This window comes from Mobula hypostoma, chromosome 10, assembly GCF_963921235.1.
Source record: "Mobula hypostoma chromosome 10, sMobHyp1.1, whole genome shotgun sequence".
NCBI classification, from domain to species: Eukaryota; Metazoa; Chordata; class Chondrichthyes; order Myliobatiformes; family Myliobatidae; genus Mobula; species Mobula hypostoma.
This window is the reverse complement of record NC_086106.1, coordinates 78598555-78742733: the sequence shown is the minus strand read 5'-3', so window position 1 is coordinate 78742733 and position 144179 is coordinate 78598555. Positions and strand designations below refer to the sequence as shown.

The 144179-nt window shown below is 43.1% G+C and overlaps 2 protein-coding genes and 4 non-coding genes across 6 annotated transcripts; 5 read left to right on the top strand and 1 right to left on the bottom strand.

Annotated features, from left to right (window-relative positions):
* The first annotated feature begins 37895 nt into the window (after positions 1-37895).
* dkc1 (dyskeratosis congenita 1, dyskerin) lies at positions 37896-65357 on the top strand. Its single transcript, XM_063060677.1, has 16 exons — positions 37896-37961; positions 40093-40145; positions 41191-41277; positions 41708-41799; positions 48592-48776; positions 49097-49161; positions 49959-50085; positions 54192-54322; positions 54609-54752; positions 55155-55275; positions 55493-55611; positions 56383-56486; positions 58176-58239; positions 59996-60136; positions 61104-61220; positions 62679-65357. The coding sequence occupies exons 1-16, from the start codon at positions 37946-37948 to the stop codon at positions 62745-62747; spliced, it is 1635 nt and encodes a 544-aa protein (XP_062916747.1). The 5' UTR covers positions 37896-37945; the 3' UTR covers positions 62748-65357.
* On the top strand, positions 49399-49634 carry LOC134353439 (small nucleolar RNA SNORD17). The gene has a single exon (XR_010019629.1). It is a non-coding gene; the product is annotated as a small nucleolar RNA SNORD17 (small nucleolar RNA).
* Positions 52936-53011, top strand: LOC134353443 (small nucleolar RNA SNORD83). The gene has a single exon (XR_010019632.1). It is a non-coding gene; the product is annotated as a small nucleolar RNA SNORD83 (small nucleolar RNA).
* On the top strand, positions 54416-54552 carry LOC134353437 (small nucleolar RNA SNORA36 family). Its single transcript, XR_010019627.1, has one exon. It is a non-coding gene; the product is annotated as a small nucleolar RNA SNORA36 family (small nucleolar RNA).
* LOC134353435 (small nucleolar RNA SNORD83) lies at positions 55653-55727 on the top strand. The gene has a single exon (XR_010019625.1). It is a non-coding gene; the product is annotated as a small nucleolar RNA SNORD83 (small nucleolar RNA).
* Positions 65358-65542: 185 nt separating the features above from the next.
* Positions 65543-122282, bottom strand: mpp1 (MAGUK p55 scaffold protein 1). Its single transcript, XM_063060678.1, has 12 exons — positions 122011-122282; positions 99319-99477; positions 95678-95756; positions 94074-94159; positions 93280-93348; positions 86332-86525; positions 79566-79675; positions 72462-72542; positions 72050-72130; positions 69884-70089; positions 68940-69023; positions 65543-66452 (listed from the first exon to the last, which is right to left on the bottom strand). Exons 1-12 carry the CDS (start codon positions 122137-122139, stop codon positions 66276-66278), a joined length of 1455 nt encoding a protein of 484 aa, XP_062916748.1. The 5' UTR covers positions 122140-122282; the 3' UTR covers positions 65543-66275.
* Positions 122283-144179: the final 21897 nt, after the last annotated feature.

The window sequence follows — 144179 nt, the reverse complement described above, 5'->3', positions numbered from 1 at the left end:
AGGAGGAAGTGCTAAGGAAGAAAGGGAAATCAAGGACAGTATCCGCAGATGAGGAGTGGGGGGTGGTGCAAAAGAGTTATGGGGATGAGGTTTTTAACATGGCCCACAAGGTACCCCCCGGTGGACATTTTGCGGTGCTGGAGGAAACAGTTGGTGGAATCATGAAAGAGATTTACCGGCTGCCCAGGGGGGAAAATTTTATTGATCATGACCGACGCGAACTGGGACGGTCACCGGCTTTTGATATGCTAACAAACCTAGTCGGTGTTAGCGTGGAAATCAATGAAGCTAGGGGCCCCCTGATAAGAGAAAAGAACCATTTTGAAAAGACTAGGATGGGAACGGTCAGATGGGAGAAGGCTATTGTTTTGGCCAGGTCTACTGATAAGGTCTCTCCCTTAATCCCCGAACAAAGCGAATCTTTAGAAGGAGTAATAAAACGACTCGCACCCATGTGTTTGATTGTCCCGAGGAAATGCAAAGAACTGGGACGTTGGGTTATGTCTGTTACAATAGGGCAGCCAAGTAAACAACACCCATATTTTTCGAGTAATTCAGTGACTAAAGGGCTGATGAACACAGAGGTGTGTATTGGCAATTTAACACGGCTGTCTGAAGCCAGTTTGATAGTGAACCTTGAAAAAAATGAATTCGGCCACACGAGAGTCACTTACCTGGGAATTGTGGTGACACAGGGGCAGCTGGCAGTGATGCAAGCTACAGTGCAGGCTATCGCTGACCTCCCAACCCCGACAGACAAGAGGGCCCTCAGAAGGCTCTTGGAGATGGTGGGGTACTGCAGGAAGTTTTGCAATAACTCTGCGGTCAATACCCGTCCCCCTCCTACTAAGCCCTTGCGAGAGAAAACTGAGTCGGAATGGGACGACCCTTGTTGTTGTGGTCCGGGACAAAACCAAATGAGAGGTTACATTGGTCGCAATTCATCAGTGTTTTTGGCCACTATGAAGTTTGCTGAGTTGGAGCCTGGTCTAAGGGATTATTAATAACACGTGTAAAAGGAACAGAAAATGTGATGACTGTCTGTCAAGGTGTTGACAGCTTCAAATTCTCTGTATTAGCTAAATAACTGTTAAAGATGTATATTGTGTATGTATCAGATAATGTAGTCATGTTTGTAATTTTTACCTCCCGGTAAAAATCCTTAAAGGGGGGAAGTGTTACGAGAATACACATAAAATTAAGATGTTTGCTGGCCTGGGCTAGCATCAGTGGCATCAGCAGTTGGTCTGCCACCTGCCCTCAGGGGAAGGAGAGATAAGGAACAATGGAGCAGCGTCTGGAGATGTGTAATGAAGGGATGTGGGAGGAAGAGCTGTCTGGAGCGGCTCCCCCCTTTGAACCCTGAACTGTTTGAAGTGATGGACAGGCGATACCCCAGCAGGGGGATAAAAAGGGACAGGTTCGCTAAGACAGACACACACGCCACCCGAGGTAACGAGACCCTGGAAGCGGTGCGCCTCTCACGAGTGGTGAGAAGTACCGGACAACACACAGGGTGGAAAGGTGCGATCAGCGGGAACCCGGTGTGTGTCCGCCCTTGCCTGGGTGCCGGGTTCACTGCAGAGGATCAACCGCATCTGGAGGAGGGGTCACAGTCGGTGACCTCAGGTGACATCACCAAGGACCCGCCCAAAAGCTGTTTGTGAACCATCTCGCTGGTCTGTGAGCCATCTTGCTGGTCTGTGAGTGAAGCCGTTCTGAATGATGAGTTGTTCCTATTCTATCTCTCTCTTCCCCCACGTTGTCCACCGCCATGGCAACGATTACTGCGAACTGAACTACTAAACTGGACTGAACTTTGAGTCATTTTGAAATTGGTCATTTACCCCTAGACAACGATAGAGCTTGATTGATGCTGTTATCTTAATTCTGTGCACATGTGTGTTTATCATCACTGAACTGTTGCATTTATTATCCTTTCGATTACTGTGTTGCTTGTTTCTGTAATAAAACTTTCTTAGTTCTAGTACTCCAGACTCCAACTGAGTGATCCATTTCTGCTGGTTTGGCAACCCAGTTACGGGGTACGTAACAATTGAAATTACTGCAACACAGAAAAAAGACTTCGGAGGAGATGATGTGTACGACCATTGAACTGAGTGAGGCAGAAGGAGGGTGAATTTTCTGGGCTTGTCTGGCCACTGACAGACATGGACGAGGAAATGCATTTCAAATATTTTTGGATGTCGGCAGGTAGATTTGACGAAAAGAAGCAACCGGAAATGCGTAGAAGAAAATGCAATGCTACCAAGCGGACCAATCACAGTTGTTGTGGTCTGTGTCGCCGCGACGCGTAGTTACATTTTTGGGGAGGTGCGCATCAGGTTACGGTGTAGGGTACAGCATAGGGTACGCGGCTACGCTGTACCTACGGCGTAGATTCGACACAGAAGTATAAATTGGCCTTAAGGGTGCTACATCGCCCATTGTCATCTCCAACAGTGGCCTCCATGCCACGTAGGAGGTCAAAAGCAACGGGCACATGGGAATCACTTCTCCTCCAAGTCATGTTTCCTGACATAAGACCATAAGGCTGAGGGCCAGCTGGTGGCGCAATGACATCAGCGCCGGACTCTGGAACGGAGGTTCCTGGGTTCAAGCCCAGCTGGGTCCGCTCCCGAGTACTTTCCATCTGTGACAGGTTGAGTGTTGAGATTGCAACTCAACCTCGTAAAATAAAGGGAAAAATACTGTGAAATGTCTGTGAGAGGAGTGGCGTGCCACACAGTCTCTCTCTCTCTCGCTCCGCACCTTATAAAGGCATGAAAAAGATATTGCCCCGCCAACATCACACATGCACGGACGCAGACGCACACGCCAAAAAAAAAGACCATAAGGCTATGGTTGTCAACCTGACCCTCATCCTACCCAATCTGCATTAGTTGCTAAAGTTTTTTTTTTGTCAATCGTACCAAATATTGTAATCTACAATCAATAATGTTTTAACAGGTTACAGGTATTATTTTATGTTAAATATGTTACAGCTGTATGTGAAAAAAGCTATTTCAAAGCTCTGACTAGTATACAGTACGTTATTTATAATACTGTTTATGTAATATTTTTCCAAGCAACAAAAAAAGCACTTAATATTGTTACTTTGTGTATTTAGTGAGCTCCTTGTGCTGATGCAAACTAGTGAGTTTTTGAATATCTGGTTGCAACTTGGTTAAAGGTAAACGAAGATCTCTTTTCACAACATCAAGACGGTTACAAGGTTTTGATACCAGGTGAAGAACTTGACTAAAACGACGTTCAACTAGACAAAAGGTGAGAATTCAATCACAAACAAGAGAAAATCTGCAGATGCTTGAAATCCGAGCAACACCATCTAGATAAAGAGTATAGTCGATGTTACTGGCCGAAACCCTTTGGCAGGACTGGGAAATTCAATTAAAATTGCAAAGGTGGGAAATTCAATTAAAACAATTTTGTTTCCTCCTAGAGCTGAGGAAACTTATTGTGCATATCATTGGTTATCCAGAAATTTTGCTTGCTGCATTTGAATTTTGTTTGAGCTGTTAAATCACTCTGCAGCTCAATAAGACATTCTTACAGTTTGGTGTAATTATTTCACATTCACTCTAAATGGTTCCACCACCCAATTTGGTATATGCATCTCCAGCAGGTCTCTGGACCAAGGCATGAAGTGATAATTTGCTATCCCAAGTTCATCACATAAAAATGTTTGAATACTATCCCAACGTGCAACAACACAACAAATACAATTATCTTTGGACAACTATCACATCTCTGTATCATTATTTGCTGTTCAAAAATTTCTTATTTTTTCCTCAAAGTTGTCAAAAAAGACTTGATTTGATGAAGTTGACAGCTATTATTACAACTGCAAGGGTGTCGTGTAAATCTCAATATTTTTGCAACCTAATGCTGATAGTGGAAGACACAGGGCAAGCAAAAAGCATCAGGCAAAGAATTTTTTTTTAAAGAGCAATGAATCCTGTATCTTCATACCATCCAAGCAGCTCCACCAGTTACCCAAGCCATTATATTCCCCAGCAGAATATTTTTTCCAAGAAATAGCCCTCAATTTTTTCCAGATATAGCTTCACCTTGGGCTTTTGGGTAAAAAAAATCCTCACTGGTAAAATCTCACATGAAAAAAATATTAGTATGGAATATGCATGTAAAAATAAAACTAGCTTTTTAGGCAGTTCTTACATACATGTCACATTTTTTAAAAATGCTATTATACATGTGGATTGTGTGTGGCAATAAAGAGCATGTAGTTGCCAAGAAAAGTGAATTGAACTTCCTTTTAAAATACAAGTATCAGAGACTTAATGGAAGTTGCAGTAGATAGCGATAGTATAAGTAGATAGTAAATTTCACACATTCTCACCTCTCTGCAGTTTAGCTATTTCTGAGCGATGACCCCACTGCAGAAAACTGCAGCCTTTATGTTGTTTTATAAGTACGGGTCAGTGAAACCCAACAGAATCACCCTTCTGCTATGGCTAAACTGCAAAAAAGCGAGAATGCACAAGGGGATTAGAAAGAATGTGGAGGGTAGGAGGAAGTCTTTGATTCTGCTGGCTACTTCACTGAGGCAGTGACAATTGTAGACAGAGTCCATGGAAGGGAGGTTGACTTCTGTGACATGCCCAGCCGTATCCATAACACTGCATTTTCTTGTAGTCATGTGCAAGATCATAATAAGGCAGGTTGTGAAGTCATGAGACCATCTGATTGTACGACAGAACTGTTCAATGCTCTGATAACTGCAAAGCAGCTATCCTTGAAACAACCCCTTCCTCAGATCTGCGCTCCTCTTTGCCAGACAGGGCAATATCTTACTACTTTGTCTCTGGAGTATCATTTACAGCTCTACCATATTCACATGGAACAGGCAGACAGGCAGCCTTGCACTTGACCGATAGATCTGTCTACTCATTGGTAATCCTTGGACAATCAACGAAGAGGGCTGCCATTATCTTTGGTTATTGGGCCCACCAGATGTTCATCAGGAAGGGCGCCCATACTGGGGCAACCAGGCCCAAAACTGGCATGGCCCAGCTGGAAGATTGGGGAACAGAGCCCAAAGCTGAGGGAGCAAAGCTGGGAGATTGGAGAGCATGCACTGGATTACTGGACACGAGTATGAAGGCAGTGGAACTGGAGGCTGCAAGCCTGGATCCAGGGGAGGGAACCAGATCAGGAAGTACAGAACCTGCATCTGGTGAAGGTAGACTGGATCTGAGGGCAAGGAATCTGGAAGCCAGGTTTTAGAGGGTATAATTATGAGACCAGGTGACAGAGGGAAAAAACAGGGAGTCAAACCTCCTGAACTGGAAGTTGGAAGGCCTAAGCCAGTTGTTGGGCATTTCCTTTGAGGCTGAACCAAACATGAACCTAGTGGAAAAAAAAATGGGATCCTGGCAATGACAATGTGAAAAGCAGGAAGATCATAGACTGCTCAGAGACCAGCAGGGGCTGAAAGATGAAGAGGCTGGGAGGTGGGTCAGGTGATACCACTAATGTGCAAGTGGGTGAAGGAAAGGTGCAACTGAATGTGAGAATGGAATCGGTGGTGGTGAGGTCAGCTGGGGATAGGAAACAACCGAGGGGGAGGTCAAGTCACAAAAGGGTATAGCCACGAGGAACTCGAAAAGCCAAGAGGCAGGCAGAGAAGTGGATGGAAGTGACACAGAGGCAACAAAGCTTTCCAGAGTTAGGAAACCGATGCCCAAGTATAGGGCAGTGAAATCAAGAAATTAGAAAAAGGAGTCCCTTGATCTTGCAAAACACAGGTTGGAATCCCAATGCTCGTGGAGTAGATGAAGGCAAAAAAATGGTAGTATAAATTAGCTGTGTGTGACAGACACAAATTGAGAGATTGCTATATCAAATATTTTATATAAAATACACCCAGTGGCCTCCTATACCCGAAAGTGGGCAGAGCATGTTCGTGGTCTTCTGCCGATATCCCAACCACTTCAAGATTTAATGTATTGTACGTTCAGAGATGCTGCTCTGCACACCACTTTTGTAATGCGTGATAATTTGAGTTACTAGCTCCTTCCTGTCAGGTTGAATCAGTCTAGCCTTTCTACACTAATCTCTATCAATAACAAGGTGTTTTTGCCCATCTAACAGCCACTCACTGGATTTTGGGTCTAAACTGAATTGGAGGTCAGGATATCAAAATTCTTAATAATTATACTGTATTAGCTTCAAATTCTATACAATGATCATATCTTAAACCGGAAATGGACTCTCAGACGGTGGTGTCTGAAAAGAGGATGCTGTCTAAGTTGCATGCCATCTTGGTCAATGTCTCCCATCCACTACATAATGTACTGGGTGGGCACAGGAGTACATTCAGCCAGAGACTCATTCCTCCAAGATGCAGCACAGAGCGTCATAGGAAGTCATTCCTGCCTGTGGCCATCAAACTTTACAACTCCTCCCTTGGAGGGTCAGACACCCTGAGCTGATAGGCTGGTCCTGGACTCATTTCATAATTTACTGGCATAATTTACATATTACTATTTAACTATTTATGGTTCTATTACTATGTATTATTTATGGTGCAACTGCAACGAGAACCAATTTCCCCCGGGATCAATAAAGTATGACTATGACTATTTCTAGTTTAAGATTGCACTACGAAGATGTGTGACAGTTTACTGGTAAATCTTAATGCAAGAGAACTGACTAAAATCATTACTTATAACATCTTTTCTGAAGCATATCGCCACGGAGCGAGGAAGCAGGTGGAGACGAGGCTGGTTCACGGGATGAGCCATGCTGGGGCATTGCAAGGTGCAATGTGTTCGAGCAGCAGGCGAAGCAGACAGTGTTCGTATCGCCACCAGAGATGGAGTAAGTGATATGGAGGGGAATCAATGCAGAAAAGTTTCAATGCTGGTTCACCTAATCCGGGTGCGAGGTTGAATCACTTCAAGCACCGAGCCAATTTGGTGAGATCAGGAATTGCTTCAGGCTGGATAACTCAAGTATATTGGGGCCCTGAGATCCAGGTCCTAGTATGTCACATTACTCAGTGCTTGGACAATTTAAACTTTGGCCCAAGTATTGGGTACAGGGGCGAGGGTCAGGCTGATTTCATTCACCCTCCCACAAATGTTTATTCCTTCAGCACCAAAGCTGTGAACTGATCTGGCTGCTGCAAGTTTCTGCCACGCTAGTGTCATGTACTGGGGACCGAGGCCTGGGTCCACTCCGGCTGCTCCTGGAGCGGATGTGGGATTAGTTCAGGATGCTGTTGGCTTGCTTCTGTTTGCATGATTTTTTTTCCCACTTTCCCTGCGCAGTAGTTTTTGGTCTTTTTTCAAAATAGAGTTGTTCCAGTTTCTTGTGTTGTAGCTGCCTGTAAGCAGACAAATTTCAAGGTGTATAATTTATACATTTGTTGATAATAAACATGCTTTGAATCTTTGAATATATTTGAAGCAGTAAACCTGTGATCCTTTCTGCACTATATTGTGAAATTTGAATTGTATTTTATTACATGACAACTTAAAAATCAGCCATACTCTGTCAATTTGATCTTAGACACCTCACCAGTTCATGCTCAACCATTTCTTCTTGACAATACCCACACCTCCTATTATGTTTCTTCATTAAAAATAATGTACTATTTAACCCTGTCTGCCCAATAGTCAATCTCAATATCATCAGCTTCCACCTGCTCTTTAATGCATTCCTTGACCATCCCACTTCTTTCTCGAAATTACAAAGACACCTTCCAGTTCCCATCATTTTAAGTCTAAAAACAGGTTTGTATTATCAAACACATTATGTCTGGTCTTGCCTCTGAAGGTAAATCTTTTATTCTCCTGATTGTTGTGCTTGAATCAGACAGGTTTAGAATTCTGATTGGTCTCACTTCCTCCACCCACTGCAAAACTAATTATACAGATGTCATTTCACCTATACACATATGATTTATCCTCACCTGGTTTTTAATGTTAAAAATCAGGTGCTACAAATCCTACTTATACTCTACTACCATTTTTGAAGCATCTGTGTGTATTTTTAAATATCCATGGCGTCTGTTCATCATGTCCGATGATGACAGGAAACCTCTAGGGGAGAATTTTTAAAGTGGGAAAGCTGTTCCACTCTTGCCCTCAGAGGTCTGGGTCCAGGTCCAGCGGTATGAACAGGCATAGACAGAGGTTCCCCTTGGCTGCAGTGGACGACCATGGCGTTTTCCATGCCTTGTCAGGCCCTTAGCTCTCCGTGGAGCATTGCAGTATCGCTTTCCCAGCTGTTGGATCACACTGTAGATCTCATCCATCCAGTTCGCTGGGGAGAACTTCGCATGCTAGGACAGAGGGATGTCCCTGTCTCACCGGGGTATGAGGACGCCGGTTACCCTCACCTGGTTTAGTCCGCCTGTCGAAGCGGTGTACCGGGGTGTGGCCACTGTCACATGCAAACAGCTACTTGGAGCCACAGGTGAGAGCTGAGTGTCCGGTGGGGACCAAAGGTGAGTGAGCTGCCCCAAAATGGACACGACAAGCCCCTTCACCAGAGGTGTTACCCCTCCCTCGACACCCCATACACCCCAAAAAAAGGTTATTATTTACATAAGATTAAATTATATCTCGATTTAAAATCACTTCTCCATTTTGTCTTCTTTTGAATAACTTAAGAGCTACCTGTATTGTTTCACGCAGCCACGGAGTCACCGCAGGAAAAGGCACTCACTGCCTTATTACTAATTCCTGTCCTTTCTGCTTTCCTTCAATACTCCATGCAAAACACCCGATTTCCTTTCTTTCTTTCTCCCCACCATGGTTTTACAAACAACCAACGGGGCTCCCTCACGCAGAACCTTTGCCATACTTCTCATATTACCTCCCTGAGATGTTTAGTCAGTGCCGTTTACCTCACTCCCTTCCTCAAACAAATATTATTTTTAACTCCTTTATCGCCTACCTTCGAGCCGGACGTTGTTCTCTATCATTATTAACATTTTCTCATCCCTTACATCCCCTTTTCCATTCCGCTGCAGCCTCGACCCGTCATCGCTGAGATTTGACCGAAGCGCGAGGGAAAACTCCCCAACCGCCTTCCAACCGACCAGGCGCGCGCGTGTCACGTGCTGGCGTCATGACGTCACAATCCACTCAACTTCACATATCACCTGCAGTGGATTATCTAATTTCAACTGTCGGAGGCAGAGCGCTCTGTTCTCAATAAGGGCCTCGCCTTTGTACCCCTTCGCCCACACCTCAGCGAGTTCCGTGTTCGCCATGATGCGGAACTCTTCTTCCGCCGTCTCCGAGCCTATTTCTTCGGCAAGAACTCTTCCACCCCCACCGATGACCCCTTCTCCCGTCTTCAACCCTCCTCCTCTTCATGAACACCCCGCTCTGGTCTTCTGCCTGCTCTGGATCTCTCTATTGCAAACTGCTGACGGGACATCAACCGTCTCGACTTCACCGCACCTTGTTCCAATTCCAACCTCACTCCTTCGGAACGCTCTGCTCTCCACTCCCTCCGCACTAATCCTAACCTTATTATTAAACCCGCCGATAGGCTGGTGTACTGACCTCTACCTTGCCGAGGCACAGCGACAACTCGCGGATACCTCCTCTTATTTACCCCTCGATCGTGACCCCACTAGGGAGCACCAGGCCATTGTCTCCCACACCATCACCAACTTTATCCACTCAGGGGATCTCCCATCCACTGCTACCAACCTTATAGTTCCCACACCTCGCACTTCCCGTTTCTGCCTCCTACCCAAGATCCACAAACCCGCCTGTCCTGGCAGACCTATAGTCTCAGCTTGCTCCTGCCCCACCGAACTCGTTTCTGCATACCTCGACACGATTTTATCCCCCCGTGTTCAATCCCTTCCTACCTATGTTCGTGACACTTCTCACGCTCTTAAACTTTTCAATGATTTTAAGTTCCCTGGCCCCCACCGCTTTATTTTCACCATGGATGTCCAGTCCCTGTATACTTCCATCCCCCATCAGGAAGGTCTCAAAGCTCTCCGCTTCTTTTTGGATTCCAGACCTAATCAGTACCCCTCTAACACCACTCTGCTCCGTCTAGCGGAATTAATCCTTACTCTTAATAATTTCTCCTTTGGCTACTCCCACTTCCTCCAAACTAAAGGTGTAGCTATGGGCACCCGTATGGGTCCTAGCTATGCCTGCCTTTTTGTTGGGTTTGTGGAACAATCTATGTTCCGTGCCTATTCTGGTATCCGTCCCCCACTTTTCCTTCACTACATCGACGACTGCATTGGCGCTGCTTCCTGCAGGCATGCTGAGCTCGTTGACTCTATTAACTTTGCCTCCAACTTTCACCCTGCCCTCAAGTTTACCTGCTCCATTTCCGACATCTCCCTCCCCTTTCTAGATCTTTCTGTCTCTACCTCTGGAGACAGCTTATCCACTAATGTCTACTATAAGCCTACTGACTCTCACAGCTATCTGGACTATTCCTCTTTTCACCCTGTCTCTTGCAAAAATACCATTCCCTTCTCGCAATTCCTCTGTCTCCGCTGCATCTGCTCTCAGGATGAGGCTTTCATTCCAGGATGAGGGAGATGTCCTCCTTTTTTAAAGAAAGGGGCTTCCCTTCCTCCACTATCAACTCTGCCCTCAAACGCATCTCCCCCATTTCACGCACATCTGCTCTCACTCCATCCTCCCGCCACCCCACTAGGAATAGGGTTCCCCTGGTCCTCACCTACCATCCCACCAGCCTCCGGGTCCAACATATTATTCTCCGTAACTTCTGCCACCTCCAACGGGATCCCACCACTAAGCACATCTTTCCCTCCCCCCCCCCCGCTTTCCACAGGGATCACTCCCTATGTGACTCCCTTGTTCATTCATCCCCCCCATCCCTCTCCACTGATCTCCCTCCTGGCACTTATCCGTGTAAGCGGAACAAGTGCTACACATGCCCTTACACTTCCTCCCTTACCACCATTCAAGGCCCCAGACAGTCCTTCCAGGTGAAGCAACACTTCACCTGTGAGTCGGCTGGGATGATATACTGCGTCCGGGGCTCCCAATGTGGCCTTCTATATATTGGCGAAACCCGACGCAGACTGGGAGACCGCTTTGCTGAACACCTATGCTCTATCTGCCAGAGAAAGCAGGATCTCCCAGTGGCCACACATTTTAATTCCACATCCCATTCCCATTCTGACATGTCTATCCACGGCCTCCTCTACTGTAAAGATGAAGCCACACTCAGGTTGGAGGAACAACACCTTATATTCCGTCTGGGTAGCCTCCAACCTGATGGCATGAACATTGACTTCTCTAACTTCCGCTAGGCCCCACCTCCCCCTCGTACCCCATCTGTTATTTATTTTTATACACACATTCTTTCTCTCACTCTCCTTTTTCTCCCTCTGTCCCTCTGACTATACCCTTTGCCCATCCTCTGGGTTCCCCCCCCTTGTCTTTCTCCCTGGGCCTCCTGTCCCATGATCCTCTCATATCCTCTGGGTTCCCCCCCCTTGTCTTTCTCCCTGGGCCTCCTGTCCCATGATCCTCTCATATCCAGCTCTTGGCTCCATCCCTCCCCCTCCTGTCTTCTCCTATCATTTTGGATCTCCCCCTCCCCCTCCCACTTTCAAATGTCTTACTAACTCTTCCTTCAGTTAGTCCTGACGAAGGGTCTCGTCCTCTTTCTCTCTTTTTAACTCTCTCAGAGGTAATTGGAGCCATTTAAAGATTAGTTTTATTTATCACATATACATTGAAACATTAAGTGAAATGCATCATGTTGAGTCAAAGACCAACATAATCCGAGGAGATGCTGGGGGGCAGCCTGCAAGTGTCAACGATTATGGCGCCAACAAAGATGCCCACAATTCACTAGCCTGAACCCATACAGTTTTGGCCTGTGGAAGGAAGCTGGAGCACCCAGAGGAAACCCATGTGGTCATATAAAATTCTTAAAGACATGAAACGGGAACCAAGCGCCTGGTTGCGATTATTGGCACTGCAAAACGATTGCACTAACTGCTACACAGTCATGATGCCATGCCCTAGCCAGTAACAAAGGACGGGAGTTCTGAACTCCTGCTTGTACGAAACATTTCTTAGTAATCCTGTTCAACTGAGCTTAAGGACAGACTCAATGAGGATGTACCATTTTCTGCCAAGGACTAGAATATAAAAGGAAGGATGTAATGCTGAAGCCATACAAGGCATTGGTCAGACTGCACTTGGAGTACTCTGAGCATTTTGAGGACCCTCATCTTAGAAAATATGTGTTAGCATTGGAAAAGAACCAGAGGAGGTTCACTTGAATGATCCTGATTAAGAGAATTTGATGGCTCTGGGCTTATGCTTGTTGGAGTTTAGAATAATGAGGGGTCATCTCATTGAATATTGAAAAGCTAGATGCAGTGGACATGGAGATGATGTCTCCTATAGTGGGAGAGTCTAGGATCAGACGGCATAGCCTCAAAGTAGATGGATGTCCATTTAGTACTGAAATGAGGGGTAATTTCTTTAGCCAGAGGATGGTAAATCTGTGGAATTGATTGCCTCCCTGGCAGTGGGGCCAAGTCATTGAGAACATTTGAAGCTGAGGTTGATAGGTTCTTAAATAGTAAGGGTATCTAAGGTTATGGGGAGAAGGCAAGAAAATGGAGTTGAGAAGGATAATCAGCTATGATGGAATGGCAGAGCAGACTCGATGGACTGAATGGCCTCATTGTGCCACTATGTGTTATGTTGAATTGATTGTTCACTTACTTGCTTGCTTAGACCCTGTGTATAAACCAGCTGTTGTTTGTTTATAATGCACTCATCAGTATGCTTCAAAGCATAGCACCCAAAATGCTGGAGAAACTCAGCAGGTCAGGCAGCATCTATGTTGGGGAATAAAGAGTCAATTTTTTGGGCTGAGACCCTTCATCAGTACTTGAAAGGAAGCCAAAATGAAAGGATCTTTGTTTAAAAGCCTTCGGAGCACTTGAATATCCAAGTTGTGGAAGGTTACCCAGATCAAATGCTGATAACTGGGGCTAGTATAGATATTCAACATTTAGATAATGGGCTGAATGGTCTGTACCTATGCTGCATGCCTCTATGACACTTGATGGCTTGGCAGATCACTTGACTACATGCAGCCTCCCACGAGCATGGATTATTTAACCGCCCCTTGACATCGGTACAGCACAAGAGAGAGGCAGTTAGTGCAACACTCTTCAGCACTAGAGATCACCGATTGAATTTCAGTTCCACCGCTCTCTATAAGGAGTTTCTTCGTTCTTCGGTGGATTTCCTTTAGGTGTGGAGTCCCCCCCACCCCCACCACATTCTGAAGATGTACAGTTTAAGATTAGTAAGTCATGGGTATGCTATGATGGTGCTGGAAGAGTTGTAACACTTGCAGTCTGCCCTCAGTACATCCTCGCACTATGTTGGTTGTTGATGCAAAAACAGTACATCTCACTGTATGTTTCAATATACATGTGAGAAATAAATCCTTTTTTCTTTAATACAGCTAAGCTGGCACTACCTCATCTGGTATCCCACTGGTATCACTGAAGTGACAATGCTGGTTGAATATGTACAGATGTTTTGTCAAATACACCAGGATGAATGAAGCTGTTTGCTCATGTGAAGCTGACAGAGTAAACAGTACACATGGCAATAATTTCAAAAATAAATACAGTGATTAGCACAAAACAGCAGAGTGCAATCAAGAGAAGTGAGTCACTGTGAAACCCTGGATGAAGACTGGTATACTGTAAATATGCATCTGTATCTCTGCATCATGGTCGGGCTAGAGCTTCATTCCTTGGAGTTAGGAGACCGAGGGGTGACTTTATAGACCTGCATACAATCATGATGGGCATAGATGGGGTGAATGCACTCAGTCTTTTCCCCTGGGTTGGTGAATCAAGAACTAGAGGGTATAGGCTTAAGGTGAGAGAGGAGAGATTTAAGATTAGCTTTATTTGTCACTTGAAAGGTGTAATGCATTGTTTGTGTCAATGATAAACACAGTCCGAGCATTGGGCTGGGGACGGCCAACAAGAGTTGCCTGCTTCCATCGCCAAGAAAGCAGGAGAGGTACCTGTTGAAGAGGGAATGTCTGGTGTGCCAAAGGTTGTTGTTGATGTTAACCCCAGAATGGAGTTATATGCTCAAAATGAACAATGGATTAGAGAGCGTGCATTTAATTTGAGAAGGGGTAAATACAAAGAAGATGTGTGGAGCAAGATTCTTTACACAGAGTGGTAGCTGGTAGTAGAGGCAATTATAATAGAACTGTTTTAAAAGCCTCTTAGAAAGGTACATGAATGTGCAGAAAATGGAGGGTAGGCAGAAGGGATTAGGTTAGTTAGGAATTAATTAATATTTTGTTTAGTCTTGCACAGCATCGTGGGCCAAAAGGCCTATTCCTGTGCTGTACTGTTCAATTTTCTAGATAGTCAGCTGACCCTGGATGCAGTCTCGTGTTTTTTCAACCATGGTTTCTGTAGACTATTAAGTGACTCTTTTAGGAGCATCTCTTGTTTTGCATCTTGGGACAACATTGTTTTTTATTTTCCAATTTTCGACAATTTTACCTCATACTTAGGTGAAAACCACCTTCCATTGACTGTCCTTTAATTTAAGCTGAACCATAGTAGCAGGGAGTCTAGTCAACTGATCTTTATCCACTTCCCCATGCACGATCCAACCCTTCCTCTCCCCACCACGCAGGAGAATGCAGCCTTTATCAACTAAAATTCCCTGGACTGGGAGCTCAAAGTCCCGACTTTCTGACTAGTTCTACATGAGCACAATAGCTCTGCAGATCCGAGGACTGCACAAGTTGCCTCACCATGTCTCTGCACAATGATGACAACTAGAGACAGTTCAATAACTGTAATTGGTTTATTATTGTCACATGTACCGAGATGAACTGATAAAACTTTGTTTTACATTACATCCATGTAGATAATTTCATCACATTCAGTGTGCTGAGGTAGCACAGAGCAAAAGCAATAACAGAATGCAGAATAATGTGTTAACAGTAAGAGAGGAAGTGCAGTGCAATCAGACAATAAGTCGCAAGGCCATGACAAGGTAGACTGTGAGATCAGGAGTCCATCCTATTGTTTGAGGGAATTGCTGAATTGTCTTATAACAGTGGAGGAGAACTGTCCTTGAGATTGGTGGCACTTGCTTTCAGAATCAGAATCAGGTTTAATATCACCAGCACTCGTCATGAAATTTGTTAAATTTGCGGCAGCAGCACAATGCAATACATGATAATATAGAGAAAATAACTGAATTACAGTAAGTATATATATTAAATAGTTAAACTAAATAAGTACAGTAGTGCAAAAACAGAAATAAAAAAGTAGTGAGGTAGTGTTCAAGGGTTCAATGTCCATTCTGAAATTGGATGGCAGAGGGGAAAAAGCTGTTCCTGAATCACTGAGTGTGTACCTTCAGGCTTCTGTACCTCTTTCCTGAAGGTTGTCCTGGGTGTTGGGGACCTTAATGATAGATACTGCCTTTTTGAGGCACCAGTCTTTGAAGAGGTCCTGAGTACTACAGAGGCTAGTGCCCAGAATGGAGCTGACTAATTTTACAACGGAAACATTGGAAATTCTGCAGACGCTGGAAATTCAAGCAACACACTTCAAAGTTGCTGGTGAACGCAGCAGGCCAGGCAGCAACTTTGATGTGTGTTGACTAATATTACAACTCTCTGCAGCTTACTTGGATTCTGTGCAGTAGCATCCCCATACCAGATGGTGGTGCAGCCTTTTAGAATTCTCTCCACAGTACATCTGTAAAAATTTTTGAATTTTATGTGACAAAGCAAATCTCCTGAAACTCCTAATGAAAGATAACCACATGTTGCCTTCTTTATAGCTGCATTGATATATTGGGACCAGGTTAGCTCCTCAGAGATATTTCCACCCAGGAACTTGAAATTGCTCACTCTCTCCACTAGTGATCCCCCTATGAGGATTGGTGTGTGTGTTCCCTCATTTTACCCCTCCTGAAGTCCACAATCACTGTTTATCTTATTGTACCAGGGAATTGTTCATTTGTCTTATAAGAGTGTGAGAGAAGCTGTCTGGTACGTGCTTTCAGGAAGATTGTCTGGGATTGTTGGGGTCTTTCATTATGCCAGCTGCTCTAGTGATGCAATGAGAAGTGTAGACTGAATCCATGGACTGTTTTCCATGATGTCCTGAGCTCACTCCAATTTCCTGCTGTCACAGGAAGTGCAGTTGCCATAGCGAGCAGTGATGCATCTGGACAGGATGCTTTTGATGTGATGCATTGAGAAAAACTAGTGAGGGTCAAAGGGGACATGCTAAATTTCTTTAGTATCCTGAGGGAGGACAGGAGCTGGTGTGCTTTGTTAGCCACAGTGTCTATGTGCTTGGACCAGGAGCTTCAGGGTCTCAGAAGAGCCTAAACGGCCTAGAGTTCCTCTGCATTGAGACAGGGTCACATCAGTGATGCTGGATATCTTGATTGTTGCTCACTCTTGATTGTCAGAGTTGGGCTTTGGGTAGCTGATTCCTACCATATAGTCGATGGCATTCAATGGTTATCCACTAAACAGAGACACAAGGGATGGCAGGTGCTGGGATTGGAGTGAGAAAACAAGTAGAACCATGGAGGGAAATAGATGGCTGAAATTTCAGGTTGAGACCATTCAGCTGAATAGATTCCACGTGACCTGCAGATTCCCTCCAGTAGCTCGTGAAGAAACTATCACACCTCTGCTTTTAATATACCCAATGACTTAGGTAGCATGTCTGCAGGGTTAGTGCTTTGTTCAGGGTGTCAGATGTGGGAATCCTGGGAGACCTCCAGCCTCCCTGATGGCCACATCTGCGCCAGGTGCACCGAGATGCAGCTCCTCAGAGACCATGTTAGGGATCTGGAGCTACAGCTTGATGACCTACTGCTTATTAGGGAAAGTGAAGAGGTGATAGACAGGAGCCACAGGGAGGTAGTCACCCCTAGGCTACGGGGGTCAGAAAACTGGGTGACTGTTAGGAGAGGGAAGGAAAATGCCCGGGTAGAGGAGAACACCCCTGTGGCTGTCCCCCTCAGCAACAAGTATCTCGTTTTGGATGCTGTTGAGGGGGATGACCTGACAGGGGACGGCGACGGTGACCGGGTCTCTGGCACTGAGCCTGGCGCTGTTGTGCAGGAGGGAAGGAGGGAGAAGAGGAATGTGGTAGTCATAGGGGATTCCATAGTCAGGGGAACATTCAGGAGATTCTGTGAGCCTGATAGAGACACCCGCATGGTGAGTTGCCTCCCAGGTGCCAGGGTACAGGATGTCTCGGATCGGGTCCAGAATATTCTGAAGGGAGAGGGCAAGCAGCCAGCTGTCTTGGTACATGTTGGTACCAATGACATAGATAAGAAAAGGGAGGAGGTCCTGAAGAGAGATTTCCGGGAGTTAGGAAGGCAGCTGAGAAGCAGGACATCCAGGGTAGTAATCCCAGGATTGCTACCTGTGCCATGTGCTAGCGAGGGCAGGAATAGTAGGATCAGGCAGATGAATGCGTGGCTGAGAGACTAGTGCAGGGGGCAGGGCTTCAGATTCTTGGATCATTGGGATCTCTTCTGGGGGAAGTATGGCCTGTTCAAAAAGGACGGGTTACACCTGAACCCGAAGGGGACCAATATCCTGGCGGGAAAGTTTAATAGAGCTGTTAGGGAGGGTTTAATCTAATTTGGCAGGGTGATGGGAACCGGAATGATATAGCAGAAGAGGGGGAAAACAGAAATAAATCGAAGATAGTGAGCAGTAAAGATGTCAGGAAGGACAGGCAGGTGATGGGGCAAATTTGCAGCCGTTGGGATGAGTTGCAGTGCAATCAAAGCAAAAAGTACCAAATACTGGTTATACTTAAAAGCACGCAGCATAAGGAATAAGGTGGATGATCTTGTCGTAGAGCTACAGATTGGCAGGTATGATACTGTGGCCATCACTGAGACGTGGCTAAAGGATACATGTCTCTGGGAGCTGAACATCCAAGGATGCACGGTGTATCGGAAGGATAGGAAGGTAGGCAGAGGGGGTGGCGTGGCTTTATTGGTAAGAAATTATATTAAATCATTAGAAAGAGGTAACATAGGATTGGAAGGTACAGAATCTTTATGGGTTGAGCTAAGAAATCACAGGGGTAAAAGAACCGTGACGGCAGTTATATACAGGCCTCCTAACAGCTGCAGTGATGTGGACTACAAATTACAACAGGAAATGGAAAAGGCTTGTCAGAAGGGCAGTGTTATGATAATTGTGGGGGATTTTAAAATGTGAGTGGATTGGGAAAATCAGGTCAGCCCTGGATCTCGAGAGAGAGAATTTGCGGAATGTCTACGAGATGGCTTTTTAGAACAGCTTGTTGTTGAGCCCACTAGGGGATCGGCTGTACTGGATTGGGCATTGTGTAATGAACCAGGGGCGATTAGAGAGATTGAGATGAAGGAACCCTTGGGAGGCAGTGATCATAACATGATTGAGTTCACTGTGAAATTTGAAAAAGAGAAGCCGAAATCTGATGTGTCAGTATTTCAGTGGAGTAAAGGAAATTACAGTGGCATGAGAGAGGAACTGGCCAAGGTTGACTGGAAAGGGACACTAGCGGGAAGTGCGGCAGAGCAGCAGTGGCTGGAGTCTATGCGAGAAGTGAGGAAGGTGCAAGACAGATATGTTCCAAAAAAGAAGAAATTTTCAAATGGAAAAAGGATGCAACCGTAGCTGACGAGAGAACTCAAAGCCAAAGTTAAAGCAAAGGAGAGGGCATACAAGGAAGCAAAAATTAGTGGGAAGACAGAGGATTGGGAAGTTTTTAAAAGCTTACAAAAGGAAACTAAGAAGGTCATTAAGAGGGAAAAGATGAACTATGAAAGGAAGCTAGCAAATAATATCAAAGTGGATACTAAAAGCTTTTTCAAGGATATAAGGAGTAAAAGACAGGTGACAGTAGATATAAGACTGATAGAAAATGATGCTGGAGAAATTGTAATGGGAGATAAGGAGATGGCGGAGGAACTGAACGAGTATTTTGCACCAGTCTTCACTGAGGAAGATATCAGCCGTATACCGGACACTTGAGGGTGTCAGGGAAGAGAAGTGTGCGCAGTCACAATTATGACAGAGAAAGTACTCAGGAAGCTGAATAGTCTAAGGGTAGATAAATCTCTCGGACCAGATGGAATGCACCCTCGTGTTCTGAAAGAAGTAGCTGTGGAGATTGCGGAGGCATTAGCGATGATCTTTCAGAAGTCATTAGATTCTGGCATGGTTCCAGAGGACTGGAAGATTGCAAATGTCACTCCGCTATTTAAGAAGGGGGCAAGAAAGCAAAAAGGAAATTATAGACCTGTTAGCTTGACATCGGTGGTTGGGAAGTTGTTGGAGTCGATTGTCAAGGATGAGGTTACAGAGTACCTGGAGGCATATGACAAGATAGGCAGAATTCAGCATGGTTTCCTTAAAGGAAAATCCTGCCTGACAAACCTATTACAATTTTCTGAGAAAATTACAAGTAGGCTAGACAAAGGAGAAGCAGTGGATGTTGTATATTTGGATTTTCAGAAGGCCTTTGACAAGGTGCCGCACATGAAGCTGCTTAACAAGATAAGAGCCTATGGAATTATGGGAGAGTTACATACGTGGATAGAGCATTGGTTGATTGGCAGGAAACAGACAGTGGGAATAAAGGGATCCTATTCTGGTTGGCTGCCGGTTACCAATGGTGTTCCACAGGGATCCGTGTTGGGGCCGCTTCTTTTTAAGTTGTACATCAATGATTTGGATTATGGAATAGATGGCTTTGTGGCTAAGATTGCTGATGATACAAAGATAGGTGGAGGGGCCGGTAGTGCTGAGGAAACAGAGAGTCTGCAGAGAAGCTTGGATAGATTGGAGAATGGGCAAAGAAGCGGCAAATGAAATACAATGTTGGAAAGTGTATGGTTATGCACTTGAGTAGAAGAAATAAACGGGCAGACTATTATTTAAATGGGGAGAGGATTCAAAGTTCTGAGATGCAACGATGAGAGTCCTCGCGCAGGATACCCTTAAGGTTAACCTCCAGGTTGAGTCGGTGGTGAAGAAGACGAATGCAATGTTGGCATTCATTTCTAGAGGAATATAGTATAGAAGTAGGGATGTGATGCTGAGGATCTATAAGGCACTGGTAAGACCTCACTTGGAGTACTGTGGGCAGTTTTGGGCTCCTTATTTAAGAAAGGATGTGCTGATGTTAGAGAGGGTTCAGAGAAGATTCAGTTGAATGATTCTGGGAATGAGAGGGTTAACATATGAGGAATGTTTGTCCACTCTTGGACTGTACTCCTTGGAGTTTAGAAGAATGAGGAGGGACCTCATGGAAACATTTCGAATGTTGAAAGGCATGGACAGAATGGTTGTGGCAAAATTGTTTCCCATGGTGGGGGAGACTAGTGCATGACTTAAGGATTGAAGGGCACCCATTCAGAACAGAGATGCGAAGAAATTTTTTGAGCCAGAAGGTGGTGAATCTGTGGAATTTGGTGCCATGGGCTGCAGTGGAGGCCAAGTCATTGGGTGTATTTAAGGCAGAGATTGATGGGTATCTAAGGTTATGGTGAGAAGGCGGGAGAGTGGGAATAAATGGGAGAATGGATCAGCTCATGATAAAATGGCAGAGCAGACTCAAATGGCCAAATGGCCAACTTCTACTCCTTTGTCTTATGGTCTTATGGTCTTATGAACTTGGCAGCACAGCTGTTTGTGGCAAGGAACTTCACAAATTCACCACCCTCTGGCTAAAGAATTTCTCTAATCACTCTGTGCCTCCTCTGGACTCTTACACAGAACATAAAATAATACAGCATGGTACACTTCCTTTGGCCTATGATGTCGTGCCAACCTTTTAACCTACTCCAAGATCAACTGAAATCTTCTAACTTTCACTCAACCATTATTGGTTCTCTTCTCTTCTATCTATTGTGCAGAGCAGATTCACCAGGATACTGGCTGGACTTGTTCAGCCTACCTTCATATAGTCTTATGAGGATAGGATGAGTGAGCTAGGGCTTTTTCATTCAAGTGAAGGAGGATGAGAGGTGACTTGATAGAGGTGTACAAGATCATAACAGGCATAGATCGAGCGGATATCCAGCTACTTTTTCCCAGGCCAGAAATAGTGAATACCAGGTGGAGTAATTTTAAGGTTAGTTGAGGAAACTATGAGGTAAGAATTATTGTTACACAGAGGATGGTGGGTGCATGGAACCATCCAAAGAGTAGTGGTAGAGGCAGATGGATGATAGAAAAATGGAGTGCCATGTCAGAAGGAAGGGTTAGAATTACCTTAGAGCGGGTTGAAAGGCTGGCAGAATATCGTGGGCTAAAGGGCCTGTATGATGCTCTGGTGTTCTAACTCACTCATTGCAATTCCTTGCACTCCCCTGCCCATTAGCACCCTTAACCTGCCCTCCGCCACTGTCCCCTGCTTTCCTAACTCACAACCACTTACCATTACCTTACCAGTTACTCGTTCTCCACTCGCCCATCCCATCACTCACTCACTCCCTTCCTTTCTTTAATAAATTCAGTTTTTCAGATATTTCAGATATAAATGCTGGAATACTATGCCCAAACTCAACAAAGTGATGAAGATAATTACCTTTTGATAACCATTGGACCTCTCTCTGTATAAGTAGCCATTCAAAAATCTTCTCCATTTTCTTCACAAAGTTATCAAAAAGACAGATTGATGTGCCTTTGATTTGGTGAAGCTTACAGCAGCACGGCTGTTGTGCAAATTCCCCCCAATATTTTTGCAACCAAGTGCTGATGGTGAATGCCACAGTATATGCAAAAAACATCAGGGGCATCGTTTTTTTTTAATGCGAAATGAATCCTCTATATTTTCCCACCATCAAAATAGCACCACCAGCTGCACAAGCCATTCACCTTTGGAATCTGTCTTAAGCTTTAGGGCAAAAACCATTTCCCCAATGGTATAATCTCACGTGAAAAAGTATCAGTATTGAATATACATGTAAAAACAAATCTAGCTTTTTAGGCAATTTTTAGATACATGACATAAATATTTTTTAAAATGTTAATCATATATACAAATTCTATGCGGCAATATAAAGTGTGTACTCACCAAGAAAAGTGAATTGAATTTCAATTCGCAGCAGATTATCGGCACCCAATTGCCCACCATTGAGAACATCTACCATAAACGCTGTCTGGGTGGGATGAAAAGCATTATCAAGGATGCATCTCACCCTAACCATGGACTTTTCACTCTCCTCCCATCCGGTAGGCGCTACAGGAGCCTCCACTCCCGCACCAGCAGGCACAGGAAGAGCTTCTTCCCTGAGGCTGTGACCCTGCTGAACCTCACATCACAGCACTAAGCAGTATTGCACCCATATTGTACTGTCTCAGTACTTATATATGTGTGTGCTATAGCACTTACTTTTTATTCACAGTTATTTTGTAAATAACACTATTCTTTGCATTTCATTGGCTTTGTATCTGTACTCAGCACAATGACAATAAAGTTGAATCTAATCTAATCTAAATCTAATTCAGAGTATGATAAGTATCAGCGATTTAATGGAAGTTTTACGGGTGGTAGACAGTGATGCAGTGATAGACTTCAGTGTTCTCATCTCTCTGCAGTTTAACTGTTTCTGGCAGATGACCCCACTGCAGTAACCGCAGCCATTATACCACTTTTTATAAGCTTTATAACATGCATGGATCAGTGGAAGCCAAACAGAACCAACCTCCTGCTGCATACTGGCTGACCGGTGATGCTGCAGACAGCCATGGTAGGCTTCCATATTAATCCCCTTCTGATCAGGGTTTTGATATGAATAACCAGGCAACTTCAGACAGACTTTCATTTGGAATTAGATGTGGATGGTTCCCTAACATGTAATTATCTATGACAAAGTAACCATAATCAATAACTCATAGGGCACTTTGCAGGGTACCCAGCTGGGTCATAGCCACTTGCTAATCAGTGATTTGGGGCTGGGTGTGGAGTGGGACTCTGTGAGTTGCCCTGCAGGGTGGGAACGGTGCGTGGTCGAGCAGGAGCAGAGATTACAACTGATGTGCTACACCCACTCCCCAAAACACACACACACACACACACACACACACACACTGCCCAAAACACACACACACACACCCACTCCCCAAAACACACACACACACACAGACACACACACACACACACACACACACACACACTCACACACACACACTCACCAAAACACACACACACACACACACACACTCCCCAAAACACACACACACACACAGACACACACACACACACACTCACACACACACACACACACACACACACACTCCCCAAAACACACACACACACACACACACACTCACACACTCACACACACACACCCACTCCCCAAAACACACACACACACACACTCACACACTCACACACACACACACACACACACCCACTCCCCAAAACACACACACACACACACACTCACACACACACACACACACACACACACTCACACACACACACACACACACACACACACACACACACACACCCACTCCCCAAAACACACACACACACACACACACACACACACTCCCCAAAACACACACACACACACACACACACACTCACACACTCACACACACACACACACACCCACTCCCCAAAACACACACACACACACAGACACACACACACACACACACACACTCACCAAAACACACACACACACAGACACACACACACACTCACACACACACACACACACTCCCCAAAACACACACACAGACACACACACACACACACTCACACACACACACACACACACACACACACACCCACTGCCCAAAACACACACACACACACACACACACACTCCCCAAAACACACACACACACACACACACACACACACACACACACACACACACACACCCACTCCCCAAAACACACACACACACTCACCAAAACACACACACACACACAGACACACACACACACACACTCACACACACACACACACACTCGCCAAAACACACACACACACACAGACACACACACACACACTCACACACACACACACACACACACACACACACCCACTCCCCAAAACACACACACACACACACACACACACACACACACACTCACACACTCACACACACACACACACACACACACACACACACACACCCACTCACCAAAACACACACACACACAGACACACACACACACACACTCACACACACACACACACACACACACACACACACACACACCCACTCCCCAAAACACACACACACACACAGCTGTGCCACTGAGAAGTCGAGGGATTTAATTCCAGCCCACAAATAAATGATATTCTGTTATTTTAAACAGATCATTTTCAAATGGAAATGAATCTGTTTGATTATTGTAAGCATATCGATAAATTAGAATGTAAGAAGTTTGAGTATTTTAATGCTTCACTTTAAATTCCCCTGGTACCTATTTTTATTTGAAACGTATAATATATTTTAGGATAAATTGTATTATACTGAAAAATAGGAATCTAGGGTAGACTTAAAGTGTTCGGATCCTCCTGTAGAATTTTTCACGATAATATTTATGGAATTTTGTTTCTTCTGGTGGTAAATTGTTTCATGTTGCAGCTCTGAATTTACTTGTGACTATTTGGATGATTATTAGTCCAAAGACTATAAAAAAGATTCTTAGCTAAACAGAATTGAACATTATGATTAAAATTCTGGATTTTTTAATGAAACATTTATTGATACACTAGATTTGCATGTGGTGATCAAAATAATGTTTTATTCTGTTTAGTTCAATGTGATTATCAGAGTAGTATGTTATATTAAAGCCAAAAAAGTTCTTCAGTCAATGTTACCAAACAGGTTGGCCATTAAAAAATTGTTGTTTCTGGCTGTGTGCAAATTGATGGCCATATTTCATAGATTACAACAGTGACTGAGCAGCAAATTACTTCATTTTGGGACGTCCTCAGATTAGGAAAATTGTAAAGTAAATGCAAATGATTCCCTGGTCTATGATGTTTAACTCTCTCAGAAAGATCTTCAGTGTTATTTTCTTTTTTCTGCATGAAAAATTATCTATTAAAATCCATTTAACGTTTCAGTAATACTTGAGTGATCTTGTATGTATATATATTGATTGGTTAAGCATTCTTGTTCATTTAAATAATTAATTATGAATTATATGTGTAAGTATGTGAATCGCATATATCACCACTACCATGTGATAAGTGCATGCCTCACTTAAAGTATAAACTCAAAGTTAGACCTGCATTTCGGACTCCTGTGATTTTCTTTGAGTTAGTTGAATGTTTTGAAGTGACAAAATCTAACACCATCTGCCATACTTCAGCACATTTTTGTCATAGTTTCATGCCAAGCCATGATGCATCCAGATAGGATGTTCTCTATGTTTCATCAATAAAGTTCTTTAGCCTGCTGGGGAAGTAGAGGTGTTGGTGGCGGCATCTATGTGGTTGGACCAAGACAGGCTATTAATTCAACCAACACACATCAAAGTTGCTGGTGAACGCAGCAGGCCAGGCAGCATCTCTAGGAAGAGGTACAGTCGACATTTCAGGCCGAGACCCTTCGTCAGGACTAACTGAAGGAAGAGTGAGTAAGAGATTTGAAAGTGGGAGGGGGAGGGGGAGATCCAAAATGATAGGAGAAGACAGGAGGGGGAGGGATGGAGCCAAGAGCTGGATAGGTGATTGGCAAAGGGGATATGAGAGGATCATGGGACAGGAGGTCTGGGGAGAACCCAGAGGATGGGCAAGGGGTATAGTCAGAGGGACAGAGGGAGAAAAGGGAAAGTGAGAGAAAGAATGTGTGTATAAAAATAAATAACGGATGGGGTACGAGGGGGAGGTGGGGCATTAGCGGAAGTTGGAGAAGTCGATGTTCATGCCATCAGGTTGGAGGCTACCCAGACGGAATATAAGGTGTTGTTCCTCCAACCTGAGTGTGGCTTCATCTTTACAGTAGAGGAGGCCGTGGATAGACATGTCAGAATGGGAATGGGATGTGGAATTAAAATGTGTGGCCACTGGGAGATCCTGCTTTCTCTGGCGGACAGAGCGTAGGTGTTCAGCAAAGCGGTCTTCCAGTCTGCGTCGGGTCTCACCAATATATAAAAGGCCACATCGGGAGCACCGGACGCAGTATATCACCCCAGTTGACTCACAGGTGAAGTGATGCCTCACCTGGAAGGACTGTTTGGGGCCCTGAATGGTGGTAAGGGAGGAAGTGTAAGGGCATCTGTAGCACTTGTTCCGCTTACACGGATAAGTGCCAGGAGGGAGATCAGTGGGGAGGGATGGGGGGGACGAATGGACAAGGGAGTCGTGTAGGGAGCGATCCCTGCGGAAAGCAGAGAGAGAGACAGGCTATTAATTGCTAGGCAATGACCATCTCCAAGAAATATCACTTTTGATATTTAAATGCATGATTAGCTGAATCGCCCAAGATGAGCATCTTGGTGCTCACTATTGTTTAGAAAATAAGCTAGAGGAATCAGATTAGTAATGTTGTGGTACGAGCATGTCAAATCCTGAATATCTTATGTTGTGTGTTTCATCATTTGATACCCCAGTGCTTTTCTGACATCCAGAGTGCTTGAGACAGGAGCATGGTGGAAAATTCACATCTGAATGACTGCATCCCACGTTATTAGGCACGCTATCTACTTAAATATTCTCTCTGTTCACTGCCATGACAGCAGTGTGTGCCATTGCATTTAGTGCTTAGGCTACTCTGACAGCACTGCTCAAACCCATGACCTGTACTACCAAGAAAGGAAAGGGCAATGGATATGCGGGACAACACCAACTACAGTTCCCCTCCAAGAACCAGATGATCCTGACTTAAAATTACATTGCTTTTCTTCTGTGTTGTTGCTGGGTTTAAATCTTGGAACTCTCAAATCAATAACATTGTAGTTCACAGTGAATCATACCAGTCATCTCAGGAATAGTTATGCTTGGGCGATAAATTCTGGCCTTTCCATCAAGGCTGGGACTTAGAACAAGTGAATAAATTTAGAAGCAATGGCTGGCTTTCACTCTCATATTGACATGGCCACCCTTCAATATTAATGTAACTTCATGACTTCGATATTAACAATATGGGGAAATCTGGCTGTGCTGTCTTGCATTAAGAAGGTGTTTGATTACTTTAGCAGCTTCTAGCAGAACAAAATATGCAGTTCAGGGTTGTACTTCTGATGGAAAAATTTACTAAAGGCCTTGTTTGTGATATCTTGTGTTTATGACTGCCCCCCCCCCCGCCCACCCCGGCATCACCCTCGTGGAAACACATGCTCTACAGAAACTCTATCAAAACTTTTTATAATCTTTAAGTTTTTGGTCAGGTCACTCTTCAGCTGGGTAAAGTCAAGGTAGCTCAAATACATATCATCTCATGCTCTCTTTTTTCCTAATCTGGTGCTCTTACGAGGTGTCTGCAGCATGTGAGTCAGAGTCTGCTCATTATCTACTAAGGTCAGGAAAAGACTAGTGAAGCTCTGGCCTAAAAAGTCTTAGTTACAGGCAACTGTTTTTCTGGGATTCTCTGGCATCCACTCAGATGGGGAGCAGGCATGTGGTCAATGAGATAAAGGACAAAGACTACTTCTCCCAATTAACTGAGGCTACCCCCATGGGGGACACCTCCTCACATCCTCTGCTCTGCATTGAAACTGTGCCATTTGTTATTTGTGCTTTGAAAGCCACCTGTGCTGGCCCACAGAAATGTCAAGAGTCTGAATTTATCCTGAAACTGTCACCAGATGCTCGCTACTTGGACCACAACTCAAACTCTCCATAGCAATCTCATACTCAGCAAAAATACTCTTCACACCAGCTGGACCTCAGTTCTGTACTCTCCACCACTTTGCACAGTCCTCTGTTGTTCTGCCATCTGTAGTGGAATCCCACTCATTTCGTTCCTTCGCCCCATCCCCATCCTTCTGCTTTACAAAGAGCTCAATGAACATGTCTCTTCAGCTCCTGCACTGCCACCATCCAGAGGCCTAATAGGTGAGACAGAGAGAGGACTGTCCTCCTCATATTCTTTGGGTGTACTACTTCTGAAGGATCTGGGAAAGGAGGAGAGAGACAAGGGTTAAATGCTAATAGTGTGGACCGCCGTGGACAAGTAAGTGGCAGTTTAAAGCAGAATCATGTTATCATTGCAACATGTGCAAAATGCTGGAGGAACTCAGCAGGCCAGGCAGCATCTATGGAAAAGAGTGAACAGTCAAATCTTCAGGCGGAGACCCTTTATCAGGACTAGAAAAGTCAGAGTGAGAAGGTGGGGGGAGGGGAGGAAGAAGCACAAAGTAGCAGGTGAAACCAGGAGCGGGCAAGGGGTGAGGTAAAGAGCTGGGAAGTCGATTGATGAACGAGATAAAGGGCTGGAGAAGGGGAAATCTTATAGACAGGGGAGAAAGCCATGGAAGAAAGGGAAGGAGGAGGATCACCAAAGGAAGACAATGAGTGGGTAAGAAGAAAAGATGAGGGAGAGAAATGGGAGTGGGGAATGGTGAAGGAGAGGTGGGGGGCATTACCGGAAGTTCAAGAAATAGATGTTCATGCCATCAGTTTGGAGGCTACCCAAACAGAACATAAGGTGTTGCTCCTCCAACCTGAGTGTGGCCTCATTGCAGCAGAAGAGGAGGCCATGGACCCGACAATTAGAATGGGAGTGGGAAGTAGAATTAAAATGGATGACCACCAAGAAATCCCACCTTTTCCGGTGGACGGAGCATAGGTGTTTGGCAAAGCAGTTTCCCAATTTATGTCGTGTCTCACCGATATACAGGAGGCCATATCAGGAGTACTGGATACAGAGAATGACCCCAACAGACTCTCAGACGAAGTGTCGCTTCACCTGGAAAGATTGTTTGGGGCCCTGAATGGTTGTGAGGGAGGAGGTGTAGGGGAAGGTGTGGCACTTGTTCCACTTGCAAGGAGAATTGTCAGGAGGGAGGTCGGTGGGGAGGGACGAATGGACAAGGGAGTTGCTTAGGGAGCGATCCCTGCGGAAAGCAGAAAATTGTGGGGATGGTAAGATGTGCTGAATGGAGGGATCCCTTTGGAGAATTATGTGCTGAACTCAGAGGCTAGTGAGGTGGTAGGAGAGGACAAGAGGTGGGGCGATGGGTGGATGGGATTAGTTCTGGAATGAAAAGCCTCACCTTGAGTGCAGATGTGGCCGGGAGGGAGGAATTAAATGAAGGGGGTGACAGGGTGGGAAGAGGTAAGGTCCAGATAGCTGTGAGAATCAATGGGTTTATAAAAGATACCAGTAGATAAGCTGACTCCAGAGATAGAGGCAGAGAGATCGGGAAAAGGTAGGGAGGTGTAGGAAATAGACCAGGTAAGTTTGACGGCAGGGGGGATGTTGGAGACAAAGTTGATGAAGTCGATGACTGCATTCATGCTGCTTCCTGCACCCATCCTGAGCCTGTTGACTTCATCAACTTTACCTCCCTTTCTCGATCTCTCTGTCTCTATCTTGGAGGCAGCTTATTTACTGATATCTTTTATCTCTCAGTTCCTCTGTTTCCGCTACATCTGCTCTCAGGATGAGGCTTTTCATTCCAGAACTAATGAGACGTCCTCCTTCTTCAAAGAAAGAGGCTTTCCTTCCTCCACCATCAACGCAGCCCTCAACCCATCTACCCACCACCCCACCAAGGACAGGGTTCTTCCTGTCCCCACCTTCGACCCCACCAGCCTCCACATCCAACACATAATTCCCCTTAACTTCCATAATGTCCAATGTGATCCCACCAGCAAGCACATCTTTCCTACCCCCCACCAACCACTTTCCGCTTTCCACAGGGATCGTCTCTTCCGTGACTCCCTTGCTCCCTTGTCCATTCATCCCTCCCCACTGATCTCCCTCCTGGTACTTATCCTTGCCAAACCTGCCCCTCACTACCATTCAGAGATGCAAACAGTCCTTCCAGAGGACGCGACACTTCACCTGTGAATCTGTTGGGGTCATTTACTGTATCCGGTGCACCCAGTGTGGCCTCCTGTATATTGGTCAGGCCTGACATATATAGGGAGACCACTTCGCTGACCAACCTATACTCCATCCGCCAGATAAAGTGGAATCTCCTGGTGGCGACCCATTTTAATTCTACTTCCCATTTTGACATGTCAGTCTGTGGCCTCCTCCACTGCTGCGATGAGGCTATACACAGGCTGGAGGAACAACACCTTATATTAAATGTTTGTGACAACATTTTTAAAGTTCAAAATCCACATGGCTGTTTCCATGATTTTGATACAGTTGAAATTTTTTTGTTGTTAATGTCAGGTCACTCGTCTAAGTGCTACTGGTACCAAGTAACCCAGTACTACCTGTCGCATGGTCGGGTGGTCGGCGACTAAACCGGATCCCCCACCAGGCTTGCCTGGTGAGGAAGGTGGCTAGACACCCTGCAGGACAAAAAACAAGACCTGTCAAAGGGCGGATGAACCCTCTCGTAGGGTCAACGGCCATCTAGCAAACACGTGCCGTGAAGCGCAGAAAGGGCATCCCTTGCATCGAAGCTTGGTCTGGCCATTCACTGCAACAGAACTTCCCCCAGCCGTCTTGGACCCCACCATGCCACTGGATCCGGGAGGGGATGTCAAGAGGCTGGGTCTGGACCTGTGCAACCCCCTACTCACCTAAAATCCATTCACGCACATGCTGTTCCTTTCTGCACTGAAAGGAACCATCATCATCCTATAGGATGGATAGCCAGAGAGTTGACAAGACTACATTATCGAGAAATCACCAAGAACATTTTTGGTTTAACTTGTTCTTTTCTTTGTACATTGCAAGGCCTCTTTCACCTCGGTGTAATGTTTCCAAAGTTCCCCAAGGTGTAAAAGTAAATGCTGTTTATAGTGGGCAGTTTCTCCACAAAAGCACCAATAATTTTCTTTATTGTACAAAAACTTTGATAATCTAGTATGCTGACTTGGGTTAATGCTTCCCTTGTCTTATTCTTTTATCCCATGCCACAAAAAATGGACACTTTTAATGCAGCACCATTCTCGTTACTTAGCGTTGGCCACATTCATATATAGTTAAATACTTTTTCAAAAAACTGCTGAGTTCTTTTTTCCAGCTCCATGCCAATGGTGCCTTTATTTGCAAATATGTTCTGTCCACTTTTCACCTGTATGTCTTGCTACGTTAACTGTAAAACTCAGGCAGCCTGACCCACGCAATCATTAATCCTTGTTAAACAGTAGAATACAAGTGCTAATGAACAGACTTTGGAAACAAAGGATGGATTTCCAAGAAAATACAAACCAGAAGATTACACCTTAAGAGGCCATTCATAGTAAATAAAGATAAAAAATATAAAATATTTCAGCATTTAAAATATAATGCTAGTGTTAAAATGTTAAGTAAATAAGGAAAATACATGATACAGAAACGTACTAACATAGAAATTCACAGTTAAATGCCGAACATATTTATTAGAATCACATAAAAAAACAAAAACAATAACTATACCACCTGAAAATAGAAAAAAATCATCTTGTGGGAGCTATTTTTTAATTTCACTTAGGAAAGAACTGAATGTTCGGTTTTTGAACGTTATCGCATATCTTTATGTAAAATAGGCATACTCTGAAACCAAAGGGTTATACTTTCTATATTATTATTACAAAAATCATTTTTGCACTGTGCATTAGCCTGATTATGAATATGTACTACAACACATTGACTACTTCAAATAAAATAAAACGAGAAAAGATATTAGACCAAAATATCAGTCCCTGCAATAAACTCCAAGTTTGGAATGAGCTCTGCAATTTTTGTTGGCTTTTGACTAGTAAAAGCATCAACTAAACTGAACCATGGTAAAGTGTATTTCACAGTTTAAAAATGTTCCATTTGCAACAAAAAGGTGAAGAAATATCAAAAGGCAGGATTGTTGGTTTCCAGTAAAGCTTAGCAAAAAGCAGGAAATAACCAAACATCTATTGTGGAACTACAACATGCGCAGTAAAAAAGATTTCTTTTTAAAAAGAGTTCAGATCTTTTGTGCCAGCAATTTTTTATGATATTAATGTGACTACATTTAAAAGATCTCTACCTGATATCCTTGGTAGGAGCAGTGTCTCCTAACCACCATTGCACTTATTCCACTATCATGAAAGAGTTCCTGAAGACGCACACTCAGTGATTCAGGAACAGCTTCCTCCCCTCTGTCATTTGATTTCTAAATGGACATTGAACCAATGAACACTACCTCACTACTTTTTAAAAAATACATATATTTCTGTTTTTGCACTACTTATTTTAACTGAAACTGTTTGATATATGTATATATGTAATTCAGTTTTTTTATATATGTATCATGTATTGCATTATACTTTTGTTGCAAAATTAACAAATTTCATGACATATGGTTCAAAAATTCAAGTACATTTATTATCAAAGAATGTATGAATTATACAAGCTTGAAATTTGCTTGCTCACAGGTAGTCACAAAGCAAGAAGCCTGAAAGAATCCAATTAAAGAAAAAAAGAATTAAAATAAAAATAATAGACCATCACTCGATGCACAAGAGAAAGAAAAAATACAAACCATGCAAACAAGCGAAGTGAACAACAACATTCCAAACCAAAATTGAGTTCTCAGATTCAAGCCCCAGAGCAGCCCGGAGTAGGCCCAAAGCCTGGCTTATCAGTTCATCATGTTAGTGGGTACGGAGCTCAGCAGCGGGGGCAATCCTCATAGCCTCAGGCCATGGAGAGAGGAGATGACATCATGGAAATGAGCAAATTCGGCTCTCGCCCCAAATCCTGACACCCTGTCTTTACAGTTGTTGTAAACCAAATATATATGTTGTAACTGGGTTACCTGTCTGGACAGGCCCCTCTGCTGACTGCTCCTGTGGCTCCTCCCACAGACCGCTGTATAAAGGCAATTGTGCCACTGCTCCTCCCCTCAGTCCGGGGCAGATACTCAGCATGGTCGAGGTCACATTTTACTGCTAATAAAAGCCTTTCAGTATTTACTCCACTTCCAGACTTTTGGAGTAATTGATAGTGCATCAACAGTCTATCTGGGCTGGCATTTAAATTACAGACATCCCACCTCTCCTGGGAGTTCTGAGAGTCTCTGGCAAATCGATAGTGGCTCCCTGATGCCCGCAAACTATATACAGGTGTCCCCCGCTTTTCAGACGTTCACTTTACGAAACCTCACTGTTACGAAAGACCTACATTAGTACCCTGTTTTTGCTTTCAGAAGGTGTTTTCACTGTTACGAAAAAAAAAGCAGCACGCGATAAAAGGCAGCGCGCGCCCCGAGCAGCCGCTCTCCCCGGGAACGGTGTTCTAGCCGGAATTGCTTAAACACGTGCCTGTGAGCAGCCGTTTGCAAGACGAGTTCTATGGTGTCGGAAAAGCCTAAAAGAGCTGGTAAGGGTGTTACACTTAGCGTAAAACTAGACATAATTAAGCGTTTCAATCGTGGTGAACGAAGTAAGGACAAAGTGAGTTTGGCTTGTGGAAGCTGATGAACATGATGTTGAAGAGGTTTTGGCATCCCATGGCCAAGAACTGATAGATGAAAAGCTGATGCAATTGGAAGAAGAAAGGATAACAATCGAAACCGAATGCAGTAGCCAACTGAACGTGAAGCAACTGTGTAAGATTTTCGCTGCAATGATAAAGTACGACTTTAATTTTGAAAGGGTATATAGGTTTAGGGGTTATTTGCAAGATGGTTTGAGTCCTCACAAAGAACTGTATGATACAAAAATGCGCGAGGCTCAGCAGTCAAGCATGCCTTCCACATCAGCCACAGCAGACGACGAACCTCGACCTTCGACATCGAGGCGGGCAGTCATAGGAGAAGATGAGTTGCCTGCTCTAATGGAAACAGATGATGAGATGACACCCCAGTGTCCCACCACCCCAACCCCGGGACACGGACAGATACCAATTCACGGAGAACGCAGCGGTAGCCGGGAGGCACACAGCACATCTTTAAGGAAAAAGCCGAAATAACCATGCTAATTAATGAGGTGCCGCCCGACACGTCATTGTCGACCCAGATCAGAGACGACGCAATCAGAAATCGGCACTGATCTGGGCCAACAATTACGTGCCGGGCGGCACCTCATTAATTAGTATGTTTATTTCGGCTTTTTTCCTAAAGATGTGTTGGGTGCCTCCCGGCTACCGCTGTATTCCTGCATGCTTTGTGGCAATGTATCAGTCGGCGGCCTGGAGGGTGGGAGCCACTGCACCACCCAACTTGCGACAACTCAGTCTAACTCGGCGGTGTGGTGACAACCTGACTACGCGAGGCTGTCCTGGACGGGTGGGGCGCATTGGCGTCTTAAAGGGGATTAGAGCAGGGTTTAAATTGGAGCGAAATTCCAAAATTGTCCGCTAAGACGTCTTTAAAAACGTGCTCACAACAAGCAAATTCTTCAGGGTTTTTTTCCTGAAACACTTCCACTTACAGGTACATCGAAGCCCGCCAGGGGCTGGGTTTAAGTGCAGCTGTTTTCAGAAGAAAAACATATTTTTAATAAATACCCGGCCCCCACCAAGGTCTCGTCATTAGGGCAGTGAACTGTTTACCTATGCTGCACACTTTATATGCATTTTGAATTACACTTTATTAAATAATATGGTAATATATTGTTTTATGTGGTGTGCGTGATATATGTATTGTGGCTATACCATGTTCCGGACAGAGGTTGTTTCATTTGTGGACAATCAGCCAGATGACAATAAACTTGAACTTGAAGGTACAGAACTTCTAAATCACTCATTTAAAATCCCCCATTTTGATGTAGAAAAGTAAGTTCTGATCCCGACTACGGACATTTATGTGATCGGATGTTGTCTGAATGGACGTTAAGCGGCGCACACCTGTAATAAGGATACACCTCATGCTTTTATTTCTTTTAGGGATGACAACATAATAGGTAGGCTAAGGGCAGGGAAGGCTGCTCAAGTATTTCACAGTTCTTTTCAGCAGAAAACCGAAGTCTGACAGAGAAGGTCACCAGAGCTGAGCTGTATTTTACATCTTGAGCATAACCTGCCATTCCAGGTGTGGAAGCACACAGGCAAGCTATTCAGAAATAGCAAAAAACTATGCCTGCTCATCAACCAAGACAGCAACATGGCACATTAAGACAGAATTCAGAAGTCAGCTGTCTCACAAAACACTTGTGAATCTGATGTCTTGCAAAATTAACAAATTCATTGACACAGACTGCTATGAGGTTGAGACTTCCGGTTGAGACCTCCCTGAAATGAGTTTTTGCAGGGTGGGATGTCTGAAATTAACCGAACAACGGAGCAGCAATAGACTTCGATGCCTTGGAGAGAGGAGTGAAGGTCATGGAGAATGAGCAAAATTGGCTCTTGACTCCGATCTGGGTTATGTTTAAATTGTCAAAACAGCAAATAGTACTTCACACTAGGAACGGGCCCAGATTTTGTCACCAAGCCTGAAGCTGCTCTCAAGCCCTGCAAATCAGCTCGGTGCCCACAGTGATCCAACCACACATCCAGGCCAGTTATACAGGCACGTAATCTCTTTTGCCTGGGCCCCAACTTCTCCTTTTGGCACCGATAGTGGTCCAACCTTGTTCCTGGGCTAGCTGTACGGACATTGGAACTCCACCTGCAACGATTCTGCAACCCCATCTCAGCTTGTCCCCCAAACTGGTCTCACAATTGCTCACCCTTCATTGTTTGCGCCAGTAATTTTACACAATTTACTTCAGAAAAGGTAACTTTAGTGATGTTTTTAGTCGGATTTCTTGCCAGAAAGCAGTTGCACACGTTCAATTGCGCCACCTTAATTAAACCTGATTCTGATTTTGAAAAAGCCTTTATTTTGGTATTTTTATTTGTTTCGTTTTGTCAGTCATTTGCTTTCAGAAGAAGCAATGGCAGTGATTTGAATATTACCATTCCTTTTTTGTTACATTTTTATTTAATCAGAAGAACAAATTCTCAATGAACAATGAGGTAAAAGTAAAACTAACTTTCTTTTTGCCTTGCTGCCACACTGCACAAAAAAAAACAAATGTCTGCTTCATAGGAAATATTTCCTTAGCATCTACAAAAGCAGTAATGTAACTATACAAAGATTGCAGACACAGATAAATAATTATTATGTTCCTTAAAGCTTCACAAAAAAATTGAAAAGGATCCTATTCACAAAAAAACTTTAAATTTACTTCATTTTCTTTCTTCTGTAAGACTAAAGCAAACCTCCTTCAGAGAGGAAGGGAAGCATCAAGGAAGGTGTCAAGGTTCCAAGGGGAAGGTGGGAAAGGAAATAACATGACAGAAAAGCATAGACCAGTATCTTGATTCAGTCCACCCCACAGAAATGATCAAAACAACATCAAAATTAAGGGCTTTCTGTTGGACAATGCAAAAGCTAATGCACTCAAAGGTTTTCAATCTTCCATACTGTTTAGGTGATGCCCAGTGAAACAAGATACTCAACACCAAAATGTTCACAATTATCATAAATACAGAAAGTTAGTTCTTCTTTTAACCTCATTGTTATCTCAGTTACAAGTCCTCAATACTCCTGTATTTTGGTGTCAATGTGAGTGCTCAATTATCCCTCATATGATACAGCAGAAGAACTATACTTTGTAAATCCTTAGTTAAGATTTTAACTCTTTGAATACTTTTTGCCAGTTTAGAAAAAAATCTTCTGTTTTGGTAGATTCTTTGGTGGATTTGTGTGGGGAAGCAGTTAGTTGTGGGGTGGAGACTTGGCTTGATTTGGGCTGCTGCTTTGGCTGTTGTTCCTGCAGCTGCTATTGCTTGGGAACATCTTGCAGACTTTACTGATATCGTTGCAGCAAAGAATTGGGTGACAGCCCAATCAGAGTTTGGGACAAAGCTGAGTTGTAAGGAAAGGGAGCCTCCATCCCATACATTGGTTGTAGGTATATTTCTTGAAGGGCTTCAGGAATTTGTGGGCATAATATGGAGAATCAGATGGCATGATGGAGATACATTTCTACTAAAGGAGTTGTAAGGTGCTCCTTCCCTCCGCTAGAATGCAGGTCACCCTTGGACAAGGTGCCCTAACTGCTTATCCCCTACCCCTCTCCGATCAGGGTCACAGAAGTGATGGTCGTATGAGCAGTTTGTGAATTTCACAAGTCCTGGTTATGATCCCAGGCAGACAATCTTTGAAGAGTATGGATAATGGCTGGGGTCACCAGTCTTGTGAAGACACTGCACAGAAGAAGGCAATGGCAAACCACTTATAGAAAAAAAATTGTCAAGAAAAATCATAGTCATGGAATATCTGGCTGGTGAGCAAGGCAGTTTGGAGAGTCTGAAAATGAGCTGGGTCTACCACATACTCCATTTAGTGACATAACAGACAGCTGGCAAACGTTGAAAGCTGAAGCAAGAAACAAATTGCTGGAGGAACATAGCGTCACCTAGACATTGGTTGACAGGCGCAGGGGATGTGCCCGCCTCGGGATTGATTGACAGGCGCAGGGATGTGCCCGCCTGGGATTGGTTGACAGGCGCAGGGGATGTGCCCGCCTCGGGATTGATTGACAGGCGCAGGGGATGAGCCCGCCTCGGGATTGATTGACAGGCGCAGGGGACGAGCCCGCCTCGGGATTGGTTGACAGGCGCAGGGGATGTGCCCGCCTCGGGATTGATTGACAGGCGCAGGGGATGAGCCCTCCTCGGGACTGATTGACAGGCGCAGGGGATGTGCTTGCCTCGGTTTGGAGTGATTGGCAAGCAGGTGCAGGAGCATTGTGGGACAGGAAGAGACATGCGCAGACTGAGCCATTTCTCGTTCATTTGCCGAGAGGAGCAGGAAGATGGCGGATGGAGATGGTGAGTGGGCTCAAGAGTCGGGAGAGTAAAAAATGTCGTACTTAATAGTTGCAGCAAAGCAAGAATACTGCACGTAGAATTCATGCAGCCGCTATTAATGGTGGTGGTGTGAGAGTTGCAGCCTGATAATCTCAAAGGGGGACTATTGGCGGATACGAGCTGGCGGCTGCCGGTCACTGTGTTGGGCATCATCGAGGGCTCCGCAGCGTTTATGTAGTGCTCATTTCGGTTGTATACGGGGTCCTGGCCGTCTCCTGTAGTTGGAAGGAGTTTCGGTGCATCTTTCGGCTTCCTGTGAACCGGGAGCCAGGCGGAGATGCCGAGCACGTGGCGGGCACCTCGTGGTCGCTGCTCGAACCACCAGGCCTGACTTTATGTCCGCCCCCTCTCCCACACATCCAGTTTCAAATGTGCAACTTACTCTGAGTTTAGCAAGTTATTCTGTCCCCCCAATTGTACGGAGTACTCTTTGTTAATTGATGTTGAGGCTGTATAGTATGGTAAGTATTAGGTAGATCATAAGACCATTGATACAGGAGCAGGATTAAGCCATTTCGCCCATCGAGCCTGCTTTGCTATTTCATCGTGGCTAATGCATTTCTCTGTTAGTCGCAATCTGCTGCCTTCTCCCCGTAACTCTTCGTGCCCTGACTAATCAATAACCTATCAGCCTCCGCCTTAAAATGTTGCAATGAATTTCACAGATTATCCACTCTGGCTAAAGAAATTCCTCCCAACCTCCGTTCTGAATGGTCATCTATTCTGAGGCTGTGCCCTCTGGTCCTTGACTCCACCACCACAGGAGACATCCTCTCCCCATGCCTTTCAATGTTCGATGGGTTTCAATGATATTCCCCCCTTCTGAATACGAGTGTATGCAGGCCCAGAGCCATCGATCGATCCTCGCGTGGTAAGCCTTCCATTCCCGGAATACTCGAACTTCCATTGAACCCTTTCCAATGTCAGCACACCCTTACTTTGATAAGAGACCCAAAACTGCTCACAATACTCCAAGTAGGGCCTTACCAGTGGCTTATAAAGCCTCAACATTACATACAAGAGAAAATCTGCAGATGCTGGAAATTTACATTACATCTTGCTTTTGTATATTCTCTCAAAATGAAAGCTAACATTGCATTTGCCTTTCTCACCACCAACTCAACCTGTAGGGAATCCTGCATGAGGACTCCCTTTGTACCTTGGGTTTTTGAATTTTCTCTTGAAAAGAAAATAATTCTTTCAAAGTGCATGACTATACATTTTCTGACACTTCCATCTGTCACTACTTTGCCCAATCTTCTAATCTGTTTAACCCCTGCAGCCTACCTGTATCCTCAACACTACTTCGAACTATGCCATCCAGCAACCCCCGATTTAACTAGCCCAATCGTGACAATTTGCATTGGACAATTAATCTACTAAATGATGTGCCTTTGACTGTAGGAGGAAATAGCATCTGGAGAAAACCCACTGATTCTACAGAGAGGGTGTACAGTGGGTACCTGGACTGAACTCAGGCAGTCTGATCTGGAATAGCGTCGTGCTAACCGCTGTGCTACTGTGCACCCATAACTTTATTCAGATGAGTTGTGAGATGGGACTGTTGTCTTCTTACTCAACCCTGATTATAGGCTTCTGAGTTCAATCTTGAAATAGAGTGCTTCATGTAGTCAGCCATTCCAGCCTATTTCTGACACTTTATTAGCCAAACTTAGATTTCATTCATTTCCAATATGCCCTCAATTATTTACCAGTGTTGCCATGGCTTAGAGAAATAGAGGCTAGGTTACAATATTGTGGGCCGAAGGGCCTGTAATGTGCTGTGGGTTTCTGTTCTATGTCACTAGTTGTCAGTTTCCTTTGGTCTCTTCCGCTACCCTTCCTCCCAACACTTCTGCTCCAACCCCTCACTTTTCTCTAGTGAAGGTGAAGGTTGGCCTGCAATTCACTCCTTTTGTCTCAGCAGGTGCATCTGCTCTGTTGTGTATTTGCAGTATTTAATGTTTTTGTTGCAACCACATTGTCTTTAGTTGGCTTTGTAACTCCATTAGATTTTACTGAAATATTCTGAAAGACATTCACGGTAAAGAACGTATAACATATTCCCTAAATAATTTCTTTCTTCTTGCAGCATCTGCTAAGAAACAAAAGAAACACAAGAAGAAATCTGAAGAAAGTATTGGGGTATGTTTCCACGTTAAATTTTTTTGGTCTATCCGCGCAAGTTGAAAGTCAATACTTCACTGCAGTTTACAACAATGCTGTAAACCTGGCTTGGCATAAATTTCTTGTGCTATATTGCTAAGAGTAGCTGAAGCTGTCTAATCTCGAAATCATGTGAAGGCAGGTTGATTCATAATTGGGGTATTGCCGGAAATGAAGTGATTTACTTTCAATGGCAAATAGTCTTTACTGCTTGCTGTCAGCTGCTGTAGTGGTAACTGCTTTGACCTTGTACTTCGTTCAGTTTGACACCTTCATCTTTAGGCATTCTTTTTTCTCGTGGCTGAAAGCTTGTTGGTACACTGATTTCATTGTCAAAATCCAAGATATTAGAAGTGATCTGTGCATTTAAACCGTATCTTGCTATGGAACTTGGTGGAGGGTGGTGGTGTAGATTAGAAGTGTAAATCTGTTTTGTCTGTTTAAGTATAATTGCATCTATATTCTCTGTTGAATGATGGTAATTTTGAGCTCAGCCTTCAAATGTATACTTTCTCAAGTGCCATTGCATATTGTAATCACCTGTCTGAAGTTGAAGTATCCTTGGTTTGAGATGGAGTGAATCTAGCTTGAATGGGTTCTATTGGACATGAGATATAGCAATGAAGAGAAATACGTTGAGGTGACGATGCAGCCTGCACTGCGATTGTCTTGTGGAATTGTTGTTCACAATTTACGTGCTATAGTGAAGCAGATTTAAGATAGACATTTCTGCGGGCAGTCAAACACAGTAAGAATGTGCCACAGTTTCTCTCAGTTGACATAAGTGTAATATTTTTGTGAGTTGAAGGCTACAGCTGGTTCATGCTGCTTCCTTCATTTCTTAATGTTGGCCTGTGGTGAAATTTTCTTTATGGATGGAATCCACACTGTAGATAGAAGAGGAGCTGCGACTGAGAGGAGGGCTGCTGTGGCTGTGGATGTAGTCTTTGTAATGTCCCAGTGCATAGTATGACAGTGTCTTATGACCTGCTACAAAATTAATTCAAAGTTCTTCTATTTGCAGGACATCCAGCAGGTGACTGACTTTCTGATCGCACCAGAATCAAAGGCAGTAAAGTTAGATACGTCTCATTGGCCTTTGTTGTTGAAGGTAATCTCACCTGCATATGAGGCTAATATGTAACAGAAGAATTGTTAATTTAATACTTTTAAATCAGCTTGTTTAATGTTGATTCGCAGTAAAGTTTCCATCTGGTCTTGTGCAACCGGAGTTCCTGATTCCACTCCGATATCGGTCCTGGGATGTAAGCTAACGTCAGTATCACTGACGCAGATTGGCACGTGGGACTGTAGACAGTTAAAACACATTCTATACAATGCACTGTTTTCTGATGGCCTGGTTAACTCTCAAAGGACATCATTGGAGCATTACCTCGTGAAATACCAAACTCCAGTTAGTGGATTTTTCTGTGTGTAAACTGGGTACTCTGTTCACCTGTGTTTTATTGTGTTTATTGCTTCTGAAGGGATTTGGTAAATCCTGGGGGCAGTTCTCTTCAATATACTCGTTGTTTTTGCAGAATTTTGACAAGCTTAATGTAAGGACAGCTCATTACACGCCTATTCCAAGTGGCTGTTCGCCCCTCAAGCGGGAAATCACTGACTATGTAAGGTAAGTTTGTACATTGGAGTCAGTCATCCAATATGAGGTGCTTGACATTAGTGTGTGAGGGCCAGGAAACCTCTCATTTTTTTCCTGCCAGGAATGTTGCGCCATCCTCTCATCCTTGCACATCTCCATGAGACCTCATATTTCAGTTTCATTCAGTCCATCTTCAGAGCTACATTTCACCACTTGAATCAAGTTTCTGCTGTTGTATTTCAACTCTGATCTAAGTAACTAACATTCTGTTCCATTTTTTCAACGATACTTTATTTTATCATTCATTTGACATGTCTGCAGAATTTGAAACCATTAAATCCATAATTCTTCAATAGGATCTCTCCACTTTCATCCGTGTGTGCACTTGCTTCTGACTGGGCAAGTCATTGCTATACAACTATTCTCTACCATAACCCAACTTCCTCATTAGATTCTATAGGTCTACTGCTATTCCTCATCCACAACATTGTTTCGAAGTCCCGCGTTTCTTGCCCTCCCAGTTTTCATTTTCTAACACTGATTCTCATTTACTTCTCATCTTAATTGCTTGAAAGCCAATTTTCCTTTCAAAACAAGTTGTCCCCTAAAACTGAACCATCTTATTTATATCTAGAGCATTGTATTTAGCCTTCCTGACTTTCAGACCTTATTGTTATAGAAACATAGAAAATAGGTGCAGGAGTAGGCCATTTGGCCCTTCGAGCCTGCACCGCCATTTATTATGATCATGGCTGATCATCCAACTCAGAACCCCGCCCCAGCCTTCCCTCCATACCCCCTGACCCCTGTAGCCACAAGGGCCATATCTAACTCCCTCTTAAACATAGCCAATGAACTGGCCTCAACAGTTTCCTGTGGCAGAGAATTCCACAGATTCACCACTCTGTGTGAAGAAGTTTTTCCTAATCTCGGTCCTAAATGGCTTCCCCTCTATCCTCAAACTGTGACCCCGCGTTCTGGACTTCCCCAACATCGGGAACAATCTTCCTGCATCTAGCCTGTCCAATCCCTTTAGGATCTTGTACGTTTCAATCAGATCCCCCCTCAATCTTCTAAATTCCAACGAGTACAAGCCCAGTTCATCCAGTCTTTTTTCATATGAAAGTCCTGCCATCCCAGGAATAAATCTGGTGAACCTTCTTTGTACTCCCTCTATGGCAAAGATGTCTTTCCTCAGATTAGGGGACCAAAACTGCACACAATACTCCAGGTGTGGTCTCACCAAGGCCTTGTACAACTGCAGTAGTACCTCCCTGCTCCTGTACTCGAATCCTCTTGCTATAAATGCCAGCATACCATTCGCCTTTTTCACCGCCTGCTGTACCTGCATGCCCACTTTCAATGACTGGTGTATAATGACACCCAGATCTCGTTGCACCTCCCCTTTTCCTAATCGGCCACCATTCAGATAATAATCTGTTTTCCTATTTTTGCCACCAAAGTGGATAACTTCACATTTATCCACATTAAATTGCATCTGCCATGAGTTTGCCCACTCACCCAACCTATCCAAGTCACTCTGCATCCTCTTAGCATCCTCCTCACTGCTAACACTGCCACCCAGCTTCGTGTCATCCGCAAACTTGGAGATGCTGCATTTAATTCCCTCATCCAAGTCATTAATATGTATTGTAAACAACTGGGGTCCCAGCACTGAGCCTTGCGGTACCCCACTAGTCACCGCCTGCCATTCTGAAAAGGTCCCGTTTATTCCCACTCTTTGCTTCCTGTCTGCTAACCAATTCTCCACCCACACCAATACCTTACCCCCAATACCGTGTGCTTTAAGTTTGCACACTAATCTCCTGTGTGGGACCTTGTCAAAAGCCTTTTGAAAATCCAAATATACCACATCCACTGGTTCTCCCCTATCCACTCTACTAGTTACATCCTCAAAAAATTCTATGAGATTCGTCAGACATGATTTTCCTTTCACAAATCCATGCTGACTTTGTCCGATCATTTCACCGCTTTCCAAATGTGCTGTTATCACATCCTTGATAACTGACTCCAGCAGTTTCCCCACCACCGACGTTAGGCTAACCGGTCTATAATTCCCCAGTTTCTCTCTCCCTCCTTTTTCAAAAAGTGGAGTTACATTAGCCACCCTCCAATCCTCAGGAACTAGTCCAGAATCTAACGAGTTTTGAAAAATTATCACTAATGCATCCACTATTTCTTGGGCTACTTCCTTAAGCACTCTAGGATGCAGACCATCTGGCCCTGGGGATTTATCTGCCTTCAATCCCTTCAATTTACCTAACACCACTTCCCTACTAGCATGTATTTCACTCAGTTCCTCCATCTCACTGGACCCTCTGTCCCTTACTATTTCTGGAAGATTATTTATAGAAACATAGAAAATAGGTGCAGGAGTAGGCCATTCGGCCCTTCGAGCCTGCACCGCCATTTATTATGATCATGGCTGATCATCCAACTCAGAACCCAGCCTTCCCTCCATACCCCGTGACCCCTGTAGCCACAAGGGCCATATCTAACTTCCTTTTAAACATAGCTAATGAACTGGCCTCAACAGTTTGCTGTGGCAGAGAATTCCACAGATTCACCACTCTCTGTGTGAAGAAGTTTTTCCTAACCTCGGTCCTAAAAGGCTTCCCCTCTATCCTCAAACTGTGACCCCTCGTTCTAGACCTCCCCAACATCGGGAACAATCTTCCCGCATCTAGCCTGTCCAATCCCTTTAGGATCTTATACGTTTCAATCAGATCCCCCCTCAATCTTCTAAATTCCAACGAGTACAAGCCCAGTTCATCCAGTCTTTCTTCATATGAAAGACCTGCCATCCCAGGAATCAATCTGGTGAACCTTCTTTGTACTCCCTCTATGGCAAGGATGTCTTTCCTCAGATTAGGGGACCAAAACTGCACACAATACTCCAGGTGTGGTCTCACTAAGGCCTTGTACAACTGCAGTAGTACCTCCCTGCTCCTGTACTCGAATCCTCTCGCTATAAATGCCAGCATACCGTTCGCCTTTTTCACCGCCTGCTGTACCTGCATGCCCACTTTCAATGACTGGTGTATAATGACACCCAGGTCTCGTTGCACCTCCCCTTTTCCTAATCGGCCACCATTCAGATAATAATCTGTTTTCCTATTTTTGCCACCAAAGTGGATAACTTCACATTTATCCACATTAAATTGCATCTGCCATGAGTTTGCCCACTCACCCAACCTATCCAAGTCACCCTGCATCCTCTTAGCATCCTCCTCACTGCTAACACTGCCACCCAGCTTCGTGTCATCCGCAAACTTGGAGATGCTGCATTTAATTCCCTCATCCAAGTCATTAATATATATTGTAAACAACTGGGGTCCCAGCACTGAGCCTTGCGGTACCCCACTAGTCACCGCCTGCCATTCTGAAAAGGTCCCGTTTATTCCCACTCTTTGCTTCCTGTCTGCTAACCAATTCTCCACCCACACCAATACCTTACCCCCAATACCATGTGCTTTAAGTTTGCACACTAATCTCCTGTGTGGGACCTTGTCAAAAGCCTTTTGAAAATCCAAATATACCACATCCACTGGTTCTCCCCTATCCACTCTACTAGTTACATCCTCAAAAAATTCTATGAGATTCGTCAGACATGATTTTCCTTTCACAAATCCATGCTGACTTTGTCCGATCATTTCACCGCTTTCCAAATGTGCTGTTATCACATCCTTGATAACTGACTCCAGCAGTTTCCCCACCACCGACGTTAGGCTAACCGGCCTATAATTCCCCGGTTTCTCTCTCCCTCCTTTTTTAAAAAGTGGGGTTACATTAGCCACCCTCCAATCCTCAGGAACTAGTCCAGAATCTAACGAGTTTTGAAAAATTATCACTAATGCATCCACTATTTCTTGGGCCACTTCCTTAAGCACTCTGGGATGCAGACCATCTGGCCCTGGGGATTTATCTGCCTTCAATCCCTTCAATTTACCTAACACCACTTCCCTACTAACATGTATTTCGCTCAGTTCCTCCATCTCACTGGACCCTCTGTCCCTTACTATTTCTGGAAGATTATTTATGTCCTCCTTAGTGAAGACAGAACCAAAGTAATTATTCAATTGGTCTGCCATGTCCTTGCTCCCCATAATCAATTCACCTGTTTCTGTTTGCAGGGGACCTACATTTGTCTTTATCAGTCTTTTCCTTTTTACATATCTATAAAAGCTTTTATAGTCCGTTTTTATGTTCTCTGCCAGTTTTCTCTCATAATCTTTTTTCCCCTTCCTAATTAAGCCCTTTGTCCTCCTCTGCTGAACTCTGAATTTCTCCCAGTCCTCAGGTGAGCCACTTTCTCTGGCTAATTTGTATGCTACTTCTTTGGAATTGATACTATCCCTAATTTCTCTTGTCAGCCACGGGTGCACTACCTTCCTTGATTTATTCTTTTGCCAAACTGGGATGAACAATTGTTGTAGTTCATCCATGCAACCTTTAAATGCCTGCCATTGCATATCCACCGTCAATCCTTGAAGTGTCATTTGCCAGTCTATCTTAGCTAATTCATGTCTCATACCTTCAAAGTTACCCCTCTTTAAGTTCAGAACCTTTGTTTCTGAATTAACTACGTCACTCTCCATGTTAATGAAGAATTCCACCATATTATGGTCACTCTTACCCAAGGGGCCTCTCACGACAAGATCGCTAATTAACCCTTCCTCATTGCTCAAAACCCAGTCCAGAATAGCCTGCTCTCTAGTCGGTTCCTCGACATGTTGGTTCAAAAAACCATCCTGCATACATTCCAAGAAATCCTCTTCCTCAGCACCTTTACCAATTTGGTTCACCCAGTCTACATGTAGATTGAAGTCACCCATTATAACTGCTGTTCCTTTATTGCACACATTTCTAATTTCCTGTTTAATACCATCTCCGACCTCACTACTGCTGTTAGGTGGCCTGTACGCAACTCCCACCAGCGTCTTCTGCCCCTTAGTGTTACGCAGCTCTACCCATATTGATTCCACATCTTCCCGGCTTATGTCCTTCCTTTCTATTGCGTTAATCTCTTCTTTAACCAGCAACACCACCCCACCTCCCCTTCCTTCATGTCTATCCCTCCTGAATATTGAATATCCCTGAACGTTGAGCTCCCATCCCTGGTCACCCTGGAGCCATGTCTCTGTGATCCCAACTATATCATAATCATTAATAACAATCTGCACTTTCAATTCATCCACCTTATTACGAATGCTCCTTGAATTGACACATAAAGCCTTCAGGCGCTCTTTTACAACTCTCTTAGCCCTTATACAATTATGTTAAAAAGTGGCCCTTTTTAATGCTTGCCCTGGATTTGTCGGCCTGCCACTTTTACTTTTCTCCTTTGTACTTTTTGCTTCTACTCTCACTTTACACCCCTCTGTCTCTCTGCACTGGTTCCCATCCCTCTGTTGTGAACTAACCTCCTCACGCCTAGCCTCTTTAATTTGATTCCCACCCCCCAACCACTCTAGTTTAAAGTCACCTCAGTAGCCCCTGCTAATCTCCCTGCCAGGATATTGGTCCCCCTAGGATTCAAGTGTAACCCGTCCTTTTTGTACAGGTCACGCCTGCGCCAAAAGAGGTCCCAATGATCCAAAAACTTGAATCCCTGCCCCCTGCTCCAATCCCTCAGCCACGCATTTATCCTCCACCTCATCGCATTCCTACTCTCACTGTCGCGTGGCACAGGCAGTAATCCCGAGATTACTACCTTTGCGGTCCTTTTTCTCAACTCCCTTCCTAGCTCCCTATATTCTCCTTTCAGGACCTCATCCCTTTTCCTACCTATGTCATTGGTACCTATATGTACCACGACCTCTGGCTCCTCACCCTCCCACTTCAGGATATCTTGGACACGATCAGAAATATCCCGGACCCTGGCACCAGGGAGGCAAACTACCATCCGGGTCTCTGGACTGCGTCCACAGAATCGCCTATCTGACCCCCTTACTATCGAGTCCCCTATCACAACTGCCCTCCTCTTCCTTGCCCTACCCTTCTGAGCTACAGGGCCAGACTCTGTGCCAGAGGCACGGCCACTGTCGCTTCCCCCGGGTAAGCTGTCCCCCCCAACAGTACTCAAACAGGAGTACCTGTTGTTAAGGGGCACAGCCACCGGGGTACTCCCCATCACCTGACTTTTCCCCTTCCCCCTCCTAACCGTGACCCACTTGTCTGCCTCCCGTGGCCCCGGCGTGACCACCTGCCTTCCACTCCTCGCTCTCCCTGACCAGATGAAGGTCATCGAGCTCCAGTTCCGTAACGCGGTCCCTTAGGAGCTGCATCTCGATGCACTTGGCGCAGATATAGACGTCCGGGAGGCTTGGAGACTCCAGGGCCTCCCACATCCGACACCGAGAACAGCAAACTGCCCTCACAGTCATAATGCCCCTCTCCTCAAATAGCAACAGAAAATGAATGTCAAACCTTCCTCGCCTCGCCCGCTTCCGCCTAAGCCCGGTGAGCCGAGTCTTCACTCTGCTCCCGGCTCACTCCGCCGCCCGCAAACTACGCTGCCCGCTCTATGAGGCTTTGTTCCTTTTAAATCTGCCGCGCTGCACTGCCCGACGTCACACGCCTGCGCAGTCCCGCCTCTCAGAAAGCCGTTGGAGAAAAAAAATAACGAAAATTTCAAAAATCTCTTTCTCGGCACTCCCACTCAGACTCTCAGACTCCTTCTTCGAATCAAACCCGAAGCAGGATGTCTGCCCTTTTAAATCTGCCGTTATATGGAGGTATTGTATAAATGGGAGTTAATCGTTCTGTGAAAGCATGTCAATATCAGAGATGTCTCTGTAGGTCTGGATTCATTAACCTTGATAAGCCGGCAAACCCATCCTCGCACGAAGTGGTGGCATGGATACGCAGGATTCTACGGGTGGAAAAGACCGGTCACAGTGGAACGCTGGATCCTAAAGTTACGGGCTGTCTAATTGTGTGCATAGAACGAGCAACTCGACTAGTTAAATCCCAACAGAGTGCTGGTGAGTGGATTCCTTTGCTGGTCTGTATAATGTTGCATTAGCATTTGAGATGGGTGATTATAATTTTTTATTTACTTTTGTAATGTGAAAACCTAATACACACAAGCTGAAGTTTCAACCTTTTGGTAGTTTTGTAAGTTTGTTTCAGTGGGTTTTAATGTCTCTGGGTGCTGCTCTGGGTTATTTTTGTCTTTAGTCATCCCTCTTGGTTTGGATTATGTAAGGGATCTTATAAGTGATCTTGAGCTTCTCAAACTCTTAATTTGAGATACAGTACCTGACGTGGCCTTTCCTGACAACTCTTTTGCTGTCAATTGTAGGCAAAGAGTATGTGGGAATAGTTCGGCTGCACAATGCTATTGAAAGTGAACTTCAGCTTAGTCGGGTGAGTAGGAATATATTGTTCGGAAATGTTAAGATGTGTACTGTAAGTGTCCAGGTATGTAACGTGTGCTATAGGTGCTGATTCCATAAATTACCCAAATCTCAGCTGATTTTGGAAGTAAATGCAAAATATGCCACAATGTCAAGATAAAAATCCCCCAAGTTAGTTTCTGTGCTCAAGTTTTAAACTGGCACACATATCCTAATACATAATTGTTCAATAGTCTATACTATGTACGTGAAATGATGAACAAGTTTATCCATTCTCTGAGAAATGCAAGCCACTTGCTTCACTGCATGCTGATTCCTGTTCTAGGTTCAGTGTGTATTTCATCTACCTTGTGCCACATCTTCTCAGTGTTTTACTGACAAGTTATTGGTACCTGATTAGGTGTATGTGATGCGAGATGGTTTGTCAGGGTTTGGGACTATTTTGTACTCCCGCCTATAAAGATGAGTGATGCATCTGATCACGTGCGTGAATGATTCTAATTGTAATTTGACTAACCAGAGAGGTTTCTGATTGAAATTCCAGTGTCCTGGAGCACTGCTATGATTCTATGAAGTTAATTAGTTTGTAACTGACCACAGGCATTTGTTACCTTGCTCCCAGCCTGTCATAGAAATTTCTGCCATGCCTGTCAAATGCTCAAGCTTTATTCTTGGATCTATGAAATTGAAGCTTTCAAGTCTTAGCTATACTGCGAAACTTGGGATATTTTGTAATCCTATACTTTAACCAAGAGCAATTAGTAATGTTCTGCTTAATACTAAATGAGTTTTTATTTTTGCACTAAGGGCTTGGACATGCTGACAGGCGCTTTATTCCAACGTCCTCCCTTGATTGCTGCTGTTAAAAGACAATTAAGAGTCCGGACCATCTATGACAGCAAATTAATTGAGTATGATCCAGAGAGGCGACTGGGTGAGTACTAACTGTTCCAATACCAATTTGCTGATCAGTATTCTGCAAACATTCATATGCATTTCCAAGATACATTTTAAGATCTTAATCCTGATTTTTAGGAATTGTTATTAGCTATATAGGAGCTTGTTTGTAGCAGTGCATAAAATTAGTAATGTATAGTTTTGTAATACATGGTGCTGCAACTGCGGTGTTAATTTTCATGGCATTTACACTCTGTATGTGTGCCCATGATAACAGGAACTTGAGGATTGCACTCAAGGATGTGCTTGGCTTTAGTTCTAGGTTGCACTTGGCCTTTTTACTGCTGTCTAGTTTCCAGAGTCCTGGAACACTGGTATGAATCTATGAAGTTAATTCGTTTGCAAATGACCACAGGCATTTGTTGCCTTGCTCCCAAGCCTGTCCTAGCAATTTGCTTTTGCTAACAGTTTGTGCCATGATTTATGAATGTCTAATGATCACCGATGTGAACGCGTTTGCAGATACAGTAGTGAAGGTGGGATGTGTGAATGCTTTTTCATCCAGGACAGTCTGATTGAGCTCAGATTGTTGGAGTTGTGAGGCAGTCATTCTGATTGACCCACTGAGTCACTTCGAGAAAAGACGGGGAGAGGTGAGAGCATGGTTAAAAAGAATGTCAGTCTATGGAGCCAAAGGGGAACCATGACTCAGGTGATCATTTGCCTAAGGTGTGCATCCTTCCATTGGGCAAAGTGGCATTGATTCACTTGGTGAGTAGTTAAAATACATGCACTGTAGTTTGGGATGAGTTTTCAGAATCAGGTTTAGAAGCACTGACCTGTCATGAAGTATGTTTTACGACATTATACAAAATTACTTTTTAAGTTGGAATGAGAAATAAGTGTTGCAAAAAGAGCAGAAGAGGTAGTGTTTGTTTATGGACAATTCAGGAATCTGCTGCTGAAATGTGTCCCCCTCAAGCTCTTGATAGTAGTGAGATGAGGGCATATCCTGGGTGGTTGGGGTCCTTAACGGTGGATGGGGCCTTTTTGGGGCATCGCCCTCTGAAGACAGCTTTGACGATGTGAAGGCTAATGCCAGTGATGGAGATGCAGAAATTTACAATCATCTGCAACCTTTTCTGATCCTGTCCAGTGCCTTATACCAGATGGTTTTACAGCTAGCTAGAGTGCTCTCTACAGTAAATCAGTAGAAATTTGCTAGTGACGTACTAATTCTCAAGCCCCTAATGCTGTATAGTTGCTGCCATGCGTTCATAGTTGCATTATTATGTTGTGCCCAGGTAAAACCTCAGACATGTTGACAACGGGAACTTGAAACAGCTCACTTTTTCCACTGCTGACCTCCTTTAGTGGACCAGTGCACGTTCCCTTGACTTTTTCTCTTTCTGAAATCTATGATCAATTCCTTGTTTTACTGACATTAACTGGTGGTTGTTGCAATACCGTTGTATCAGCTGTGATCTTTCTGACTCCTTTATAACTTCTTGTTACCATCTGAGATCCTGTCTTTGGTGAATTTGTAGGTGGCACTTGCTCTGCGCCTAGCTGCAGATTCATAGGTGTGGAGTGTAAAGCAGCATCCTCGTGGTGCACCTCTTGATTGTCAGCGAGAGAAGTTTCTGATTCGCACCGACAGGTCTTCCAATGAGGAAGTCAGGGATCCAGTTGCAGAGGGAAGCATAGAAGCCCAGGTTTTCAGGCTTATGGTGTTGAATGCTGATTTGTAATAAAATACTGCTGTGTTGTCCATGTGTTCCAAGGCCAAGTGGGGAGCCAGTGAGATTGCATCTGCTGTAGTCCTATTGTGGCAGGTAAATTGTAGTGGGTCCAGGCCCTTGTTTGGACAGGAGTTAAATTTAGCCATGATTGTGAATGGCAGCTGGTGCACTGGTGAAGAATAATGTGTAACTGCATCTAGAAGTAACAGATGGTCACGTACCCCATGACGGGTTAAAGAACCAGCAGAAATGGAAAACACTTTGGAGTCTGGTATTGCTATTAACTAATGGTATTTATTAGTAACTACGCAATACAGTAATATAAAATAAGATAAATCAAACAGGTTAGCAAAGATAATATGTAAGTATGGAAATATAAAAACCAAGCTTCTTCAAGCCTAGGGGCAAATGTATACAGTCTTATGATGATAAGTAAGTACAGTTCGGTTCGTGGTATTGAGTTGAGTAGTGGTGGGGAGAGAGAGTGGGGTTTGGTTCTTCAGGTGAGCTGATGCTGTCGATCTTCCCATTGTCCTCCAAAATCCTTTAGAAGTCACCGAATGTGACCACGAAAAGGGAACCGCTCTTCTGTGGTGGAATTATCAACCCAGGTGAGGGTTGGACACACGAATAACTTTCCACCGGTCACACCTTTTTCACACTGCGAGAGCCACTGATCGATCCTCTAAAAATCTGCCTTTCTGTGGGCACAACAAAGCTCATCCAGTGTCCAAAATCATGGGTGTCTGTGTGTCTACCAGCTGACCTTCTATTTATCTCACCATGCTGAACACCAGCTGTCCATCAAGTAGCTCCTCCCTTCTCCCTCTGTAGGAACACAGAAGCTTTAACAAGGTGCTTGTGTTGAACAAATCTCTCTCTCTCTCTCCCTCTCTCCTCTCCCTCCCTCCCTCTCTCTCTCTCTCTCTCTCTCTCTCTCTCCCCTCTCCCTCTCTCCCCTCTCCCCCTCTCTCTAAACCACGGTTCATAGGGATAATTCAAGATCCCATCACACAGATGAATGTTTTAGGCGGTGTGGCTGATGGTAGAGGGGTTTTAGCGACTGAAATTTTTCAGTTGACCCGGTGGAAGTCTGTCATAAAGGTGAATTGTTAGAATTGACATAAGATATGAGTTTCTTTCTGGCCACATGATGTTAAATGGATGGATTGAGCACATTGTGCCAAGATGACTCTTATCCATCACCCTTAACTGATGGCTGTAACCTTGTTTACTTCATTGTGAATGTTTAAACAGGGGCATTTTAAGCAGCTGAGAAATAACAGGTTTGGATTATTAGCACTCTCGTCTCATTTCATTTGGGAGGTGCTACAGGAGCAAATTGTAACTACTGTATTGTGAAATTTTGGTCTGCAGATCAATGTTCTATGAAGTGCCAGTTTGCCTTCGTGATGCTTTTATTCAAAGTAGTGTTGTCTAATGTTCTATATCACTGTGGGATAAGTATATCCATCCCTAACGTAAGGACTCAAATTGCATTCCATACTTAGGGTCTTGTGCTGTTGCATCAAAGCTTATTCTTTATCCATCTTACTAATGTATGCCTTGCCGTATCTACTTATTTATCTTGTGTCGAAATATTCAAGTAATCCACTGTATACAACCATCTTGCAGTTTCTCCTAGCTGATTAACTTTTTATTGTACTTTTCCCCCATTGTAATTCTTTGCATTCCCACTCAGCTTTTCTCAGCAAATTAGAATTCAGTTATAGTGAATTTAAACACGTATATGGTACCATATGCCACCTTGCGATTCATTTTCTTGCAAGCATTTACAGCCAAAAATACAGTAGTTTTACAAAACTGCGCACGGGCAGACTGACAACCAGTTGCTGTGCAAAAGCAGACAAAATGTGCAATTAAAATAATACTGAGAACATCAGTTGTGAAGAGTCCTTAAAAGTGAGTTTGTAGGTCATCAAGAGTACAGAATGATGAATGAAGTTATCCATGCTGATTCACGAGTCTGATGGTGTAGTTTTAAAGGTGTATGACATTGTATGACCTAAGGCCTGCTCTTCACTGAGCTGCTGACTCTCTGCATCTCCATTCCCCTCATGAGTTTTTGGCTCATGGTCTTCGGGCATCTTCCTCTTGCAGTCAATAATCAGCTTTTTAGTTTTTGTTGACATTCAGTGAGAGGTTATTTTTGAGGCCCCACTCGACTGGATTTTCAAATGAAAGGACAGGGTCATAAATAGCTCAAACTCTTAAACATTTGCCAATTGAAAATGACAGTTTTTCTTTTCTGCCCTTTGATTAATAATTTTCAAGATAATATACAAACTTTGTATGGCACCTAACCAAATGCTTTTTATCTTCATAATGCATTTGAGAAAATATTTCTGTGCTGTCTAACCAGTAACATTTCTGTATTTAGGAGTCTTCTGGGTGAGCTGTGAAGCAGGAACGTATATCCGAACATTGTGTGTCCATATTGGACTGTTACTTGGTGTTGGCGGTCAGATGCAGGAGCTGCGAAGGGTACGATCTGGAGTAAATGGAGAGAAGGTAGGAATAATTCTTTAAATCTTGTTAATTTAAGTGATTTAAATGAGTTTTGAGAGCCAGCTGATACCCGGTTTACTTTTATTTTCTGATTTGGCCCAAAGTGTTGAGTTCAGTGCAGGTTGCTTTCTCCTGTTCTGGTAATTAAACTTTGGGAAAGTGAAAGGCAGGGGGTCTATGACATGGTGGCCATTGTGTGTGTGTGTCCATCAGGAGACTCCAGGCTGACAATTGTATTTGGAAAATTTCATAGTTTTTGTGTTGGTGATTATTGTTTTATTAATGACAGGATAACATGGTAACAATGCATGACGTGTTGGATGCCCAGTGGCAATATGACCACAACAAGGATGAGACCTATTTACGTCGAGTCATCATGCCCCTTGAAAAGTTGATGGTGACCCACAAACGGATAGTTATGAAGGATAGTGCGGTAAGTAGAGAAGAAAAGTGCACTACTAGCCCCAAGTCAAAATTTGAGTTACAGGTGCATATTGGGCCCATTGGTAAAGTCAAGACTCTTAACAATGTGAGATGTGGTTTAAAATGTCAATTAGTATGCCATTTTCTTTCTCGGAGCTCCCTGTGTTTGAGCTAGTCATGATTATTTGAGAATGACGTCAGCACAATGAGCAAGTCTGTGTTTTGAAGAGTTGAAGAAAGTTAATGACATTGAAATAGTTTTACTTGGTGTGAAGTTGTTTTTAGTGTTTTTGTGTATATATTTCAGATCCAAGTAAATGAGATGAGGTTTTGAGAATGGCTTGAAGTTTGAATCTTGCTGAATACTTTTCTAGTCTTGGGTGGTCTTATGTTACTTTTCTTGCCCTCTCAGGTAAATGCTATCTGTTATGGTGCGAAGATCATGCTCCCTGGTCTGCTAAGGTATGAAGATGGGATTGAGGTGAACCAGGAAATCGTTATTATTACAACAAAGGGAGAAGCAATTTGCATCGGTAATAAGTTAGGGTTGTTTTTTTTAGGCATAATTGGGTGTAATTTATGCATTTAGGAAATTAATTCAATTGCTTTAGACTTTGACCTTACTGTTACTCAAATACTTGGAGCATTAGTCTGCATGTGTGATTATGAACAGAAAGCATTTTTAGTTTGTTAATGCTTAAACTTTTCTCTGAAGTTGCATCTTGATGTCTGTTTGTGTTTGGGTGGCAGCTATTGCTTTAATGACAACGGCAGTGATATCTACATGTGACCATGGTGTGGTGGCAAAGATCAAGCGCGTTATCATGGAGCGGGACACGTACCCACGTAAGTGGGGCCTGGGGCCGAAGGTAAGCCAAGTTTGGACAGCGGGTAGGAACCAGTTGGTCTAGCCACATGATGATATTGATGAGCATTAGCACATTGTGCAAAGATGACTTCCATCTATCACCCATAACTGATGGCTAGTACTTGGATAATATATTTTATGCAAAACTTTGTTTTACATTTTTTGGTGTTGCTGGCTAGTGAATATTCTTAGTGCCTTTTAGAATATGGTGGGAAGTGTCCTCTGCAAAGTAGTAGGCCAAGGGTGGAAAAGAGAAGCTTACCAATTTTAGCAATTGTTTAAATGTACTAAATTTGCTTCCCAAATAGTAGCTGAAGCTGCAGGATTGTGTTGAATTACATACAATAGAAGTTCAAATTCTTCGTATTTACTTTGACAGTGGGAGTCCTTACTGCAGATATTTCCAAACCTGGATGTTGTATCCTGATGTATAGACAAGTTTATAAATTAATGTTTTAATTTTACAGTGAAATTGTTAAAAGCCGGGGCCTTGGTCAGTTTAAAGACTGGGAAATTGAGCCTCAGGAAATGGGAACTAGGCATCCATTGAATGGAATGTAAAAGGGGGAAAAATGAGATCTGTGGTCCCAACTATTAGAGAATAGCAATTATTACTTAGTGAATCACATGCTGAACTGTTGGAACTAAATGATCGGATGGCAGATTGTTGGGAGGTTTACTTGGATGTTTTAGAATGTGAGAAGATTTTCAGATTTTGGAGATTCAGATCAGTATCTAAAACTTCTAATGTAATTTTATTTTTATTTAAAAGGCATGTGAAAAGAAAATGATGATCAAACAGGGTTTGCTAGATAAGCACGGCAAGCCAAATGGAAGTACTCCTGAGTTGTGGAAGAAGAGCTATGTAGATTACGTGTAAGAATTTTACCTTACATATCTGTAGTTGAATTGTAAGTTCTGCCACTTGGTGGCGCTCTGATATCATTGCTGCATAATGAACGCTATTGCAATTGGGCCGCTGTGTGTTGCAGGTTAGTCACATTCAGTGATGTACAATAGATTGGGGCATTCTCCCTGTGTATTGGGAATTGGGGCAGCTACTTATTTGGGACATCTCTTACAGAACAAAACTAATTAAGAAAATAGCCTGGGTTCTCTTTGTTTAATTGGGACAAGAAACTGTCCCCAAACAGTTTCTAACTAGGTATCAGTCAGATGCACTTGTGGCCATTAGCGAACAGTTTTTAAATGGCATCAGTTGCATGTGTCTGTTCAAAATTTGTTTTTTGTTGCTGATATTTGGCGAGGAATAAGCAATAAGACAATTCAGAACTGGTTTGCTCGCTGCGTTTCGAAGCATTCGGGTCATTATTTCAGCAAGTTGGGAACTACAAAGCATTTGAAGGTATTGGCAATCATCTTGAATGTTGCAATGAAAATTGATGTTTCAAGGATGCAGCCAACAAAAGTATTGTTTGAAGGCAGAACATTATCTGCACTAGGTGTCTGCACTAATTTTGTGAATTTATTCAATCAAAAGAACAGCAGCTTACACTTGAATTCCTCCGTAGATAACTATTAGGAACTAATACTGATTTTAGTGTTGTAGTAGTAGTAGTATTGGTAGTGTTGTAATCTGTTCTGTACTTCATTTAAGTACATAATTAGTTACTCAGTTAAATGGTAGCTCATGGTTTGAAAAAATTTATCTAATGAAATACAGTACCGTATGGAACAGGCCCTTGGAGCTGTGCTGTCCAGCTACCCCTGATTTAACCCTAGCCTAATCATGGATCGATTTACAATGATCCATTTAAACAGTATGTCTTTGGACTGTAGGAGGATACTCCCAGAGCATTCACAGAAAACTGAGTCACAGGAAGAATGTACAAATTCCTTACAGACAGCGGCAGGTTCTTCCCAGTAAATTCTTCCCATGATTTTAACTATTTTTATGAAAGTTCAGTTAATTGGGACAGCAGGTCAATTGGGGTAAAATGTACTGGTCCTGCTGACAGGTCTCATTCTGAAATGACAGTACTTTTTCCCATAGATGCTGTTTGGCCTGCTGAGGTCCTCTAGCATTTTGTGTGTGTTAACCAGAATCCACTGTATTTTGTGCTTTTGCTTGTTCAGTGATACAGCGTTGGGTGTACTGTTTATATTGAGGTTGAATTTTCTCTAGTGCAGGGGTTCCCAAACTTTTTTAAGCCATGTACTAATAGCATTAATCAAGGGATCTGTGCATCCCAAGTAGGGAACCCCTGCTGGAGGGTAAAGTGAACTGATAAATCGCTTCAATTTCTATGGGGGGGGGGAATCATAAATCTGATTCCTAGCAGATTGTTATCCCTTTCCAGCCTGGTGTGGCTTCAGAGGGAGTTAGTCTGCAAGAGAAAAAGGAATTGCGAGACAGCTGCAGTTCATTGTGAGATTGTTGGATTCCGCATTTCCTAACATGTTAACATTAATACTTTATCTTCATTTTATAGTCATACGAAAATGGAGATAAAGCATGCAAAAGCAGTCCATTAGTATCTATTTGAAGGTGACACCTTGCATGCACCTCCTTTAATGTGCATTTTTATGAAATTATATTTCTAGTTCTGGAAATCAAGCACCTAGCAGTGTAGAAGCTAGCAATGTGGCACAAAGCCAGGCAGTGAAGGTAAGTATTATATTTGGGGCTTGGGTTAATATTAGCTTAATGGAATATTTTGATTACTGAAGCAAGTTCAATTTCACTTTATATCTTACATCCTTCACGTACTCGAGGAGTAAAAATATTTGTTATGTCTCCGTCTAAATATGCAATCATAGTAATATATAATAAATAGAACAATCAGTGTAACATAGAAATACACTCAAATCAGTGTGAGTTAATCAGTCTGATGGCCTGGTGGAAGAAGCTGTCCCAGAGCCTGTTGGTCCTGGCTTTTATGCTGTGGTACTATTTCCCACATGGTAGCAGCTGGAATAGACCGTGGTTGGGGCAACTCAGGTCCCCAGTGATCCTTCGGGCCCTTTTCTCACACCTGTCTTTGTAAATATCCTGAATCATGGGAGTTCACAATTACAGATGCACTGAGCTGTCCGCACCACTCTCTGCAGAGCCCTGCGATTGAGGGAAGTACAGTTTCCATACCAGGCAGTGATACAGCCGGTCAGGATGCTCTCAATTGTGCCCCTATAGAAAGTTCTTGGGATTTGGGGGCCACACAATTGGTATGTACAGTCCAAGTGAGGTCCTCGGTGATGTTTATGCCAAGGAACTTAACCCCAGATGCATTGATGTCAGTAGAGGTTAACCTGTCTCCATTCCTCCTGTAATCCACAACCAGCTCCTTTGTTTTTGCGACATTGAGGGAGAGGTTGTTTTCTTGACACCACTGTGTCAGAGAGATGACTTCTTCCCTGTAGGCCACCTCATTATTGTTTGTTATTAGGCCAATCAAAGTAGTGTGGTTGGCAAATTTAATTAGCAGATTAGAGCTGTGTGGCGTGGGGCTCCTGTGTTGAGAGAGGGGTGGAGGTGAGTGAGCTGACTCTTACCACCTGCTGGTGATCTGACAGGAAGTCCGGGATCTGGCTGCACAAGGCAGGATGTAGGCCGAGGTCTCTGAGCTTTTTGTCAAGCCTGTATAGAATTATGGTGTTGAATGCTGAATTGTAGCCCAAGAACAGTATTCTCACATAAGCATCTTTATTATGCAGGTGTTTTATTTGTGTGTCCTTATGATTGTCAATTTGCTCATTCAAGAACTTGAGCAGGAGAAAGATGGAGATTGACTGTATAATTGAATGCAGGACTAAGGAACTTTAGTCCCTAAAGCACATTAGGCAATGCACGGAACAGAAAATAACTTCATTATCTAATCCGAACAGTTCCTGCCTCAGCAATGTTTGGTTACTTCTGCAGTCTATCTCAGTCTCATATAAACAAATACCCGAACATTCAAATTGGATGATTCATTTGAGGTGGTGGAAGGCCACTTAGATGCTCTGCAATGATAAAGCATTTGTAACTAGTAAACATTTTGCATGCATATGAGGCCACTTGTTACAGTGGTGCAGTGTGAAAACAGGCCACATCAAGCCCTTATTTGCATTAGATTCTGACAATTTCCTATTAACCAGACCAATTAACTTACTAGCCCACATCTGTGGGATGCGGGAAGAAAGCAGAGTATCTGGGGAAACCAATTCATTCACAGAGCAAACGGGCAAATACCACACCCAGCACCAAGGGATGAAATTGAAATTGACACTAGAATTGAGGCAGCAGATCTATTTGCTGTGCTGTTGTGTTGCACAAGTGTGTAAGATTTTTCTCTCCTGATTCTGAAATTCAAGTCGGGTATTTGTTGTGAGGAACTCTGCTTTAGTGTTGATTCTTCGTTGTTCGCTTTGCATGTATTCTGCAGCGAAAGAGGGGAAGTGAAAGTGAGAGTGATGAATCAATGCCATCCACCCCTGCGAAGCCAAAATCCCCAACAGAGCTGAGTAAGAAAGAAAAAAAGAAAAAGAAGAAAGAGAAGAAGCAAAAGTTACTTGAGGAAGCAGAGGTGAGTGTGTCATGTGTACTGTTGCAAAATGGACGTGTTCCCTTTGAAGCTTGGTGTGATTGCTGTTCGTGGAACAACGTGTAAGCTGGGGAAATTTTAGTTGTCTCCAGATGAAAAAAAGACTTGGTTGAGTTTGTAGTTCACAATTTGTGCACCACTGCCTCTGCTTGAGTTAATAAATATATATTTTAAAAAATTGGATTTAAGCTGCACTGAAGTGGAGAGGTGGGTGTTCAAATGGAATTAGAAAAGTGAGTATTGCCGTCAAGTTGGAGTGATGGGCATGCAGTCTGGTGAGCTAGATATTTCACAAACTATAGTTGTAAAACCTAGTGTATTTCGACCTTTAACCAATATATCTACATTTATTGATCGAATTTTGGGGGGAGGTGAAGAGTGAAGTGGTTGCAAAATGTGGACAGATGTGGTCAGAGAAGAAGCTGCCATACGAGTATAACATGGGAGAAGTGAGAGGTCATTCACACAAGTGTTGATGCACAGATGTCTGCTCTGTATTCCTCATGGTGGAAAAGTAAACACATTGTAGCATGAAATTCAGTACAGGGGTGTGTATCAAAACAAGTTAGTATTACTGAAAATGTATTGGATTTTCAATGAAACTGCATTGGAAGCATTGTAATTTTACCTTCCATGTCCAAGGGTGGGTCCTTTGAAGCATTAAAGTACAAGGTGTCGGTGTTTAAAGTGCATTTTCTTCGAAGAAATAAAGGATGAAGCACTTTAATTAAGGAACTCCTGCAAACCAAAGAGGAGTTAATTTTCCATGAGATCAGTGGGTTTTCGCCAGTGCAGTGGTGGGGGAATGTGTGGTGGCTGTTAGAAAGGCAAGCAAGTTATGGAATAGCCCTACTATCAATGAATTATGAGGGTGTACTCTTAATAAGAATATTGCTGAGAGTAGATTTTATATTCTTCACTATTCTCAGTGAATCTTTCCTTTGTATAGATAAAAACTGAAAAAATTGATCCAGTACCTACATCAGAAACACAAGAGTTCATTCCAGAGGTCAAGAAAGAAAAGAAAAAGAAAAAAGAAATGGAAATTGGAGAGCCTGTGACTGGAGTAAGTGCCATTTAAAGCCACTAATAATTAGTTTATTGATGCAGAATAACAATAGCATTTTCCTGTCAGGTAACAAGATACTTGATCTTTATACAGAATCAACTGTAGTAATTAAAATGCCAAGTTGTGATTGTATTACAAATATGGTTACTTTTTGAGAAAATTACAGGGCTAGGATATTATTGGGGTGAGTTAATATCCAAAATACTTTTGATGACAAATAAAAACTCATCCTGTAGAGTACCAGAGGGAAAACGCCCGGGATGTTTGACAGGAGAGAGCATTGGTTTGAAAGGGAGAATGGATAACAGTAAATTTATTTTAAACTGCTGGGGTTCTGTGGCTATATGTGGAGAAATGGACTGTGATAGGTCTTCTGTGAAGTAATACTGTGGTGCAATAGCAGAATTGGGCTGTTCTATCTCTACCGCCATTCCATCATGGCTGATTTTTTAGCCCTTCCAACCCCATTCTATCTATTAAGAGCCTATCAACCTTCGCCTTAAATGTATTCAATGACTTGGCCTCCACAGCTGTCTGGCAATGAATTCAACAGATTCACCACCCTCTGGTTAAAGAAATTCCTCCATCTGCAACCTAAATGGACATCCCATCTATTTTGAAGGCTGTGCCCTCTGGTCCTAGTCTCGCCCACTATCGGGAAGCATCCTCTTCACGCCCACTCTATCTAGGCCTTTCAGTGTTCAGTAGGTTTCATTGAGATCTCCCCACCCCTCATTCTTCTAAATTCCCAACAAGTACAGATTCCACCCATCTTCATATCATCTGCAGATTTCGCCACAAAGTCTTCAATTCCAGCGTCCAGATCATTGATGCGTAACATAAAAAGCAGCCCCAGTACCGACCCTGCTGAACACCCACTAGAGTCTGACAGCCAACCAGAATAGGTTGCCTTTATTCCCACTCTCCCTTATGCCAGTCAGCCAATCTTTGTGCATTCTGGTATCTTTCCTGTAGTACCATGGGCTCTCATCCTGTTTAATGGCCTGGTGTGTGGCAACTTGTAAAAGACATTCTGAAAATCCAAGTAAACAACATCCACTAGCTGTTATTTCCTCAAAGAATTCCAACACGTTTGTAAGACAAGATTTCTCCATAAAGAAACTATGCTAATTTCAGCATATTCTTCTATGTGCTTCCAAGTACCCTGAAACCTCATCCAAAGTATTTAAGTGGATTATTTGCTGTTTTCATGGAATTGTCAGCTGGTATGGTTTGATTTACTGAACAGAGTAAAATGTAAAGGTATATTGTTTTAAATTGGTTGCTGTTATTACAGTTATGTCTATATCTGGCTGCAAAAATATTGTTGCTGACTTCTGAGGTTCTTGTGACTAATTTAGGATACAAGGTAAATAACTAGTCGTGATGCAGCAGTTAATTTGTTAAATAGTGTGGCCATTTTGTTCATTTACCAATTTAATTAATTGTCTACAGGAGACTGAAAGCTCCAAAAAGAAGAAAAAGAAAAAGGAAAAAGAAAAGGCTGCAACATGCGATTACTGACAAGACTTGAATTTTGGACTGACTTAGCAGAGAGGAGGTGGCTCTTGCAGGGCCAGTGTGACGAGTATTGCGTTACTTTCCTTCCCAGCCATTAGAGGTCTTCAGTTCACGCTGTTTAAATGACCTTCATGCTTAAACTTTGCAGTTTTGTAGCTAGGATTTGTTGGCTCATTCAATACACTATCCTGTTTTAAGGATAATAGTCAAAATTTATTGATGCACTTTTGTGCAGTATGTTAATGCTGTAAGAATGGTGTACTTTGTGGAAAGAGTATCCGGGTAATCTTAACTTCCAGTGACTGCGTAGCAGTGAACGTTTCCTCTTGGGAATATTTTGTATGTGCCATCCCCTTTGCAAAGGGGAGGGGGGCTACTTTTCTGCAGTGAGAGTACCTGGGCAATCTTGATTCTCAGTGACTGCAGAGCAGTGAAATTTCCTACTGGGAATATTTTGTATGTACCATTCCCTTTGCAAAGGGGAACTGTTTTTTTAAATGTCTAAAGCAGCAGTGGACACAACATGGAACCTGACGTCTGCAGAATGCTGTTACAAACCAGCTTAAGATTTTGGTGAAGTTTGGGAAAAGATATGGGTTAGTGTTATTTGGCTCAGATGCTTTCCTATTTGTGTTCCTTTGGTTTTTGTGAAGTTTAAATCCTTCGGAGATTGTAACAGGCTACTATCTCTGCATATGCTCAGGGCACGTTCACCAAATAATAGAAACTGCAACATGATGACTTCAGGAATGTGTTGCCTAGAGTGGAATGAATTTGCAAAGTACTACCAATGTGAATATTTCAGTTATTTTTATATTGGGAATCTAGGTTCCTGTATTAGTTATTGTGTATATTGTAATAAATCTAAACACGTCTTTGGGGGCATCCAGTAAACTTGTCTTGATGTCCATGTTTATGGGTTTTGCCCTCGTTTAACTGTACAGACTTGACTGATTATTGTAACAGGCCTGGTCATTTTTAAAATAAATGGCTCCTTTCTACTTACTGGGCTCATTTCTGTCCATGATATCGCTGTGTAAGGACCTTATTTATGCATTTGGCATTTAGGATGCATGCATATTTTAAATAGAGTATTTTTAAAGTGTTCCCAATTTTTCTACGAAAAGGCATGTAAGAATGGCCTCCTACATGCTAGAACAAATTTGGAAATTGGGTTGAAATGAATATGAAAAATAGCTGAATGAATTTCTGGAATTCTGAAGTAAAAGTTCTGGAAAAAAATGCTGAAATTGCAATGGTTACTGTTGAGATAAGTATCCACAATATGTAAAAGAGCCTGTCGACCTACTTAACTCAGGAAAAGGGTGTTTAATAGGATGCAGAAGGAATACACCAGGTTTTTGTCTATATGGAGTATTTGTTATGGGATTTAGTATTTTCCTCTCCAGTGAACATTAATGGAGATAGATTTCTGGGGTACAGATGGGGTAGACTGCAGGAAATGTAAACTACAATACAGATACAATTGGGTTTCTGGGGGTTAAGATATATGCCTTTGGAAAGAAAAGTTGATAATAGCATGACTGGGAGATCATGCCCCAAATTTTTTTGGAGTAATGAAGAATGGTGATGTGTTTTATTATGAACCAGTAAGGCATACGATTTCACACGTTAGAATGCTACGGAAAGTTACTTTGTGAGATTCAGGAAGAGTTGGCCTTAGTAGGGTGATGGAAGTTTGTTTATTGGACTGGAAGCCTGTGTTGAGTGGTGTGCCTGAGCAGTCAGTGCTCGGCCCATTGCTGTTTGCCATCTATCTCAATGACCTGGATGACAATGTACAATGCTTGGGAAGTTAGCAGATGACTCTTAAGTGGTGTTGATATTGGGAATTGGAGGGATCTTAGTCACAGTGTTGCAGGTAAACTCAATGATGAATAAGGCTTTTAGCGTGCTGACCTTCAGACAGGGCACTGAGTATAGAAGTTATAATTTTTTTGTTGCAGTTGTACAAGATCTAAGGCTGCAATAATCAGTCAAGGATTGATGTTTTCAGTTTTGTCACCTTGCTAAAGGAATGATGTAATTAAGTTGGAAAATTGTGGAGATTTGTGAGGATGTTGCTAGGACCTGAGTTAGGGAGAGAGATTGAACAAGTGGAGACTTTATTCATTGGAGAGTAGGTGGATGAAGGGTGACCTTGGGTGTAAAAAAAAATCATCAAGGACATGGGTAAAATGAATGCAGTTTTTTTTTTGCTCAGGGTGGGGGGGAGGAGAATTGAGATTTAATAGGAAAATGAGGGACAACCTCACTCGGTGTTCTGTATATGGAATGAGCTGCCAGGACAAGTGGTTGAGGCAAATATGTTAACATTTAAAAGATACTTTGACGACTACAAGGATAATAAAAGGTTAGAAGAATTTGGACCAAATGCAGGCAGATGGGACTAGGTTGATGTCTTGATTAACATGGACTGTTTTGGCCCAGGGGCCTGTTTCCATGTTTTAGACTCCAGAGGGTAAAGATTTAGAGGAATTTTGAGGAAATGTTTCACCCAGAGAGGCAGGTACTTGGAATACACTGTTTGAGAATGGGGAAACAGTATTCAAATGTCTAGACAACTGCTAGATGATCAGCTTAATCAGGATGGTTGCTTACTCACAAATTGATGTAGAAATGATGGGGCTGAATAGCCTGTTTTCATATGGTTTGACTGAACTTGTAGGCAAAAATTATGTATTAATTCCAAACTGATCCTGAAAGTGTTTAAATATGGCAGTGATATGAACTACTGTCTCCAGTTGTCAGTCAAAAAAACCTAACTATTCCAGCAATTCACCGAGGTAAATGCCTTTATTTAAATAAGCATTTCCACTTAGATGAGAAAATTACATAACTCAGCATTATATGGTGTACTTTTGCAATTAATGTTTAGCACCTAATATCTTGCATAATTTCAAGTTGACTAGAAGATTTTAGAACACTTATACTTAGATGCGTACCTTGGCTGTAGTTAGGTGAAACGGTAGACATGATATGCCTGAATATTTCTTGCACCATTCCCCACTGCATTTCAAGTGTGGACTGATACCATAATTCTAAATTTTATAGTTTTCAATAGCCTAATGACCTGCATGATCCATTCTTGGACCTGCTGGTGAAATAGTGATGCATTATTGTTCTCTGTCTTGTGCAAATGCTGCAATATGAAACAGAATGAGCTGTAATAAGGTCATTCACTACAGTGGTGTTGTGGAGGAGTTTAAATGCTGGACCAGGTACATTAAAGGGTTACATACAACAGGCTCTAGGAAAGTTATTTAAAGCAAATGTAAGTCAGCCAACATTGTGAGTAATACAATCTCCCGTTACTTAACAGTCATTGCTTTTAAAGTATATAAAACTTGATGACCTTAGAGATGGTGTATCAATTGAATGGCATCTTCTAAAATGCTAATAGGGATGTTTCAGTTATAAATGACAAGGCTCCAAACTGCATTCTGATTTTGGATTAAATGAATTCTAAAAAGTACATTTTATTTGTTGTACCCCTCCTGCAACAGTCCACTAATAGACCCATGACACAGGTACCCATTGTGCGGTAGTGCATGCATTTTCAATTGCCTCCACCAGATTTTGCACTGTATCTTGTAGTTCATTGTTAACCAGTGTCAGATCAAACCAATGTCCGTAAGTTTGCTGGAGGATTTCTGACTCCTTTTGGATCTTCTTGAGAGATTCAACCTGGAAAAGAAAACATTGATTTGCCTTGAAGTTACGTTCACTCACTTGACCAGAAAGATTCCATGTCTGCTATCTAATTGGACATTGCAGTTGTTACCAGTTTTTTTCCCAAACTTCAGAACTTTTTATGTCAAAAGCCATATCCTGTGATTGTGAGCTATAGATAGGTGTGAAGGATGGTTCCATATTAAATATTTGTGTTAAGGGCTTTTTATCGGCCTTGATGATATGCATTTTGTTCCCCATTTTAATTTTACCTATAACTGATTGGTGTTTGAAAGCAACTTTTGCACATTTGACCTGGGGATCCATTTCTTGTGTCTGCTTTATTATTGACTGTCCTTAAGTATCTATCCCTTCCTCTCATTCACTTTGACTTTCTTGTCTGTGCCCTGTCTCCCTATTGTTATCCTTGTACTTAATGACATGCCATTTAAAATGAAGTAACACACATTTAAATGGAATTAGTTGCCTGATCTTGACGCTGCTTTGGCTTTTCTGGGCTTGATCATACCTCTGTCTCTCACTGTTCAATTAACCTGCCTTCTACACCATTGACAATGGGCATTATTACTTAAATTTTGCCATGAATTAGTGGTGGTAAATCCCTCAGCAATGGGTTTCATCTTCATGTCCAGGGTAGGAGAAGATGGCGGCGCAACGCAGTGCGTGCAGCCGCTCTGGAATGATATCTATATTTGTTAAGCAGGTACCGTGCACAATCCTGATTTGATGGAGACAGACGTGAGAAGCACGGAGGAACATCTGGAGAAACTTCTGAAATGCTCTCTTCGCTGCCGCTGCTATTGTGCGATTGAGAATCTCCGGAGGGGAAGGCCCCAAATCCTCGGCTTTGCCTATTGTTTGGTGGCCGGGGTTGGGGTCGAAGCGCTTGGCAGAGATGGTGCACGGTGTCGGAGGCTGGAAGTTTTCGGACGGCCTCAAGAGTCGGCTGTGATCGGGTGCTGCATCGGCAAGTTTGCGGTGCTGGAGGTTAATGGCAGGGAGAGTTTTTCTTCCTTCTACTGTCTGCGTGAGATGATGGGACTTTGAGAGACTTTGAGACTTTTTTTTTACCATGCCCATGGTCTGTTCTTTATCAAATTACGGTGTTGCTTTGCACTGTTGTAACTATATGTTATGTTGTTTTTGTCAGTTTTTCAGTCTTGGTCTGTCTTGTGTTTCTGTGATATCATACTGGAGGAACATTGTATCATTTCTTAATGCATGCATTACTAAATGATAAAAGAGAACTGCATGTCCTCATAATCTAATAATCTAATCTAATCTAATCTAATCATTTACTCTTTGTAAAAATATATTTTCCTCACAAAAACTGAAAAAGAATGGAAGGCGGCAAAGTGTGGGATCCTGGCACTGGCTATGAGCAAAAATAAAATTGTAGTATACTGTGTACATACATCTATTGATGCTTCTGGACACATCTTCAGTGATGTTCCTGGAATCATCGGGTGTTTTGGGTCTTTCAACATCATACAACCTTCTCCAGGTGACCCAGCCGGGGCTGATCAGACCCCAGCTTGTGTCCAGATGGCTAGCTACTTATGACACCATGGCTCCCCTCTTTTGAGCCACAGCCATCTTGAGGCCCTCATCGGTGGTACTGCGGATGGCTCTCCTCTTCCTCTCTCCCTCGATGCCCAAAATGCTGAAGGCTCTAACTAAGGATCGGGCTGCAAATCCCCTACAACCAACCTCCACTGGGAAAAAGGTTTTGGGGAAAACATTACTGAACTACACACCTCTTGAATATTAATACCAAATGAAGATTGACATGGATACAAATCCAGCTCTGAAAATGTCAAAAATAAATCTTAGAAGAATGAAGCATGTGGGTTATCCCCTAATTTGCCGCATTTATTTCAACCTAATATTGTTCCGTAACATAATGAGACAGCAATTGCAATGACTGTAGGATGAAAGAGGACTACAGCAGTACTATTGAAACCCTCCTTTAGTTTGTGTTATAAATGTCTATGTTTTAAATTTCCAGAATGTATGACTTTAAAACAGTCTCCTTGGATAAAGTTTATTCAGCATTCTATCTCCTAGTCCTGTTTCACCTGAGAGATGCACATACAATAGTAAGGAGAAAAGAGAATTTTAAAATATTTTATAGTGTTGCTCTTTAACAGGTTCTCATGGGAGATTTGATACCTGTGTACTTCATAGACTGGATATATTTATCTCATTTTCTCAGGTGAAGATGTCTATGCCCACATTATCACTGAGCAGTGTGCCAGTGAATTGACTGCAAAATCTTTACTATGTGGGATTATAACATTTGTATTTTCATTTGGAGAAAACACCTCAGGATGAAATGACCACCACAGTTTTTTTCCTTCACTTAGGTTTTGTAAATCCCAATTATTTTTCTACTACATTCCTTGATGTTTACACTCATCTTTTCTAAACTGCAACAATCTGTTTCAGAATTACCTTAGTTCAGTAAAAAAAATGCCATACCTGAGTGCCTAGCTGAATACCAGAGGGAGCAGCAATGAAGACCACCAGTGGTGCAAACTCTGCTGTTCTGAGAACCTTCAGCGCCTGGTAATAGAGGGAATACATGAAGTGTTAGGATACTATATTGCCGTCTGGGGGAATATGCCTGATTTTAAAAGAGGAAGTAACATTCTCTTAATCTCCAGTGAGCTTGTAGAAAAATAAAGCTCAGTTAGACAGCTTTTGGCCTACTGAATTACTATAATGACTTTATAGAAAGGCCAGGTTGGGTTGTATGTTCTATTTGGAATCCGGAATCAAGTTGTGGGCAAATTCTGCTTTCATGCGTGTTTATATCAAGAACAAATTTCTACTGCAGAGTTAATGGGTCTTAAACCTGCCTTGGAATCAGAAAGTTACAGTTTCAAACTCCAATCCAAAGATTTAGGAATCAAATCTAGGTTTGTGCTTCAGAGACCATTGAAGTGTTGTTTTTCAAAAGAGATATTGAACCGAAGCATTAACTGGAGTCTGATGAATGTACAAGATCCAGAATGATCATTCATAAAATACACAAATTCTCTGCCCTAGTTTATCCTTCAAAGCCATTACAAAAACTCGTGCTATAGTCTATTTTATGTTGAATGGCAAGAGTATGGTGAGACAGGAAAGTGCATGTTCTGTCATATTTCACATAAGTTGCTGCCTATCCCATGATGTCTGAATGATTCATGTCCCAGTCCTGTAGCACATATTTAAGATGCATTGAAAGGAGATTCAAATACCCGGCTCTTTTGGTTCTAAGTGCACCCCGTTGCACTCTGCAGTAATCTTTTTCCAATATCCCAAGTGTGTTATCACCTCTATGGTGTCCAAGCAATCCATGTCCACCATTGTATTCAATACAATGGCTGGTGTCAGTGAGTAAGTTAGTTCTGCAACGACCGTTGGTTACTATGCCATACCTGGGGCTCTATATCCACCACTGCAATTTTGCCCTGTCCTTCATTGATCTTGCGGATTGTCTCCAGCTTTGTTCCAAACATGGCCCCTTGGAAGCTTCCATATTCCAGAAATTCATTACAGGTGATGTTCTTCACCATGTCCTCATTGGAAATAAAGTAGTAGTTCTTTCCATCTTCTTCATTTTCCTTTGGTAACCTCGAGGTGTCTGTAAAGGAAATCACAATAGGTTCATTTTTTGGGGGGAGGGATGGGTGCAGATGGAGAAACGGCAACACAGGGTTTCTGATGCATCTGGTAATCAGAATGTAATTATATCTACTAACGCAAAGTACTTTATTGCTACACGGGGAACTAGCCAACAATCTTGCATCTTACATCAGTATAAAAGCTCTGGACTCTTTCACTTATCTTTACACTTATCCATGTAAGCGGAACAAGTGCTACACATGCCCTTACACTTCCTCTCTTACCACCATTCAGGGCCCCAAACAGTCCTTCCAGGTGAGGCAACACTTCACCTGTGAGTCGGCTGGGGTGATATACTGTGTCCGGTGCTCCCGATGTGGCCTTTTATATATTGGCGAGATCCGACGCAGACTGGGAGTCCGCTTTGCTGAACACCTACGCTCTGTCTGCCAGAGAAAGCAGGATCTCCCAGTGGCCACACATTTTAATTCCACATCCCATTCCCATTCTGACATGTCTATCCACGGCCTCCTCTACTGTAAAGATGAAGCCACACTCAGGTTGGAGGAACAACACCTTATATTCCGTCTGGGTAGCCTCCAACCTGATGGCATGAACATTGACTTCTCTAACTTCCGCTAATGCCCCACCTCCCCCTCGTACCCCATCTGTTACTTATTTTTATACACACATTCTTTCTCTCACTCTCCTTTTTCTCCCTCTGTCCCTCTGAATATACCCCTTGCCCATTCTCTGGGTCCACCCCCCTTGTCTTTCTTCCCGGACCTCCTGTCCCATGATTCCCTCGTATCCCTTTTGCCTATCACCTGTCCAGCTCTTGGCTCCATCCCTCCTCCTCCTGTCTTCTTCTATCATTTTGGATCTCCCCTTCCCCCTCCAACTTTCGAATCCCTTACTCACTCTTCCTTCGGTTAGTCCTGACGAAGGGTCTCAGCCTGAAACGTCGACTGCACCTCTTCCTAGAGGTGCTGCCTGGCCTGCTGCGTTCACCAGCGAGTTTTATGTGTGTTGCTTGGACTCTTTATATTGTGTTCCTATTGCTGGTTTCAATGGGGTTGTTTGTGCAAACACAGGAGAAAGCCATTGCTCCAAAATGAAATCTCAGGTCACAGAGTGTGAATTAGAGGTTATTCTGGTCAACTAATGGATTTGAAGTAATTTGGGATTATGTCAATTTGAAAACAGGCATTGCATAGGCATGTTTCCAAAGCAGCATAAATTGACTCCCTCACAGGCTTGATAGATAGATATCATGGCTGGACTTGCTTATCCCTCCTTGGAAGTTGCATTTATCCCTAGGAATGTATTGTTTCTGAGTTATTTAAATTTGCAAAGGAATTTAAATTGAAAGTTTCACAAATTGAATATAGATTGTTCCTTAGTAAAAGTATGCTGATGGACATTAAGAAGTTTCACAATAAGTGAAAAAAAAACACATGTTTTTAAATTCTTCGGGAAAAGATATAGTCACGAATGTTTAAGCAATGGTTAATTTTCTACAAGGTGCCCTTGGTGAAATAGATTTAACAACTATCACATTCTCTGGTGGGGTTCCCTACAGATCTTACAGTATCTTTGACAGTGCATGATTGATGTTCTCAGGAAAGGATATGGTTCATTTCTAATTGTGAACAGTCGAAGTACAAGCAACATAATCTTTGGGGCAAAGACAAGGCATTACCTCCCAGAAGGCATTTGAGAAAAAAATAAATGCTTCAAATTGAAGGAATTTTAAGTGCAAATATTTATAGGTCGAGTAGTTGTCATAAATGAGTCTCAGAAAATCCCTCCAAAAGAACATCAAAGAAGTCAGTGTGATGGTAATACAATATGTTTGAATGAAACTGATTATTCAGGAAGAGGAGTTTTGTCAAAAACAGTACTCTCTATCAATAAACAATGGAAGTGAGCTTTATTTACTCCAACAGCAATGATTGTTTTTCCTGCACAGCACTTACGTGGAATTGGATATGCAAATTTGTCTGAGTGTTTGGTAATCAGAGCATTTTTAATGTGACTTCTCCCAACTCCATTGGCTCCTGCAAATAAAAAGCAAGGTATTTTGGTACATGAGTAGGCATTAGGAAACATGACACTTAATAGCTGGGTTTTGATTTATGTTGAGATTGCGATTCTGTTTCCTTGCACCTATTCTAAGGATCGGATACATCATCAGGTAGGCTGCACACATTAGAAAGATCGCACATCTCTTCCACCCACTGAATGAGGGGAACCTGGTACGTTTTTGAGATTTCTCTATGAAGTGTTCCCATCCAATGAAGCTCTATTTTTTTTTCAAAGGAGTTTTCTAATCAGGCATCAATAAGATATGGTATAAGAGGTCAGATATTGTTAATCAGCCATGCTCACCAAGAAGCACCAAGGTCTTTCTGTTGAACGCAGGGAGCTGTACGACTTCTTCATATGAGACTAGATCCAGGCGATCAAAGACTGGAAAAACAATAGCAATTAGTTGTAAGCTTGAATGAAATAAATGACTGCTGCCACTCTGATGTGTACAGTAACAGCAGCTAAAGTACTGGAGTGTTATGAGAGCAGTTCAGAGTACACAATAGTACATCTTTGTGCACACAGTAGGACAATTTCTCAGTTACTATGGCAATAATATAGCTCAGAAAACATTGCCTTTGTTGATGACTATATTGTGCCTTTGATTTACTAAGGTAAAACATGAAATGTAACTTGTAACAATATAGTCAACCTTTCTTTCACAATTTACGATTTTTTTTTGCACACCACAGTTCCCAAGGAGACATTGAATTACACATAATTAGGCACTTGGCAAGATCCAATAAAAAGTAGTTAGGTTTAAGCAGAGCAACTACTGTGTGAGTGGGTCAGTGTTAGAGTGGGGAGTTGAGGCTTTGGCTTATCAAGGCTTCAGCCAGGAGGGTTATTTATTTATTCTTTCTTTCTTATTGCACATTTAGAGTAGTGGGCATGGCAGGATGTGGGAAGGCAGGGAGACCTCCAGTGTTCCTGATGACTTCACCTGCAAGAAGTCCACCCACCTGCAGCTTCAAACACACCACGTTAAGGAGCTGGGCCTGGAGCTGGACAAATTATGCATCATTCAGGAGGCTGAGGGTTTGATAGACAGGGAATACAGGGAGGAGATTGCACTCAAGGTGCAGGACACAGGTAACTGGGTGACTGTCAGGAGGGGGAAAGGGAATAACCAGCCAGCACAAAGTACCCCTGTGGCCATTCCCCTCAACAACAGGTATACCTCTTTGGATACTGCTGTGGGGGGTGGGGGTGTGGAAGATGACCTAGCAGAGGAAAGCCACAGCAGTCAGGTCCCTGGCTCTGAGTCTGGCTGTGGGAGAAGAGGAGAGGTGTAGTGACAGGGGATTCATTGGTTAGGGGAATAGAAGGGAGGTTCTGTGGATGAGAATGAGATATCTGGATGGTATGTGGACTCCCAGGTGCTAGGGTCAGGGACATTGTGGATCGAGTCCACAGTAGTCAAGTGGGAGGGTGACGTTATTGTCCACGTTGGTACCAATGACATGGGTAGGAGAGGTGACGAGGTCCTGCAATGCAAGTTCAAGGAGTTAGGTGCTAGGTTAGAGGACAGGGCTTCCAGGATTGTGATCTAAGGATTGCTGTCTGTTCCATGTGCTAGTGAGGCCAGAAAGATCATACAGTTTAACACGCGGTTAAGGAGTTGGTGCAGGAGGAAGGGGGGGGGGGTCAGATTTTTGGATCACTGGGCTCTCTTCCAGGAAAGATGAGACCTGTACAGAAGAGTTGGTTTGCACCTGAACCGGAGGGGGACTAATACCTGAGCAGGAAGGTTTGTTAATGCTACATGGGGGTTGGGCGGGGGGGTGCGGGGTTGCAGGGGAAAGGGAACCAGAATGCCAGAATAGATAATGGAGTCAGTTATGGAGAAAGATGTACTTACATACAAAGTCAGTAATCAAAAACTTGAGCATGGTGGGACTAATATTCTGAGCTGCATATATTTCAATGCCAGGAGTATCCTAGGAAAGGCAGATGAGTTTAGGGTATGGATCAGCACATGGAATTATGACATTGTGACCATTAATGAGACTTGTTTGCAGGAAGGGCAGGACTGATACTCAATGTTCTGGGGTTCCGTTGTTTTAGATGTGTTAGAGCGGGAGGGTGTCAGGGAAAACGTCATGGCAGTGCAGTTGACCATGTTAATGGGATCATATTACAGAGCACACAACAGTCTGCGGGATTTAGAGGAACAAATTTGAGAGAAATTGCAAACTCTTCCAAGAAACACAAGGTTGTGATAGTAGGCGATTTTAACTTTCCACATATTGACTGAAGACTGCATTTGCAATGACTCACACTGAACGAGTTTAGTCACTCGCAAACTGCAAGTCTTGGTGAGAGAGAGTCATTGTTTGAAGTATTGTGAGAGATTGACACCTTATAGGGCAGGAACCATTTGAAATCTGCAAGTCTTCTCAGAAGTGAGTCTTATTTGAGTCAATAAAAAGAAAGGAGTTGTAAGCAGATCAGCCATAGTTGGAGTGGGGCATTATTAGAGTGATCTGGCTTTGACTCAACAGGCTTGGGCGAGCACAGGCGGAGGTTCTAAGTAAGTTTCTAGTAAGTTTTTTTTTCTGTTAATACATAGCTGGAGGGCTGAGAATGAGCCCATAGTTAGTGGCATGTTCCTTGTGCGAGATACGGGAACTGTGGGAGATCTCCAGTCTCCCTGATGACTACTTCTGCACACAGTGCACAGTACCCGTGTGACCATTCCCCTCAATAACAGTATACCATTTGGATACTGTTGAGGGGAGGGAGTGTGGAAATGACCTACCAGAGAGAAACCACAGTGAGCACATCTCTGGTTCTGTGGCTCAGTAGGGAAGAAGGGAGAAGAGGAGTGCAGTAGTGACAGGGGATCCCATAGTTAGGAAAGCAGTCAGGAGAATCTGTGGCCATGAAAAAGAAACCCAGGAGCCAGGATCAGGGATGTCTTGGATTGGTTGTAAATGGGGAGGGTGAACAGCCTGAAGTTGTGTTACATTGTTGTATAACTATATACTGCAGGTAAGAAAGGTGAGGTGGTCCTGAAGAGAGATCTCTGGATTGCTGTCTGTGCCATGCGCCAGTGAGTGTAGGAATACGATGTCTTGGCATTTCATGACTGAGCAGTTGGGTGACAGGGGCAGGGTTTCAGATTTCTGGGTCATTTGGACCTTTCTGGGAATGTATGACCTGTACAAAAAGGATTGGCTACATCTGAACCCAAGGGGGACCAATATTTTTGCAGGCAGATTTGTAGAGCTGTAGGGGAGGGTTTCAACAAATTTGTCAGGGGGATAGGAACTAACATCACAGGGCTGAGGATGGGGCACTTAGTATACAAGTAGATGCAGTGTGTAGTGAGACTGTCAGGAAGGACAGATAAAATCACAGTTGGTGGGATAAGTTGAAGTGCAACATGGAGGCAAAATAGGAAAAGGTAATGAATACAGGACTGAAGGTGATATATTTGAATGAACGCAGTATTTGGAATAAGCTAGATGATCTTGTAGCTCAATTAGCAGATATGATGTTCTGGGCATCACTGAGTTATGGCTGAAAGAGTTGGGAGTTTAACACTGTGTGTCGAAAGGACAAGCAGGTAGGCAGAGGGGGTTGGTAAAAAATGAAATCAAGTCTTTAGAAAGAAGTCTTCAGAAGATGTAGAATCCTTGTGAGAGTTAAGAAACTGCAAGGGTAAAAAGACCCTGATGCGAGTTGTATACAGGCCAGGATGTGGGATACAAATTAATGGGAGATAGAAAAGGCATGTAATAAGAGCAATGCTGTGATAGTCATGGGGGATTTCAATATGGAGATAGATTAGGAAAATCAAGTTGATGCTGGATCCTGAGAGGGGGAGTGTTAGAATACCTATGTGATGACTTTTTAGAGCAGCTTAAGTTTGAGGCTACTAGGGGAAAGGCAATTCTGGATCCGGTGTTGTGTAACCCAAGGGAGCTTAAGGTAAAAGAACCCTTAGGAAGAAGTGATCATAATATGATAGAACTCACCCTGCAGTTTGAGAGGGAGAAGATAAAGTCCAAGTATATCACCAGGTTTGCGGACACTATGATGATAAGTAGAGGGCAAGTAGCATTGACAAAGCATGGAGTCTGCAGAAAGCCATAGACAGACCAGGAAAATGGGTAAAGAAGTGGCAGATGGAATACAGTGTCGGAAAGTGTATGATCATGCACTTTGGTAGAAGGCATAGACTATTTTCTAAATGGAAAGGAAATTCAAAAATCCAATGTGCAAAGGTTCTTGGGAGTCCTTGTGTAGGATTCCCTAAAGGTTAACCTGCAGTTGAGTTGGTGGTAATGAAGGCAATTTCAATGTCAGCATTCATGTCAGGAGGACCAGCATATAAGAGCAAGGATGTAATGCGGAAGCTTTATGAGGCATTGGCCAGACTGCATTTGGAGTATTGTGAATAGTTCTGCATCCTTTGTCTACGAAAAGATGTGCTGACATTGGAGAAGGTCCAGAGGAGGTTCATGAGAATGGTTCTGGGAATTAAAGGCTTAATGTATGAAGAACTTTTGATGGCTTTGAGCCTGTACTTGCTGGAATTTGGAAGAATGAGGTGGGGTTCTCATTGAAACCTATCAAATATTGAAAGAATGGATGTCAAGTGGCTGTTTCATATAGTGGGTGTTTCTAGCTTCAGAGGGCACAGCCTCAGACTTGAGAGAATGAGGAGGAATTCAGAACTGAGATGAGGAGGTTTTTAGCTAAGGGCTAGTGAATCTGTGGAATTCATTGCCACAGGCCAAGTCATTGAGTACCTTTAAAGCTGGGGTTGATATGTTCATGATTAGTCAGTGCATCAAAGGTTATGGGGATAAGGCAGAAGGGGGTTGAGAGGGATAATAAATCAGCCATGATGGGCTGAAGAAGCAGACTCAATGGGCAAATTGTCTAATTCTGCTTCTATGTCTTATGACTGGGATTCCCATACTATAAAAAGGCTAAGGGGAAAGAGTTTGTCAAATGTCTTTAGGAAAATTTCCTTAATCAGTACCTAGATGTCCCAACTAGAGAGTGTGTGATACTTGATCTCCTATTAGGGAATGAGACAGGACAGGCGACAAAAGTTTTTGTAGGGGAACACTTTGCACCTAGTGATTGTAATGCCAATAGTTTTGAGGTAATTATGGAAAAGGTTAGCTTTGGTCCTCAGGTTGAAATTCTAAATTGAAGAAAGGCCTATTTTGATGGTATCAGAAGGGATCAGGCAAGTGAGCATTGGGACAGGTTGTTTTCTGACGAAGGTGTACTTGATAAGTGAGAGGGCTTCAAAAGTGAAATTTTGAGAGTACAATGTTTGTATGTCTTTGTCAGGCAAGGATAGCAGGTTTAGGGAACCTTGGATTTTGAGAGATATCGAGGAAGGAGGTGCACAGCAGGTAAAGGCAGGAAGGAGAAAATTAGGTGTTTGAGGGGTATAAGAAATGAACAAGAACACTTACGAAGGAAATCAGGAGGGCTAAAAGAAAGCATGAGTTTGCTCTAGCAGACAAGGTGAAGGAGAATCCCAAGGGCTACTACAGATATATTAAGAGCAAAAGGATAGTAAGGGACAAAATTAGTGCTCTAGAAGATCAAAGTAGTAATCTATGCATGGAGCCAAAAGAGATGGGGGAGGTCTTAAGTGCATATTTTATATCTGTATTTACTCGGGAGATGGACACGGAGTCTATAAAAGTGAGGCAAAGCATGGTTCTGAGGTCATGCACCACATACAGATTACAGCGGAGGAGGTGTTTGCTGACCTGTGCTGCAGTGTGGATGTTATGTTGGAATTGTACAAGATGCTAGTAAGGCCTAATTGAGAGCATTGTGTGCAGTTTTGGTCACTTACTTACAGGAAAGATGTAACTAAGTTTGAAAAGAGTGCACAGAAAATGTACAAGTGTTGTGCCAGGACTTGAGGAACTGAGTTATAGGAAAAGGTTGAATAGGTTAGGATTTTATTACCAGAGCAGAGAAGATTGAGAGGAGATTTCATGAGGTATACAAAATTATGAGGGGCACAAATAGGGTAAATGTAAGCAAGCCTTTCTTTTTCCACTGAGGTTGGGTGAGAGTACAACTAGGAGTCATGGGTTAAGAGTGAAAGGTGGACTGTTTAATGGGAACATAAGGTGGCACATCTTCACTTATAGGGTGGCGAAACTGTGATAAGACTGCTGAACGGATTCTGACCCGGATCTGGGCCATACCCTTCAAATATCCGGACCTGCCTCTCAGTTTTTTTTGCACTACCTTACTTTCCCTTTTCTATTTTCTATTTATGATTTATAATTTAAATTTTTATACTATCGATTTGTACTCCAGGGAGCGCAAAGCACAGAATCAAATATTGCTGTGATGATTGTATGCTCTAGTATCAATTGTTTGGCGACAATAAAGTAATAATAAAGTGAAAAAATAATAAAGTGTCGAATGAGCGGCCAGCGCAAGTGGTGGATGCAAGTTCGATTTCAACTTTTAAGAGAAATTTGGCTAAGTACTTGGATGGGAGGGATATGGAGGGCTATGTCCGGGTGCAGGTCGATGGGATTAGGCAGATTAATGGTTTGGCATTGACTAGATGGGCTGAAGGTCCTGTTTCTGTGCTGTGCTTTTCTGTGATTTTATGTAACAAAATATGATATCAAGTACTGAGAAATATTAGGGCAAGTAACCAAAATCTTGGTGCAGGAAGTAAATATTCAGCTGAAGAGCAAGGTAGAAAAACAAAGAGATTTATGGAAATAAATTCTTAGTTTAGGCAGCTGAAGTCTCAGTCAGTAATAGTGGAGTAAAGGAAATCAGGGGTGCAAATAGGCCAGGATTAGAGAGATGCAGATATCCTGGAGGCTTCCAGGGCCGGGGTAAGTTACAAAGATAGATGAAGGCATGAAAGGATTTGAAAATGATTTTAAAATTGAGAAATCACAGAACAAAGTCTTAAGTGAATGGACAAGGGAAGGCTATCCAATGTGTTGTTAGAATGACTAGAAATGAAGAAATCAAGAAGGAGGTTCTTAAATCAGCAGCTGTAATGAGCCTGGGGTGGAAATGTGCATTCTTCCAGAGAGTGTAGCAAGCAACCTCTGAACAGGGACTATTAAGAAAAGCCGAAACAGAACATCACAATTGCAATGATCTGTTTCAGCAGACAATAGCCTAGCTTTGGCAATAATGTTAAATGTGCGCAATTGATCTATCGGTTCAGTATTCAATTATTTTAGGATACGGAGGCAACCATGTGGCTGCAGCCATCACAGTAAAATGAGACTGTCTGGAGACATTTATATCCTTTGCATCCATTATCTTTAGATTCTGCAAGTCCGTCCTTTGACCAAAAGGGTAATAAAGCAAATGGCTATTGTTTCCTAAATATCCCAGCCATAAGCCAGCAATGCCACATGAAGAGTGACGTACTTGCACTGTGCTTGGCCAGATACTTGTCTTTACACTGTTTTTTCTTCTTCCCAAATACGCCACATCCTGACGTCACATCCTGATTAGCTGTATTCCTGTTGGCCACTCGCCTATAACAATACAGATCAGCAAAGAACATGAAAAATAGGTACTTTAATATGAAGAAACAAGCTGCTGGAAGAAATGGGCAGGTCACGCAGCATCTGCGGAGAGAAATAGAGAGTTGGCATTTTAGATCATAACCCTTCTACTGGATTTCTACTGAAGTATATTATTTTGGAATCTGTTATGGTGTGTACTGTATGTGCACGTCTGTGAGATTTGCCCTGTGATCTTCTGCTATGACAATTCTAATGTGTTATTATTCCAGCTGTGTATACAAAGTAATTGATCAATTCTATCCCACCATTCGCAGCTAGTTGTGGTAGACCATGGAGCTTTGATCTGATCTGTTCATTGGAAATTGCCTTACCTGCCCCAAGCATTTTTTTTTACTGATAGCAAGCATGCAGTTCTGTGCTGCAGTTTTACTAAGCTGGTACTTTTTTAGATGCTATTCTTAGCATGCCTTTCTGCACTCCCCTACCAGATTTAATCCTCTAGCTCGATAAACATGGTTGAGGTATGTACTGAGCCATTTCAGCTGCTGTGGCTGAGAGTCTCATGGATGCCATTTTGGAGATGTCAGGCCTGTTCTGAGTTTAATGTACTTAGCACAATTATGATGCCTCCTAACATGATGGGGTGAGAGAACTTGATGTGATGATGTGATATTGGCTCCATAAGTACTGTTCATCAGTCACTTCCTCCAATGCTATCAAGGAGAGATGCATCCATCACAGTTAGACGGGCAAAGATGAGGTCAAATAGGTTCATCCCTCCTGTTCGGTCACTCACCACCTCCCACAAATTCATTGTGATAGCTCTGTCTCTCAGGATTTAGCCAACTCAGTTCATGGTGGTGCTATGAAGCCACTCTTGCTGATGGACATTAAAGTCCCCCACCAAGAGCACATTCCATGTGTTTGTTACTTTGTGTTTTCTCCCCCAAATGTTCAACATGGAGAAGCACTGATTTACCATCTGAGGGAAGGTGACAGGTGGAAATCAGAAGGCAGTTTATTTGCTCATGTTTCTGGTGCCATGAGACTTTAGAGGGTTTGCCATCAGTGTTGAGAACACCGAGGATTGCTCTATGCTGCCGCTGTACCACTGCTTCTGACGGGCCTGTCTTGCTGGTGAGACAGGATTATGATGGAGGACATATTGCCTGTTAGGTATGCTCCTGAATCATAACAGGTTTGTTATCACTGACATAAGTCATGAAACTTGTAGTGTTGTGGTGCAATACATATAAATATAGATCACAATAAGAAACACAAAAATAAATAATTAGTGCAAATATAGTGAAGGAATATTTATGGACAATTCAGAAATCTGATGGTGGAGGGGAAGAAGCTGTTCCTAGAGTAGTCTGTGGGGCAGCTGATAATTTGTGAGGAGCAAGTTTGCTGTGTCCATCAGCGCATGGGTAGAGGTCAGATGTTCACCTGGTTTTGCTCTTTCTCTATTTGAATATAGATTGCTGAGCCACCTAAAAGTCAATCCACACTCTGTGAGGCAGACCAGGTAAGGGGTTTTCCTTTGAAGTGCTTCAGTAAACATTACAATAATACAGTGCTTTTCCAGTCATTGCTATTGAGACAAAATGCCATTTTCTCAAATTAGTAACAGAATTTCAATTCCACAGCTGCAATGGTTGGATTTCACACTGGATCTCTGGATAGTTAGTCTGCTAATTTCTAACATTGCCCGACCACTGTGTGTGGTAGCATCTTTTAAAGTGCTTTAATTTGATCAGCCTTTACCTCAAACTCAAGGGAATACAAGCTAAGTTCATTCAATTTGCAGTTGTATTGTTATTAATTCTCTAAGATTCCCCACCTTCTTGTTTCCAGCTGAACTGTTCTGTATCCAAGACAACTATAGACTGACACAGCGTGTGACAGAGCCTACACACAGTAAAGGCTGATCTATACTTCTGCGTCAAATGGACGCCATAACCTACGCAAATGGCCTACACGCGTTGTGAGCATTTATACTTATGCGTTGGTGCGTCTGTGTCGCGCTACAATTCGAGCACATCGCGCATGCGCACACCTGCCCGAGCAAGGCTTCATGGTCATGGTAGTCTTTCTCGGGGTAAACAAGTTTAAAGCGAGCGTCTTTTTTCGTAGAAGTGAAATGTGTCCTCCATAATTTCGGAGCTCTGTAAAGCTTTATGGAAAGCATTGCAGCCAGAGTTCCTTCCCTGCCCTTTAGTTGCCCAATGGGAAGCTACTGCGGCGTAGGAGGAAACGTGATGCTCTCAAGCAGACCGATCAGAGTTGTTGCAGTCTGCGGTGCCGCGACGCGTAGTTACGTTTTGGGAGAGGTGCGCGTCAGGCTATGGTTCAGGGATCCGCGTAGGCACTGCGTAGGGTTCGCGACGGCGCCGTAACTACGGCATTGATATTACGCAGAAGTATAAATCAGCCTTAAGGGCCATAGCTATCCAATGGTCTTTAACACTTCTGAGGTTGTGGTGACCGAAGTTGTTCTTTCTGATCATTTCTGTGTTTTCACTGAAATTACTATGTCTCTACTCACTAGCGCTCAAACTGAGATAATCACAAAATGGTTTATCACTGAAAACACCAAGCTATTATTCACACAGGCCTTCTCTCCCACACCTGCCCTCTCACTGGCTTCTGTCAATGATATCGGAGACCATCTCAACTCTAAAGTTACAGATATCATTGACGTAATCACCCCCACAAAAGTAGAAGTAGTTTCTGGGAAGAAAACAAAACACCATGGAGAAACACCTCACTGGTTAAACTCTAAAAAGAGGAGTTGAAAAACTGAATGCAGCTGGTGGAAATCAAAACTCCAGGTCCATTACGACATTTATAAAGAAACTCTTCGCACCTATAACTTAGAGCGAGGTGTGTAAGGTAGTCCTTCTTCTCTGATACTATAAACAAAAACCGCAATAATGCATGTGTCTTATTTGCTAGAGTTGATAGGCTCACACATCCTCTTGTATCAGTAGCACCTGAACTTCTAACTACAAAGTCATATAATGACCTTGCGTTCTTTTTTAGTGATAAAATTCAGAAGACTAGACATGCTGTTAGTGTCTCTGCACCAGGTCAGAAGTCAGTGTGGTCCTCTCTCTCACTTAGAACTAATTTAGTTAAGATAATACAATTCAAACCCATTGACTATCAATCTCTAGAAGAAATTGTGCTACACCTGAAATCCTCCTCCTGTTCCCTTGACATTTTACCTACAGCCGCTTTAAAAAATGTTTTTAGTTGCACGGCACCAGGCATTCTGCAAATAGTCAACACTTCTCTTCTATCAGGCAGCTTCCCAAGGGCCCTGAAAACTGCAGTTAATAAGCAACTTTTAAAATGAACAACCTAGATTCCTCAGTAATTAATAACTACAGGCCAGTATTAAACTTACCAAGTTTAAGTAAAATCATTGAAAGGGTTGTTTATCAGCACTAAGCAATTGTAAGGATGTTTTCCAGTCTGGATTTTGACAACACCATTGTACTGAGACTGTTCTGATCGAGGTTTTAAATGACAGCCGCTTAAACCATGATGATGGTAAACTTTCAGGTTTGGTTTTACTGGATCGTAGCGCTGCTTTTGACACAGTTAACCATGGCATTTTACTGGACAGACTGGAAAGCTGTTTGCGACTTTCTGGTATAGTCCTGAAGTGGTTTAAATCATATTTACAGCACAGGGGCTATTTTGTATTGATTGGCAGCTACATATCTGACCAAACAAACATGACCTGCAGAGTGGCTCAAGCATCATACTAGGGCCTTTTCCTTTTAGCATATACACACTCCTTCTAGCTCAAATCATGGCAAGCAACAAAATATCTTCACTTAGTGACTATGGTCCCATACAACCATTAAAAAACTGTATTGACCATATCACTGTTTGGATGAGCAAAAACTTCCTCCAGTTAAATAAAGGGAAAACTGAAATAAATGTTTTTGGTGCCAAAATTAAACGATTAAAGGTCAATGCTTACTTAGAATCCCAGTCAATACAGACCACAAACCAAGCCAGAAACCTTGGTGTTGTGATGGACTCAGACTTAAATTTTAACTGCCACATTAAGACAATTACAAAGTCAGCCTACTGCCATCTTAAAAATAAAGCCCAAGTTAAAGGGCTTACGTCTCAATAAGATCTAGAAAAACTCGTCCATGCATTTATTTTTAGTAGGTTTGACTACTGTAATGGTGTTTTCACAGGTCTCTGTAAAAAATCCCTCAGACAGCTGCAGCTCATTCAGAACAGTGCTGCTAAGGACCTCACTAAGACCAAGAAAGTAGAACATATCACTCCAGTTCTCAGATCACTGCACTGGCTTCCTGTGCATCAGAGAGGACTGGTTTTAAAATATTACTACTGGTTCATAAAGCACTGAATGGTCTAGGGCCAGAATACATCTCCGATTTCTTGCTGCATCATGAACTTTCCCGAGCTCTCAGGGTGTCTGGGGCGGGTCTGCTACTGTCCCCAGGGTCAAAACTAAACATTTTGAAGCAGCTTTTAGTTACTATGCTCCACATATCCGGAATAACCTTCCAGAAGATTTTAAGTCTGCCCCAACTTCAAGGTCTTTTAAGTCGAGGCTTAAGGCTTTTCTTTTCGCTGTAGCTTTTAATTAGAATTTCCTACATTGTAACTCTTATTCCTTTTTAAATCTATTTATCATATCTATTGTGATTTTATCAAAGGGAGGTGTATGGAGGGATATGGTCCGTGTGCAGGTCAGTGGGACTAGGCAGAAAATGGTTCGGCACAGCCAAGAAGGGCCAAAAGGCCTGTTTCTGTGCTGTAGTTTCTACGGTTTCTATGGTATTTTTCTCTGTGATTTTATTCTCTTTTATATTGTCTGAAATTTGATGTTTGATTTTTATATCTTGTTCTATGTAAAGCACTTTGAATTGCTTTGTGTTTGAAAAGTGCTATACAAATAAACTTGCCTTACCTTGGCAAATATCTGCTGAGTTTCCAATGCTGGCATTTCCTGCCAACCATATACTTCACAACTCACTTCACCTTATAATCAAGCATTTAAACTAAGCACCACCATTCCATCGGTTCTTTTAATTCCTATCTGAAGCATTCTCCTTTTGGTTAGAAATTCATCCTCTGTTACATGCACCAAGGACACTGGGCATGGCAGCACCCCTTCTCCCTTAGAAGTTTGCAAAGATTTGACATGATGTCTAAAACTTTGACAAACTTCTATAGATGTATGGTGGAAAGTACATTGGCTGGTTGCATCACGGCCTGGTATGGAAACATAAATGTCTTTGTACTGAAAAGCCTACAGTATAAACAGTACTGGATATGTCCCAGTCGCTCCCCACCATTAAACGCTTCTATATGGAGCCCTGTCACAGGCAAGCAGCATCCGTCATCAAGGATGCTCGCCATCCAGGCCATGCTTTCTTCCCGCTGCTGCCATCAGCAGGAAGGTACAGGAGCCTCAGGACTCACATCACCAGGTTCAGCAAGTTATTACTCCTCAACTATCAGACTCTTGAACCAAAGGGGATAACTTCACTCAACTTCATTGCCCCATCATAGACATATTCCCAAAACCTATAGATTCACCTGCAAGGTCTCTTCATCTTATGTTCTCAATATTAATTGCTTATTTATTTACTATTATTGTTATTATTTCTTTTTTTCCCTTTCTTTTTGTATTTGCATAGTTTGGTGTCTTTTGCAAACTGGTTGGCACCCTGTTGGTGGAGTCTTTCATTGATTCTGTTATGGTTATTAGATTTATTGAGTATGCCTGCAAGAAAATGAATCTCAGGATTGTATATGATGACATATATGTACTTTGATAATAAATTTACTTTGAACTTTGAACAAGACACTCAGCAACTGAGGGTGAATTTCTCCTTCAAAGAGTCCAAACCTTACTGGTTCACCATAAAACAGAAAATGTTGCAGGACAGAGACAAGGAGTTATGTTGAATCTTTGATAAAACCACTAGAACATTGTGCCGCATTCTGGCAATCACACTCCAGGGAGATCATAAGGAGGATGACTCTGGGTGAGGGATTTCAGCCTTAAGATTAGATTGGAAAAGCTGTGGTTGGTCTTGGAGTCGAGAAGGTTGAGAGGAAAGATGACAGGTGTATAACTCAGGGTGACTTTAGATGTGGATGTAGAAAATATTGCAGACCACAAAGCACAGATTTGAAGTGAAGAGCAAAACCAGAGAAAGGGATCAGAATTTTTTTAAAATGTGGAATGGTGATTTGGATCTATGCTTCTAAGGACGATGGAAGAAAATTCAGTAAGGGTTTTCTCCAAAACGTTAGATGGGCCTGGGGCCAAATAATTTACAAGGGTGTTAAGAAAGAGTAGAGAAAGTAGAATAGACTGCTTCATGGTGAACTGGTGTAGACATAGCAGACTCTACTGTAATGATCTAATGGTAATATAGAAAAGAATGTGGGAGACAAATGCAAGAGGCGAAAAAGCACAGGAAAGAAATGGAAGGGCAGAAAGTGACGAAGAAGAGAGGAAAAAAAATAAACATGAAAGAAATAGAACTTATAGGGCTGCTTTTGCCCCCTTAGAGACTTTTCTTTTTCATTTCTATCACTATATTCTCCCACCTACTTGTTCTTTTCCTTTATAGCTTAGGAGGAACAAAGCGTACCATTCCTGCAGTTCAGGTGAGGGAATTAGTCCAGTTATTTTGCTTGTATTTTCCAGAGTGCCCTGCCACCAGTTGGGATCGTCCTTACTGATAATCTTGATGATGTCACCCGTCTCAAAACTTAATCCAGCTTCCTTGCAAGGGATTAGATCGTCCTTCTTTGGATCATAATCAAATTGAGCTCTCATATACATCTGAAAAAAAAGATATAATAAATAATTAGTCTTAGATTTTACAACCAGGAAGTGGGGAAAAACAGGAAGCATAATTCACACTTAGAACATGTTCAAGATATACACGTTATATAGAATACTGAAGTCTAAAGTTTTGGCTGGGGAGGCTTTGGCAAGCCAGCACAGATGAGTAGCAGGCAAGTACAGGTAAAGGTTCTTTAAATATATTAGTTAACTAAAAAGATACCAGTGAGATAAATTAAATAAAACAGAGATGCAAGATCCAGTAACATACATCAAAGTTGCTGGTGAACGCAGCAGGCCAAGCAGCATCTATAGGAAGAGGCGCAGTCGACGTTTCAGGCCGAGACCCTTCGTCAGGACTAACTGAAGGAAGAGTGAGTAAGGAATTTGAAAGTTGGAGGGGGAGGGGGAGATGCAAAATGATAGGAGAAGACAGGAGGGGGAGGGATAGAGCCGAGAGCTGGACAGGTGATAGGCAAAAGGGGATACGAGAGGATCATGGGACAGGAGGTCCGGGAAGAAAGACAAGAGGGGGGGTGACCCAGAGGATGGGCAAGAGGTATATTCAGAGGGACAGAGGGAGAAAAAGGAGAGTGAGAGAAAGAATGTGTGCATAAAAATGAATAACAGATGGGGTACGAGGGGGAGGTGGGGCCTAGCGGAAGTTAGAGAAGTCAATGTTCATGCCATCAGGTTGGAGGCTACCCAGACGGAATATAAGGTGTTGTTCCTCCAACCTGAGTGTGGCTTCATCTTTACAGTAGAGGAGGCCGTGGATAGACATGTCAGAATGGGAATGGGATGTGGAATTAAAATGTGTGGCCACTGGGAGATCCTGCTTTCTCTGGCGGACAGAGCGTAGACGTTCAGCGAAGCGGTCTCCCAGTCTGCGTCGGGTCTCACCAATATATAAAAGGCCACATCGGGAGCACCGGATGCAGTATATCACCCCAGTCGACTCACAGGTGAAGTGATGCCTCACCTGGAAGGACTGTTTGGGGCCCTGAATGGTGGTAAGGGAGGAAGTGTAAGGGCATGTGTAGCACTTGTTCCACTTACATGGATAAGTGCCAAGAGGGAGATCAGTGGGGAGGGATGGGGGGGACAAATGGACAAGGGAGTTGTGTAGGGAGCGATCCCTGCGGAATGCAGAGAGAGGGGGGGAGGGAAAGATGTGCTTAGTGGTGGGATCCCGTTGGAGGTGGCGGAAGTTACGGAGAATAATATGTTGGACCCGGAGGCTGGTGGGGTGGTAGGTGAGGACCAGGGGAACCCTATTCCTAGTGGGGTGGTGGGAGGATGGAGTGAGAGCAGATGTACGTGAAATGGGGGAGATGCGTTTAAGAGCAGAGTTGATAGTGGAGGAAGGGAAGCCCCTTTCTTTAAAAAATGAAGACATCTCCCTCGTCCTAGAATGAAAAGCCTCATCCTGAGAGCAGATGCGGCGGAGACGGAGGAATTGCGAGAAGGGGATGGCGTTTTTGCAAGAGACAGGGTGAGAAGAGGAATAGTCCAGATAGCTGTGAGAGTCAGTAGGCTTATAGTAGACATCAGTGGATAAGCTGTCTCCAGAGACAGAGACAGAAAGATCTAGAAAGGGGAGGGAGGTGTCGCAAATGGACCAGGTAAACTTGAGGGCAGGGTGAAATTTGGAGGCAAAGTTAATAAAGTCAACGAGTTCTGCATGCGTGCAGGAAGCAGCGCCAATGCAGTCGTCGATGTAGCGAAGAAAAAGTGGGGGACAGATACCAGAATAGGCACGGAACATAGATTGTTCCACAAACCCAACAAAAAGGCAGGCATAGCTAGGACCCATGCGGGTGCCCATAGCTACACCTTTAGTTTGGAGGAAATGGGAGGAGCAAAAGGAGAAATTATTAAGAGTAAGGACTAATTCCGCTAGACGGAGCAGAGTGGTGGTAGAGGGGAACTGATTAGGTCTGGAATCCAAAAAGAAGCGTAGAGCTTTGAGACCTTCCTGATGGGGGATGGAAGTATATAAGGACTGGACATCCATGGTGAAAATAAAGCGGTGGGGGCCAGGGAACTTAAAATCATCGAAAAGTTTAAGAACGTGAGGAGTGTCACGAACATAGGTCGGAAGGGATTGAACAAGGGGTGATAAAACAGTGTCGAGGTATGCAAGATCCAGTGATATGTTGAGCTGTATGACGTGGAAGCAAGGCTGAAGACCAGAAATGCAGTGGTCAGCCATTGAAACTGAGTGCAGCCAATGAGAGATACATCAAACTGATATCCCTTCTAAATTGGAAGAGGTCCAGCACTGCTGTCAGCTCTGAACTCACATAAACCACTGGAACCCAAGTGTCCCCTCTATAGTCTGGAGAAGTCTTGTCAGAAGTGGTCTTCTTCATGGAAGAGTTACTGCCAAAAAGCCATTCCTCCAAAGTGGAAATAAAGCCAAGGGACTCATCTAAGTACAAAAACACAAGGACTGGGGTGATGAACAATGGCAGCAAGTGCTCTGGACTGACCAGTCAAAATTTGAAAATTTTGGCTTAAACAGGAAGCAGTTTGTCCAGAGAAAAGCTGGAGAGAACTACAGTGGGCAGGTGTCTGCAGCCAACGGTAAAGCACAATGGAGGCTCCCTATAGGTTTGGGCTACATTTCTGGAAATGGAGTTGGTGACCTGGTCAGAATTAATGGAAGTACAAGTTGAGAAGTACAAGCAGATTCTCATCCATCTTACAATCCTATCAGAGAGGCGTCTGATTGATCCCAATTTCATTCTGAGGCAGCACAATGACCACAAACACATGGCCAAGGTCATAAAGAACTATCTTTAGTGAAAAAAAGAACAAAGAGTTCTGCAGCAGATGCTATGGCCTCCACAGAACCCTGAGCTCAACATCTTTGAGGCTGTCTGGGATTAACTGGAGACACAAAAGCAAGTAAGACAAAGTCTGCAGAACATTTGTGGCAAGTTTTCCAGGAAACTCGAAACAACTCATCAGTGGATTTTCTTATAAAACAGCAGTTTTAAAGACAAAGAGTGGTCACACTAAGTATTGATTTAGTTTTTTACTCTTCAGTGCTCTTTATAGCAATGTTTTTGATATATGAAACTTTCAGTTTCATTATTTTTCAAAGCATCTTCACTTCACAGAGATGTTTTTATATGCACCTAAGACTTTTGCTGTTATGAATAATTATTTTGCATCAGTCTTCACTGTAGAATACACCAGCAGTATGCCAGAAATTCTAAAGTGTCGGGGGGCAGAAGTGAGTGTAGTCACTAAGGAGAAGGTGCTTGGGAAGCTGAAACATCCAAAGGTACGTACATAGGTTACCTGGACTAGGTGGACTACACTCCAGGGTTCTGAACAGAGCTACCTGATGGATTGTGCAGGCATTAGTAGTGATCTTTCAAGAATCATTAGATTCTGGAATGATTCCAGAGGACCAGAATATTGCAAATGTCAATCCACTTTTTAAAAAGGGTGATAAGCAAAAGACAGGAAATTATGGGCCAGTTAGCCTGACTTCAATAGTTGACAAGATGTTGGAATTCATTATTAAGGATAGGGTTTTGGGGTACTTGGAGGCAGATGATAAACTAGGCCAATATCAGCCTGATTTCCTTATGGGGAAATCTTGCCTGACAAATCTATTGGAATTATTTGAGGGAATAACAGGCAGGATAGACAAAGGAAAATCAGGAGAGGTTGTTTACTTGGATTTTCAGAAGGCCTCTGACAAGGTATCGCACATGAAGATGCTAAATAAGATAAGAGCCCATGGTATTACAGGAAAGATATGAGAATGGATGGAAGATTGGCTGACTGGCAGAGGGCAAAGAGTGGAAATAAAGAGAGCCTCTCCTGGCTGGCTGCCGGTGACTACTGGCGTGCCACAGGGGTTGGTGTTAGGTCCCCCACTTTCCTGCCGTATGTTAATGATCGGGATGACTGAATTGATGACTTTGTGGCCACGTTTGTGGATCTTACAGGATGAGTCATTAGTAAAGAAGGTAAATGCAATTTTAGCATTCCTTTTGAGAGGATTAGAATATTACAGCAAGGATTTAATGCTGAGAAATTATAAGGCATTGGGCAGACCACACTTGGTGTATTGTGAGCCATTTTGGGCCTCATACCCAAGAAAGGATGTTATGGTATTGGAGAAGGTCCATAGAAGATTCACGAGAATTATGCCAAGAATGAAATGGTTAATGTATGAGGAGTGTTTGATGGCTCTGGGCCTGCGCACACTGAAGTTTAGAAGAATGAGGGAACCTACTGAATACTGAGGGGCCTGGATAGAGTGGATGTGGAGAGGATGTTTCCAAAGTGGGAGAACCTTTGACCAGAGAGCACAGCCTTAAAAAACAAGGATGTCACTTTAGAACAGAGATGAGGAGGAATTTCTTTAGCTGAAGGTCATGAATCCGTGGAATTCATTCCCACAGATAGCTGTGGAGGCCAGGTCATTGAGTATACCTGAAGCAGTAGTTGATAGGTTCTTGATTAGTAAAGGTACTAAAGATTACGGGGAGAAAGCAGGAAAATGAGGTTGAAGAGGAAAAGAAATCAGCCATGATTAAAGGGCCGAATAGTCTATTTCTGCTCCTATGTTTTATGCTGTAAATTAAATAAGGATGAGGGAAAACAGCTGGGCTTAAGGGAGAGATATAAACCAAGGAGGAGATATAAAACAGAGGAGATATAAAACCATATTTCCAACATTTTCTTTTGAGCAAACATATTTAGAAGTTCATTTTTCAAAACCAGCAGGCCTTCACTTGCAATTATTGCCAATTAGATCACTAAAATCTCCCTTATTATCATTTTTTAAATGTGGAATTAATGGGTAATTACTCTACATTCAGTGTGATTTACAGGCTGTGTCAATGGGAATATCCCCAGCAGCCAACCATAAAAAGGAGCAGGTTATCTCTGCTGACAACATTTTCTGCTTTTGATTGTGCATGCACAGACATTGATTGCTGATTTATACTGATGCCCATAATTAATGACTGCAAAATCTGCGCATTATTAACAAAATGTAGCACACATAATTGTAAGCTGATAAAAGGGTTATTCTAAACATTGAAAATGGATACTTAACAGGACTCGGTCAAGGCTTAAATCTACTTTAATAGAACCCACGGCAATTTTAAAAGCAATATGTATATACAGCTTTATCAATGAGGTCTAGAGTCCAATAGGGTGAAGTGGGGAGAAAGTGAGAAAGGGATTTAAGACGATATTACTTAAGTGGTGGCTCATTCAAGCAAACATCCTGTGAAGCAAAAATCCGTGAGAAATTTCAGTTCAGCAATAAATTAACCACCTATATGTTGCCTTTTCTTACATAGTTAAGTGGGGTTAGATGATGATTGTGTTACAAGATGTTATAGTGAAACTTTATAGACCAGGAAGATGTCAATACTTTTCTTGGTTTCTATGGTATTTTGTTACTCTTGCGCAAGGACGAGAGTGATATTGTGTACATAGCTTACAGCAAATAAATTAGCAAACCTGGTTCCTTTTGAATTACTTATCTGATGATATGGCCTAGATGTACCTCAGATAAACGTACAAGCTGACTTCCTGCAATATTAGGCTCAGTGAGGATGCCCTACATTTGCAAACCATTCACTAACAATCACGATTTATTTTAGGTGTAGAGAGTAACCTCCTGAATGACATATTGAAGGATGTAATGCTGAGTTTTTATAAGGCATTGGTCAGAGAACACCTGGATTATTGTCAGCTGTTTCGAGACCCTTATCTGAGAACAGATGTGCTGGCATTGCGGAGGGTCAAGAGGAGGTTCACAAGAATGATCCTGGGAATGAAAGGGTTAATATATGAGGAGCATCTGATGGCTCTGGGTATATACTCATGGGAGTTTAGAAGAGTGAGGAAGGAATCTCATTGAAACCTACTGAATACTGAGGGGCCTAGATAGGGTGCTTGTGGAGAGGATGTTTCCAAGAGTAGAAGAGTCTAGGTCTGGGGGCACAGCCTCAGGATATAAGGACATTCCTTTAGAACAGAGATGAGGAGGAATTTCTTTAGACCGAAGGTGGTAAATCTGTGGAATTCATTTCCATGGATGGCTATGGAACCCAGGCTATTGGATATATTTAAAGCAGAGTTTGATAGGTTCTTGATTAGTAAAGGCATTAAGGATTATGGGGAGAAGACAAGAGAATGGGGTTGAGAGGGATAATAAATCAGCCATGATTGAATGGCTGAGCAGACTCTATGGGCCAGATGGCCTAATTCTGCTCCTATATCTTATGCCTTATAAGTACTGCATCATTGCAATTTTATCTCTGCTTCCAATAAGCCTGAGGAATGATACAGACCAACAGAAGGTAACTGTCTACTTTGCTTACATGCATTTGCCTAATGGCTGGACAAAGAAGTAGTGGCCTAATTCTTTTTGAAAAATATCTAGAGTTAGCTATTCTTGAAAGCATTGATTAACTGGGACAGCTTACTCTAACAGCTATTACTTATATCTTCTTTGAGCTGGGCTGACTAACAATGCATTGACGCTGTCAACAGAGAATAATGACTTAAACCAGATCCTGTGGCCCCTTCCCCATTCCTTTAAGACCAACTAATTCAACAAAAAGGAATAATCAAATCTGATGTTTACCAAAGGGACATCAACAGTTCCCAACTGATGATAAAATCTTCGTAGATGGATCCATTTTGGTATGGTTAACTTGGGGATTATAGGTTAGGTTTTAAGGTTGGCATATTACGAACTCACCTCAAAAGACAGAGGGTTGCAATGGTAGCTGGATTGAACCTGTAAGGTGACAGTTCCCATCATTTCCTTCTGCAATATAAACAGAAAAATGTCATCAAATGATTGCTCCTCTTAAGCTGAACACATAAAGCTGCTTTTCCCCCGAAAGCAGATACATCATGTTTGCATGATATGTCGACAATGCATTACCAAGTGTTTCATGAATCCAGGCCGTGAAGTTCGAATCATTTGCAAATCCCATGTTGTAATGCAGGAGTTTTTATCCAGGTAGATTCCATTATTCAGGTCCCTATCTTTGCACTATCACTAACAGGACAAGTCTATTATCCTCGTCCTTCTTGTGATAGAGTAACAGCAGTTCATTTTGTAAGCAGCACACGCTACAGACTCTGTGTACCAGTGGTGTAGGGAATGAACACTAGGGGTAAATGATGAGGTGCCACTTGAGTGGATTACATTGTCCTATAGGTGATGTTATTGTCCCATAGGTGATGTCACTCAAGGTCAGAGAGGCTACGTTTTGCCATGTTGTGTCTTCTGCTGATAAGATACTGAGAGCCTAGGTCCTCTAGAAAATTAGTCAATATTGCCCAAATTCCTGATGAAGGGTCTCGGCCCGGAACGTCAACTATACTCTTTCTATAGGTGCTGCCTGGCCTGCTGACTTCCTTCAGCATTTTGTGTCTGTTGCCCAAGTTCATCTCACCCTTGACTATTAGGCTAAAAAGATAAAAGAGAATTTCACTCATCTGTGCACAACACGAGGAAAATTTACTTGTGAGCTCAGTACTTACCAGCTGTGACTGCAGTTCTTCCACTGTTTGATTTAGTGCACTTTTGCCATTTATTTCAAGAATTTCATCACCAACGTGCAGTGTGCCTGTAAATCAGAAAACACAATTTGAGTATCACTGGGCCATGGAAATATAAGATTAGAGCAAGCTAGTGATGCCTGGACTTTCCTGTCACTGCAGGAGGTGAGCAGATTTCAGTGTTCACTGTGATGTAAAGCGGGTGCTATCACTTCAAAAATGTAGAATTGAACACAATCTTCAAGACAGGTTCTGCATCTTCCTGCTATTGGGATAGTGTCGGTGGCAAAACCAGACTTCCCTAAGACAGGCTTCCTATCAATTTAAAAAATGCTGAGTTATATTCAGTAACATGCAAAGGGCTAGCCCATCTGCTGGTGAACACTCTCTCTCACCACAATGGATGAGGATTAAATCCAGGTTTGAGAGAGATCTAAAACTGGTATTAAAGGATGTTAAAGTGGCTGCTAGCACGGGACATGCCAATCGCAGCATTATTTACCCAATATATCAAAACTTCAGAAAATGCATATTTTCATTTCTAAAATATCTGTAATCTGGGGTTTCCAGTCTGCATCTTCACATTCACCTTTCCTCCATCACAAAATTGCAATAATCGTAATTCTACACAATCCCAAGGCTATTGTACCTATAGATCAATTGAATTAATCAATATTCCCCACTCTTTCCTTGTAACCTTGCATACTTTCCCTGTTCACATACTTGTCCAATCACCTAATGGAAGTTAGTATTGAGTTAATTGGCAGAAACCTACCCGACAGTGGCATCTTGATGCAGTTCACTGATGGAATTATTGTTAAGTGATTTAGCAAGTGTATTTAGTCAGCAAGTGAACTGTAATGATCCTAAAGACCATTTTTAAAATGAATACAAGAAACTTTTGCAAAAAAGCTTAGTTTCAGTAGTCTTTACCTGTAGGATGTAACATTTGATCTTTTGCTTCCTCTAGATCAGGGAAAAATTGAACCAAGGGTTTGCTGTCTCACTTGTGGGGTAAATATCAGATATACTCAGTGTCATGATCCACCATGAAGATGGAACACTCAGTAAAAGGGAAACTGGTTTAGGTCAGCTGCAGTTTAGAAGAGTGAGGCATGACTAGATTGAATCATACAAGGCCCACACAATACAGTAGGTCTAAATGTTGAAAGGATATTTTCTGTTGTGGGACAACACAGAACCAGGGGTCACTCTGCAACAATAAGGATCACCTACTTAAGACAAAGATGGAATGAAACTCACAGCTCTCAGAGAGTTGTGAGCCTTTCCTCAAAGAACAGCAGAAATAGAATGGAAGCAGAATTAGCTCAGTACTTGATAAGCAAAGATGAGAGACTACTATTGGTGGAAATGAAGCGTGGAGTGGATGTTTAATCAGAACGGTTATTATCTTATTAAATGGTCCACCTGCTTCTCTTTCATATGCTCATGGAATTAACAAAGAGAGTGGAAGAAAGGTTGGTGGTGGGGAAAAGAATGAATTTTGAAAAACTTTAGTTTCAATTAAGTCTCTCTGATGTGGTGAGCATATAACTAGGATGACAGAAACTCTGAGGATTTCACACCTTGTCTATGAATCATCCCTCCGTGTAGAATCCTTCCAATGACACAGCGCCCCTTGTCATTCAGTTTCAAAGTAATTCCCTGTAGGTTAAAAAAAAATGGAATTAACTATATCTCCATCCAGAAATCTGCAAACTCTCTTCAAAATGTAGATTAGAGATAATATTTTGTACCAAACTGAAGACTGGTTTTGCATGTGCATGTTTCAGTGTTGATGCATATGTGCAGATGACCAAGTAACTGCACATACTCATTCATACTGCGTAATTCTCTGTGCGCATGTGCTTGCGAGTAGCTGTGCTCCTCTGCATCTGTACATTACCCTCCATGCCACGTTGCCGGAAGGGTTGTAATGGATATAGGGGCAGTGTGAAGAGTTCTGGGCTGGGCCATTCTGTGGGCATAAGTGGGGTCAGCAGGAATCTACCTGGAGGGGGTGAGAATTGACCCATTATTTGAAGCCAATGGGAGGAGACACTGTTGCTATTACCAGGATGGCCTTTGGTACCGTTGTAGCCAATCACAGGGCTGAAACTCTACCACCTGCTAAGCTGCCGCCATGCACTGGTGGAATGAGACAGGAAAAAGTATGTTGTGGACAGGAACTAAGGAAGTTTTTTCATAGATAATAACTTTATGCATTTGTAAAGTTTTTGTTTATAACTTATTTTGGAAAAATAGATGATTGTATGCTCATTCCCAGCCTTCCTCTCTCACCACCCTTTCAATCTACACACACTTTTGATTTACAAGCTATTATTGGCATAGGTCCACGCAGTATACTTCCCCATTCTCCACATCCTTTTCCATATCAGGTGAGAGTAATTGACTGCAATCAGGATAGCAATGAGGAAGATGTGCTGGTTCATGATTCCACCCTCACTGTCTTCAGCTAGAGTAACGACCAGGCTTTGTGGAATGCAAACGATGAACCTCTTTCAGGAAGATAGAGTTCAAATTCTCACAACTGCCACTCTGAGAATGTCCAAAGTCAGTCAGACTGAACCACCACTGTCCACTAGAAGGTGGTAAGGTGGTGCCTTCTGGTCTCAGTGCTGCCAAGGCCCCGTCTTCAAGGTGACCTGCACTCCCCTGTACTGAAAGGCGGCTATCTTTCACCAGCCAAGCTATAAGCCATGGGATGAAACTGAACAGGAATGCTGAGGCTGATTTGCTGATGTTTTTCAGTTTTTTAATATGATTTATTTATAAATTTGTTTAGAGTTTGTGATGACTTATTTATGGTTTGAGGACAAGCAAATGATGTTTAGTGAAGAAACTGGGGGGAATGGGTGGTATGGGGCAGTGTGACTGTGATGAATTAAGGTTGTGTTACTGCTATTGCATGCAACTTCTTTAGTAACGTCTGGCAAAGTGTTTAACTTGCCTCCTCACTTCCTCTTCCATTATTACTCTTCAGGAGGAAGCACTGATTGAAGAGATAAGCTGCTAGTTAACAGTAATGATGTCAGATCAATGTTACCTATGCTGATGACGTGGTCTGCCTAATCATCATATTCTTTATACGTGCTCACTGAGTCTACTAACCTCCATCTTTTATTGAACATCTTAACAACAATTCCATTTATCATAGCACAATTGAGTATCTTAAACCAGCGGTCCCCAACCACCGGGCTGCAGACCGGTACCGGTCCGCAAAGCAAGTGCTACCGGGCCGTGAGGAAACCTTTCCTCATTCCCTGTCACGCCCACTGTTGAGCTTGAACGCACGTGAGGTCATTACGCATGTGAGGTCATTACGCACACGTCATCCACGTCAGCACGGGAAGAAGATCAACTCTTCGAGCTTGCAAATGACGGTGGGCTGAAAAGTATGTTTGACATAACATCTCTGCCGGCATTCTGGATCAAAGTCAAGGCTAAACATCCTGTGATAGCCACGAAAGCACTGAAAACGTTGCTTTCATTTCCAACATATCTCTGCAATGAATACAACGAAAACTAAATTGCGGAATAGACTGGACATAAGGAACCCCCTTCGAGTATCGCTGTCTCCCATCACCACTTGATGGGACCGTCATGTTGCTGGGAAACAAGCCCAGGGCTCCCACTGATTCAGCGATATTGGTGTGTTGCAATGATTTTATATATTCATTTGGGGAAAATATGTGCTGTGTGTTTAATATCCAAACGTTACCTAAAATGTTATGATGTTATTGACTTATAAGTGACTTGTATAATCATATAACAATTACAGCACAGAAACAGGCCATCTCGGCCCTTCTAGTCCGTGCCGAACGCTACTCTCACCTAGTCCCACCAACCTGCACTCAGCCCATAACCCTCCATTCCTTTCCTGTCCATATACCTATCCAATTTTTCTTTAAATGATAATATCGAACCTGCCTCTACCACTTCTACTGGAAGTTCGTTCAACACTTACTTCAAGCTCCCCTGTCCTCCCTGATAATTGACTTATCACTATATTCATGCGAGGAAAATGTGCGCTGTGTGTTTAATATTAGATTTGTTAGATAAACCCTTTTAGAAACAAAATTGAGTGTATTAGCCACTTATCACCTATATTCCAGTCGTGATTAACACCCCCCCCCCGAACAGAATCGGCAAAAACGATTTGTAGGAAAAAAATCGGCACGTACACGCATGCGCACAGGTGCCCGCGCAAGGCTTCATGGTCATTGTAGTCTTTCTCGGGGTAGACACAACATATTTGACTGCTACTCTTGTCTGTTGGCAACCATACCTCCCCCAGGTCAGCCGGTCCACAAGAATATTGTCAATATTAAACCGGTAAACCGATCCGCAGTGCAAAAAAGGTTGGGGACCCCTGTCTTAAACTGAACTACAGTTGGAATGAGTAAGGAATGGGGCCATGAAAGGGGAGTACATTTTAGGAACATCTGGGAGTTGTAGTAAAATAAAGGAATTTAAAGAGGAAATTCCAAAGTATCTGCATAGGATTGTGAAAGTTTTGCCACTAACAGCAAAGCTAAGAGAGGAGAGAACTGAGTGAGAGCAGAGGTTAAATTGGGCTCTAGAGACGTTTATGAAGGTTATGATGCCATGGTCCATAGGAGGATTGAAGGGAAGAGCAAGGATTTCAAATTGAGGAGCTGGGTAGTGGCCATCCATTGGAGGTTTCCAAGAAGAGGGACAGCGGGATAGAAAATGGGTGTCTTGTTCTGAACGAGTCAGAGTTAATAAAGTAGAACTCACTCACGTAAAATACCTTTCACAATCTCAGAATTGTGATTTGCAAGAAGTAAATATTTTGTGTGGAGGGAAGAATTTCAGCCAGCAAAGCAGCAGACATTTGGAGTGGTTGAAGAGTAGATGTAATTTGTAGCAGCTGTGAAGAAGAGATAAAATCTGTAGAAAATAAAGCTGTAGTGCCAGAGATAAATAACCAGTTTAATACGGGAAGTAAATTGGGAAGCTCAGCTCTTGGTCGAACAGAACATTATGCATTCCATGATGAAGGGAAAAGAGTTGGAAACAGCTGTTGAGCAGGAATTCCTCCACAATAGCTTTGGACAAAATCTGAGAGCAGAGTTACTATTAAAGGAGTCTTTTTTTTATTCTGCATAAAAGAGTAGGTAGGATTTTGAAGTATTTTTGCAAGAGCAGCATAAATAATTTTCTTCCAAGAAAGCTGACATACCAAAGGTTCATTTGTACTTTTCTGGAATGTGATCATTTGGATTTTCTTCATGTTCTGGGCCTCATGTTCTTTACTGTTGCCATTCATGTAAGGGGAAGAGTTGGCACTGCCATTGCTGTAGACTTCCTGGGCAGTACCAGGGCATGTCAGCATATATCCCTGAGAACAAGACATAAATTAGTTAGACAAAAGTAACAATGGAACTAGGCTCTCAAGCGGCAGAGGTACCTTTTTTTTTCTCCCAAAGAGGAAAGTTATGAAGTCAAATTCAGCACCCTAAAATATGCAGTTCATTCTTCCTGGAGAAATGCAAATGAAACATAACAAGATATTTCTTTCTCATGTGTACAGTTCCTCTTTCTGAATGTGTTTTGGACAGTTACATATTTTTAGCTCAAGTTGTTACCTGGATGCATCAATTCCTTACACTTATTTATACAGTTGAATGGAGTATTAGCAGACACATGTATAGGATGATGAGGTTATTAACAGATAAGACATAGCTATTTCTTATCAAAATGGAACCAATGCAAGAAACATCAAACTTCAGAATAAATGTCGAGGATGTTAGTAGAGAAATTGTGTATATTCATGTGACATTCATTTGTCTTCTACATTACAGCAACGTTAATAAATATATCCACTGTTATAATAGATAACTGAATATCAATAAAATGAAGCTTTTGTTTTTAATATCAGGCAAAACATCCTAAGATTGTATTTAATATGTTGTATAAAATACTGCAAATAGCATGTAATAAAGCAGTAGTGTTGCATATTGCAGCCAAAATTTCACATGTGGCTTCATATATAGGGTATCACTGTATCTTCAGGAAGTAGTCACCTCCGATTCCACTTTAGACCAGCACAATACGGATTTTGGTAAAATTTATTCCAAGAGTAAATTCCCCTGTATTCTGTTAGATTTTTAAAGTGTCACACAAAGTTGATTTAACAAATGTCCCATTAAGGTGACTTAGAGTGTCAAGGACAGTATTACAACTCCCAATACTCTCCCAGGCCATCAGTCCATCATCTAGGGCAGTCATCAAAATCAGAGCTTCATGCAGATTATCATGATCTTGTTAAATACAGGGTGGCTTATTACTCTGACCATCCGTGAATGAAGCCACTAAAATGCAGTATGACATTCAGTGAACAACCACAATGAGTTTTGGGTTTAAGATGAACATTCTGATGAAGAGATGTTATAGCTTCTTTCTACAGACACCAGATGATTAATTTTTACAAAACTCTCTTTTTCTTTCTTCTTTATAGTTTCTTGATGTTTGATAGGACTATTTTGTGAATGTTAATGTAGCAATGTTTCATGTGTTGTCAGCAGGTTACTACATCTGGGAAGAGTTGATAAGACTGAAAATAATCCCAGACTCCATCAGTAGGTAGTAGGGTTCAATCAATAACTGATTCTACACTCCATTTTACCTCCCAATCACAAACCACCCAATTACTTCCAATACTACCCAAGAGGCTCTGAGGCCATTTGAAGTATGGTAGCTGCCCCTAATCTGGGATGAACCAGCTTTGTCTGAACGAGGAGCTGTCCAGTCTTAGAGATGAGTTATACGCTAGGCTGTTCATTTCCCCAATAAATAAATGGATATTTTAGAAGTTGTGAAAGATTCCATTTTCATTTGCTAGTGCAACTAATTGAAATATTTCAATCAAAATTTTGTATCTTTTGGAGTTTTGTGTTTGTCAGAGGGAAGAGCTTGCTTTTCTTGGTCATCATGAGCCATCATCCTTTTAAAAAGGTCTGATTATCAAGCCACCACTGTAAAGTTCGATTTGAGTTTCTTCTCTGAGTTTGTGTCTCAGTAACATCATAAGCTGATCACAGTTAAATTCCATTGGAGTGTAAGAATACTTCGATTTGGATTTGGTTTGTTGCCTGTGGTTTACATGACAGTCTGACAGCCTGTATCAAAAGGTCAGTAAATGCAGTCTCTGGGTTCGAAACAGGTACTGCACCAATTCTCTTTAGATAGTAAGCCTTTCCAGGTTCCTGAGAAGAGACACAGAATGGTTTCAGCAGCTAAAGAACCATCTACTGTGTTGCAGTGAGGTCAGCATAAACCCTTCCCCATGAACCCACCACATGTGATGCTCATTCATTCTTCACCACATTGTTCTTCTCCTGAAAGCAGACTTCCCCTTGGATATCATTTGGGCTCAGACTGCCCCCTCAACACCCCCCCCCCCACCAGCATGCCTCTTCCCCTTGTGTAAGTCTGCACAGAAAGTGTCAGTAGGCATTTTCACTTCCGTGAGTGTCTTCAGCTGAGTCTATTCTTTCATTCACTTAGAGCGACCGTCACTGAGCTGAGACTGGAGCAGAAGCTGTGGCAGTAATCTTGACCGAATCTGCTTCCCTGAAAGTTTTGGGAATTGGATTGGCCGTCCACTTCACATATTACTTGATTTTGCATTTCATTGAAATAGAATGGGACAAGGAGTAAACATTCAGCAAATGCGACCTCATCAGTCTTTCTGTTCATGGGTTGGGTTAAAATTAGCCCCTGTCCTTGGATTAATTCCCTCTTAAACTAAGTGTACTAAACTCAGTTTTCATGTCCCACCTGCTGCCTCTGTCTGTGATCAACTAATTCCGAGGAGCGTGTGAAACCCCAAACTTAAGAAATTGTGCAGACTAAACAATCAAAAATACCAGGTACTGTCAGGTAAACCACTCATGATTTGTGATTATAAAGTCTTCAGTGAAATGAAGAAACCTCTTTATTGTGTATTCCGTTACTCAGAGTGTGGCTGATGTTTGAGGCCATTGTAATGTTGACCTTCTCAAACCACTGAAAAGAGCTAAAAAGACGTCATTCATTAAAATAACATCATTTTGTTGGGTTTTCACACATACGTCAAGTGCCTCACACTGACATTTCAACAGCTGCTCCTCTTCCTCTGATATTGTTGGAAATAAGGCTTTGGTAGCCATACAACAATCCACTGATGAATCAAAATGTACAATGGGACACCTCGCAGCAATGAATTCCAAGCAACTTCATGTACAGCTTAATCTGACCTTACTACGGCAGCCTAGTGGATAACAGTACAAGAGGCAAAGCATTTAACTACTTATGTACTTAACACAGAACACAGTTTTCTTTAAAATGAAATGGTTAAAAATCCGCCCCCCCGCCGCCCCAGCAACATTGTGAATTAAAGCTCTATGTGGATTCAGTAGAAACATAGAAACATAGAAACATAGAAAATAGGTGCAGGAGTAGGCCTACATTGTTATTTTGATACATGGTTAGAAAAATGGCAGCTTTCATGCAATTGTTTTCAAGCAGTCTCTTGTATGGTAGTTTGCTGCATGCACTAGTCTGTGTTTCCTCACAGGCTTTGACTGTCAGTGCCCAGCTATGGTGTTAAACTGACATATTATACTTCTGCCTTGAATGCAATTTGTGTTGTCCAGTGACTTGTAAAGGAAAGTGGATTCAGGGTGGTCTGAACAAGTTTATTTGCAGGTTTTGGACATAAATTTCTCTAGAGGTGGAATTTGTACCAAGGTACTACGATCTTCGAACATGTAACTTAGAGATTTGGACACAGACACACAGAGTATTGGGATTTGGAACCATCTCTGTCAAAAGTCAATTGAAAATTGCAAGACTCAGCTCAGCAGATTTGTGTCAGGCTGAGCATCAGGGGCAGGTATTAAAGTCTGATAAACGGAGCTGAGGTACAGAAAACAGAATATTTGATTGGAGATTGCTTATTCCTGCATTTTAGTACTTTTAGGAAAGAGGAATAAGTCTTGATGGGATAGGCCTAGAAAATCAATTGCAATAGTCATGCTCTGTTGGTTTCTATAAAATAAACAATTTGCCAATTAGAAAATGAGGTTTAAAACCTTGTAGGGAAGTTGATATGGGTATGCTATATTTGATAATAATTAAAAAAGCTTACTAAAATGATATTGATGGTAATAGCTCAATTAGAAAAAAAATCACCTTACCAATTGTCAAGATTATTTTCAACATTCCAATTTTGTAATTTCAGTGAAGAAACATAAGTTAGAGGTTAATTTATTCCATAACATTGCTGACTCCAACTTTGTGGCTGTCATCCTACATGGATATGACGGCATTGCAAAATAATACTTGCTGAACCTTTCAATCTTGGCCCAAAACACTGACTGTTTATTCACTTCCATAATTGCTGCCTGACCTGCTGAGTTCCTCCAGCATTTTGCGAGTGTTCATCAAGGTTTACTGCAATATTAAATAGCGATCTACCATGTCAGCACTCTGCCAGCAGGAAGGAAGGGAAACTCTGCTTCAACACGCAGAGTCCTAGGGCTTAATTGAAATTAATGGCATCACACAGTCTATTTAATGGAAATCATTAATAGTGTAAATAATCCTCACTTACTCCTGCTTCTCATACTCCTGGATCAGCTGGGTGGATGAAAACGCTCAGTATTAACAGAGGTCACCTTAACCTGAATAAATGGTCCACCTGGCTTCCCTCTCCCCTCTCTTCCTACGAATTTGCATGAATGAGGGAATACTGACTATTGTCCTGTACATCCTGGTCATTCTCATGATGGTCTTTAGAATGAGAAATCAAAGGGCTACCAGTAACCATTAGGAGAGGGGTCTCGGCACAAAACGTCGACTGTACTCTTTTCCTAGATGCTGCCCGGCCTGCTGAGTTCCTCCAGCATTTTGTGTGTGTTGCTCGGATTTCCAGCATCTGCAGATTTTCTCTTGTTTGTGGCTAGGAGAGCATAATGGCTTTAGGCAGTCCCTGGGACACAGATGGAGTTGTTGACTAAGTAACAAGGATCCTAACATTTTAATTTCTGCTCATCCAAGGTGGCAAGTTAGACAAGCAGATGGATAATTTACAGAAAATGACGCAGTGGCCTTGACCACGGGCATTTACGTAGGTTTTAATTTGCTTTAGCTGTTGTACACTAAAGCATAGCAATGGAAAGGAATCCTACAAAAATGAAAATTAACAGGAGGCAGGCGACACAACACAATTATGAAACTGAACAAAATTCTGTCTCCTCCCTGAATGTGAAACAGATATTCTGCAATGCTTTCTCCGTTACACAATATTGATTGTTATGCTTAAACATGCAATAGGAGCTGCTAGGAACTGCAGAAGTTCCCTGCCTTGAGTGTTATTGAGCTGGAACTGTGCTAAGTACACATCCAGTTGCTGACTCCACATCTAGGCCCTTATCTCACTGTTGTAAATACCTTAGTAGCTGCTGACTACAAAATTACTTTTGAGAAACTAACCAATGGTTAAGGAGGTCCATCTTAGCAGTACAAGGTTCATAGAACACAGTCGAGTTAAATTATTGTAAGAATTCATGGGTCAGCGCATTTTAATTCTAAGTAGCAAAGTTCACATTAAACTTGATAATTTAGCTGCCTGATAAAAATGATTAGCATTTTAGTTAGGCTTACAAAAATGCAAGATGCAACCGCAGCACAATGAGACCTTTGATATCTGAAATATGCACTAAATGAACTGCAAGTCAGCATTTTTCTTTTGGCAGAGACTGAGATAAAAGAAATTAAATTTACTCTAAACCAGAAGATCCCATATCTTTCACTCCACCCCCTTCTATAAAACATCATAGGAATTCAACTGATGGTGGTCAACAGGCCTGAGCAACTCTCCAATGCTGGACTCTCCGCATCTTCAAGTATGCTTCTAGACGACCAATATTGATGGGGAATTAAACATAGGAGCTGAGGACTGTGGCCAAGCAATATCATTTGAGTTTCATCCACCTTCACCCTTTGTCCACATACATGCCATTGTTAACTAGGAACAATGAACAATTCTAGCAGAGGGCTCTGTGGACAATCTGTGGACAAGTCTGGCCTACCTGGGAAGTTTAAAGCCTGGGTGTATCAGCATGGCATTCTGCCCACAATCCTGTGGCCCCTCCTCGTCTATGCAGTTCCGATCTCGACAGTTGAAACCTTAGAGAGGAGGATTAGCAACCACCTCAGGAGATGGCTGGGGCTGCCAAAGAGCCTGAGCAGCATCGCACTCTATGGACACCACAACAAACTGCAACTGCCCTTCAAATCCTTGGAGGAAGAAGTCAAGGTAACAAGAGCCAGAGAGGTGCTACAGTATAGGGACTCAAGTGACCCGAAGGTGGCTAGAGCAGGGATCCAAGTAAGTACTGGCAAGAAGTGGAGGGCAGAGGAAGCTGTTCAGGAGGCAGAGGCGAGGCTGCATCACAGGAGGCTGGTGGGAGTGGTCACACGAGACCGAGCTGGGCTAGGATCCTTTCCAACTCCCCAAATGGACACCAGAGGGAAGGAAAGGTGTCGTCTAGTTCAGGAGGAGCTGAGAGCAGTAGTGGAGGAGATGAGAGCCTGCAAGGCGGTGGGAATGAAGCAACAGGGAGCTTGGACAAGATGGGAGAATGCGGTTGAGAGGAAAGTGACCTGGGCTGATCTTTGGAAAGCCGAACCACACCGCATCCAATTTCTCATCTAGGCAGTGTACGATGTGCTTCCAAGCCCATCAAACCTGCACACACGGGGCAAGGCAGAGTCATCTGTGTGCCCACTGTGCTCCAAGCGAGGAACCCTGGAGCACATCCTCAGCGGCAGTGCAAGGGCACTTGGTGAGGGACGGTACAGGTGGAGGCATGATCAGGTCCTGAAGACCATCGCTGAAGCCGTCAGCGCAGGAGTTGAGTGGGCGAAGCGGTCCCGACCCTCCAAGCAGACCATTGCCTTTGTCAGAGCTGGGGAGCAGCCAATACCTGCCAAAAGAACATCTACAGGCATTCTGACCTCTGCAAGGGACTGGCAGCTGTTGGTGGACCTCGAAGGGCAGCTGAAGTTCCCCAACCATATCGCAGCCACCACCCTGCGACCAGACATTGTCCTAGTGTCTGAGTTTACTAAGCAAGTGGTGCTGCTGGAGCTGACAGTCCCATGGGAAGATAGCTTGGAGGAGGCCTTTGAAAGGAAGCTCTCCAAGTACGCAGGACTGGTCAGCAACTGTCAGCAGGCTGGATGGAGAGCGAGGTGTCTCCCAGTGGAGGTTGGTTGTAGGGGATTCATAGCCCGTACTTTAGTTAGGGCCTTCAGCATTTTGGGCAGCGAGGGAGAGAGGAAGAGGAGAGCCATCCGCAGTACCATCGATGTGGCAGAGAGGGCCTCAAGATGGCTGTGGCTCAAAAGAGGGGAGCCATGGAATCATAAGTAGCTAGCCATCTGGACACAAGCTGGGGTTTGATCAGCCCCGGCTGGGTCACCTGGAGGAGGTTTTATGATGTTGAAAGACCCAAAACACCTGATGATTCCAGGAACATCACTGAAGATGTGTCCAGAAGCATCAATAGATGTATGTACACAGCTCAATCCTGCAGCCACCTTGGCACTAGAGGCCAAAAAGGCATTGAGTATTCTCATGTGCAATGCCAGGAGCTTGGTGGGCAGAGAAGTCTTTGGCTGCACAAGACAAAAGGCTCACTGGGTGGTCTACTACCAAGATGGAGGTGAGGATGTGCAATTGTGGTATTCTCTATCATGGGCCTTCGCCAGTCAGGGTGGGATGAGGTCTTGAGGTTCCATTCCCAGTTTATTCTGTGAAGAGTTTTCTTTTGGCCCAGGAGTGCTCAATAATGGCTACTCCTGGGATAACAATGTTAAAAAAGAAACTAGAAAAGCTTCCCAAACTTGGTTAACAATGTTTTAAGTTGAATCCTTCATGAGTTCTGAGTTGCTGAATTGCTTGTCAGAGAGAGGAAAAGCAGAACTTTACCAATGGAAAAGAAATAAAAGGTACTTTTAGAAAGTTGGATAGATTTACTACACATTCCTGTATCCACTATTGACCAAACAAAGCCTGGTTTATTTACATGTTGTTAAACAGGGCCTTTTTAACCTAAGGCTCCACTGATTAACATACATTATGAATGAAAAAAGAACAATTGACTACTTTGTAACTAAATCAACATGGGAAAAAAGAGGATTCCTTGCTTCAATTTTACTTCAACCAGTTGATGATATATCATTTGCTGTGTCACAGCATGTCTCCAATTTGTTTAATATGTGACATTACTAATGTAGTAAAATATCCCACGGTAATTTAGAGAAGTGTAATCAGTTAAAAAGTTGATTCTGAGCCAAGTAAGGAATCTTAGGAATAATAGGAAAAGCAGTGAATACGAAGGAGAGAGGTGGGAAGACAGAGAGGTTCTGAGAACCGGCTGGATCAGCCAGATGAATGTTTGCCAAAGGCTCCCCTGGGAGTTTGCAGCCTTACAAGAATATTAAAAGCAGGGGTTTTATTGATTGGCTAAAATACTGCCACGTGGACTGGCATTTTAAACGAACACTTACAGTATGTTTAAATCTCCTTATGACATGAGATTATTTTGGCCCATTGAGTCCAGGTCAGCACTAAATTTCCAAATTTAACCCACTCTCCCCATATTCTCACCCATTCCTCCCAGATACTACTCATCTACACAGTAAGAGCAGTTTAAGATGCTCACCTATGTTGTGGGGATTGAGGCCAGTGATGTAGTGGGGATGGAACTGGACTCTCTGACGGTGGTGTCTGAAAAGAGGATGCTGTCTAAGTTGCATGCCATCTTGGACAATATCTCCCATCCACTACATAATGTACTGGGTGGGCACAGGAGTACATTCAGCCAGAGACTCATTCCTCCAAGATGCAACACAGAGCGTCATAGGAAGTCATTCCTACCTGTGGCCATCAAACTTCACAACTCCTCCCTTGGAGGGTCAGACACCCTGAGCCAATAGGCTGGTCCTGGACTTACTTCCTGGCATAATTTACATATTACTATTTAACTATTTATGGTTTTATTACTATTTATTATTTATGGTGCAACTGTAACAAAAACCAATTTCCCCCGGGATCAATAAAGTATGACTATGACTATGACTATCCTATTAGTCAGCCTGTCTTTGGGATATGGGAGGGAATTGGAGATTGGTCCATAAGGTCACAGGAAGAACATAGACAATGAAGGGGCAATGTTTACCAAAGTCACTCCCCCACCACCCCACGAATCCTAAACTGTGCCAGAGGCTTTGGGACAGGCTGAGGCATTGCTCAGTTGCATGTTGTTCTCCTCACCATTCAGTCATCTGGTTGCACCGAAACATCTCACAGGAGCTACACCCTGAATGGTCAGGGCTGCCATGCACACAGCAAGCAGGAGATTCCACTTGCAGCTTAGTGCAGTGAGGGACACATTTCAACAACCATCTGGAGATTGGAAAGAGACCAGGCCAAGTCACTCCACCGACAGGAGTGCTCCAGAAAGACTGAAGGTTTCCCTGAAGGTCTGTGTAATGTTCCTCTTGAGTACGGCTGCGTGGATTCTCAAAAGCTGAGATACTGCACTGCAGCAGTTAAATTGTTCCACCTGGTGAGCCAAAGTTAAATGAGTGTCCCACCTCTTGAAGGCACACTCTCACATGAAATTGTATCCTAGAAATAGCAACAAGGAGTACCTGTAGAGTTGGGACTCTCCTTTATTGGGTTTTTAAATCCCATGACACCCCTGCTGACCTCCTTCCACCTGTTATGGAGTATTGAAATCTAGGACAATCATTTGGGGTCAACTTTATCAAGTGCTTTCTCTCTTCAGGTTGTTGATCACTTGCTAGACATTGTGAATCAGGTGTGCCTATCTCTCCCAAGGTAATGTTCAGAATGCTTTTTCTGAAAGTGACATTAAAGGTAAAATGGGATTAAGCAGAGGAGGCTAGGGATTTAAAAACATAAATACAAATTAAGAGTGAAAAGATTTTCCTGGGATTAGGACATACATAGAACAGTATGGCACAGTGGAGACCCTTCAGCCCATGATGTTATGCTGGCCCTTTGACCTACTCCAAGATCAATCTTACCCTTCCTCCCACATTTTTCATCTATGTGCCTAAGAGAGTCTTAAATGCCTCTAATGTACCTGTCTCTGCCACCACCCCTGGCAGCATGGTCCCTGCACCCACACTCTCTATGTAAAAAACCTGCCTCTGACATTCTCCCTTATACTTTCCACCAAACACCTTCAAGTTGCTCCAGGTTCAAGCATCCGTAATCACTTGTGTCTCTAAGGATCAGCAAATATTGGCCAGAATGTGTTGAGATCAGAAAACTCAGGTCATAAATGGGAATACTGCCTGAGTTAGAGAAGGGTCTGCAGAGATCTCTGTCAGTCAGCGGTGTGGAGACCGAGGGAGGATGGTTGGGTGCTCTGTGGGCTAAGTGCCAAAAGATTTGTGGGGTCCCAGTCTGGAGCAGCCCTGTCATTGACCTAAAAATGAGTGTCAGTAGTCTGTCCTTGGAACAATGCAAACTAATTTCCCTAACATTCACATTTCTCTGGGATTGCTGGGAAAAGGCATTTCACATCAAATACACAAGTGTGACTTGTGCTGAAAAGTGCCTGGTTGAGTTTCCATGGCATGGAATAAGCTGGAATTTGTCAGCGTTGCATTTCACTCCAGGAAATATTTGCTTGGTGCTAATATGAGCAGCTTTATAAATCTCATTGAGTCATGGAGGGAAACAGGATGGATAAAGTCCTTCTGCCCACTGAGCTCGTGTCAGGTATCTATCATACTTCTCTTTATCTTCCCATATTCTTATCAACTTGCTCCAAATTCTACCCCTCACCTACACACCAGGAGAAATTTGCAGTGGCCAATTAACCTATCAACCAGCACACCTTTGGAAGGTGTGAGAAAACTGGAGCATCCCCAGGAAACCCATGCAGTCACAGGGAGAATGAACAAATTCTGCAAAGGATGGGATGGGACCAAACCAGGAATGGGACCAGGTCTCTAGTCTGGTGACATAACAGTTCTCCTGGCAGCGCTACTGTGTCATCACTGAATTTGAGGTAGGTGTACTTTGAAGCTTCTTCACATTTCAACAAGGTCCTCAATACTTCTCTTCGGTATTCACCAATGAGAGGGAACTTGATGACGGTGAGGATAATATGAGTGAGGTTGATGTTCTGGAGCATGTTGATATTAAGGGAGAGGAGGTGTTGGAGTTGTTAAAATACATTAGGACAGATAAGTCCCGGGGCCTGACGGAATATTCCCCAGGCTGCTCCACAAGGCAAGGGAAGAGATTGCTGAGCCTCTGGCTAGGATCTTTATGTCCTCGTTGTCCATGGGGATGGTACTGGAGGATTGGAGGGAGGTGAATGTTGTACCCTTGTTCAGAAAAGGTAGTAGGGATAGTTCGGGTAATTATAGAGCCTTACATCTGTGGTGGGAAAGCTGTTGGAAAAGATTCTTAGAGATAGGATCTATGGGCATTTAGAGAATCATGGTCTGATCAGGGACAGTCAACATGGCTTTGTGAAGGGCAGATCGTGTCTAACAAACCTGTTCTTTGAGGAGGTGACCAGGCATATTGATGAGGGTAGTGCAGTGGATGTGATCTATATGGATTTTAGTAAGGCATTTGACAAGGTTCCACGCGGTAGGCTTACTCAGAAAGTCAGAAGTCATGGGATCCAGGGAAGATTGGCCAGGTGGATTCAGAATTGGCTTCCCTGCAGAAAGCGGAGGGTTGTGGTGGAGGGAGTACATTTGGATTGGAGGGTTGTGACTAGTGGTGTTCCACAAGGATCGGTTCTGGGACCTCTACTTTTCGTGATTTTTATTAACGACCTGGATGTGAAGGTAGAAGGGTGGGTTGGCAAGTTTGCAGATGACACAAAGGTTGGTGGTGTTGTGGATAATGTAGAGGATTGTCGAAGATTGCAGAGAGGCATTGATAGGATGCAGAAGTGGGCTGAGAAGTGGCAGATGGAGTTCAACCCGGAGAAGTGTGAGGTGGTACACTTTGGAAGGACAAACTCCAAAGCAGAGTATAAAGTAAATGGCAGGATACTTGGTAGTGTGGAGGAGCAGAGGGATCTGGGGGTACATGTCCACAGATCCCTGAAAGTTGCCTCAAAAGTTGCCTCACAGGTAGATAGGGTAGTTAAGAAAGCTTACGGGGTGTTAGCTTTCATAAGTCGAGGGATAGAGTTTAAGAGTTGCGAGGTAATGATACAGCTCTATAAAACCCTGGTTAGGCCACATTTGGAGTACTGTGGCCAGTTCTGGTCGCCTCACTATAGGAAAGATGTGGAAGCATTGGAAAGGGTACAGAGGAGATTTACGAGGATGCTGCCTGGTTTAGAGAGTATGCATTATGATCAGAGATTAAGGGAGCTAGGGCTTTACTCTTTGGAGGATGGGAGGAGACATGATAGAGGTATACAAGATATATTAAAGGAATAGATAGAGTGGACAGCCAGCGCCTCTTCCCCAGGGCACCACTGCTCAATACAAGAGGACATGGCTTTAAGGTAAGGGGTGGGAAGTTCAAGGGGGATATTAGAGGAAGGTTTTTTACTCAGAGAGTGGTTGGTGCGTGGAATGCACTGCCTGAGTCAGTGGTGGAGGCAGATACACTAGTGAAATTTAAGAGACTACTAGATAGGAACAGTATATGGAGGAATTTAAAGTGGGGGGCAGGGTTTAAGGGTTGGACAACATTGTGGGCCAAAGGGCCTGTACTGTGCTGTACTATTCTATGTTCTATGTAACGAGACGTTTTGAAACCTGAGATCTACACAGAGCTCCAGCTCTACTGGATTCACTCTCACACATGCAAAAATAGCTCTAAGAAAAAAAAATAAATATTTGCATTTAGTTGTGACTCCATTCAGACTACAAGGGCAGTCTAAAAGCCAGTTGTGTATCTCTCAGCCCAGATCAATACAATTAATGCAAAAATGATGTGAAATAACTTTTGAGATCCACAGGGAGAAGCAAAATCACATTCACCAGACACGTTGTGTGAACTGTATGGTTATGTAATATACATGCTGCTATTACTAAATGTAAGTGTGAGTTATTCAAATCCATCTTTTGGCAGGATATATGAGAATCAGAGTTCAAATGATTCACTTCAAATTTATGCATTTGGAAATTCCAAGAAATAAATCAGGGTGGGAAAAATTCTGTGGATAACGTTAATTCAAAGGATTATTAATGTTGCTTAGGGCTAAAGTGCTCAGAACTGGAGTAGTGTAGTGCTGTTTTAAACAGCACATGATGTAGAATTAAATGTATCCAGCGTAGATCATGTTAGCTAACATTTCCAGGCCACATTGCACCAATCACACTACTGGATCATGCGCTTATGTTTATGATCTGTGCAGTTGACAACAGGCATCCAGGTTATCTGTCTACATTTTTGCCTGTGTTGAAATTTCTAGAAAATGATGTCATTGAACAGCCGCCGAAATCAAGAGGTATAATATACTGCCATCTTCATTTACTTCCCATTTAAAGGGCGCAATGCTTCCAGGATACTTAAAACCCCACTGAAGGTTGTCATATCCTTCCACAGTCTGACCCAAACTAACAATTAGTTTGCTTTGGAGAATGTAACTCTGAAGAATAATGTCATACTTACAGCACCTGCCATTTAAAGAAATGCAGGACAAATCCAGTCTAATCAAGTGGCATTGCTACCGAGTGGCACTTACTCATCAATAACCTGTTTACTGCTACCCCTTCTGCCAGGATTAGTCTTGGTCATATCATGGATCTAAGAGCTGAATAACGGTGGTATTATGAGAGTGATGTTTCTTGACATCAAAGCAGCATTTACCAGATGAGGCATCAGGGAGCTATGGTAAAGTAAGAGTCAGTGGGTATCAAATGGAAAAATTCCAGTTGTTGGAGTTTCAGTCTGCAAAATGATAGATGACTGTTGTTGTTAAAAGTAAATCAAACCAACCCTATGAATTCTGTTTAGTAGTACCTTAGGGCACCATCCAGGTCTCAACTATCTTCAGCAAATTCATCAATGACTTTCCTTCCATTCCTAGTTCCGAAGAGGGGAGGTTCATTAAGGCTTGCACAGTTTTCAAACCCATTAACCATCGAGCAGGAACTCAACTAGGACCGTCAGATAAATACCATAAAGGAAAATATCAGAAGGATGGTGGGATATTCTCCACCTGTATAGATAGTAGGTCTACAACAAGCAAGACACCAACCAGGCGAAAGCGGTGGACTTCATCAGCAACCCAACCACCATCTCAAAACATTATTCCCCCCAGCACCAGTACACATTGGCTGGAGTGTGTACCATCTACAAAATATATGGCAGTCACCCAGCAGACATACCGCTGGTAAATGTATGACTCCTGTCACCAAGGAGGATCAGGGCAGCAGACATTTAGGTGTACCACCATCTGCGGGTTCCTCTCCAGGTTGCCACACTGATCGGAAGCAAATCTCTGGTCATTTATGGTTTCTGGGCCTAAATTCTTGCAACAGCCTAACCAACAGTACTGTGGGAGTACTATCGTCTCAAGGATTGAAGCAGGTCAAGGACCCTGCTCTCAACAGCTGCAGGTTTTCAATAAGCCCTGGCTTTGCCAGTAGTGCCCAGATCCTGAAGAATGAAAAGGAAATGTCAGTGATGAAGCTGAGCTGGTTGTGGTAGGTGAACCCTGGAACCCTGGTGAGGGAGGTATAGAAATGCATAAGAAAAGAGGCCCTTTTCTCCATGAGAACCTGCGTGCTTCTGGTGTTCAGCTGTTATGGGGCATTGTACCCTTTTAGATGGATAATCGTTTCCAACTGCTACACAACGTGCTGGCAGAAGGCTTATTTCAGTTCCTGTCAGGACTGCTCATCTCATGATTCAACGCATTTTGTGGTAGATACCGCAACAGAGCAGCTGCACACGTGACTTCACTTAGTTTCATAACATTGCAGTGAGAGATTTTCACAGTGTTCTTGGATTGTATGGGCCACCAACTGTGTGTTTTAACCAACGGTGGACAACACCTACGTAACACATCTTAATACCGGATCTGTAACCTCATTGCAGCCTCTGCAATCAATACCGGAAAGTAAACTGCCGTAGAACTTTGCCGGAACAATGTCAGGTTTGAGAAGTGATAGGGGAAACAATGAACCACGTGGTCTGTTTTTCTGCAGAAATCTCTACAGCCTTGTGTATGAGGTGTACCTTAAACCTCAGACCACAAAAAAAAAGTCCTCCATATGGAACAGACTTACATTCTCATTGATTGGGTGTCAGTGAATACTGACCAGAAACTAAATTCTTCTTACTAGCTAGAGTGATACTGAGCTTATTTCCAGTGCCTTCTGCATTGATTAGCTAAACATGAATGTGTATGTGACTCATCTTTTCCCTGGGTAAGATCATTGAGCCACTGGGCAAGTGAGAGGGGCAGCTCTCGCTGGTACTTGAGAAGGAGTGTTTGGGGTGGCACTGAGAACCTTGAAAAAATGTTCAGAAGCACAGAGTATCTCAGCAAAACCTCAGAAATAACCTGCCCCATCAAATAACCCCTGTCCTATCTGTGGAAGCATCTGCGGCTCTCACATCAGCTACTTCACAACCATAAAACCAACGTGGAAGCCGCTGTCTAAAGGGAAGCATTAAGAAAAAGAAAACGAAGCGAGCTGCCATTGCCTTTGCTTGTCTAGTGTGCGTAATGGATGATTAAATTCACAATTAAATAAACTGTCTGCGCAGAGCTGCAGTCTACCGCATTCCACCCACCTCCATCCAGCACATGAGCGAAAAGGTGTTCTGAGAAGGATCTGCCTTTCTGCAAAATGATGAATTTGAGCTTTTCCAACAATCATAAGCTTATTCATTGTGATTGACTACCATTCCCATTTTTGTCTTTTGTCATCTAAGAGGAGCAGAAATCAGTCAGATCATTGAGAAAACAGCATATGAATTGAAATTTAGACTGCCATTCTAATCTAGTCACTTTGGACAGATTTGAAGGCCTTTAGAGGATTGAAAACCAAGATGAGATTTGACAGAGGTGTTTAAAATCATTTATAATCCAGATAGATAAATAAGCTAAAACTATTTTGTGAAGCTGTACGATCGATAGCTAGAGAGCACCGATTTATGATGTCTGTCAAAGGAAACAGATGCAACATAAAAAAATACCTTTTTTATGCCTTGGGTGGTTGGATTCTGAATGCACCTGATAGGGTGATGGATTAAAATGCAATCCTAGCTTTCAAGTACATGAGGGAAGAAGATTTACGGGAATATGGGGAAGGAATTGTGGAGTGGAACTAGCTAGGCTGAGCTTCAAAGAATAACACACTTAATGAATGGGCTAAATTCTGTGCTGTGTTAATCTATGATTTTATGACTCCACAGAATAAGTTAATATGTGCCTCTAAGCCTTTCATGACACGAATTAAAAAATGCATTAAAATCTCGAAACAAAGCACAGGGTGTGTAGTGTGTACCATGGCTTAAAATCTTACTTCAAGATTTTGTCAGAACCAATCTCAAATCACTGACCTCTAAACCAAGTCCCGATACATGAAAACACAATCCATGGCAAACATGAGCACACCACAATCTAAGGACATTTAATGATCCTCATCATCAAACCACACCCACTTCTTTCTCACCCTGTTCTAATCTGGTTTACATCAACATTGAAACAGAATGTAATTCAAGGAGGAGGTACCAGATAGATATTGGCCACCCACAATATGCATACTACATAGTGAGATCTATTCTAGGCTTAACTTCATTCTAATCCCTGACATGTGCTAATATTGATAAACAGGGGAAGGGTTTGATACAAACAATCACAGGATAAATCAGCTGCCAAGGTCTGAAATGTTCTTATCGTTGGGCTCATAACAGAGAGAGAAGACTAATATTCATAAGTTGGCTGCCTATAAATTTACCTCGCTTATCCTGCCAACATAGTGCTCAGGAAAGGAGGGTCAGTTTTAGCAACACATCTCATGGAGTTGGCTCAAACCCCAAGCCAGCGAATGGTCAAGATTGACAATGATTTATAGTTTGCCATTAGAGAGAGTGGAGGAGCAGAATGATTTCTGCATCAAATCCATATACATTAACATTTGATTCTGCAGTTAACTTCTCCAGAGGCAGTGGAGACCCAGCACTTTGCTTCCAACCACTGCACGTGACCAGTACTAGGGCTTCTGGCTCTCAGAACCCAAAGATGTGGCAGAGCTAAATTATATTGTTTTGTGTCTCCAGGACAACATTGTCCCAACACAATGAAAACAATGAGTCATTTCGGGCACTTCAAACATGACCAGCATCTTAGGATGGATTTTCCGTCATTAAGTATTGCACGCTTGTGAGGAAATCCTGTGGAGGGAGCCCATCATAGTCGCAGAACATTATTGGCTTTTTTTTCTCTTAATCAGGGGAAGTACATTACTTTCTGGTTACTTTTCCTCACCCATAAGAGGTAGCTGATTCCAAAAAGAGAGACAACAATAAAGAATGAAAGAAAAGTTGTCATGAAATAGAGGAAAATAGCAGAACACGTAGCCACTTACATTTCACTGTAGCTGCACTGGCACCATATTGATGTGCAACAATATATCGCAATACATGGTAGCGATCCGGCACTAGTTTGTTCAGCGACACAAACTGGAAATAATCCAAGTTTTGGTTTAATAATATGACACTGGTCATCTTGGAAGTGTCAAAAATGATTTAATGTTTTCAATGTGTTGGGTCAATAGTAATCTGATCAATAGCCACGACTTTTGCAAAAAAAATTGTGCTTTGGCAATTTTAATGCAACAAAAAATACCTCAAGATTCTTCACAGGGCATTATCCAACAAAACGACTGATGCTAAGCTATGGGGTGAAATAGAATGGGTCACCAAAGACATAGGATTTAACGGGCACAGCAGGAGGGGAGAAGGAGGGGAGAAGTGCAGAAGAATTCCAGACCTTAGGAGCTAAGGCAGCTGAAGGCAGAGTTGCCAGTGATGGGGTGTAACGTCGGGGATGTGCCAAAGTTCAGATACAGAAGACTCCAAGGGAACAGCTAATCCACATTGCGAAGAATAGCTGACAGTGTGAAAGCAGTGAAGTAGTGAGGGCAATATGCATGATATCCATCAGCAACAAAGATCATAAAGTGTGAGGGCCAGAAGCTAATGTTTCGTTTGATGTAAGACCATAAGACATAGGAACAGAATTAGGCCATTTGGCCCATCAGGGCTGATCCACCATTCAATCATGGCTGATCCTTTTTTCCTGTCCTCAGCCCCATTCCCCAGCCTTCTCCACGAACCCTTAATGTCATGTCCAATCAGGAACCTATCAAGCTCTGCCTTAAATACACTCGATGACCTAGCCTCCACAGTTGCACGTGGTAATAGATTCCACAAATTCAGCACCCTCTAGCTGGAGAAATTTCTCTGCATCTCCGCTTTAAATGGACGCCCCTCTATTCTGAGTCTGTGCCCTCTTTCCCTAGACTTCTTCACCATGGGAAACATCCTTTCCACATCTGCCCTGTCTAGGCCTTTCTTCATTTGAAAGGTTTCAATGAGATACCCCCTGCATCCTTCTAAATTCCGGTGAGTTCAGACCCAGAGCTATCAAATGTTCCTCATATGATAACCTTTTCACTTCCAGATTCATCTTTGAGAACCTTCCCAGAACCCTCTCCAATGTCAGCACATCTTTTCTTAGATGAGGAGCCCATATCTGTTCACAATACTCAAGATGAGGCCTCACCAGTGTCTTTTAAAGCCCATATCCCTACTCTTGTATTCTAGACCTCTTGAAATGAATGCTAACATTGCATTTGCCTTCCTCACCACGGACCCTACCTGCAAGTTAACCTTTAAGGTGTTCTGCACAAGGACTCCCAAGTCCTTGTGCATCTCAGATTTTTGGATTTTCTCCCTGTTTAGAAAATAGTCTGCACATTTATTTCAACTACCAAAGTGCATGGCCATGCAAATTGGAGCAGAAATCAACAAAAATCCTTGTTTCAGATTTCTTTCCAAAGACTTGTGCTGGAAGATGTACCTATGTGTATGTCAGGTGAGGAAACATTACTAGAAGTTGACGATTCCAGGGAAGGAAGTTCACTAGCACTCTCTAGCTTCAATCTGTTAGCAGAGAGAACTAGGATAAACTGTGCAGAATCCATGATGGTGTCCTGGTTAAACATTGTAGGTTTAGAATTTTCTTGGAAATTTCATGGAGGTTACAGCCAAAAGTCAAGGTAAGACAATGGATACATATTGATTCAGTTGGCTGACTCATTCTGCGCTGTTTGTAAGTTTAAGTAATTCCAAACCCAGTTTTTGCAAAATAATATTTTCCAGGGATGAACAAATGTTATATAAATCCTAGGATGGACCGAGGCTAAACGATATGCATCTAATCTGCAAGTTTGCTGCTCATGCCTTTGTAAAAGTGACTCCATTTTTGTTCACCTCTACCAATCACTCCCTAATAGTCGGAGACAAACTGTCAACCAGAGTCTTTTATGAACCTACTGAATCCCACTGTTATCTTAACTATATCTCTTCCCGCCCTTTCTCCTGTAAAAATGCAATTCCCTTTACTCAGTTCCTTCATCTCTCCCGCATCTGTTCCCAGGAGGAGGATTTCTATTGCAGGGCCTCAGAGATGTCCTCCTTCTTCAAAGAGCAAGGTTTCACTTCCTCTACCATCGATGCTCTCCTCACCCGCATCTCCTCCATTTCTCAAACATCTGCACTCACCCCATCTTCCCACGTCCTTAACAGTGATAGAGTTCCTCTTGTCCTCACTTACCACCCCATGAGCCTTCATATCCAACACATCATTCTGCACAACTTCCACCATCTCCAAAGGGATCCTACCACCAAACACATCTTTAACTTCCCCCTCTCTCTGCTTTGCACAGGGATCGCTGCACCTGTGGTGCTCTTGCGCATTCACTTCCTCCCTCACCTCCATTTAGGGCCCCAAATAGTCCTTCCCTCACCCACCTTTTTATTTTGGAGTCTTCCCTCTTCCTTTCCAGTCCTGAAGAAGGGTCTCAGCCCAAAATGTCCACTGTTTATAGATGCTGCCTGACCTGCTGAGTTCCCCCAGCATTATGTGTGTTGCTCTGGATTTCCAGCATCTGCAGACTTTCTCATGTTTATGGCTCCCCCACTGACTTTTTTCACTCTCTAATCATCCTATTTCCCTGCTTTTTCAGTGATAATTCCTCAAACTCAAACATTGTGAATGGGGCCCATAGAATTGTCCTGTGCAGTTCCTATCACCACAATGAAACTGTCAGAGGGAACTTGTACACCATCAGGACACCATAAGGGGCTGAACTGCCTGTGAAATACCTTGGAGCTGCAGTTACTGTTACGATGTTGGGGCATCACGATAGGGTAGTGGTTATTACGATGCTATTACACCTCGGGGAGTTGGAGGTCAGAGTTCATTGTAAGCCAGTTTGTACTTTTTTTCCTGTGTGCACATGGGTTCCCTTGGGTGCTTCGGTTTCCACCCACAGTCTCAAGATGTGCTGGTCCATAGGTTAATTGGTCATTGTAAATTGTCCCGTGATTAGGCTGGAGTTAAATCAGTGGGCTGCTGTGCATCGTGGCTTGAAGGGCAGGAGGGGCCTATTTCCTGCTGTATTTCTAAATAAATAAACACAACAGCCGATCTATACACAGCAAGATCCCACAAACTATAAAAGTGTAAGAAGCATCCATTTAATTTTGTTTCTTCCCCCCACAGTGATGTTAATTGATATATGACTGGGAACCGGGAGTATTCATATTCTGTTCGAATAATGTCATTGGAACTTTTATGATAATCAAAGATAATTAGCTTAATGACCCATTCAGTCTCACGATGAAGTTTCATGCATATTTGGGCTGTTTGCTGGAGTGGATCTCAAATCCATAATCTTCTGTCAGAAATGTGAATGTTCTACTGGTGAGTATAGTCTAATACCATTCCTTCAGGGTGTTCCTGAATTCCTTCAGAATTCCTCCTGATATCACACAGAGTGAAACAAATAGACTTAGAAATTCTACATTGTGTAGAAGTGTGTTCTAAAATGGTGCTGCTCAGACGGTTAACAGTGGTACCTTACCTCTTTCTCCAACAGTCCACGCTCCTCTCCTATCAGATTCCTTCCTCTTCAGCCCTTTTCCTTCTTCACCCATCACCTCCCAGCTTCTCACTTCATCCCACCTACCTTCCCCCTCACCAGGCTTCACCCATCACCTCCGAGCTTGTACTTCCCCTCCCCTTTCCCTCTTCCCCCTTCCTTTCCAGCCCTGATGAAGGGTCTTGCCTGAAAGATCAACTCTTTATTCCTCTCCATAGATGCTGCCTGACCTGCTGAGTTCCTCCAGCATTTTGTGTGCGGTACCTTGCAGGAATGCAGGGGAGTGATTACCTAAAGCCAACGACCGGCAAGAGGCTGTGGAGATGGTAAGCATTGCAAATCCTGATCCTTGGGCATGGTGAAGCACAAGAAGATCCCTGTTTGCAAAGATCTGGTGAGAAGCTCAAGGTTATAAGAGGGATCTCTTGCAATGGTGGAAGTTCTCTCTGCAGAAATCCTCAATGTTCCCATGGAGAAATATGGCATAGAAACAGGTTCTTCAGCCAAATGGGCCCAGGCTGTCCATCAAGCACCTATATTTACATTAATCGAACATTTACTCATTTTACTCTGCCACCATTCCCATGCTCAGCCCCCCAAAATTTGAGCCCTCATCTATAGCAATTTATGGTGGCCTGCTGCCCAATCAAATCACATGTTGGTGAAAGAGGAGCACATGGAGGAAACACACAGTCACTGGGAGAACTCCAAAAACTGGATGTTCTCTGAGAGCCAGTGCTGGACTCCTATCGGTGGCTCAGTCCTTTAACTTCCAATCAAACTGACCCGAGTTACTGCCTGCTTTTCCTTTCAATCGAAGGTCCGCACATTTACTTCAATACACTTACACGTTGCAACACCACAATGGCAACATCTTGTACCTTGCACACTTATGTCCAGTGACTTCTGACACTGCCACCTCACATGCGCGGGGTGCCACTTTACAACTTCACGGTGTGTGCTTGTTGTAGCCCTTCATAGTTCACAATCAATTCCCAACTCCAGAATTATCTTTACCAAACTAGCAACCATGCATCACGTGAATTTCTAGCCCATATGTTGTCCTGTCAGGGCTGGAGTGATGGGGCACTTGGATAGTAAAACGCAAATCAATTCTGACCCTATGATTTTAAGTACAAATACTGGCTGGCTACCTTCTTGGAAGGGACACAGTGCTTGAAAGACTCCTTTGAAGTGAATGAACACCATTCTCCAAACAGACAGCAATAATCACCATATTTGAGAGTGCTGGTAGTGGATGCCTCTCGACCATAACAGTACAAGCAGGATTTACTGTGGTTAGTCCAGATTAATGGGGGTATTGATTGATATTTCCTGCAGGACTCTTTCAGAATACAAATAGTTTTCCATCGAGCAGCTCTAATACTACGGGGATCACTTCCAGAATATTTTGATGATGTGGTCTGTTATTAGGCAGGGGGAGTTGAACAGCTGAGCAGCCAGCCTCGGGAACGATCAGCACAGGGCAGCAGTCGTGGCCAGCTGAAAGCAGAGTTCCGTTCACACCGTCCCTGCGAAGCAGCGGGAGGGAATGGGCTGCGTTCACTGTGGGGAACAATAGGCACCAACACAGCAATAGAGCGGGCGTGGGGGGAGGCTGGAGAGAGGGATGGATGAATATCGGGGCTGCGGGAATGATTTTTACACTCACCTCAGGCTTGCCTTTGCTCTGCAGTAACTGCTCCAGATACAAATCAGACAGCGGTGTCCGGCAACTATTGATAGTCTCGAAGGCAGCGAAAGGTCCGAGGGGCTCGCTCTTGTTGGACTTCAGGGTCATGGTGGTTAAGCTGCCCGTCTTCGTCGTTCGTTCTTTCAAAGGAATCCCCTGTTAAGGCTGGAGCCGCTTTGGACCCTGTTGAGATGTCAGGTTGGAGGGAGGAAAGAGAACCAGGCGTGTGGAGCTGGGAGATAAATCCCTTCCTGAAAACACAGGAGTCTAAAGTGCAGCTCAGATGATAGGCTGGAAGGAATGTGACAGGCACAATAAATCCTCGGTCACGCCTGATCCAGTCATGAGCATCTGTGAGTGATTTCCTCTTGGTCAGTGCAGTGTGACGGTGTGTGTGTGTGTGTGTGTGTTATGTGCACGCACGCTGGTAGTATTCTCCGGGTTGCGCCAACCTCCCGAATAGGAAGCGCTTTGTCGAAACAAGAACAGATTATGAATGTATATGAACCGAATATCGATAAAGCGTTGGGAGCACTGTCAGCATCAGAACATTGAAAAAGCAAGGTAACTGACATCTTCCAGGTAGTCTGCCTTTGTAAACGAACAGGCCACCTGAAAGACATTAAATTACAACTATCCCGGTAGGAGTACAAGTGTCATACTAGATCTGTAATAATAAGGTTATTAGAAGGATTTAATTAGCAGAAAATAAGGAGAGAGAAATGCACAAATGAGGAACTGTGATTGTTTTTACAAAACCAGAGTTCGTGTTGTTTTTCCAAAGCTCCCAATGCAGCACAAGGTCACTGATTTACGAGAGGTGGGCAATGGTGCTTCAAATCAAAAGCACATTGATATTCCGAGCAGGAACCCAAGTCAGGACAGTGAAGTGGAAATTCCAGCAGGATGTACGATGGATGGATAATCAACTAGCACACATCTTGCCCCACAATGGACAGTGAATTTCAGACGAAGGTATTGTTAGAGAGAGCGGAGCCAATGTTCGGATATGTGGATGGTAGGGGTGTTTTATATCTGCGAACAACAACTAAAAAGACAGAACAGCATTAAAAGCAACTGCTCACAATGCTTAAGTCCCGCTTTGGCACACTTAAAGCAATGACTTACTTTTGGGCTGCTAAATGGCTAGAAGAATTTGTGATATTTCACAAATCACTAATGTAACTTAGGTGCTACCCAACCTAGATTGGCATTCTGGGAAATTGCAAGTTCTGCTATCTATCTATCTATCTATTTATTTATTTATTGAGATACTGTGTGGAGTCGTCCCTTCCTTGAGCCGCGCTGCCCAGCAACCCCCGATTTTACCCTAGCGTAACCACAGGACAATTTACAATGACCAATGAACCTACCAACTGGTACGTTTTTGGACGGTGGAAGGAAAGCACATGGTCACAGGGAGAATGTACAAACTCCTAAAAGGCAGCAGTGGGAATTGAAACCGGGTTGCCTGTACTGTAGAGCATTATGCTAATCACTATGCTCCATCTTGGGCATCTACCTCAGGGCATTGGGTCTCTGCTGCCCTCAGTACTCTTAGTACACACCCAGTCCTGGGTTCTGTATGCCTGTTCCAGCAAGCAGAGAGCTATGGCACGGAGAAGGTGGAAGCAGACAGCAGTGAGGATTGACAAGTGTGGTCCCAGGTCAGAGGTCAATGACTTAATTTTTCAGGTTAAAGACCTTTCCGATGACCTGGAGTGTTAACTCTTTTTCTCTTTCCACAGAAGCTGCCTGGCCTAATGTGTGCCTTCAGCATTTTGTGTTTTAATCAGTTAGTGGTCTAGTTCCCCAACAGGAATCTGGTACAAGGCAACTCACAGAGCTGGAAGTAGCAGGAAATCAATGTGATTTTGGACAGGAGTTTTTGGAATATTCTCCTTCCCTTGGCCCCTGCAAGAAAGACTTGATACATTTTGAAAATCTTTTCCCTGCCTAGTTTTACTGAATGAACCCCCATCACGGTGGGTGGAGGGAGGTGGCGGTGGGGGGGGGGGGGAGGTTGTTCAGTAGTTCATTACGATGTGGCCAAGGCTCTTAACAATATTATAAGGTCAAATCTGTGCCTACCAGTGAAGACCCCGTCTAAGTCAGGCAAACACCTTAAGACCTTCATTACGAGGGCAGTCATTGGAAATGAAGTGGAAAGTGTGGTGATTTCACTATCTGAGGGGGAAAATAATGAACATTTCCCTTCATTTGTTAAGAGCAGACAAATGAGAGTGTCGCAAGAGAAAGCAGCAACTGTTCCTTTAATAAGGCCAAAGAGGTCAGCAGAAATAGAACTTTGCAAACTGCTAACCTAAACCAGATGAGTCACAGAAATATTTGGTGATGCAAGAATACCCAGAGCTAAGTCCTTGTATTGACTTCCATAAACTTATTGTAACATTGTTTGATACTCTAATGATACCAGAATGACAGCAGCTTATAGTGAAAACAACTTGCCTATTTTTTTACAGAATTGCTTGGAAACTCACCTTATCTTTATGGGGAAGGTTATCTAACTGAGGTAAAATCACAGAACTTTGCAAACTGCTAACCTAAACCAGATGAGTCACAGAAATATTTGGTGATGCAAGAATACCCAGAGCTAAGTCCTTGTATTGACTTCCATAAACTTATTGTAACATTGTTTGATACTCTAATGATACCAGAATAACAGCAGCTTATAGTGAAAACAACTTGCCTATTTTTTTTACAGAATTGCTTGGAAACTCACCCTATCTTTATGGGGAAGGTTATTTAACTGAGGTAAAATCACAGGTTGGGGGTATATCAATATATTGGTGATTGAGTGGCTAGAGTTGGAATCCATTGAGTGAAAAGGAGAATTACAGTAAACAGTGCTTCTGTACGCACTTTGAAAACCAACATGTTTCCAGGATCCAAGATCTGACACAGTTTTGCAAAACTGGAATGACCACTCCAGTGAAAGAGAACATGAAGGAAAAAATGTGCATTTTTGATAAACTTTACACAATCTGATGATGTCTCAATCTAGTTTAAGAAGCAGATATAGAGCACATTGCCCCTGTTTGCATTAATGGTGCTGAGGTGGAGACAACTGAGAGCTTTAAATTCCTAAATGTAAGTATCACCAATAGCTTGTCCTGGTGTAACCATACGGACACATGGCCAAGAAAGTATACCAATGCCTCCACTCCCTCAGAAGTTTAAGTAAGTTGTGTATGTCTCCATTGATCCTCACTGGTTTTTATCGGTGCACTATAGAAAGCATCCTATTTAGATGCACCTTGGCTTGGTAAGGTGACTACTCTGGTAGGTGATTACTTGGTAAGGTGACTACTCTGCCCAAGACCACAAGAAATTGTGGAGTTGTAGACACAGCTCAGCATATCACAAAAAACAATTCTTGAAAGCAGCCAACATAATTAAAGGCCCTTAGACCCCTCCCACCCCAGACATTCTCTGTGCTCCCCACTTACATCAGGCAGAAAATATAAATGCTTAATAGCATGCACCACCAGACTCAAGGACAGCTTCTATCCCATTGTTATAACACTATTGAATGGACCATTTGTATGATAAGATGTACTCTTAACCTCAATCTACCTCATCATGGCCTGCACTGCATGTTCTCTGCAACTGTAAAATTATATTCTGCAATTTATTATTGCTTTTTACTTGTGCTACTTCACACCCAAATGAAGCTGTACCAGAGCTGTGTTCTGTCCTCACTCTTGTATGGGTTAGAGTGCTGGTGCATGACAGAGAAGGACCTTGCCCAGCTTACATCATTCCACACCATGAGCCTCTGGAAGATCCTCTGTATTTTCTGGCCAAGAAAGATATCCAACTAGGCCCTTCTCCTTCACGAGGACATGGCCACAATCATCATGAGGAAACATTGGAGACGGGTTGGGCACATGATGAGAAGAGAGGCCAACTCCATCATCATGACAGCACCTCATTGGACCTCAGAAGGGTGGAAGAAATGCAGGAGACCAAAGCCATCTTGGCGCCGTACTGTAGAGGCAGAAATGAGGACCCTGAACCACACCTGGGGAACAATGGTGAAGATGGCCAAGGACAGACTGAGATGGAGGACTTACTTTGCTGCCCTAAACACCATCAGTATAATGGGCAGTGACTAAATACCCTGTACTACCTCAGTGCACTCATGATCTGTATGGATGGCATGCTGAACAAAGTTTTCACTGAATCTCACTGTGTTACTATTGAAGACACGTTTGTAAAACATGGTTGATCACATCATACAATATTGTCCCAGGAGAGTGTTGTGCTGCTCTTCTACAAGAGGAATAAGGTGGACTGAGGGAATGTGGCACATGGCACTCACTTTACATGTAGCAGTCTGGCATACCCTGAGGTGGGTGCAACCCTTGGCATAATACTGCGGCAATAGAATGCAGCTATATTGTGTAACTTTACTGTTTACAAAGCAGTAGCCTATCTGAAATTGAGTCATCATGCGCAAATAAGTAACCACTAGCAATTTCTAAAAAAAATGGGAGGAACATATGTATCAGTTAAACTGTTCGCAAGATCTGTCTATAACAACAGAGAGAAATTGTATGTACATGCCTATTTTTGTTGCATTAAAACCAATGACCAAGAGGGATTTGGATGTACATTTGAAAAAAGAAGGGTATTAAGTGTTAAGAGAGCATGGAAGTGTGGAATTACAACAGATAGGAAATCACTGGGTCAAATACGACGTTATGATTGATCTCATTCCAGCTTGGTCCCGTAGAAACCCATTTGCTTCCTGAAGGAGGACAATGGTAAATCGGTTCCAATAGGAATGAGACTAATGTTGGTGAGGCAGATACCAGGAATGAAGGACTCCTGAGCAGCAAAGTAGTGTAACTCACCATGTCGTCACTGTCCAGATAAGCACCCAAAGAACACACACTGAAGTATTGTAATCACAACTCTACCTTTCACTCAAGAGGTATTCCAATATCGAGTTACTCATTTTCCTGTTGTACAATAAGTTGCAGGTAATTAAAGACCAGTTAGTTTAATCTTCTTCCTTAATGCTTTTTAACCTCTGTGTGATGTGCACATAAATGGTCCTTGAGCACCAGCTCTGACTGATCACCGTTGGTTTTATGATTACACATTTCCTGTTCTGGCTCACTGAACCTGTGGACATAGTTCCAAGTATTTACATACAAGAGAAAATCTGCAGACGCTGGAAACCCAAGCAATACACACAAAATGCTGGAGGAACTCAGCAGGCCAGGCAGCACCTATGGGAAAAGAGTACAGTCAACGTTTCGGGCCAGGACTCTTGTGTGTGTTCCAAGTACTTATACATTTTAATGTGGTTCTTGAAAATACAAATGTACAAAGCAATGATACAATTACATCCAGCTTTGTATTAACACAGGACCGGTGACATTTATGCAATGTACGTTATGAAACCAGGCCTCCAATCTACAATTTAGCTCCCATTGAATGGAATATCACAGGAAGAAAGACCATAATCTAAGCCTGAGTCTTCCCAGAGACTGGATCAATAGGCAAAATGGTCTTCAATGATGACAGAAGACGAGAGAATATTGATGAAAATGAAGAGGAAGCAGAATCCACTAGCAAAAACAGAATGTGTAGCCATTATCAAAGCAGCATGGTGGCACAGCTGATAACACAGTTACAGACAACTGGCTCCATTTCTGATCCTCAGTACACACTGTGTGGAGTTTGCAAGCTCCCACGTGTGACCATGTGACTTTACTCCCACATGCCAAATATGTGCTGAATGGTAGGTTAAATCATTACTGTTAAGTGTATCCAGTGTTGTTGATGGCAGGAAAATATGGGACCAGTGGGAATGTGAGATGAAAAATGGGATTAGTGTAGGTGTGAGTTTGATATGTTACTGCCATCCAGTTAAACACCCACTGAATGTGCTGTATGATTCCGATTCTATCATTTAGTTCTGGCTACATATAGTCAATCATCTGCCAAATACCCAAATAGTGACATTATTTATTCAATGGAAACATTACACATCTCTGAAAACCCACGACCACGTGAGAGAGGTGATTGAGCTGCAGGAATGAGGCAATCTGTGCACCAGGAGGCAGTGTGTAGTGCATAATGGACAGACGAGATTGCAAAGCTGTCGTACGCTGGATAGGGTCTCGGGAGCCTTACTTCCCAGTGGTAATTTTGGAAAATTACAGGAAATGTACAGCTTTCACTGATGAAGTAAAGTGGAGGTCAGCACTTCTGCCGTGTTTGTTCAGTCTTCAACCATCCTGCAGTGCAGCAGACCCATTTGGTTAATGATTACATTAATTTAATTAATCAAATGGCCACATCACACAGTACAGTGATCTGAGAAGCAACAAACATACAGTAAAAGTGCTGATACCTCATCCACATGCTCACAACACAGGAAGGACAACAACCCCTTATGAGACCTGTCTGTTCTTCACTGCAAAGCCAAATCACTTGGCTCACAATACTCTCAGTTATCTTCCACTCAGCAAGTAAAGAGGCTGTGACGCATCAGAGAGCCAAGTAGCAAACATTTTCATCACAGCTTATTCCCATTATTGAATTAATAAACAGGTCTTGTCACACTAAAATTAATGTAATTTTGGCATTATCTAAGTGGGTGGGGAGTAGTAACGTGACATCAGAATGGTGCTGTGGTAGGCTATTTCATATTGTATCATATAAGGAAGAGTGTGACCTTCAAGGACTTTCCTTGTCTCAAGGAATTAAAGATTCACCTGCTGAATCCTGCAGGGGCAAACTAGCAGAATAGTTCTGTGGATCAAAAAGAGGAGGTGTTTCATTATCACTGAACAATTCCAGTAACTGGGGCTAGAAGAGAAGTTTGTTTGACCTGGGCAGTAGGAGTTGCAATCTTCTTGGACAAATTCAATGTGTGTTTCAACCATAGACAGGGACAGCAGCTCGTTCCTAGAAATTCATTCCTGATCAATAGTCAACTGACCCAACTGTTGGAAGCAGAATAGAGTTTTTTTCGGCTGCTATTTGCTGTGTGTTTAATGCTACCATCAGGGATTGAATTTTTAGGCAGCCTTCTTTAAACCTAGTTTTCAAAATAAGTAGCAGCCCTGTGGTTCTTCCCAGCCTTGAAACAGACATACTTAAATGGTCAACATTAGGGATTTTAAATAGAGATATTCTGGAGCGGTGTTTCAGGCTGAGGTGACATATAACACCCGCCCCCCCCGCCATATTCATATCGTGCTTGATCTTTGCTCTGCCCTTTGGAAAGCACAAATGTGGAGCCAAAGAACATAACAGGAAGAGCAGTAAGAATGAAAGTTTTAGGGGTGGAGGGGAGACTGCTGAACTGATTGGATTCACTTTCAGATTTATTTGTTTAGCTCATGTGTATCGAAACAGAGTGAAATGTGTCAATTAGGGAGGTCATGGCAGTACCTAGTGAGGATATGCTGGGGGGAATGTCCAGTGAGACTATTACAGGTAGAACATAGAAATAAGAAATGGGTGCTTTTAGAGTATATTGTATGTCCTCACTGGTCAGTAAGAATTAGAGAGGCAAATATGTAGGGAGGTCCCAGATAGATGAGGTAGTTTGCAAATAGTTGACTTTAACATCCCTAATATTGATTTGGACTGCCAGAATTTAGGGGATTAATTGGTGTAGTTGGAATAAAAGGCAAAACTGACAGGATTAGGGAACCCTGGCAATGAGGAATATTGAGGTTCTGGTCAGGAAAATGAAAATGAAATATGTCAGATACAGGCAACTGGGATCAAGCAAGTCATTTTAGGAGTGTAAGGGATGTAGGAGTACTATTAAGAAGGACATTGGGAGAGCAAAAAGAGGACATGAGGTTTCCTTGGCAGATCAGGGAAGTCTTTGATCATTTTCATGTGGAGAAGGCTTCAATGAATACCCATCAGCAGTTACTGTGGATAAGGACACAGAAACTAATGAGTTCAGGGAAGAGATAGTGTTATTCTGAAGCATGTCAACATTTTTAAATAAGTGGAGTTGGTGGCCTTGAGGTACATAAAGGTGGGGAAGTCCCCAGGTTCTGTATGACATTTTGGGAAGCAAGGAAAGAAATTGCTGTGGCACTGGTAGAATAGCTACAGTTGAGTACCAGAAGACTGAAAGATGGCTAATGTTGTGTCTTTATTTAAGAAGACTGCAAAGACAAGACAGGGAACCACAGGTTGGCGAGCTTTACATCTCTGATGGAAAAGTCACTGGATAGGGCTCTGAGATAGGGGATTTATTTGCATTTGGAACAGCAAATTCCAAAAGGACTGATTGACAATATTCAGCATGGCTTTGAGTGTGGGAAATCATGTCTCATGAACCTGACTGAGGTTTTGGAAGTGATGACCAAATGATTGACAAGGGAAGGGTGGTTGATGCTGCCTACGTGAGCTTTAGCAAAGTCTTTGACAAGGTCCTGCATGGTAGGCTGGTTTGGAAAGTTAGTACACATAAGAACTAAGCTGAGCTAGCCAACTGATTACAACAATGGCTTTGTGGAAAGCGGCTGTGTTGAAGCATTGCATTTCAGATTGGAGTGCTGCGGGGATCAGTGATCTCTGCCCTGCTTTTTGTCATATACATATATTAATGATTTATTGATAAAATTGTTGCTATAATGATCAGTGAGATCACAGGTGATAAAAAATTATTGGTCTCATGGAATTGTGAACTTGAAGAAGATTGTTTAAGGTTACAACAGGATTTTGAACAATTCGGAAAATGTAAAGTGATGTGTTTTGGGCAGTTAAATCAAGACATGATGCACAGGATAGAAAATGGAAAGGCCCTTGGGAGTGTTTTTGAAAAGAGAAACTTAGGGGTACAAGTCAGTAGTTACCTGAAAGTGGAGACATGGTTTGGCAGGGTGGTGAAAAAGGCATATAGCATGCTTTCCTTCATCAGCTGTGGCACTGAGCTGAGAACAAAAATTGGGACATCATGTTACAGTTGTACCAAATGTTGAGCAGACCACACTTGGAGACATGAATACAGTTCTTGCCAGCACACTATAGGATGAATTAAACTTGAGGGAGTCCAGAAATAATTCACAAAAATGTTGTCTGGGTCAGAGGGCAGGAGCTTCTATGAATTATAAGGAGGCTGGGCTGGTTTCTATGTAGTGAAGGAGGCTGAGAGATGACATTGCAGAAGTTCATAAATTCACAATGAGGATAGGTTGGATAGACAGCGGAAGACTTCTTCCCATGGTAATAGAGTTTAAAATGAGAGGGCATTGCTTTAAGAGAGTGGAGAGATTTTGAACGTTTTTCACCCAGTGATGGGTGTAGTGTCAGAGGAAGTGGTAGAGGTAAATATAGTTACATTTAAAAGATGTGTGCACAGGTACATGGATAGGAAATGGTTAAAAGGATATAGGTCAAACACATGCAAGTAGGACTATCGCAGTTGGATGTAAGTGGTTATGCTTCTGGGAGATGCATAGAGACTCCAGTTTTTTAACCAACATGTTTGGAATCGCTGGCTGCTAATTTTGGATTATTCAGATTACCCCTAGACTGGCATTGCAGTTTGTAGCTTTCTGGTTTATTTTTTACAGCTTTACTTGTCCACCACTCTGAACTTCATCCTCATTGGAGAGCTTTCCAGCAGCAGGGAATGCCTGAACAACAGATAACAAACCTGTGAGTAACTGATTTCCACCCAACACTCACAACACGCTGGAGGAACTCAGCAAGTCGGACAGCATCCGTGGAAAAGATCGGTTGACGTTTCGGGCCGGAACCCTTCGTCAGGACGCTACTTTCTGGATAATAGACCTCACCAGTTCCCCACCACCACTACCCTCCTCCGGTTGGCGGAACTGGTTCTCACACTCAATAACTTCTCTTTTGGCTCTTCCCACTTTCTTCAGATTACGGGTGTAGCTATGGGAACTCGCATGGGCCCTAGCTATGCCTGCCTCTTCATTGGTTATGTGGAACAGTCTGTGCTCCAAACACATTCTGGTACTGCTCCCCAACTTTTCCTTCGGTACATTGACGACTACATTGGTGCTGCTTCCTGCACCCATGCTGAGCTCGTCAATTTCATCGACTTTACTTCTAACTTCCACCCAGCCCTCAAATTCACTTGGTCTATCTTGGACACTTCTCTCCCCTTTCTCGATCTTTCGGTCTCCATCTCTGGAGACAAACTGTCCACTGACATCTTCTACAAGCCCACTGACTCTCATAACTACCTCAACTATACCTCTTCCCACCCCGCCACATGCAAAAATGCCATTCCCTATTCCCAGATCCTCTGTCTCCCCCGCATCTGCTCCCAGGATGAGGCTTTCCGTTCCAGGACATCTCAAATGTCCTCTTTCTTTAAGGATCGTGGTTTCCCTTCTGCTGTCATCAATGGTGCCCCCACCCGCATCTCCTCCATTTCCTGCACTTCGGCCCTCACCCCATCCTCCCGTCACCACAACAGGGACAGAGTTCCCCTTGTCCTCACCTGCCACTCCACCAGCCTCCGGATCCAGCACATTATCCTCCGCAACTTCCGCCACCTTCAACAGGACCCTACCACTAAGCACATCTTTCCCTCTCCACGCATCTCCGCTTTCCGCAGGGATCGGTCCCTCCACGGACTCCCTGATCCACACGTCTCTCCCCACGGATCTCCCACCCGGCACTTATCCCTGTAAGCACAAGTGCTACACCTGTCCCTACACCTCCTCTCTTGCCACCATTCAGGGCCCCAAACAGTCCTTCCAAGTGAGGCAACACTTCACTTGTGAGTCTGTTGGGGTCATCTATTGCATCCGGTGCTCCTGGTGTGGCCTCCTCTACATCAGTGAAACCCGACGCAGATTGGGGGACCGCTTCGTCGAGCACCTCCATTCCATCTGCCAAAACAGACAGGATCTCCCAGTAGCCACCCACTTCAACTCTGCTTCCCATTCCCATTCGGATATGTCCATACATGGCCTCCTCTACTGCCATGATGAGGCTAAACTCAGGTTGGAGGAGCAACACCTCATATACCATCTAGGTAGTCTCCAGCCCCTTGGTATGAACATAGAATTCTCCAACTTCCGGTAATTCCCTCCCCCTCCCTTCCCCTATCCCTATTTCACTCTGCCCCCTCCCCCAGCTGCCTATCACCTCCCTCATGGTTCCACCTCCTTCTACTACCCATTGTGTTTTCCCTTATTCCTTCTTCACCTTTCCCGTCTATCACCTCCCTGCCTCTCCTCCCCCACCCCTTTATCTTTCCCCTTACTGGTTTTTCACCTGGAACTTACCAGCCTTCTCCTTCCCACCCTCCTCCCACCTTCATTATAGGGCCTCTGCCCCTTCCCTCTACAGTCCTGACGAAGGGTTCCGGCCTGAAATGTCGACCAATCTTTTCCACGGATGCTGCCTGACCTGCTGAGCTCCTCCAGCGCATTGTGAGTGATGCTTTGACCCCAGCATCTGCAGATTATTTTGTGTTCATTTCCACCCGCCTATACGGCATCACTTCTCACTTTCCTTCAGGACAGCAAAATCTGCTTGATGCACTATCAATTACTCCAAAAGACTGGAAGAAGAGTAAATACTGAAAGGCTTTTATTAACAGTAAAATGGGCCCACGTCCATGCTGAATATCTGTCCTGGACTGAGGGAGGAGCAGTGACACAATCACCTTTATTCAGGGCTCTGTGGGAGGAGCCACCAGAGCTGTCAGCAGAGGGGCCTGTCCAGACAGGTAACCCAGTTACAACATATATACATGGTTTACCACACTGCTGTTCTACGTACAAGGACTCCGCAGCAGCACAGCGCCCCTGAGCAACACTTTGGGGGCAATTTTCTCAGAAAGGTAACAATTGCAAAAGCATAAATCTGGTAAGTTTGAATGAGGAATTCACCTTCACAATGTCTCCACCATCAGTGATAACAACATCTTGCATTTCTTGGCTTTAAGCCAAATTTTAAGATTGGTAACCAAAAATATCCAGTAGGATTCATAAGGAACAACGAAATGGACAAAGAGGTAAAGTGGCAGGGGGTACGAGGATGGAATTTCAGAGCATTGGGCCTCGGCAGTCAAAGACATGGCTGCCAGCGTTGGAATGATTAAAACTGAAGATGCACTACAGGCCAGGACTGGAGGACCACAAGTAATTCAGAGGGTTGTAGGGCTGGGGGAGACTGCCATGCTTGGGAGAAGCCAGGCTACAGAAAGCAGGGATGAGAATTTTATAATTAATATATTGTCGGATTGAGGGGTAGGTCAGCAAACTTAGAGGTGAGTGCTTATAAGGGAGAAAATCTACAAACAAGGAAAGCGGCATTATTGACAGAGTAAAAAATCGTTACTTACATGAAACATATTAATTTGGATAATTGTGTACAAAATGTAGCCCAGAGCCGCTCTGTAACCTGCAGCTTAGAAACTATACAGCATCTCCTTTAAGAAGGCTAATGATCCAGGAACGAAATTACCTGCCCGTCCCTCTCCCCAGAGTGCTCTCAATGCGGCATCCCAGTCCACAGAACACTCTGCAAGGGGAAACGGGACAGGACAAGGTGGGGGTGGGGTGGGGGGGAGGTCAGATAAATTATTCGCGCTAACAAAAAAAACTACTGAAAACTGAGACACAGCAAGCCAGCAGCTCGCTGCTGCCTGTGATGGTAAACAAGCTTTCTTCCTGGGAGCAGCTGAGTCAGCGCCACACATGATCAGGCAGCACAGCATTGCACCAAGTCTCAGCTCCTGTCATTACCGCGGCTCTGAAGGGAAGACTGCTATCAGGCCTAAACCAATAACCAACAGATTAACAAACACTCATGCAGATTTAACCCTTTTATTGAGAGGGTCTGCACGGCATAGTCTGATCGTCAGTATCTTACCATAATGTTAATTATAGTTTATTAATTATAGTCATGCTAGTTGTGTTAACAGAAACTTGGCACAGTCAGTGGCTCTGAGCTAACCAGACCAGCCCTTGAGTGCTGAGAATTCTGTTTTGAGGACAGTGAGGGACAGGCAATCAGACACCAGCTTTGCCAGTGTGGTACATGACCTATGGTCCGATTTAATACTACACTTCTGTTTCACTTCAAGTACTTATTTTTAAATTTTATATCAAAATAAAACCCATAAAAAATAAAAAGAAACATGAATAAACCAGCAATGCCTTTTTCATTCTTACATTCACAGATTAAACAGTGTTCTGCGGCATTCTTAAAACCAGAGTTGTCACTCATGTGGACTCCTGAGGTGATACACTACTACAAAAGTGAGGGGCTTCCTCAGCTGACCCTGCCCCTCCCTGTCCAGTAGTCAAAAAAGCATACACTGTACTGCTGCCCTTCTCCACTGAGCCCTTGTGTGGCTGCAAGCAATCTTCAGTGCCTCCCTCAGCATGTACTGCTGTAGCCCGGAATGTGCCAGTCGGCAGAATTTCTCTGTGGGCTAGGGTCTTGATTTTAAAAGTAAAATAACAAGGAGACAGTTGAATTTTCAACAGACTCACTGGCACGAAAGTAACCTTGGCCGGCACTTTCCCAGCTCCAAACCTTCGTACTGCATTTTACGGAGACATTATGAACCACAGACCCGGTGTAGAGAGACATCACCCCCTCCCCTTTCAGAAACGCAAGCTCTTCACCTCCACCACTCTTCCTTGCACACGCCAATTCACTTTGAAACTCTGTTGCCCTCCAATCCACAAAACTGGGACTTCCTCCAATTCTGAGCACCTGCTGATAATCTTTACTTGCCCAGCTGCTTCACAGCATCCCACCTTCAACAGCACATTGTAACCGCCTCTCTAAATTTATTTCAGTTAATTTGGGTAACTTCTTCCTCTCCTTGGCTTCTCTCCTCAACCTCTGTTGGTTAACATTAATTTACCACTTTGTGCAATTGCACCTTATTTTTCTTTACTCTTAATTTTCCTTCTTACTCTTCTTTCCTTCGATCCATTTTAACTCCCATTCTTCCTGCCCTTCCCCTTTCTCCGCTCACATCTCCTTTCAATTCACCTTTGTCATGCAAACACTCTTTTCATTTTTCAAGCAGTCCCTCACTCCCATTCTAAATTTAGACACCATCCCAACCCCATTCTTCTGTCTATTTCAGTTTTCTGAATTCTGATCCCCCTTTCTCCCCTCACCACAGCCTCATGTCACATCTGTGAGTAGAACACTTCAGTGATGAAGTTAGTTAATTAGCAACCCAATCATTTTGAGTTCAAAGTCCACAGGATATCTTTCCAATTGAATCAAAAATCTTCTGTGGAGTGTCAACATAAAAAAGTCGATGTTAATCAATGAATACATGCTGGTTTCCCTATCAGATCTGTGTGTGATCTGGCTGATATTAAATGTCTGCCTCTCATGATGTGACTCATCACTGGAGTTTGCAGAAAATGCAGACTCTTTTCTAGAAACAACAATATTTGAGATATTTAGACTAGGTGTCCAAAATTTCTAGACATTATGTACAAGCATTGAACTGACTTTTCAAAACCAGTTGCTGATTATATGACCGCACTGCCCCATTTACTGCTATCACTTCTGGCAAGACCTGATAATGTTTCTATTGGGTATCATGACTTTTCACTTACAAAAGAAACTCCGTCTTGTCATTCAGCAATGGTTAATATCCTACTGTTCACAGATGGTCAATTATGCACCATGAAAAATGATGGATTTAAATAAAGTAAACACATTGCTCATCTTGCATAACAGAGAAGTGACCTGAATGAACCAAGCTATGAATTTCAATTTCTAATTAAATGACAATAATGGGGCTGATTAGATGGTTTACTCAATAACCTCAACGTTAACAGAAGAGAGAGGGGTAAAAGATTAAATTAAAGATCAATTTTGAGACCCTTTGCTCCTAATCATTGGTCTCTGCTGGGATAGCACAGCAGCATAGTCAGTGAAGCTTGTTTTCTGGTTAGAATCCTGGCCTGCGGTGTTGTCTGCATGGAATTTGCACTTTTTGCCTATAACCGCTTAGGTTTCTGCACAGGTTTTTGTCTCACATTCTAAAAATGTATGGGATGATAGATAAATTAGTTACTGTAACCTGCCCAGGGTGTGTAGGTGAGAGGTAGAATATGGGAACAATAAAATGGATTAGTATAAGATTACAGTAGATGGTGGATGGTCTGCACAGACTCAGAGACCCAAAGGACTTGTCTTTGTGCTGTACCTCTGTGACTCTATGAAACGTGAGTTCTTGTAGATGACAGGTAAGGTTCCCATCCCTTTCAGTTGTCACTTCTGCTCTAGTTTAATAATCTTCAGGAATTGTTTAGAGTCACCTTCATTCCAGATTCCAGCCCCTGGAGAGTAACAACGCAAAGTAGGGCAGCAGCATCAGAAGAGAAAAGAAAGTAACAGTAGTTTGCAGAACATGGCTTAAACCCAAGGGAAATAGACTCTTGATTGGACAAGCTCTCAAAAGCAGATGGAGAGAAGATCAGACTAACATTAGAGCAGGCTATGGGAGCAAAGTGATGGATAATTATGATCAGTCTCAGCTGCAGCTTGGTTGCCTGTTCCATTAATTCACATTAAGTTGTGAAGTGGAAGCAATAATTTCCTGTTGGACTTCTATCAGAATTTATATCATTTTATTGCAGTGCTAATGAAGAGGCTGGCACTGACTGAGTTAGGATGGATCAATGTGCATTTTTGGATGTTTTCAATACTTAAATGTAAATTGCAAATGTTCGTTTGTTCATTTTAGGATTTCCCTAGAATATGAGCATGAAATTTAATTTAGCAAGGAATAATATCCTATTATGTTTGAAGCCCAACCTAACTTATTGCCATATCCAGCACATTATTTTCCATAACTTCAGCCATCTCCAGTGGAATCCTACCATGAAGTACATCTTTCCCTAACCCTCTCTGTTTCTGGTAGGGATCAATCTCTACATTCCACATTCACAGCTCAGTGTCCAACACCATCACTGCCTTAGTAATAATAAACAAACTTCAAAACCGGGGCCTCCGTACCTCCCTCTGCAACTGGATTCTTGACTTCCTCATCGGGAGACCACAGTCAGTGCGGATCAGAAATAACATCTCAGCCTCACTGATAATCAACGCTGGTGCAGAGCAAGGATGTGTGCCTGGTCCACTGCTTTACTCTCTCTTCACCCATGACTGTGTGACAAAGCACAGCTCAAATGCCATCTATAGATTCAGAGAAGAGGGACAGGAGCCTGATGACACACACTCAATGTTTTAGGAACAGCTCTGACCCCCCTGCCAACAGATTTCTGAACAGGTAATGAACCAACCCATGAGGATTGGGAAGTTTTTAAAAACTTTCAGAAGAAAACTAAGAAGGTTATTAGGAAGGAAAAGATGAATTATGAAAGGAAGCTGGCGACTAATATCAAGGAAGATACCAAAAGCTTTTTTAAGTATATAAAGGATAAAAGAGAGTTGAGGATAGATATAGGACCAATAGAAAATGACATTGGAGATATGGTAATGAGAGACGTAGAAATGGCAGAGGAACTGAATGTGTATTTTGCATCAGTCTTCACAGTGGAAGACATGTGCAGTATACCGGACATTCAAGAGTGTCAGGGAAGTGAAGTATGTGTAGTGAAAATTATGACTAAGAAGGTGCTCAGGAAGCTTAAAGGTCTGAAGGTGCATAAATCTCCTGGACCTGATGGAATGCACCCTTGGGTTCTGAAGGAAGTAGCTGGAGAGATTGCTGAGGCATTAACAATGATCTTTCAGGAATCGATAGATTCTGGCATTGTACCGGATGACTGGAAAATTACAAATGTTACTCTGCTATTTAAAAAGAGTGGGAGGCAGCAGAAAGGAAACTATAGGCCTGTTAACCTGACATTGGTGGTTGGGAAGTTTTTGGAATTGATTGTTAGACATGAAATTATGGAGTACCTGGAGGCACATGACAAGACAGGCCAAAGCTAGTATGGTTTCCTGAAAGGAAAATCCTGCCTGACTAACCTATTGCAATTTTTTGAGGAAATTACAAGCAGGGTAGACAAAGGAGATGCAATAGATGTGGTGTACTTGGATTTTCAGAAGGTCTTTGACAAGGTGCCACACACGAGGCTGCTTAGCAAGATAAGAGCCCATGGAATTACAGGGGAGTTACTAGCATGGGTGGAGCATTGGCTGTTCGGCAGAAAACAGAGAGTGGGAATAAAGGGATCCGATTCTGGCTGGCTGCCGGTTACCAATGAAGTTCCACAGGGGTTGTTGGGACCGCTTCTTTTTACGATGTATGTCAATGATTTGGACTATGGGATTAATGGATTTGTGGCTAAATTTGCCAGTGATACAAAGATAGGTGGTGGAGCGGGTAGTGTTGAGGAACCAGTGATGGGGTGAAGGGGTAAGTAAATAGGGGTATAGACTAAGAACAATGATTAATTAATGATCAATCACCTTGTGGGCGCCTTAGTTTACTGTTTTGGACAGTCAAACAGAAGCTTTACCCAACAACCAGTGACGTACTAGTCATTGTTCTCTAAAGATAGGCAAAGGCTCAAATAAGGAACTATCTGATCTTTCAAAAGCAGTTCAAGGTATAGCTAGATATGGGAAGTATAGTGTAGAGGCTAGAATGTTCTGGAGAAAAGGGGAAGGGTCCGAATGAGGAACTGATGGGCTAGCTTTGGCTTAAAATAATTATAACTAACTGACCAATGATTATTTTACATCTAATTGTATCTTAGCATGTGATTGAAATGATTCTAATATTATCTAAACTTGTAATCGTAAGATTTCCTGCTACCTGATCAATGTTATAAATTGTGGAGAATTGTGTAACTCAGGGGCAGTGTCTGGACTGACTCTTCTGGGAGATCAGACTGTAACTTCCCCCATAGCATGCTATGAGTAAAGAATAAAGGTTTGAAAAAGAATTACATGTGTTAGTGTTTTTGTGGTACCTTTGTCTTTGCAAGGGTCAGTCCAGTACGACACAGAGAGCCTGCAGAAAGGCTTAGATAGTTTAGGGGAATGGGTAAAGAAGTGGCAAATGAAATACAATGTTGGAAAGTGTATGGTCATGCACTTTGGTGGAAGAAATAAACGGGCAGACTATTACTTAGATGGGGAGAGAATTCAGAATGCAGAGATGCAAAAGGATCTTGGGAGTCCTTGTGCAAGATACCCTAAAGGTTAACCTCCAGGTTGAGTTGGTGGTGAAGAAGGTGAATGCAATGTTGTCATTCATTTCTAGAGGTATAGAATATAAGAGCAGGGATGTGATGTTGAGGCTCTACAAGGCTCTCGTGAGACCACACTTGGAGTATTGTGTGCAGTTTTGGGCTCCTTATTTTAGAAAGAATATACTGACTTCGGAAAGGATTCAGAGAAGATTCACGACAATGGTTCCAGAAATAAAAGGGTTACCATATGAGAAACATCTGGCAGCTCTTGGGCTGTATTCCCTGGAGTTCAGGAGAATGAGAGTGGATCTCATAGAAACATTTCGAATGTTAAAAGGCCTGAACCGATTAGATATGTCAAAGTTATTTCCCATGGTAGGGGAATCTAGGACAAGACAGCATGACTTCAGGATTGAAGACATCCATTTAGAACAGAGATGTGGAGAAATTACTTTAGTTACAGAGTGGTAAATCTGTGGAATTTTTTGCCACGAGCAGCTGTGGAGGCCAAGTAACTGGGTGTATTTAAGGCAGAGATAGATAGGTTCTTGATTAGCCAGGGCCTCAAAGGGTATTGGAAGAAGGAAGGGGAGTGGGGTGACTGGAAGAATTGGATCAGCCCATTATTGAATGGTGGAGCAGACTCGATGGGCTGAATGGCCCACTTCTGCTCCTATATCTTATAGTCTTATGAAAACTACTTCTTTTTCCGTTTGGGGGTACTGAACAACAGACCTGACTAGTTCTCCCCCACTCCCCCTGCTTCATCTGGTGGAACTGGTTTTCACCCTCAACAATTTGTCCTTCAGCTCCTCCCACTTTCTCCAAACTCAAGGGGTAGTCCTGGGCAGTCAGCCTGCCGTTTTGTTGGCTATGTGGAACAGTCCACGTTCCAAACTTCTCTGGCCATGCTCCCAACTCCCCAACTCCCCAACTCTTTCTGCGATACATTGATGACTGCATTGGTGCTGCATCATGCAGTCATGCTGAGCTCGTCAATTTCCTCAACTTCCATCCTGCCCTTCAATTTGCTTGGTCCATTTCTGGTACCACTTTTCCCGTTCTCAATCTCTCTGTCTCCATCTCTGGAGACAAATTATCTACCTATAACTTTTATAAATATTCCTATTCCCATGGCTATCTTGACTATACCTCCTCCCACCTTGTCTCCTGTAAAACTGTTACCCGCTTTTCTCAGTTCATTCATCTGTTCCCAGAATGCAGCTTTCAATTCCAGGACATCAGGGATGTCTCCTTCTTCAAAGAATGGGTTTTCTGTTCCTTCACCTTTTGATGCTACCCATACCCATGTCTCCATTTCCTGGACATCCATGCTCACCCCAACTTCCCACCGCCTTAACAGGAATAGAGTTCCACTTGTCCTCACCTGCCACCGCATCAGCCTCCATATGCAACACATCACTCTCTGCAGCTTCTGCCAGCTTCAATGTGATCCTACCACCAAATACATCGTTACCCCGCCCCCCCCGTACTCTCCACTTTCCACAGAGGTCACTCCCTTTGTGATTCTTTTGTCCATTCGTTCCCCACCCCACCCCCACACTAATCTTTCTCTTGGCACAAATCTCAGAAAGCGACAGAAGTGCTACGCCTGCCACTTACCTCCTCCCTCACCTCCTCCACTCAGGCCCCAAACAGTCCTTCCAGTTGAGGCAACGCTTCACCTGCAAATCTGTTGAGGTCGTCTACTCTATCCGGTTCTCCCGATGCAGCCTCCTTTACATTGGTGAGACCCAATGTAAATTGGGAGCTGCTTTGTCAAGCACCTCTACTTCATCTGCAAAAAACAGGATTTCCCACTGGCCAACCTTTTTAACTCCTGTTCCTATTCCGATTCCCGTTCTGACATGGCATTCCATGGCGTACCCTTTTGCCACAATGGGGCATTCTCAGGGTGACGGAGCAACACCTCATATTTTGTCTAGGTATGAATATCAATTTCTCCTTCCAGTAATTTTTTTCCTCCAGCATTCTGTGAGTGTTGCTCACTATTTTTGCTCTCTTTCTGCACTAATCATTTAATTCCTTTTTTTCTGTACAGTACATATTTCTTACTGTAATTTATAGTTTACTTATGTATTGCACTGTACCTCTACTACAAATCAATAAATTTCACAATATATCATTTGTCAGCAAAATTAAACGTGACTCTGATTCTGATGTCTGACTCCTTTCTCCACATGTCCCTCCCCACTGATCTCCCTCCAGGCACTTACCCCAGCACAGTATGACAGTTGTTACACCTGCCCCACTCCTTCTCCATCAGCAGCATTCGGGGTCACAAACAGACCTTCTGGGTAAGGTGACACTTCATCTTTGGGTCTGTCAGGGTCATCTATGGTACTTGGTGCTCCCAGTGTGGCCTCCTCTACATTGGTGAGGTGCGACGTGGATCGGGAGACCACTTTGTTGAGCCCTCATGCTCCACCTGTGACAAAAGTCTGTCTGTCTACCCTTGCCTCCCAAGGTCCATCCATTTCAATTCGACTTTCCATTCACATTCTGACATGTCTGATCATGGCCTCCATGATGAGGACAAACTCAGGTTGGCGAGCAAAACCTCATATTCTGTCTGGGTGGCCTCCAACCTATGGCATGAACATCCATTTCTCTAACTTACAGTAATGTCTCCCCCATTTCTCCTCTCTGTTTCCATTCCTTATTCTGGTTACCTTCTTACCCATTCCATTTTCTTTGGCTGTCCATCACAAACTCTGGTTTTCCTCCTCATTTCCTTTCTTCCATATTGCACTTCTTCTTCACCCTTTTACATCTTCTACCTCTCCCCTCCATGCTTCAGTCCCCTCCCTACTCACCCACCTTCCCCTGATCTCACCGCTCACTGCTTCAACCACCCTATAACCCACCCCCCCCACCACGTTCTGATTTTTGCCCCTTTCTTTCCAGGCCTGACGGATGATCTTGGCCCAAAATGTTTATTCCCCTCCAGAGACACTGCCCGACCTGCCGAGTTCCTCCAGCATTTTCTGTGCGTAACCTATTGCCATTGTGTGTCAAATCATTTTATTTTCAGGGTCGTAGAGGTGTTGCCATCCTCAATTACTGAGACATCTACACGTGGTCATGTTCCAATATGCACTCAGATGAAAAAATTCTGCTGTGGGATGTGGGTGTCACTGTCTAGACCTGTATTATTATCCGTCACTAATTGCTATTTCAAAGCAAGTGAAGCGGCAAATATGCCAGACTAGGTTAGATTGGTGTTCCTGGAGACACACAGCACGGAAACAGGCACTTGGGTTCATTATATCCTGGCAGACCATCATGTACCCATCTATACTCATCTCATTTACTAGTGTTTCGTCCATAGGCTACTTCTCCTTGGCAATTCAAGTGCTAATCCAGATATTTAATTCATGTTACGAGAGTGCCTGTCACCTCCACCTCCTCTGGCAGTGTGTGCCAGATTACAACCACACTCTGAGTGAAATAATCCTTCCACAGATACCCTTTATCTCTCTCAAGGGGGGAGAGATGGCAGCGCAACGGCAGCGCGCGTGGCCACTTCGGTGATGATATCTGTTATCTGTCAAGTAGGGGACTGTGCACAATCCTAATTTGATGGAGACAGACGTGATAGCACAGCAGAACATCTGGAAAACTTCTGAAATGTCTGCTTTGCTACCGCTGCTGCTGTGTGGTAATCGGAATCTCTGGAGCTGAAGGCCTCGAAATCCTCGGCTTTGCGTGTTTCAGCGGCCGGGGAGAGGTCGAAGGTGCTCGGCAGAGGTTGGCGCTCGGGAGGCTGTATCGGAGAGGCTGGTTCGAAGCTCGGAGTTTTCGGACGGATGGACTTAGGGTCGGCTGGGGTTGGCTGCTTCCAAGGTATCGGCAAGTTGACGGTGCCTGGAGGTTTATGGCAGGGAGTTTCTCCCTTTTGCTGCCTGCTATCGGGGACTCAGGAGTCGATCGACTTGGGACTTTGAGACTATTTTTTTTTACTGTGCCTAT

Bases quoted from the DNA above. Each gene is read 5' to 3' on its own strand.
- dkc1 (XM_063060677.1), top strand. The intron at 41,800-48,591 runs GTAAGTTTGTAC...ATGTCTCTGTAG, and splicing joins GAAATCACTGACTATGTAAG to GTCTGGATTCATTAACCTTG. The intron at 49,162-49,958 runs GTGAGTAGGAAT...TTTTGCACTAAG, and splicing joins GTGAACTTCAGCTTAGTCGG to GGCTTGGACATGCTGACAGG.
- mpp1 (XM_063060678.1), bottom strand. From the start codon at position 122,139: ATGACCCTGAAGTCCAACAAGAGCGAGCCCCTCGGACCTTTCGCTGCC. The intron at 86,526-93,279 runs GTGAGTTCGTAA...CTTTTTTTTCAG, and splicing joins GCAACCCTCTGTCTTTTGAG to ATGTATATGAGAGCTCAATT. The intron at 70,090-72,049 runs GTAAGTGCTGTG...TTTCCTTTACAG, and splicing joins ATTTGCATATCCAATTCCAC to ACACCTCGAGGTTACCAAAG.